General features: G+C 40.3%; 3 protein-coding genes and 2 non-coding genes across 8 annotated transcripts; 4 read left to right on the top strand and 1 right to left on the bottom strand.

Annotated features, from left to right (window-relative positions):
* Positions 1-6479: 6479 nt before the first annotated feature.
* On the top strand, positions 6480-96306 carry ano1a (anoctamin 1, calcium activated chloride channel a). Of its 4 annotated transcripts, none has more exons than XM_028582692.1 (26): positions 6480-6602; positions 24153-24307; positions 36061-36408; positions 44368-44466; positions 45743-45894; positions 51169-51223; positions 53237-53288; positions 56037-56092; positions 56815-56856; positions 63133-63197; positions 64767-64901; positions 66683-66843; positions 68540-68625; positions 70051-70062; positions 74563-74634; positions 75742-75831; positions 77710-77908; positions 78856-78967; positions 79132-79189; positions 81840-81940; positions 83774-83916; positions 88522-88674; positions 90068-90120; positions 90855-91039; positions 91833-91938; positions 95167-96306. In XM_028582692.1, the coding sequence occupies exons 2-26, from the start codon at positions 24212-24214 to the stop codon at positions 95407-95409; spliced, it is 2874 nt and encodes a 957-aa protein (XP_028438493.1). In that variant the 5' UTR covers positions 6480-6602; positions 24153-24211; the 3' UTR covers positions 95410-96306. The 4 variants fall into 4 exon arrangements, with proteins under 4 accessions (XP_028438493.1, XP_028438478.1, XP_028438485.1 ...); XM_028582677.1 differs by lacking the exon at positions 6480-6602 and adding an exon at positions 8254-8678; XM_028582701.1 differs by lacking the exon at positions 6480-6602 and adding an exon at positions 19333-19407.
* A 5623-nt stretch (positions 96307-101929) lies between these two features.
* On the top strand, positions 101930-106712 carry fadd (Fas (tnfrsf6)-associated via death domain). The gene is made up of 2 exons (XM_028583227.1): positions 101930-102375; positions 106329-106712. Exons 1-2 carry the CDS (start codon positions 102075-102077, stop codon positions 106598-106600), a joined length of 573 nt encoding a protein of 190 aa, XP_028439028.1. The 5' UTR covers positions 101930-102074; the 3' UTR covers positions 106601-106712.
* A 2576-nt stretch (positions 106713-109288) lies between these two features.
* Positions 109289-120663, bottom strand: LOC114569071 (high choriolytic enzyme 1-like). The gene is made up of 9 exons (XM_028598918.1): positions 120593-120663; positions 118003-118006; positions 117141-117215; positions 116307-116462; positions 114204-114324; positions 112941-113119; positions 111238-111319; positions 110735-110859; positions 109289-109608 (listed from the first exon to the last, which is right to left on the bottom strand). Coding segments are annotated over exons 1-9 (804 nt in total). The 5' UTR covers positions 120653-120663; the 3' UTR covers positions 109289-109606.
* Positions 120664-124644: 3981 nt separating this feature from the next.
* Positions 124645-124727, top strand: trnal-uaa (transfer RNA leucine (anticodon UAA)). The gene has a single exon. It is a non-coding gene; the product is annotated as a tRNA-Leu (tRNA).
* An 887-nt stretch (positions 124728-125614) lies between these two features.
* Positions 125615-125697, top strand: trnal-uaa (transfer RNA leucine (anticodon UAA)). The gene has a single exon. It is a non-coding gene; the product is annotated as a tRNA-Leu (tRNA).
* Positions 125698-132223: the final 6526 nt, after the last annotated feature.

A 132223-nucleotide genomic window follows, 5' to 3' on the forward strand; every position in this document is an offset into this window, starting at 1 on the left:
AACAAAGACGGCTAAACCTTCCTGTTTTCCAGCTGGCCTAACAAATCTAGATACATTACTAACTAGCTGCTGTTCAACAAAGAAGCAAATACATCTCCCAATGGAATCTACATAGTGATAACGCTGCCAACAGTGAGCAGTGACTGTAATTTACAGGCTACCGTTCCCACTTTCTTCCACCAGTACTGCTTTGAATGCTACAATCTGTGCTCAGTTTCAGCACAGTGAATCTTAAATGCATCAGCATTACTGTAGTTAACAGCCGTGACTCATCAGGTGGAATACTCGGCATACCTGTGACGACAGGAGCAAAGACTTTCCTTGAAAATATGCATGTGGGGGACGATGTACGAACTCAGGTAAACCTGAGAGTGCTTGTGTGGGGTGAAGAGCGGTATTGAGCTGTGACCTCTTCTAAGAGTGCTATTAGCAGCCCTATACATAGAAGTAGATCTGTGATCTTTTCAGAGTTTACCTAAACTTTTTTTTTTTTTTTGCCAATGTTGTTTCTGTAATTTAAGGGGAAACACTACAGGCAAAACTTGAGTTGAGTTAGAGTTTTTGGGCTATTTTGATTCCAAAACATGTCTTCTTTCAGACTATTAGGAAAAAAACATTCCAAATACACATTAATATGTTTATTTTACCCCACTTTGTCTATTTGGGGGGTTGAGTTTCAGTCTCCCACCAGTGTCTACCCTGACATCTAATTTGGAAATATTTTGCAAATAGCCCTCCCTGGTTTTTATTTACCAGTGTGTATGTGTGTGTGTGTGTGAGGAAGCAAGCAGAACAAACTGAAGCTGTGGTCTAACAGCAGACTTTTTCACTGTTTATTTAAACCACGCCGATAACAGCAGTCAAGTTGGGTTACTTTGTGGAATGCACTCTTTAGGTACTCAATCATGGATTGACCAAGCCTGTATGAATGACTGCATGTATTCATGAGCTTGCCTTGAATGCAGGCATGCATACAAGCAGCAAGACACACCTATTTAAAGTGCTTGAGGCCAGGGACGCCCTCCCATACACAAGCCCTCCGCTCACTGTAAGTTCATGTATAATTCCACACCAGATCCTAACTGAAGATGTTGTTCATGCGCTGACAACAGAACGTTCTCGTGGCGGTGGTATATTGCATGAGGACAGTTCAACTTCTAGCTTCTATCACTACTTGTGCTACCACAACTAGAACTAGCAGTAGCATTAGTCTCACTTTGCCAGACCTTCCTTCACAGCTCTGAGGAGGAGGGTCTGGCTAGTCCACACAGCATTCCGGGATGGGAGAAAAACGTGTTCTGGTTTATTGGCATTTCTTTAAACCAATCACAATCGTCTTGGCCGGTGCTAAGCTCCGCACGGAGCCGCTGCAAAATAGCCTCGGGAAGGAACTTATTTTGGTGGAAGATGTGTATGTTCAAAAGTTGTTTTAGTCGTGCAGAAAACTCAGATTGGACAGATAGTCTAGCTAGCTGTCTGGATTTACCCTGCAGAGATCTGAGGAGCAGTTAACCATAGTCCTCAGAAATCCACCCGAATTTAAAGCAACACTATGTAACTTTTAGCGTGAGCTGTAGTTCCAATGAGACAACCTGTAGGGGGACCGAAGCAGGAAAAGTTACATAGCGTTGCTTTAAAATGCCAACACAAAGAAAGCGGAAGGAAACGGACATCGCCGAATAGACATATATCCGGCAGAATTTCCTGCGGCAACGGAACAATCCCAAAAGTGGAACGTGTAGCGTAATAGTTGTAGAAATGAAAAAAAAACAAAAAACATCTCAGATATTATCAACATGCTATTAGAACCAAAACCTTTACTGCTTGTCCTTGGAACTTTTGGAAGGATAAGAAAACTCCCCAAGTTCCAGCAACAACTCCTTTCTTACTGTTTCATCACAGCATAAAAAATTATTCTTGATGCTCCAGGACCTGACTAGTACATTACATCTGGAAAGGATAAGATATGTCATGGACAAACTAGCACAATACAGTAAGACTTGGCAGCCCTTTGTGGTTTACCTGTCACAGTGAAAGTTGTAGAATACACATACACACTGTTGTGTCTCTTTAGGGAGCTGGATGAGTACTAGGTTGAGCAATAGGAAGGGTAAGAGGAAATAAAGATCTCTTGTGTTTTTTTCATGTTTCATGTTTGTTTAAATTCTGTATTGTTGTACCAAATGTTCTGGATACAGATTAAAGATTGTAATCTTACTTTAAATTCCCTACAAAAATGAGCACTCATTTGACTATCTTACTGTCTGTACAATAATCTTTGGCTCAATAAAAACAATTCTGATAAAAAGAAGAAAAAAAACACAGTTGTAGAAATGGTAGTATTAGTATAAGCATAGTGCCATAAGATATTTTCTGGGTGTGCACAAATATGCTCCAACATTGGCAATAGTGGGAGACATGGGATGGGAATCACGTGAGGCTCGTTGGAAGATATGTATGGCCCAGTTATGGAATTGTGTATTAGATATGGACGCAAATAGGTTGACGAGGAAAATATTTCTTTGGGATAAACACATTCTTGGTCCTTGGTCTAAAGATATATGCAAACTGTTTTGTAAATATGGGTTTGGTGAGTTGTTTATTAATAATGAAAAGCTGAATATTGGTTTGTTTAAAGAATCTGTGTTTACTAAAGACAAAGAGCAGTGGCCCGATGATATATGGGCTAAGCCAAAATTGTGTGTTTTTGTGATGATAAAACCGGAATATGGCACAGAGAATTATGTTGTATATAATTTGTCAAAAAGGCAAAGATCTCTGTGTGCTCAAGTGAGATCTGGTGTTTTACCTTTGACTCTTGAAACAGGATGATATGTTAATGTAGAAAAAGGAAAAAACGGATCTGTCCCATATGTTTGAATGATATAGAAAATGAGTTCCATTTTGTCTTCTACTGTCCTTTTTATTGTGAACAGCGTGATTTTTTGTTTCGTAAGATAAAATCAGAGATTGATTTGGTAAATATGGATGATGCTCAAAGACTGAGATGGCTGTTCACATGTGATACATATAAATTAGCCAATTATCTTGAGAAAGCCTGGGAGAAGAGGAAAAAAGCTCTTTATCAAGATGATCTGTAGATGAGGATTTGTTTGTATATGCGGTGTGTGTGTATGTGTGTGTGTGTATATATATATATCCGTATATATACATGTGTATGTATATATTTGTATTCATGTATTTCTCCGAATGATTTGTATATGCGACCGGAAGATGTTTGCTAAATAAGATTGTGGTGTCTTGTAATCCCATGTGGGATGGGCCAAATGTTTGGCATGACACAGAAATAAAATGTAACTAACTAACTAACTATAAGCAGCAGGAGTAGCCTACTGCGACTCCCACACAGCTTTGCCAGATGTAAGATAATTATCTTATTTTTACGATAATTATGCCCATAATGCCAAAAGTGCCTTAATGTATGATAATGCATGCATGCATCTGGCACACCAGTGGAGGATGTAGCCGCCACAGACAGCGACCCAGAGGTGGAGCTTGAACTTTCTCTGTAAGGTATGCTGTGTTCATGTTGAGTTGTTTTGAATGTTCCTGGAAGTGAACTTTTTTTCATGCAGAATATGAATGTAAATGTATTGTAATATTGGGCTATTAGAAAAATTGTGTGACCTTTGGACTTATGGATACTAGTCTGCATCAACGACGAGTTTATTTCCAGGATAATTGCCGGAATGTGTGTTACCGGTCTCGAACTCCGTTCACTTCTGGAAACAAACTTCGATCATGCGAGCTACACGCTGAAAATGGAAAGTTTTAAAGAAAATTTGGATGGCGCAACAAGGGGAATGATTTTTGTTTCGGGGAATGATTGTAAAGATTTACAAAGAATATGTTTACGGCATTTCCTCTCTAACCGGGACGTTTTGGGACCGATTGGTGGGGATAGCTGTAGACGAAGTACACACGGCGATACACCGGAAAGAGCAAATGAGGTTTAACCATGTATCCAGCTCATTTAAATAGCTCACTGGAGCGACTTCTTTGCAACCTCCATAAGGAGCCGAGAGGCTGAGTCAGGGAACAACCCCCTGTACGATGCACCGTTTGAAGATTTCAGATCCACTCCGAGATATGCTTTCAAGAATTTATTGTTCATTTAAAAGTTGGAAAATACATTAATAAACAAAATCCAGTTGCCTGAAAAATACAGCAAAAAGGTAAACGTAGATGTGGAGAAAGTTGCGGTCAACAGAAAATGCAAAAACCCAAGCTCACCCCCTCTCTAGCCTCTGCCAAGCAGGTGTCCAGGTGTATAAATAGACTGCTTATTGTGAGACAAACCCCCATTACGTCGTACGTTACGTAATCGGTGAAAAATATCAACCATAAACAAACATAATATACATGGCTCCTATGCTCACGTTACTGTCTTGTGTGAACAGTTAACTTCATTTTATTTTGTATGTGGAGTTTTCTTTTACGGGGTGCAAATGTTCCACCAAAACAAGTTCCGTCCTGAGACTATTTTGCAGAGCCACCGTCTTTGCGTGCGGAGCGATTGTGATTGGTTTAAAGAAATCCAAACAACCCAGAGTGTTTTTTTTAGAGATGACGGCTCCGATACTGCCTAAAATGCTGGTATCGCTATCGGGAAGTACTGGAGTTAATGCACCGATCCGATACCACGTAATAAAGCCCTAAAGAAAATCTATGTTAAAGTAGATTATTTATGTTCTTTTTCCGTTATAACTGACTGTCAAACTGGACAATAAAAGAAAGTTCTGTGGCGTTCATTGTTTGTGTTTGTTCATGTTTCACAAAGATAGAAATAATATCACATCCATGCAGGGATAGTAGTATACAGTTAGTAAACATAATGAAACATATGACACACTGGTATTGGATCGGTACTCGTTATCCTGCGATACACAAGTTCAGGTATCGGAATCGGTATCGGGAAGCAAAAAATGGTATCGGGCCATCTCTAGTTTTTTTCTCCTATCCCAGAATGTATGTGTAGAGGAGCCAGACCTTACTCCACAGCGCTGGAGTCTAGACAGGTCTGGCAATGCGAGACTATATGGCCCTGTTTACACGTACAGTACATGGTTATTTTGAAAAAAGGGTTTGACCCTATCCTATCAATATGGGCCAACATTTCTAAAGAATGCTTCCAGTACCTTGTTGAATCAATGACACAAAGAATTAATAAGGCAGTTCTGAAGGCGAAAGGGATCCCTCACACCATTACACCCCCACAACCACTAGCCTGCACAGTGGTAACAAGGCATGACAAATCCATGTTCTCATTCTGTTTATGCCAAATTCTGACTCTACCATCTGAATGTCTCAACAGAAATCGAGACTCATCAGACCTGGACCACACCCCTAAATGCATTGAAGCAACTGCCGTGTGATTGGTTGATTAGATAATTGCATTAACGTGAAATTGAACAGGTGTTCCTAATAATCCTTTAGGTGAGTGTGTATATATATATATATATATATATATATATATATATATATACATATACATATACACAAGGTACGTGTAAACGAGCACTTTTCTGAAAACTGACAGCTGTGCATGATTTTATTTTTGAAAATGTAGAGGTTGAAATGTCCGTTTATGAAAATTTCCGGCCACATTTAAACGTGGCATATATGGACACATACCCCCTTCCATGCAGCATGTCAGCTTGCTTTAAAAACAAACAAACAGATGTGGGTAGATTTAAAGGCATGTCAACAGATCAAAATGTGTTTTGTGAAATGACATATTTACTCCTTTTTGTTCTCGTGGCTATGACTTGCATACGATAAATGTCCTCCTATGTACATGATCATTTTAAGCCTCTGGTCCAATAGTTTAACATTTCCCATTAGGCAACGCTGCCACATTCTGTCCTCAGAATGTGTAATGAATGTTGTTGAAACTTTTGGTAGGAAAACACACCAGGAGGGAGCCTAATTGTTGTTTGATGGGTTTGCTCAGGCAGATTCTGCTCTGCCATGTACTGAATGCCACATGGTTGCTGTCAAAAAATTAAAGAAAATAAAAAATATCCCACATTTGAACTTTCTCTGTTCTATACAAATCTTGCTTTGCTGCGAATTATGTTACTTTAGACCACAATTCCTTCTTTCAGAGTAAGCTCTCAGGTGGGGGAATATCAACACTTCCTGGCAGTCTCCTGCAAGTCCACACATGCCTGCATTGGAATGTCTATCTCACCGGAGGGGACTCCATGTAGGCTGGGCTGAAATCATGCTGCCTGGGCCCATTGACATAACATAAAGATAAGAAATAACGGCAGCTGTTAGATCTCCTACCAAAATAACAGACGGGTCGGGATTCTACAGGATGTAGGCTATGTCTAGGTTTTTTTTATGGCTCTTGGCCAATCAGCAGTGCCATGACTTTCCATTGTGACGTTACATAATCCACCAATGACTTCATGTTCTCCCACAGCAGCAGCAGCAGCTGCTGTGGGAGGAGAGTTACCTGGGGAGTCCAGAAGCACTTCCTCCTCCGTGTCCTCTGTGCTACCTGGCCAATACCTGCACTCATTCCTGTTCCTACTTTCTAATCAGACGGATTTCTCTTTAACTCTGCAGAAAAGGTAAATAGTATTGATGTCATATTTGCGCTCCTTTTGAATTAGTCCGAAACCTGCGCTTGTTTGTTCTCGATCCTTTCATTCATTTGCTTTGCCTGAAAATAGTTTTCACAGTTCACACAACTTTTTTTTTTTTTTTTGCTGCACTTTAACTCCTACTGACACAGTAACCGGACAGCGTTTTTTGGCTCCGGTATGAAAATGAAGAGAGGAAAAGATTTTGGGATTGTGCTTTTCGCGCTGATTGAGCGCGTCCTCGCGAACGACAGCGTGCAGGAGGAAAGTGTGTGTAACAGATAGCCTAGTTATGCAGAAAAGAAACCACTTACTGGAGAAAACATTTTAATTTTTGTTGTGGTTTGGCACAACCACAACAAAAACGCGACAACAAGGGGACTGTTTTGGGCCACGTAGTAGAACGTGACCGCAAATATTTTGGCCATTTGTGGATATTCTCCATGGAAACGGTTTATTAAATAAGCAGCTTCATCCAGAGAAATTCCTTCATATTGATCAATACGTGTCGCTGAAGTCCTTCCAATGATATTCCAACAGCTATCATTATTTGTGTCCTATAGTCTTTCGGCTGTGATATGTGATGTTTTACGCGAGACCACTCCGGCGTTCGCTCGTGCGCTCTGATCAACTCGCGCATACCGGAGGATCCCGGCGCGAGTGGGCGGCACCAGATGGCGCAGTGATGCTAGAGAACAATGCTGCATTCACATCCCATAGGGAATAATAAACACTTACGCGCATCACAGTTCAAGCAGCTGCTTTAAGAGTGTGTTCCCCATAATTGAAACACTGCATAACAGCTTGATTTGTAGGGGAAGTGATGTCCGTTATCCCCATTGTGTAGGGAATAATAATAAAGGGCTGTTGTATATTCAGCCGGGTCAGTTGGTAATACGATGCAAGCAAAATGACTCTGCCCTAGTTTGTTCCTCCCATGTATTCCCATCATAATCACACAGCAGAGTATGTGGTTTTCAGGAAAAGAAAAGTAATAACCAGCAATCTTTGATGAATCCGAAGGTCATATAACGTCTGGGAAAAAAAATAGGCCATCTTTTGCACAATAAAATAATTTTGAGCCAGTTTCCTAAATCTCGGTTGTATTTTGTTGTAAACCAGGTATAGCCCCAAATGACCTTCTTTCTTATTTGTGAAACGCACAAATGCAAACTATGAATGCATTGCAAATTTACCAAAAATCATGTTAGACTTTCTCTAAACCAAAAAGATGGTAAAGTCATTGGTTGAGGTCTACGCAACACCCGTGCTTTTCATGTGATATTTCACTGCTGTAAAATCAGAATCCCATGGGGAGATCAAGCCTAACTCCATACCATGGATTTTTATAAGAAAGCTTAAATGTAATCTTTTTGGAAAATTGCAATCTTGATCATGAAAATAAATCAGGATCCACATACATCCAATGTATCACATGAAAACGGATTAGTTGTGGCCAGGGAAGGCGGGGATATACCTTCTGTTCCTGTTTTCCTACGGGAATCGAACGCAACATCCTTCTAGCCCGTTTTGGCACGATCTTCTTTGGCAGCTTCCCTGCGCGTTCCCACTCTGCTGTGTGTGTGTGTGTGTGTGAGTGGATCATGTCATTTAGACTGACAGCGTCCTCACACACGAACCAGAGGTTTTAGCGTAGAACAGTCTCACTCGGACTCGTAATGTCGTTGAGGCAGACCTGAACTATATCTTCTGTAATCATCTCATAGAGATAAATAGCCTGTACTCAAATAAATAATTAGAACCAGTCGCTTCATTTGGACAAATAGTTTTTAGTTTTTTTTGTTGCCAAATTCGATAGGGAACAGTTTGACAGTAGTCTATCAGCCTGTCCAGAAGAATGAATAAGTGGTAGCTCTCCATCCACCGTTTCCATGCAACAGCGCGTGTGGCTGTGAAGCACGCGGAGGGATCGATGCTGTAGGCAGAGAGCGACGGCACAGTAGATCTGGACCCGGAGCGCCTTTTTAGACCCGATGGAGAGACACGATGTTGTAAATGAGCTGGCTCGGAGCGTAAACCATCCTGATAGTGCCGAAGAGCCCGGTAAGAGCGCCTTATTTCCACTTTTCCAAATTTGGCAAGAAACGCAGGGATGTGATGAGGATCTGTGCGCGCCGGCTGAGACGTAGCGAGGAATTAAATCTGTGCACATGCACTCAGTTTGATGATGTCCTTAAATTCCCTCTGGTTGGTTTACGGGGGACTGTTGCTGCTGATAACGCACATGTGCGCACTGACAGTACCAGGTGTTTGTATGGAGGGAGCCCTCACATCATAACACCTGCAGGTCTTTACATTAAGATGCTGATTTGACTAAAAGATGGACATGATGATTGACATGATGGTCATTTTAACATGCATGCTGGCAGGGGTTAAAGTGGGATCTGGCTTGTAGGAGATGGGTCAATCCTAAGGGAGATGGATAAGCACATAAGAAGCTGGGTCCAGACTAGTTTAATGACAACCAGACAGATTATTTGAACAGGATGGAGGGATGAAGGGGTGCTGTCAATCCAGGAGTGGGCTTGTGAGATGGCTAGGGCGGCGGCGTTTGAAAATATGCCATATAAACGGTTTGCAAGGCTGAATGTCTACATTAGGAAATAGGAAAAGTCCTTAAACTTGTTGGAAGGCTCCTAAGAAGGTGTGTACCGTGGAAAGGCGTATACTGTGCTTATTGTTTTATCACACATAAATATGTCTATTTGGTCTACAGTTGTCTATTTTGTTACACGGTTATTGTATTGTCTTGAGTATTATTTTTAATATTTTTTTATATTGTCTTTATTTTTGTCTGAGGAAGTGTAACTGGGTGGACAGCCGAGGCCTACTGATGACGAGTGTGTGTGTGTGTGTGTGTGTGTGTGTGTGTGGGGGTTCAGGGAGCGAGGGAATGTGTTCATGTTGTAAATTGTATGTTTTGTTTACAGTAAAGTAAAAATTGTTAAACTAAAAAAAGTGGGATCTGGCACGTGAGGGAACCCTAAATTCCGAGGGGTGGGGACCACTTTAATGTGCACTACAATACTAAAAGAAAACTCACTTTTTAAAGCTGGCTCCTTCTTTGAAAACAGTGGTGAAAACAGCAGGAGCAATTGCCAGGAGTTGAGTTTTCATTAAATCAAAATTATGGCAGGTGTGTTAACTGCATGTCAAAATAATCCGAGCACACAAGGCCAAATTGCCTCCTAAGTTACCGTATAACCGGCTGCTGACAAGCATTTAAAAGACTTTTTTTTTAAAGTGGAGTCCGACGCTGTCACTCCACATAAAACACACCGGGGCTACATCCAGCTAACTTCACTGAGAACAATGAGAGCTAAATGGCATCATCGATCTGTTTTTAACTGAATATTCTCTGTCTAGCTCAGCTAAAAACACAAAAACTCAGAATCTGACGGCACCTCGCTGCTTAGCATGAATAGGGGAAACACTGGACAAACAAAGCACAGGTCATGTAACTGTTGCAGTTGTTTTTCTTGTGCAAACAGTCTGTTTCAAGTAAACTGTTCGGTTTACTTGAAGGCTTTCGCTTCATCCAATACTCTGGAGCAATAAAAGGCAACCCTGCCACTGGTACCCACTGTAAGGCAGTATGGAAGCCATTAAATGCCGCAAATACCGTATATTGAGCTGTGGTCTTATGCACAGTGGCCAGCTTTATCAAAGAGACAGGACTCAACCTAGGATGTTGGTCTTTCCGCTTGGCTGTATAACCGGTCGAGTTGGGTACCATTCCTACAGATACAGATAGCTTTATTATCCCAGGGCAAAAACGTTTCTACAGTTCACCGAAACATATACACATTCATGCTGCCAGTCATCAATGACAGAGGGAGCACAATAAAATGGCGTGTAGGAAAGTGTGAGATCCAGAAGTATACAACAAGAAAACTATTTGAAACAGGAACTGAATAAAGACGATAAAGTACGATAAAGAGAGACAATATAAAATACTAAAAATCGATAAAATGCCGAGTGTATACGGCCGGTATCTACCGGACCAAATGGTAAAGTGGATTTCAGTGCCTCATTCCGATGTCACCTACATGCCTGCGCTGTTCCCCCCCCCTGCTCCGAAACCGAATCATGATGCCAGTTAACACTACACTGGACAGCAGGAAACGTTAGTTAAAACTTTTTTTTTAACCTGGGGGTACCAGATATTACAATCTGCTGACAGAGTGAATGCCGATTTAAAATGTCCTCTGAACTGCAGTCCTTGCCACTGCTAACTTAAATGGACTGCATTTATTTAGCGCTTTTCTAGTCTTAAAGGTCCCATGGCATGAACATTTCACTTTATGAGGTTTTTTTAACATTAATATGAGTTCCCCCAGCCTGCCTATTGTCCCCCAGTGGCTAGAAATGGCGGTAGGTGTATACTGCTCTGCCTTTTGAGAAAATGAAAGCTCAGATGGGCCGATCTGGAATCTTCTCCTTATGAGGTCATAAGGGGAAAGGTTACCTCCGCTTTCTCTGCTTTGCCCGCCCAGAGAATTTGGCCCACCCATGAGAGAGAGAGAGACATCATGGCTTTCAAACGAGCCAAGTGAGAGTTGGTCAAGGCCACACCCCCACCCTCCACCTTGCCCCCTCCTTAATAGCTACAGACAAGGAAAGCTCACTGTGGGACTGGCTCTAGTGGCTGTAATTCTGCACCAATTTCGGGAATGAGACTTCAGGTATTAGGGGACCACTAAGGTCTATATAAAAGCATCCAAAGATTACCATGTCATGGGACTTTTAACCACTACTCAAAGCGCTTTTTACATAGTACAGGCAACATTCACCATTCATCATTCACACACCTCCTTAAGGCTGTTTGTAGCCACCGACATGTGAAGCTGTCTATTGCAGCTGAACCACACAGCACTGGTGGGGTTGTGTGTTTTAACCCATTAACTGCAAACTGCCTCACAAGCAACATTTTCCAGGTTTTCTGGAGCTTGAAGTACACACAGTCCTCAACTGATTATGACTCAAACATTTACAAACACTGACTGTATTTGGGCCCATTAACTAAATTGCGCTAATTTACATTATTGACATACCATGTGGTTTAAGACATGTTTACCTGTCAGTGGTTTAGGGTAATTTCATTACAAAATAATCTCAGTGATGGATTATCTATTTGCAGCAAATTTCCAATAGGGCTGCTTGATTATGGAAAAAATCATAATCACAATTATGTGGGTCAATATTGAAATCATGATTATTTAACACGATTACTAGTTGACTTTTGGAAAGATGTCGCATTAATGAATTCAAAAATAACGGTGAAAACCGTTGGTGAAATTTCTCTTCATACTTTTCCGGTTTGAACCTTTTTTTCATTCAGAACACAAGACAAAACAGGAGTTTACATGCAACATTTAACGTGCAAAAAAAGTTTGCAATACGAGTAAATTACTTTACTATTTACTCTATTTTTTTACTATCTTCAACCGGCTGTTTTTAGTCAATGTGTGTGTGTTTTTATGTTTGGTCTTTTGGCGGAGAAATGTGTGTTTTGAGTGTGAGAAGATCTCCGTTCGGAATTACGTATTGAAATCGCCTAGGCCTGCAGGTAATGCATGTATAGTGTAGCCTAAATTTCCGAGGCAACCTCAGTGATTAACCAAACGCACACGCGATATCAACTGGCTAGTTATCCTCCAGACAGCGATGGACAACGTCTCTCTTTCTTTCTCTTTTTTCCGCCGGATGGCGCACAAGCCTGCTCGCGGTGTAAAGCGCGTGTCCTCTACAGAGTCTGATAACTTTGGATTTTGCAGGACATGATTATTTTGGGGGGGGCAGTCACGTGATCTGACGGGAGTATTTTTGTGGGCTCGGGGTGGGATGGGAGCGACAATTGATTCCTGCGTCACCTTCTATCCTGAAGTCAGGAGTCATTTCGTCTAATCGATGTTGAGAGACAGGTTGTTTTCCTGACACCAGAGTGCCATCCGATTCACCAAGCCTATATATGCTCTCTCATGTGAGAGAATCCAGGATCCAGTTACAAATAAACTTTTTATGCTCAGGGGGTCCACTTCCATGCCAGCTTCTGGGGAATGATTGAGTTGAATGCTGAACAGATTTGATGTGCCACATGACTAGCTTCTCGAAGCACTTCATTGTGAATGGTGTAAGTGCTAAAGATTAACATTGATGGGGTCATTGAGGCAGGACCCAATTGACTTCATGCGCACTGGGATGATGGTGGTGGTCTTCAAGGCAAGGCAAGGCAATTTTATTTATATAGCACATTTCAGCAACAGGGCAATTCAAAGTGCTTTACATAAAACATTACAGAGCAATTAAAAACAAATAAAATATATATTTTTTTATACAGATAAAATACGAGAATACAATTCACAGTGCAGTATAAGAAATTAAAGAAGGGCAACATAAAAAAAAAAAGGTCTTCAGCCTTGATTTAAAAGAACAGAGTTGCGGTGGACCTGCAGTTTTCTGGGAGGTTGTTCCAGATATGTGGAGCATAAAAACTGAACGCTGCTTCCCCCTGTTTAGTTCTGACTCTTGGGACAGATAGCAGACCTGTCCCAGACCACCGGAGAGGTCTGGGTGGGTCGTAGTGCAGTAGCAGATCAGAAATGTATTTTGACCCTAAACCATTTAGTGATTTATAAACCAGCAGAAGTACTTTGAAATTAATTATTTGAGGCACAGGAAGTCAGTGTAAAGACTTCAGAACTGGAGTGATGTGATCCACTTTCTTGGTTTTAGTGAGAACTCGAGCAGCAGCGTTCTGAATCAGCTGCAACTGTCTGATTGATTTTTTTTTTTTTTTTTTTTTTTTAGGTAGACCTGTGAGGACAGTGTAACAATAGTCAAGTCTACTGAAGATAAAAGCATTTTCCAAATCCTGCTGAGACATGAGTCCTTTAACACTTGATATATTCTTAAGGTGGTTTTGTTATTGTCTTAATGTGGCTGATGAAATTCAGGTCTGAGTCCATGAATACACCAAGATTTCTGGCTTTGTCTGTTGTTTTTAAGATTACCGTTTGAAGCGGAGTGCTGACTTTCAATCATTCCTCCAAAAACAACCACCTCAGTTTATTCTTCATTTAATTTGAGAAAGTTCTGCCACATCCAGTCGTTAATTTGTTCAATGCACTTAGTCAGTTTTTGTATTGGACTATAGTCCCCAGGCGTTAAGGTTATGTAAATTTGTGTGTCGTTCGCATAACTATGGTAACTTATCTTGTTGTTTTCCATAATCTGAGCCAGTGGAAGCGTTTAGATTGTTAAACAGAAGAGGCTCCAGAAAGGAGCCTTGGGGAACTCCACACGTCATATTTGTATGCTCGGATGCATAATTACACAAATTGAAACAAAAAAGTCCCTATTCTTTAAATAGGATTCAAACAAATTTAGTACTAAGCCAGAAAGGCCAACCCAGTTTTTCAATCGGTCTAGTAATATGTCATGGTCGATCGTATCAAATGCAGCACTGAGACCAAGTAATAAGACTGAAGTTTTACCACTATCTGTGTTTAAGTGGATGTCATTAAAGACTTTAACAAGACTCCAAAGGGATGACTGGCTGGCTCAGGGACATATTAAAGATGTTTTTGCAAGACCTCTTAGTTTCAGTGAAGACAAAATCAGGAATGCTTTTTATTTGCTTAACACACAGAATGACATGTGCTTGAATAAAAATGTTATAATAAGATACATATCCCAACCCCAGGTTAATTATGGAATTATATTACTGCCATTAGTCAAGAGCGCATTATTTCAATTTGAGAGCATTTCTCACTGATATTACTATTATTATTCAGATTTCTTGCTTTCACACTCAAATAGTCACTGCTTGTGCTTAGATTTGCTCTGCTTGTGCTCAAACTTTCTGCTTAGACTCAGATATGTTGTTGTTTGGACAGATTTCCTGCTCTCAGCTTTGAACCTTCTCCTCGCACTCAGGCTGATTCTGCTCGCTTGCAAATTTTCTGCTCTCGGATCTCTCCTGCGCGCTTGGATTTTTTTGTGTTATAACCCTGCCAAAAGTCAACAACCAATAGAATGCCAGCTGTAGTGTTGACCAATGAAATGATCCCTGCCCCGTTGAGGGTGCGTTCACTTTACGTTAGAACGTCTGTTGAGGGCGGCTGCACTGTAACCGATAACTGTAACCAAGTTTATATATCCCCGCGCCTTTCATTGCTTTATTATTAGTATATGTCAACAATGTGCACAGAATGGTCGACGCACTTTCACCTGCACCCATCAGGAAACGGGAGAAAGCTTTGAAGTGGGACATATGAAGTTATGTCCACAACTACGAGGGTGAGTAACATAACTTAAGCACCTAGCTAGCTAGCTAACATATGGCGCTAGCATATAGCCTAGCTTGATGTCCATAAACAAATAGATTTTCTTTATTGTATAGCTAGATTGAACGACATATGACGGACTGTATGTGTATATGTGATGACCTCACTTTGTATTTTTTCCTCGTTTGGTTAACCATGTTCCTGGGATTTGGCTGATTTCATGTTAGAGCCAGTAGTAGAACCTAAACTGTAATATAACTGAAAGAACACCAGAAACTGGATTGTTTGTGTCAGTTTTTGCATCACTGTTGTGTTGTTCATCAGAATTTAGTCTTTATTCCTTCATATAGCATTAGTCTGAAAATGATGAATTCATATCAGTCTGTTTAAAAAGTTGTAACATTAAGTACAATTTCACCATTTATAATAAAAACAAATCTAGAAATTATATGCTTTCTTATTTGCTCCTTGAATAACAGTTATTTGTTTAATTAATACAAAGCAAACTGAACTGAAAAAACAAGTATTTTGTTTCACGTTCTTTTCATCCAGGTGGGGCTGAGGGGCTCGACCCTTGTTGATCTGTGTGTGTCATATCACCAACCCACAATAGCTAGAATTCACCCTGCTGCTCCAGATCTACCTACTGTATGGCTGACTAAAGACTACAACCATCTGCTCCAGATCTACCTACTGTATGGCTGACTACAGACTACAAGCATCTGGTCCAGATCTACCTACTGTATGGCTGACTACAGACTACAACCATCTGCTCCAGATCTGCCTACTGTATGGCTGACTACAGACTACAACCATCTGCAAGTTTTGTTTGTAGTGAACATCAACAGCTGCACTAAAAGTCTCTTGGGTTCATATGGGACTTGGTTGTTCTCCATACTGCATCACACACTATATTATATTAGTATATTTTTTGTTTTGTTATATTAGTACAAACAACAGTAAGTATCATTACTTAACCACAGTATATATTATTCTGGTGTACACTGTTGACTTGACTCCATGCTATTGATTATACATCACTTACCTTATTATACATAGCTTACCACTACCTCATAACTTAACCTTAATTGCTCTTGTATAGTTCATTTATCTTCTACTAGTTGTATATACCTCCTATTTAATTGAATTATTCTTAATTTGTGTTGCAATACCTGAATCATCCCTCTTGTGAACACTAGGCTTATCTTATCTTTATTTATAACCCTGCTCACAAACTCACCTTAACCTGAGTCATCAGTTTGCCAATATCAATGTTCCTGCTACAGTAAATCCTATAGGCAAATTGTTCTGCTTTCACCGTTGTATGAACAATACACTTTTAAGGTTTTGTGTCAAATATTTTGCAATTTGTTATAAATTACTCATTGTTTTGACAAGGTAAATTAAAGCTATTTACCAAGTGTCAGCTCTGGTCAATTTAATTGTACTGTTTTTTTTATAAATGTTATGGAAAATGAAAAAAACAATTTGCCTTGATCAGGGTTTTAATTTGTTGCAAATATGAACATGGTTTTAATAATCTGTATCTTATTGCTCTGAAAAACTACAATGATTTAAGAAATATCAGTGATACTTATCAACATTTATTGAATTGATTGAATATATTGGCAGACATTACAGGCACCTATGTCAACAGAGAAAACAATAGTTTGTTCTCTCTTTTATCACTTTGATTATGCAGGTGATGGTGCAGAAAGAGGGGTGAAGTCCTTGTAGATCTCTGGCACTTTGAGGACAGAAAGATTCAGCAACTCTCCACTGTTGTCTTTGTATAGTATGCTCCTCCATCCATCCATCCATCCATCTTCGTCCGCTTATCCGGTGTCGGGTCACGGGGGTCGCAGCTCCAGCAGGGGACCCCAAACTTACATTATAACAAAGTTATCAAGATAGTATGCTCCTATTAAAGACAAATTCATAGACATCAACACATAAAGTATTAGGTGTACATAGCTTTCTTTAACATCATTACTATATATATATATATATATATATATATATATATATATATATGCCGTTAAACTTGCTGATCTGGCAGAGAGTCACCGGGGGTTTGGGATCAGATCATGGGGATCAGACCTCCGGTGCTGGGTCTAATATTCTAGTATTAGCTGCTGCTGCAGCTAGCTAGCAGCTAGCCACCAGCCCTGTGACCTCGGTCCCTGCGGTTCGCTGGCGTTACCCGCTCTAGCTGAGCTGGGAATCTGCCGCGCTTGTGATTTATTCATATTTTCTTTTCTTTGCAGTGATATGCTATGATGCACTGATGCCAGGCAGGCTTGCTGCTGCTTTTAGTCAGTCTGTGAAATAAAAAAAACTTAATAAAATATAAATAGACGGAATAAATAAATAAATATAAGTAAAACATATGTATTTAGGCTATTGAACTATAATGACTAATGCCTATATATGTATTGTCTCATTTATGTATTTCATGTTCTATTTCATAGCCATATTTATTACGTAAAGGGTGGCAAAAAACGGATGATCAGTCGCTTAGGAAGTTATAGGCTACAGTTTCCCTCAACTGCAGCTGGGACATTCTTACGCTTAACGTGAAAAAGCTTAACGTGGTTTAATGTAACTAAACAGTCAGTTATCAGTCCCATAACGTCCATAATAATTTGACTTTGGTTTAGATTTTTTGACAGTTTTCAGTGGTTATGAGGAGCAATATGAGAGAGAAATTTGGTAAATATTGATCATTGCTTAGGTACATTAAACCACATTAAGCTTTTTCACGTTAAGAGTTAGAATGTCCCGACTGCAGTTGTTTTTTAATACCTGTTTATGAAATGAAAATCGAATGAACGAAAAAGTACACAGACCAGACTGATATGAATTCATCATTTTCAGACTAATGCTATATGAAGGAATGAAGACTAAATTCTGATGAACAACACAACAGTGATGCAAAAACTGACACAAACAATCCAGTTTCTGGTGTTCTTTCAGTTAGCGATATATTACAGTTTAGGTTCTACTACTGGCTCTAACATGAAATCAGCCAAATCCCAGGAACACGGTTAACCAAACGAGGAAAAAATATAAAGTGAGGTCATCACATATACATATGTCGTTCAATCTAGCTATACAATAAAGAAAATCTATTTATTTATGGACATCAAGCTAGGCTATATGCTAGCGCCATATGTTAGCTAGCTAGCTAGGTGCTTAAGTTATGTTACTCACCCTCGTAGTTGTGGACATAACTTCATATGTCCCACTTCAAAGCTTTCTCCCGTTTCCTGATGGGTGCAGGTGAAAGTGCGTCGACCATTCTGTGCACATTGTTGACATATACTAATAATAAAGCAATGAAAGGCGCGGGGATATATAAACTTGGTTACAGTTATCGGTTACAGTGCAGCCGCCCTCAACAGATGCACTAACGTAAAGTGAACGCACCCTCAACGGGGCAGGGATCATTTCATTGGTCAACACTACAGCTGGCATTCTATTGGTTGTTGACTTTTGGCAGGGTTATAACACAAAGAGCAGAACATTTGCAATCAGTGAGAAATGCTCTCAAATTGAAATAATGCGCTCTTGACTAATGGCAGTAATATAACTCCATAGTTAATCAGTTCCCTGAGAGCTGATGTGTCAGTGATATGATGTCACTGTGGAGGTGTGATGGTTTTATGCACCTTAATAGCTCATCTGCACACTCCCTGAGCACACATCCAGCACATTGGGTGCGGTATTTCTGATCTAAGGGCTGCCATGTCCCCATATTCAAAGGCAGCATTAGCAGCACATGGACCTCAGTAGACATCAGTGGCTTCTGGTTAGCATATATTGTGATGTTTTTGGAGTTAGTGACATCATGTGCTGCATACTCCTAAGTTACATGTTTGTGGGTGACCGCTTCCTTGAACACGTTTCAGTCCAGTCTGGAACGTGTAAAAACGTGTCTCCAACTGGCCACATTCTGATCTGCTTCGTCACTAGTTTAACCTGTTCAACAACTGGTCCATAAACAAAAAAATGTCATGGTGGGGGCAGGGTGCAGCCTTAATGAGTCACAGATTTTTGTCAGGCCCAAAATTGACATGCTGATAAAATGTCAGAAAAACAGATTTGTGGGGTTGAAATATGGCCACGATCAAGAAGCTGTGGTGATGAGCTGTTTGAAATTCCCCAGATGGTGAATAACTAATAGTGCATCTTCAGGGTTCGTGCTGGGAGGGATGTAATTGCCACCAGTGGCGTTTTTAGTATGTAAAAAAATTGATGGGGCACACTAAAAATTAACATCAGGAAAAAATTGTTTGAGACCTGTCTCAGGAGCAAACTCTCGCGAGATCTGGTGACACAGATAAGCTAACGTCAACTAACATTTGTGAACATATCAAAAAACTAATTTTGTAATGCTAAATATGTCTTTTAGCCGTGTGAATTTCTATGAGGCCGTGCCATCTTGCCATCTTTAGTTATAATCTTTTTTTCCATGTAAGGAGGTAAGTTGGGGTGGTGGAGGGGTCAAACAAACACAGGATTTACCCAGGGGACCAGGGTTCATGTCCTGTTTTTTTTTTTTTTACTTTACAGAACAAACGGAGCTACGTCACATTCTGCACCACATGCGTAACCGAAAGTGCAGTATATGTCTGAAGTCTGATTTGAACCCAAACCATGATATTTTTCTAAACTTCTCTGGTGCCCAAACCTTAACCAAACTGTGACCATTTCACAACGTCAACGATGTGTTTTAAACCTCTACCGCTAAGTTCGCTGGTTTAGATATGAGCTTGTATTTCCTGCCACTGCTAGGGGCGCTAACTTATGAAACGCTCCTGTGGTTGGTGTTAGAGGGGTAGGAATAAACGACCGATATCTTTGTATGGTTTGGAAGACTTGTATCTGTATGGAAAGAGGTTAGTCTGTATGGCTGCAATAGTTCAGTCTGCGATGTTCTCATGAAGCCATTTGTGGGTGAATAACTGATAAATGACAATATTTAATAATACTTAACTCTTAAACATTGACAACATCAGGTAATGCGATGAGAGTTTTATCTTGCAGTGTGTACAAGCAGTTATCCATTGACACTGATACTCATAACAAACACCCATGAGAAGCACATTAAACTGTTTCCTTTGATTAATGATACCTGTTAGAGTTGATAGAACATTTTGTGCTTATTAGACTGTGGCACACTGTAGGAGCAGGTAGGAATATAGACTCAGATCATTTACTTTTTCTTTTGATCTTATTGCTTCATTACACGCTGAGGAAGGCCCTCTTGTTGGAATGTCTGTGCCTTTTGTGCTCCCTAAGGAGACAAACTAACTAGTGCCTCATAAATCTTTTGTGAGATAATTCTTAGCCTCAGCTGCGTTTCTACAGTAATGACATCACATGACAGCTGGATCACTGTACAAAAAGAAGATGATCATTTTAGGGATATTACACAGGAACAGCTTGTATTATAACCCAACAGTTGAGCAAGCAAGGCGTCTATCAGTATCTATGGTGATAGCTGGTTCCTGTTCGTGTTTGAGAGGCAAGTGCATCCAGAAGTTTATCTGTTTCATCACCCCAAATTTAATTTATGTCCTTGTTGGTCATAAAATGCCCCGTGGATATAATAGGTTTTACTAAAATATAAAACATGCGGACACAACGAGAAAGCAGGACACTTTTCTGATCTTTTTGTTTTCACGAAAGAGGAACTTTGGCCAGACTGCACGCGCATTCAACCCGCAGCAGGTTCGGTGGGACACCGTGGCTGGAATAGGCTCCTCTGTTTCATGTTTCTGTTTCCCCTGTCGCAAATTCAGCGCATCTAATGACAGAACTATAGTGTTCACCAGGCAATGATTTAATAATTGGAGAAAGAAAAGGGATTCAGCGAGGTGAAGCTCTGCTACTGGTGGGGAATGAGCCGCTACTATCCGGCACCGAGCACTCAACCTCCCGCAGAAGCTCGTAGTGCAGGTCGAAGGTGCAGCGCAGCAGATCTGGGTCCATCTTCGGCGGGCTGCAGAGCCGTCTGATATCGTGGCATTGGTATTAAATTGAGACATTTTCCTAACCAGTTAAAAACGTCTCGTACTGGTGGTAAATATCAGTCCACTACCGTGTTTTTTGTACGGTTGGTTTACACCTGATATGACCAGTATGGATGTACACATTAACTGCACTGAGAAAAACTTTTCAAGTGGACTTAGATCACAGATCATGTTGACACTAATCACACTTGGGGTCAAGTGTACTCGGATCAGGGTCCAAGATCCCGGATGTAAAGCCCCTTTACTGCAATATAGCCTATGCCATTATATTGTGAATTGTCACCTGTATTTTCCTTCACATACATAAGATGTTTCCACCATAAATTGGTGCATACAAATGTGTCAGAATGCAGGAAATGAAGTGTTTGACGCGAATAAAAATCCTGGGGGAGGACCACTAGAACCCCCACTTAATAGGTCTCACCAAACACACATTATAAACCATGAAAAATCTTAATCTAGTTTTTGATCATCTCGTACTGCCCCTGCCCTCCCATTCAAATCAGTCCAGAACCAGGGCTGATTGCGAGGCTACAGGAAAATGTCATTCAAATACACTAAATAAGTAAAGCCATTTAAATGAGAACAGAAGAAGGCTGTCTTTGATGGCTTCCTAAAATATTAGCTATAGTGTGCTGTTGTGTACACTATCTGTGCAGAGGTGTGTCAGTGTGCATCTGCTGTGGCAGGAAGCTTTGGGCAGGAGTGAGACAGCCTCGTATTATCTCCAGTGTGAAATAATAAATATTGAAGTTAATCTGTAGTTTGACAGCAGTGCTCGAGAGTTCTGCTTCACTTGCACAATGTCACTGAAAGAGCCGCTCCAAACAACGAGTCTTCTAGATTGGGTTTGTGTCTCTCTGGGTTTATGGGGTCCTCTTTCAGTCTGGGGGTCTTGTTATGAGGAGCAATATGAGAGAGAAATTTGGTAAACATTGATCATTGCTTAGGTACATTAAACCACATTAAGCTTTTTCACGTTAAGAGTTAGAATGTCCCGACTGCAGTTGTTTTTTAATAATGACATCACATGACAGCTGGATCACTGTACAAAAAGAAGATGATCATTTTAGGGATATTACACAGGAACAGCTTGTATTATAACCCAACAGTTGAGCAAGCAAGGCGTCTATCAGTATCTATGGTGATAGCTGGTTCCTGTTTGTGTTTTGAGAGGCAAGTGCATCCAGAAGTTTATCTGTTTCATCACCCCAAATTTAATTTATGTCCTTGTTGGTCATAAAATGTCCCGTGGATATAATAGGTTTTACTAAAATATAAAACATGCGGACACAACGAGAAAGCAGGACACTTTTCTGATCTTTTGGTTTTCACGAAAGAGGAACTTTGGCCAGACTGCACGCGCATTCAACCCGCAGCAGGTTCGGTGGGACACCGTGGCTGGAATAGGCTCCTCTGTTTCATGTTTCTGTTTCCCCTGTCGCAAATTCAGCGCATCTAATGACAGAACTATAGTGTTCACCAGGCAATGATTTAATAATTGGAGAAAGAAAAGGGATTCAGCGAGGTGAAGCTCTGCTACTGGTGGGGAATGAGCCGCTACTATCCGGCACCGAGCACTCAACCTCCCGCAGAAGCTCGTACTGCAGGTCGAAGGTGCAGCGCAGCAGATCTGGGTCCATCTTCGGCGGGCTGCAGAGCCGTCTGATATCGTGGCATTGGTATTAAATTGAGACATTTTCCTAACCAGTTAAAAACGTCTCGTACTGGTGGTAAATATCAGTCCACTACCGTGTTTTTTATGCGGTTGGTTTACACCTGATATGACCAGTATGGATGTACACATTAACTGCACTGAGAAAAACTTTTCAAGTGGACTTAGATCACAGATCATGTTGACACTAATCACACTTGGGGTCAAGTGTACTCGGATCAGGGTCCAAGATCCCGGATGTAAAGCCCCTTTACTGCAATATAGCCTATGCCATTATATTGTGAATTGTCACCTGTATTTTCCTTCACATAAATAAGATGTTTCCACCATAAATTGGTGCATACAAATGTGTCAGAATGCAGGAAATGAAGTGTTTGACGCGAATAAAAATCCTGGGGGAGGACCACTAGAACCCCCACTTAATAGGTCTCACCAAACACACATTATAAACCATGAAAAATCTTAATCTAGTTTTTGATCATCTCGTACTGCCCCTGCCCTCCCATTCAAATCAGTCCAGAACCAGGGCTGATTGCGAGGCTACAGGAAAATGTCATTCAAATACACTAAATAAGTAAAGCCATTTAAATGAGAACAGAAGAAGGCTGTCTTTGATGGCTTCCTAAAATATTAGCTATAGTGTGCTGTTGTGTACACTATCTGTGCAGAGGTGTGTCAGTGTGCATCTGCTGTGGCAGGAAGCTTTGGGCAGGAGTGAGACAGCCTCGTATTATCTCCAGTGTGAAATAATAAATATTGAAGTTAATCTGTAGTTTGACAGCAGTGCTCGAGAGTTCTGCTTCACTTGCACAATGTCACTGAAAGAGCCGCTCCAAACAACAAGTCTTCTAGATTGGGTTTGTGTCTCTCTGGGTTTATGGGGTCCTCTTTCAGTCTGGGGGTCTTGTTATGTAGAAGGGGGTGGGAGGTTTTACCTGTCGGTCCCAGGTACTTATTGTCTCATAATCTTTGCATGACGCAGGCAGACTTTGCAGGATTTTTATTTTTTTTTATCTTCACTGGGACAGCCATTCAAATAAAGAAAAAAAATCTTAAAAACAGGATTCATATAAGGCAGTGTGGAAACTGGGCTTTAAATTTAGCATGGGCAGTGCTATCTTTAACATAATAACTCGTATTTCTAATTAGAGCTGCAAAGATAAATCGATAAGTTGTCAACTATTAAATTAATCGCAACTATTTTGATAATCAAATAATCGGTTTAAGTCATTTTTAATGGAATAAAGTAAAAAATCTCTGACTGGTTCTTTTAATGTGAATATTTTCTAATTTCGTCTCTCCTCTGTGACACTAAACTGAACCTCTTTGAGTTGTGGACAACACAAGACATTTGAGGACGTCATCTTGGGCTTTGGGAAACCGCTGATTGACATTTTTCACCATTTTCTGACATGTTATAGACCAAACAACTAATCCATCATTCCAGAAAATAATCAGATTTTTCAACAATGAAAATAATTGTCAGTTGCAACCCATGTCTATGTTCCTTTCCCAGGTTCTTCTTCCCTATCCTGTGAGCACTATGGCAGCCCGCAGCAGGAGGTGACTGCCACGATGAGGAGGAACGACAATTACCTGCCGGTCCCTGGCGAAGAGAAGAGCCCGGATGTGGACTTTGTCAACACCAAGGACACAAGCGATGAGTCCATAGTAAGACGCTACATCCATGTTATCATTCCAGTGCTACTGTGTTTCGGTGTAGAGCGACAGCTGAGGGCAGTGACTGCTGATCAGTAAAATGTTTTGCCACGAGAAAAACTAAACAAGGCAAAAAGAAAAAGTGAAATATTATTAAAATATCAAAGCCAAGACTATATGGATGGATAGGGGCCTGCTGCACATTAATGCCCCTTTCAGAGAGTTTCTGTGTGGGTACCTGTGTTGTAGACGTGCTAGCATCTCTACTACGAGACACTCAGCTGCTGTGCGTTTGTAAGTCTCAGTACAAAAACGTAGCTCAGCTGTTTATCGCGGTTAAGTTAATGTTACTGTTTTATAAGCCGTACATATCTAGTGAAGCTCTGCCACTGAGGAGAAATAGATCTCTTGTTCATGTAAAACATGGCTGTCTTCTTAACCTTAGGCTACGTTACGAGGCTTAATTAGAACTAAAGCTGTCCAAATGCTTCAGAGTTGCAGTTCTGAGAATAAAATGCAGCGTTTTTTGTGTCATTATACGGCTTAGGCGCATCACCTAAGCTTTTTTGGGCATCGCCTAAGTATATGAACGTAAAAACAATGTGGAGAGCATCTGGACAACTTCCTGTTTGGTGCTGGAGGGAGCATCCATTGGTTGTCGTCAATGTTCACATGATTTAACTTCACTACCAAGACATCAAACTTAAGATAATATCGTAACATCACATGATTGATTTTGTGGGAACGTCAAGACGGGTAAAAGACTGACTGGGACTGAGTTTTATGAAATTTGTCTGCAACCATGGATTTGTTTGCGCGATGACATACCTGGAATGCAAATGAGCATATGACATCATTAGCACCTAAGCGCTTCAAAAACCCAGGGAAACCCCTGCATACAGTTTATTACATGCCTTACATGTAGCTTCTTATAGTATTAGCAGTCCATGAAGGTTCTATATATACTTGGGTCCTGTGTGTAGAAAAGTAAGTGATGATGCTCCTATCATGAGAAATAAATGAATTTCCCTGCTTGGACAGGTAGTCTTGTAAGAAGTAGTTAGGATCCAAGGGGTGCTGTTAAGGCACATTTTAATTTAAACCTAGTGTCAGTGAGGGAAAAGTATTCATTAAAATTTTGTTGATACATACTGTAACCACAGTCCGTGTGCTGAAGCAACATTTACACACATGTGTACCTGCTTTCACAGCAATGTGGCAAACAATAAAATGATGATTTCCTTTTAGAAAACTTCATTTGATAGCAAATGTATCTTTAAAGGTACACCGTGTAGTGTGTAGTATTTTATTAGCTAAAATCAATGTCTTCATTCATAAATATGTCCTCATTGGTGTAAAATGACCTCTGCCAATGATCTGACTTATCGTAAGCGAAGAATTTCTTATATCTCAATGTATTTACATTGGACGGGCAAGTCCAAGGAGGCTTCCATGTCGTTCCGCCATTTTGGAGAACTCTAATCGCTGAGAGGGACATAAAGCCCTAGCCTACCTGTCTAGCTGATCCACAATGCGTTCTCGTTCAGAGCCAGCGTCACGTGACTGACACCAGCTGAAACGGAGAAGGAGATCAGTGAGAGGCACTCGTCACTGCCCCGGCAACATTTGAAAGCCTGCGCTGCACTTTAGTTCATAATGGAGGATCAGACTTATGCCGAGCCACAGGAGAAGGAATCCTCGTCGCCAAAAAAGCGAAAATTGGAAGACATGTTGTCATAGCTTCTTGGTACATAACGGCTACCGTAGTTGCAACACGCATTTGAAAAAGTGAGGCGCTAGAGAGCACAGTTTGTTTGAATGCAAAATACAATTTCACCGCTAAATGGGAGAAATTCCTACACAGTGTACCTTTTTAAGTCTATCGAATCCATGTTGTTCACTCTTGACAAGAGCTTTGTTGTGTTATGAGGACTGATAAAAGTTCAGGATCACAAACAGTTGGGCCAAAACAGGCTCTACCTGTTACCTCTGACTTGAGATTATGTTTTATCACCGGGCGGCACACAGTTACCATGGCGCCGGAAACAAGCGATTGTTATGGAAAAACTCGGTAACAGCTCGACTCATATTCACATCAGGAAGAAGGTTCAGGAGACTTTGGTGACTTACACAGAAGCATTTAATGAACTTTGATTGAGGAGATTTAGGATTTAACCGTACAGTTAACCACGATCTATTATTGTGTAGTGCCATCCTAATTCTGAAGGGTCTGTCTATTTCACACTTACCTTTCTTTATTCTGCTCATGGAAACAGACGCATTTTTAATCCAACCATAAATTACTCGCTTTATTACATTACATATCCATGATCGGGAAGGAGCTGGATGAAGACAAAAAAAATCTTCTTTTACCAGCTCGTTGTTCATATGAGAAAACGAGCAAAAATAGATAACACTGAAGGGGGCCATTAACAGTCCATTTTAGAGAGAAGAGCAAGTTAAAAAAAAAAATCAAAAAAAATCAAAAGCCATTTAGAGTAACTCAACATAAACCAATTTCAAAAAATTATAATCTGGCAACTTCAAATTGTCTAATTTTTATTTTCATATACATTTTCTTGAACTGAAAGATATTGATACTACCCTTTAAATCATTAACCAAGGAATTTAAAGTTGTTTTTTTTGCATACTGATGTTTAAAATCAAATTTCCTTCTACGATCCTCATTTTCAGAAATAAAAAATACGTCTCCTGCTGAAGCTGTCAAGTTTGGGTCATGCAAAGATATTAATGGCGCCATAACACAGGCACCACCAACACAGATACTCACCCTAATCCTGTTGTTCTGCAAGTTCAGTCTATCTCTCTCTGGAAAATAGGCTACGGTGTTTGTGAAGCCCCTGACCTTGTTTCCGCCTACGGTACCTTTTTGAAGGGATATGGATCCGGAACACTACATTCCCTTATCATGTAGCATCTTAGACCCTTTCAATCTCTAGAGACATACAATCATACTTGAACACAGGACAGGTTTAATGATGGAGTATGGCCGAATAGATCTCGTCCCCTCACCTGTGCTCTAGGAGTGACGTCATCTTACCTAAGTTTACCCCCTTGTCTTATCTTACCACAACATGGTGGTTTTAGAAATTCCACATCAGTGTTGCTCTGTGGCTCAGGTATATTGTGCACAGTTGAGTAGGGATGCACCGAATCCAGATTTTTGGGGTTTGGCCGAATACCAAATCCACTGGTTAAGATTCTGAAACCGAATACCGAATCCTACTCCCATCCTCAGTCCATTAACACAGTAAACACATTAATGAAGTAAACAACGTCCACAGCAGTGTATTTTTCATTTTATTTTATTTTAACTGTAAAAATTGTCTGTTTAACACAAGTTTTTAGCTGTGACTGTCCTTCCTTTGCTGTACCTGAAGTTGCTGCATTTTGGCTGCTGTCTGTAGATTCCTTCATGCACAACTCGTATTCTTTCGGATGTTTCCTACGCAAATGTTTTAACAGCGCCGATGTTGTGTATTGTTTAGGGTGCTCGCCACCACGAATTCAAATCTGCATTGCAAATTGAACATGTAGCTGGACTTGAATGGCCTTTTGACTGAAAGTACTACCAAACACTTTTTCTGCTCACGAGTTCCTTTTTCACTTTCTCACAGCCAACTGCATTGAACGCTCCACCTACGTAAACACCTTTTTTTAGAAAAAAATTCTAAGGTTCGGCAGAAACCGAACCCCGTCAAAAAGCCCAATATTTGGACGAATCCGAACCCTAATCCTGGATTCGGTGCATCCCTACAGTAGAGTTCTGCATGTGCACCTGAAGAGCTAGGAACACACAAGCATGACTCAAAACACGCAAAGGTAAGTTCAAAAATAGAAAAGATTGATTCCAAACAGACAGGGGTCAATAACTAGAGAGAGAGAGAGAGACAGAGAGAGACAGAGAGAGGCAAACTAACCAGGCCTAGGAAGTCAGAACTGGGTGCAGTAATCAGGGTCAGGATAACGAGGAACAACACTGAAATGCAAATGCAACGCAAAAGACAATCTGGCAAAGGGCAAGTGAAATGGGAAGCAGGTGAGTGAATGGGTGGAGCTGGTCAGGTGGGAGAATAGGCAGGAGCGGGGTTACTGGAGGACAGGAGAGAGTGACAGTAGCTGTGTTCCAAACCGCTCCCACATTCACTCACTCGCTATTCCCTATATAGTGTTTAATTAAATAGTGAACTATATAAGGGAACGAACAAACAAGATTTCGGACACTCACTGAAAACACATCGTTGCGTGACTTGCGTCAGGAGATGCGCCCGTTATTTGTGTGACGGAGGCGGGCGCGACCCAGCATCACGTAAACAAACTGAAACTAAAATACTTCTAATACGTCCCTGAAACAAACCCAGCACCCAGGAGGAAAGTAAAAGGTTGTGTATATATATTGCATGTTACATTTGCTGTTTAGAAACGAAAGTCTGCTTCATTTTGGTATACGGCAGTGCTTGAAGTGAAAAAAAAAAAAAAAAAAAAATGTGGTCAAAAATGAATGATGCTGTCTGGCCAGCAAGTGACGGGGTGCTGCTACATGTTTTGCAGCCCAGTTTGTTATCTTTAAAGCAAAAAAAATCATTTGGTCAAGGGACCAAATGATTCCCACGAACAGCTGGCTCGGTCAGGCCATCATGTCAGGCCATCCATGTGTTTCGTTACTCACGTTCTTGTTGACGTCGGTGCCATTGATTAAGGTAACGTTAAGGTTGGTAGCTGCAGACTCCCCATTAACGCTAGCTGTTCCGCTCACATCAACGTTGACGTTAGTTTGAAGCTCGTGAATCGTACGTGATGTTTCTGGTTGGACTTGGAGCTCTGTTGACATGTCTGTCTCCGGCACACGCGTTCTTTTAGTACCTTTCTGAAGCCGGGCCAACATAACGACTTACAAACTCAACACACTTCTTTTTAGTTTCTAGGTTTTCAGCAGTGAAAAATCTGTTACGGTCAGGCCGCAGGCATCTTTTTCGAACTAGCGTCCGTGGAGAAGCGAACTTCTGATAGGGTGGGCCGACTGATTGCCTTTACGTGATTCGTCCAGATCTGAAGGTAAGTCACATAGTGCCCTCTGGGTAGTGTAGTTTATGTAACGTTATGGTCATTACCAATCTTTCTGGTAGAGTACTGGCTGCATGTGAGAAGTAGTGGTACGCGAGAAAAAGGGCAGGTACGCCTAAGAGTAAAATGTATAAATGCCGGTACTGCGTACTGGTGAGTACTGGCCCACTTAGAGCACTGGTATACGGGAGTAAAATGTAGGGTACATCGTATGTACACCCAAAATAGCAGTGCATTGTTGGTGATTTATAGTAGACTATATAGTGAATGAAATTTACCGCAGAGAATTCGCACACCACTACAAAGTGGCAAACACTCATATAGTGCACTATGTCCTTGATAGGGAACAGTTTTGAACACAGCTAATGACAACGTTTACATGCACATAATATTCCGGGTTTTGCCCTTATTCCAACAACGACGATATTCCGACTCAGCTGTACATGGCTAAAGAAAGTTAATCGTCCACTAATATTCCTGTTTACATGTAGCCGTACAAAATAGGATTTTTTCAAAAGTGTTCCAGCGCTGGCGGACTTGTTGGACCATGCGAACACACATCGTTATAAAAACCTGTTGATATCTAAGTCTTTCATAATGTCCAAAAGTAGCTGTGTTTCTCCTTCTTTTCTTTTGGTCATGCATCTCTATCGCAGCCCTGCAAACTGTTGGCTGGTTGGTAGTGTGTACAACAACCATGGCGACGCACAGAGCTGACCACAAGCCGAAAACAGGAAAGAGGTTGTAAACGTTCACAAATTGCGGTAGAAACACAGATTGAGACACATATTCCCAATGCGCTGTACACATGTCCAAAGAATGCTTCTAAAACCCGAATTATACCAGCATATCAAACTTCTTGTGTCTTAATCGGAAAATGCTATATTCGGAAAAAGGTCTTATTCGGAATATCCAAACCGAATATTCTGTTTACATGACCTGTATCAAATTCGGGAATATTGTCATAATGGGAATAATAGTGGAATATTGGTGGGCATGTAAATGTACACAGTGAAAGGACAGACAGAATGATATAGTTTCCCAGGAAGGAGTTACACAGTGACATTTGTATATTTGCTCTTCTGCTGTGGATAACACAGCAGTGATCAGGCCAACTCTACAGCTTTTGCATGTGCTTTTATAATCAGCCAGTGTCAGGGGGAACACGAAGTGATTTGTTTTACAAAATATTAAAATGAAAAGGAGCTCTTTTTTTCTGTTGAGCTTGAGCAGCAGTGAACAGACTGTGGAGAGAGCAGCACTTAAAGTGGCACTTGAGCTGAAGGCTATTCCTCCAGCTCAGCACCAATCTTTAATCAGACCGCATTTTCACTGTCATTACAAGCAACACGAGAGATCATTAATACTGGAGAACAAAGGTCTAGGAAATGAAACAAAACTAGACCGTGTTCATTAAACCTCACAGTACAAGTTGTTACGAGAGGACTTTCAGGAAGAGTATGGCTAGTTTTTTATAAGGGTCAGAACTGACACATGAGGGGGCGTGGTGTGTGACGCTGATTTAACCCGGCACAAGCGGCAGGTGGGAGAGATTTATTTAGAGATTCATTCAGGAAGAAAAAAGCACAGGCCCTGAAAGCTCAACATAATATTAACAACAATAATACATTTATGTTATATAGCGCTTTTAAAAAGGTATTGGGCGCCTGGGTAGCTCACCTGGTGGAGTGCATGCTCATATAAAGAGGCTCAGTCCTCAGTTCAGCGGCCACGGGTTCAACTCCGACCTGCGGCCCTTTGCAGCATGTCATTCCCCCCTCTCTCTCTCCCCCCTTTCAAGTCTAAGCTGTACTGTCAGAAATAAAGGCCTACAATGCCAAAAAATAAAAAAATAAAATAAATAAAGACACTTTACAAGGTGAAAAACAACAGCATGATCAGTATAAAAATATCAACACGCTGCAAACTAAAAAAAAAACACATGCAAATAGACACAACACATGCAAATGAAGAGACAAATTTACCAACTTGCGCAACATTTACAAAAGCTCTTCACCAATTACAAAGAAAAAAGAAATATGAGCATGACAATACATAAATTGGTGTCTTGGGATAATACAATAATTCAGATCAATCAGCTGTAACCATAACAAACTGTTTTAAAAAAAGAAAAAAAGAATAATTAATCATGATCTTGGGATGACAGCACAACACATTTTATAAGTGGGACTAAATAATAATTCCGTCCTGATTTGGTCCAAACAGGAAAGCAGCACAATTTATTGTAATATGTGGTCAAGACACTAATCATGTGGTAGGAATAAGGCTTAGGGGAAGTTTTGGTCCCAAATGTAATCCATAATGAATGGTGCTTCCTCTTTTCCTCTAGTGGGAAGAAGTATTTTAAAGGGTCGGTTTCTCACTTACCTCTTGTGGTATTTAGCTTTGGAAATACTTTCTGCCTAATAAACAGTCACTGTGAGAATTATCCAGAGATACAAGTTGTTTACGGGCAGACATGTAGCTGTTCCATTTTTTTTTATTATTATTTTTAAAATGTCGTGATTGTGTTGTAGTGTACAGATATCTTAAAACGTGGACAAATTAAACTAAAACTATCTAGAGGTACAGTAAGGGAGAAAATGTGTTATTTTGTGATTTGGGTGAACCGACCCTTTAAGTTACCATTGTCCTCCTGTCTAGCTGTCATTTGAAGCCTTCAACGTGCAAAAATGTGTTCCAGCTGCTACATACAGTATACTGCTGCTGTGAAAAATATTATTGACTTAAAAAAAACTGCTGGGTTGTCTCAGCCTTCAGCTTATTATTGCTCAGAAATGTGTGTTTGTGTGGGTGGCTGTGTGCATGTGGAAGCCCAGAGGAGAGGAGAGCCTCATTTCCCGGTGGCTTAGTGAGAAAAGAGTTCCTATTGGTGAGTGATGCATACACCACCACATCCTCATGTGCCCTCTGAGAAGCCACCTCTGACCCTTGCAGCTATGACTACTTCCTGTTGAGAGAGAACTGAAGGTGTGTGTGTGTGTGTGTGTGTGTGTGTGTGTGTGTGTGTGTGTGTGTGTGTGTGTGTGTGTGTGTGTGTGTGTGTGTGTGTGTGTGTGTGTGTGTGTGTGTGTGTGTGTGTGTGTGTGTGTGTGTGTGTGTGTGCACGCGGATGAGGCAGGGGGCTATATACAGTAATACATAATATAGACACACATTTGCACGCACCAGCAACACATGATACTTGTTATCACACACACACTCACACGCACAAACTGTTCTGTACCGTGGGTTGGTGGCTGTAAAGAGAAAAAGCTGTTCATTTCAGTACTAGTTTCAGTATTAGTTTTCTCTTTCATTGTTGAGCCAAGACCATGAAGGCAATTCAGCCTGCATTCATGACTCTTTTATTGACAGCACGCTGTCTGATCTACAACATGTATTGCCATGTGATTGTCTCTCTGTCTTCATGTAAACATCAGTGTTGGCTATCAGCTGCTTTTAATGCTGTCAACAATTCCTTCACAGTATGTGATGTCTTCAGACTCCCATATCTCTCTCATTGTCTCAATATGTCGATATTATATTGATATCGTGATATGAGACTAGATATCGTCTTAGATTTTGGATATCTTAATATCGTATTATGGCGTAAGTGTTGTCTTTTCCTGGTTTTAAAGGCTGCATTACAGTAAAGTGATGTCATTTTCTGAACTTACCAGACTGTTGTAACTGTTCTATTATTTGCCTTTACCTACTTAGTCGATATATATCCACATTACTAATCTCATTGTGTAAATATTTTGTGAAAGCACCAATAGTGTACACTACAATATCGTTGCGGTATCGATATCGAGGTATTTGGTAAAAAATATCGTGATATTTGATTTTCTCCATATCGCCCAGCCCTAGTCACTTCATAAGGTACACCTGTGTAGCACTGGGGCTAGTCTGGATCAATGGAAGTACATAAAAAGCCTGACGTCGGTCACCTTCTGCTTTGTGTGTTGCCGTTCGAGAATTTAATGTCCTTAATTTACTTGCTTGGAAGCTCTTGGGGCAACTTAGTCTATATCAATTCATTTAGAGGATAGTTAGAAGATCCACCGGATGTCCCTCATTTTCGGCCAGATGACCTTCCTCTTTCTTTGTGCTGGTGTTCTAAACTCTGGTGGATTTGTGAGGATTATGGTTTACTGCTCCTCAGATCTATGCCGGGTAAATCCAGACAGCTAGCTAGACTATCAGTCCAATCTGGGTTTTCTGTTCCATGACTAAAACTACTTTTGAACGTACACGTTCCACCAAAACAAGTTCCTTCCCGAGGCTATTTTGTAGAAGCACTGCTTAACGCCCCCCAAGATGATTGTGATTGGTTTAAAGAAATGTCAATAAACCAGAGCACGTTTTTTCTCCCATCCCAAAATGCTGTGTGTACTAACCAGACCTTCCTCCGCAGCGCTGTGGAGGAAACATTATCTCTATTTCTGTATTTACTTTCTCCTAACTGCTTAAACAAACAACTTGTATCTGTCTTTTAATTTGATTTACTTTACAACAGAGCTGCTAGCATGGCTGGAAACTAATTTAGTTTAAACACAAAATTATATGGAAGACGATCTGTAGCACATATTTTTATTTTTAGAATTAAGTGTTTGTACAAGCCCGCAGTTGTTTATACTCTATTTTAATGTCTATGTTCTATTTTCCCATCCACAGTGACACAATTTCCACCCAGGCATCATACATTCTCATGTAATGTAATCAAAACAAATATTTATCTGTTAGTTTATACAGTGTGATAAACAGCTAGCCTTTTGTACTTATGTCAACTTGCCGGGGGTCAGTGGAAGTAGCTAAGGATCTGAGTGTGTGTGACAGATTGGGTTGGGGTTCTGTCAGATGGCCTGCAGAAAGTGTGTTGCTATAATCTCAGCGAGCGCACACACACACACACACACACACACACACACACACACACACACAGGGTTACAGGTACAAATACCCTAGAGTTTAATTCTTTTTTCTTTAGAATTACGTGAGATAAGATCAGAAAATCAGTCATGAAAATAAAAATGCAACAAAATGATCCCAAAGATGGTTTCTGTCATTTTTGGTAGTTCTTGTCACGCTGATGTCTGTTCAAGTGTTTTTTTTTTTTTATTCGTTTGTTTTTTATTAGTTTCATTTTATTAATTTGATGCTTTAAAAACTGGGTGAAACGTCATGATTGACAGCTTGACAGCTTGACAGGATGAATACTCGTGATTGGTCTGGCGGGTGTAAGGGGTGGGACTTTGTTACCCCAGCTCCACCGCCTGATCACTACTACGCACACTCTGGCTCCAAAATGACAAGATGGTTGCGCCTGTATACACGGGATATTTTGGCTTCACTTTTGTACAATGGGAAGAAGTGGAGACATCTTTATATACAGTCTATGGGATGATCTTGTTTCCTTGGCTTTCTTTTGCCTTATGCCTCACCTCCTCAATACTATATATCGCTACACGCAAGCGGAAAATCAACCAGTAACATCAGTAGGCAATAATCTATTATGGTCTGTCACTGCATCGATGCAGAATTGTCCACATCTGCATCGATGCAATAATTAATTTCAACGCCCCTAGTTCATTGTAATTAAGGCCTCATTGATGGGTTCCTAATAGTTTATGGACAGCAATGGATCTCTATGGCACAGAGGATTAAGATATGTTAGTGTTGCACACACAGCAGGTTAAGGGCATGTGTTTATACTAAAAAAATTAAATCTTCAACTACCTGGTTTACAGTATGGTTTTTCTTAGTGAAAATGCAACGTATGAGGTGACATTTGTGCAGAGATACTAACATGTACAGTATAGGGCTTTATAATCCACAGCGATATGAACACAACAAGACCTTTCATTTAATGCAGTTGGGGAATGCAAAACATAAATAGACAGCACAAGATGCGTATTACTTTTAGACACTACTGACTAAGTAAGTTTAATATTTCATGAAATGGTCAACTACATGGTTCAGCTGGAGAAGCACGTGTTTGTTGTATGTTGTGTATGATGTGCACGATGTTATCTCTACTGGCCTTCTCCTCTGAATAGCTTTGGGGACAGTAAGTGGTGCTACGTTGCAGTGTGAAAGTGTATGGTGCCCAGGAGTGCATAAGTTAACTAGAAGCTATCTATCTATCTATCTATCTATTTATCGAGAAGTCCCCATCTGCAAAATCTGAATAAAAGTGAGTCCTCTCACCATATATATAAGTACTGCAGAGATCGTTGAGCTTGTAGTATTTTGTATGTATTTGATAAATTATGAATAGAAAATATCAACAAATGACAGATGATATATTATTATAATAAATAAATCAATTAGACCTACCTTTACCAGCTGCAACATTAAAACCATACATACGTTAGTCTATCAAATTATGGATTATTATCCAATAATATGACATAAATTATTCGGAAATGCGCCATTCTGCATAATGAGTACTTTTACATTTGGTACTTTAAGTATGTTTTGATGCTCATACTTTTGTACTTGAGAAAAGGTTTGAATGCAGGACTTTAATATTTCTATGCTGTGGTATTACTTCTTTTACTTGAGTAAATGATCTGAGTACTTCTGCCACCCCTGCTTATTTTTAAGAAGTAATTAATGTTTATATACATATACAGTAATCTATGATATTTTGTCTCTTTGTTTCTTGCTTCTAGCCAATGAAAAATCGTTATGCGGATGATGGCTCACTTCGGTATCCACGGCAAGGCCCTTACTTCTCCGATGGGCAGCGGCGGGTGGACTACGTGCTCACCTACCAGATCCAGAAGCCCAACAGCATCCGGCGCCAGTCGTCCAGGTTTGGCGACAACAACTTCATCCAACGGTTTTGGCGCAGCCTGAACATTAGAAGCCGACGCGCCGACGCGCAGCCAAAGGAAGACCCGGAGATCGCCGCCCAGGAGCAACAGACTGACTATCATGAAGATGACAAGCGCTTTAGGCGGGAGGAGTTTGAGGAAAACATCCGAGAGACGGGGCTGGAGCTGGAAATGGACGAAAGGGTGAGAGCTTAATGTGATGTGGTATTTTGACGATTTACCTTTTTAGGTATTGTTGCTACGCCTTTCAAGCTGAAGAGCGATGTGACAGTTACTGAGGCTTCCTATCGCTTTCTCATCAAAAGCCAACTCCTTTTATGCCTTCCCCTCGATAACCCCCGCGTTTACTATGCCCTCTTCTGCCGTACAGCAACACCAGTTATTGTCAGCGGAGCGGATGTTTTGGTCTATGTTAAAAGGAGTTATTTCAGATACTACCCTGTCTGTGTCTAGTTTATTAGAGAGACACACACGCCCGTACTAAAGGGCCCTCACCCGGGTCAGGGAACCCGGAGGCGAGGCAAGAGGCTTCAATTACCACCCTTGATGTCCCCAACTCACGGGCTCTTATCCCCCTGTATATGAAAAGCACTGCCCAAGGGGACCTTTACAAACAAATGATTTTTCATAAGTACTCACGGTTTAAGGCCGCTCCTCCCAGGATCACCGAAGGTCCCTTCCTTTCCGAAGGACGCCCTCTAGCCTTCTTTGGTCGCCGCGCCGAGAGGCCAAGTGCTCGGGGGCTCTGACCAGCCGAGCGGGTAGGGAGATGCACTTTGCTAGGAGATAACAGGAGGTCTGACTGTCAAAATCGGTCTCCGCCAGGCCGCAACTCGCCACGGGTGGTTAAAGAGGAGTCTGAGCTGCCCCCTGTGGGGGTGTCCCCCGCCCGTACAGCAGGGGTGGAGGAAAAAATAGAGTCTTCCCAAAAAGGCAAAAAAAAGTCCCGGGTTTTTGGTTCCCTAGCTCAACACGAGCTCAGGTATTTTTATTTTATATGAAGCAGAGAAAACAAAAACAAATAAGCTAAGTTGAATAAAAATGAAAATGAACAAAGCCCTGAACCTAGTAGATTTGGTGAAATATCCCTCTAAATGCTGAAGTACTAAAACCCTCACGTCCGAAGAGCAAGGTGCCCTAACCACATAAGAAATTTCTGCCGGCAAAAGTGGTTCACTGGTTCACTCCCCCAGATGCATTACATACAAGCCAAAAGGCACGTAGACAAAAGTCAGAAGGCACGTAGAGGAATATGCTAACGCAAATACGAGCCAAAAGTCACGTAGACAAAAGACAGAAGGCACGTAGAGGAATATGCTAATGCTAATACGAGCCAAAAGTCATGTAGACAAAAGTAAGAAGTAACAGAAACAGAAAGATGTGCCATCTCTATACATTACAAAAGCTACAGGATCAGTGACCCTCGCATGAACTTCCCCTTGTCCTGCAGCAGTCTCCTACACTCTTTCATTTGAAAGGACACAGTCAAAACCATGATCCATTTATAGTACAATGCTTACCAATACTTTTTATAGCAGTAATATAAGTTTTTAGCTGTTTTGGGGTTAATACACTTCTAAGCAGTAATATAGTTTTAGCTGTTTTGGGGTTTTTAAACTGAACCCTCGTTCAACAAAGCTTTAAATTGTAGCACTGCAGCTATGCAGCTTACTTTGTGAACGGTGGCAAATGTATTACTAGAAGTTTTAGTCCTTTTGTGAGCAAGTAGTTCCTAGTATTTCATTGTAATAGACATGTGCGTGCCGACAGCGGTCATGCGTCTCTGAAGCCAATGTCTATTCTGGTGCTGTCTAGTCCGCAAATTTTCGCCAGTCAATCGCCAATCAGTCTCTATCAGTAGGGCAGACAGGTGTTTGTGATCTGACCAGAGTCGTCTAGTATTGGCTACTTCCGGTTTAGAGCTCCACTGTCTTTAACAGGAATTAAATGATTTAATCGTGTGGCTGCTCCAGACTTTCCAAATGTTATTGGACAAATGGATCAAATTTAGACAGTGAAACCATTCATTTTGTGGGGGTAGTCACGCTAAAAAAAAGTATCCACTGATTCACCGACCGTCTTTTCACCATGTAAGTTAGTACTAAGTAATTTTTTTGGGCATTTTAGGCCTTTTATTTATAGGACAACAGAAGACATGAAAGGGGAGAGAGAGAGAGAGAGTGGGGGGGAATGACATGCAGCAAAGGGCCGCAGGTCTGAGTCAAACCCACGGCCGCTGCGTCGAGGAGCAAACCTCTGTATATGGGCGCACGCATGCTGCCATTTATTAATTTATTTTCACTTCACTCGGCTTCACATCGTGCCTAATGGCTACTATTTTGACCCTTTGTCGCACCTTTACTTATCATCAAGCTGTCATACTTCCTCTTAACTATAATTCCTCCTGCTGCAGGCTGCAGGCATGATGGAGAAATGCAGCAGCAACACAATTCTGAACGGCACTTTTTATTTTCCAAAACTCCCGGACGGCTCGTAGACAAGTCGAAAGCCATATGCACATTGTGTAAAGCCGAAAAAAATATCACCGAAGCACGTCAAGCTTGAGCTACCACCTACGAGCTAAACATAGTACAGTTAGGCAAAGCACTATTTTGGAGAGTGCTACTCGCCGACCTGTTGTTGAAACCAAAGTGCAAAGTGCAAACGCTGTCTCATCAACCGGTGATCACTGGATCAAAATTATTTAGAAGTTACTGCACACTATATTGACTCTGGTAAGTAGGGTTGGTTACCGAAACGTGCCGACCTAAACAGTAGTAACGAGACCGAATAAGAACAAAAATTTTGGTGCCTCGTTTCGGTGCCTGACTTTACACTACACCTGACAGCAGGTAACATTAGCCTACCTTTAGCTAGCAGCTGGATTAAACACGGTTAAAATGCTGACAGCTAACAGTGTAAAGTGTGACTGTATTTCACTGTAGAGGATTCCAACACCGGGACGTAATAGTCTGCTATGCAGCGCAGCAGCTGCCGTTGTCGGAATTAAACAACACAGACGGTGGTTTCACTTAAAACAGGTAGCCTCGTGGTGCATTCATAGTAATTGTAAAATACCCTTTTCCTATCTGGTGGTTGTTTTTGTCGTTCAACAACAATTTACTGGTAAAATAAGTTATTGTTATAGTTATTACATTATTATTAAATCTTTAATTTTGACCATGGCCTTAACAATGAACAAGTTGCTTACTGTTGTTTAGTACCCTTCTTTTTTTCTTTTTTCTTCTTTTGTTTACAGTAAATGAATAATAAACAAATACAAATCTTAAAGTCAAGTTCATAAAGTAACTTTCTTTGCATTCGTTTGATTCCCAATCAAGATACACTAGTAAGAACTGCTTTACATTGTTAATATGTACTTAAAAACAGTTCTGAAATGCAAAATAATAGAATTTTAATCATGTGATAAAACATGCGATTAATCGCGATTAACTATAGAAAATCAGCGATTAATCACGATTAAAAAATGTTATTGTTTGACAGCCCTACTTCAAAGCCTAGCACACTTCCTGGGGGCCAGGCATGCGAGTGAAAAATCATGCCTGAAATGCTTGCTGTCTAGACATGGGGTAACATGAAATTCTTTAGCTGCTTACTGTAACTTCCATACTTGTTTGTATTTTTAAACACTAAGTTTTCACTTATAACCTCACAAGAGAAAAGGCTTTTAGGATTAGCACTACCCCATGAGTTTGGCAAATGTAAAGCCTTCTCTGCTAACCTGTTTAGTTGGAGTTGCAGGAATGGAAACTTCCCCATTTCCAAATAATAGCAGGACAGAGCAGCTAACGTTAGGCTAACCTCGGATAGCATCCAGAATGGGCTTCAACAAACCGTACAAAAATACCACACAGTGGATGTGTAAATTGTAAATGAGGCTTTTTATTGTATATTTGTATTATTGTAACCTCACAAACGGATATGATTGGTTAATGCTGTGCTCACTGTCCTTGGAAGCAATGTGCTAGGTTACTACTGTAGACAGTAAGCTAGTTAGCCGGACTTGCTAATGTGTGCCGCTTATGTTAGAGTTTTGTGTGTTTTTGGTTGAAATGTTGACTTTTTTAGCTAATCAAGACAGACCACTCTACAAACTCTTTAACACAGCTTCATGCACACCACTTTGGGTGGATAACACAAAAGCTCGACAGACCCCCTGTGCCTAGTTATGGTTGCTAAGCTATGATCCTCTTTGGGGAGGGATTAAGCAAGGAATTATTTGTATCCTTTACATTTTGAAAGTTGTTTTGTGGTATTTATGCTCATAGTTAACAGGGAAAGAATGGTTAAGAGAAAGCAGGTATAACATCCAGTAGCTCCCAAGGCTGATTCACGTGACTGATAGTGGAGAACCTGACAGGACCGAGTGGATGTCCTGGGAATTTGAATGTGTGTGTGTGAGAGATTTGAATCGCATTTCCATTTATCTTCGTCCCCCGTCTTGATACCTTTAGAGTTCAAATCTAATACCTTTTTAAATACAGCTGGACAAGCAGGGAAACTCATTACACTGATAATAGCAGAGTGATATATTGATCTGTTTAACAGCTGAATTTAAAAGGTAATAGTGTTGAACTCAAAAGGTATCATGACAGAGGACAAAGATAAATGGAAATGGGATTCAAATCTGCTGGGTACATCCCGACAGCTAGCTATCTGTCCGATCTGACTTTTTGTTGCACGACTAAAACAAGTTTGATACGTTCTACCAAAACAAGTTCCTTCCCGAGGCTATTTTGCAGAGGCGACGCTGCTCCGTCCAGCGCTTAGCGCCGCCCGAGACGATTGTGATTGGTTTAAAGAAATGCCAATAAACCAGCGTTTTTCTCCCATCCCGGAATTCTGTGTGGTCTAGCCAGACCCTCCTCCACAGCGCTGTGAAGGAAGGTCTGACAATGTGAGACTAGCACTCCACTAACTTGAATGTGGAATAAATGATTTAATCATGCAGCTCTTCTAGACTTTCCAAATGTTATCAGACAGAACGGATCAAATTGGGCCAATGGGCATCACGTGATGGCCCCCGGAGGTATAATCTCCCTGTTTGGCATGCTATGTTCAATTTGCTGCAAAGACTGGGACACAGTTACACATATTGAGTAAAATTTTGAGAAAAATAAAACAAATCAAATTTGCAATGGATTCCAGTGCATATCAAATGTGTCCTTTTTTATTGGCATTCAAATAAAAGTGAATGAGGCAGATTCTGTTATCTTGTTGCCTTTCGAGCAAATGAAAGGCACAATTTAGGCAATTAAGTTGATCTGTTTAATAACCTCCTGAGTGGATGTTTTCATTTGAACAATTGACAGTAATAAAATAAACATCAAATAGGTTTAAAGTTTAGAACTGACGGGTCTAAATTGGATCTGTTGACACTCAGATCAATTTCATTTTAGTCAATCCATCTTTGAACGGACTCCAGAGCATTACTGTGACTTTTTTTTTATATCTTATCTCATCTAAACGTGGATGTTGGTTAGGCTACATTCCTTTCAGCTCTTCTGTCACTGGTATGGATGTGCTATGTGACTGGACCCATGAACACAAGGAGATTTGTTTTCATTACAGTAATAGAGAACCAGAGCGTTTTGTCATTTCTTAGTCTGTTTATTGAAGAAAAGTCAAATGGAGATAAATTGACTGTACACACAGTGAATCCTCATTAAAAACTGAATGAGCAAACCTATGACATAACTTGATTTTAATGAGCTCTGAAAAAGGCTTTTCGCAGCTCACGGTGTCATATGATGTCACTCTAAATGACTTAAAATGTATGGGCAAACTTTAAAGACACGCTACTATGGAAGCCTATGGAGTACAATTATTTTCTTATACGTATCAGTACAGCTTGGTGTGTTCACTCACGGAGTCTGACTTAATGTCCCGCCCACAACACCATCTGACTATCTTTTACTGTTTTGTGTTTAACATTTCTAATTTATTAAAGCAACATTATGTAACTTTTCCCGCTTTGGTCCCCCTACAGGTTGTCTCATTGGAACTACAGCTGGCGCTAAAAGTTACATAGTGTTGCTTTAAATCATTGCTTTAAAGGTGCAATATGTAATATTGTATGAAATACTGGCAGCTAGCGGTTAAAATTGTTACTGCACTACCAATTCAAAATACTGGAGAGTCGTTTCCCCCGCCCCCTCCTGCCCAGACTCGAAGTTCACGGAGGTTGCCAGGCTGAGACCGCAGCATTCACAACAATGTTGCTAGACGCTTTTCTCACATAGCCAGACATTACTCCACAGCACAGCGGAGTAGCTAACGGTAGATGCTGGCTATATTGACAGTCATAAAAGCCCGTGCTCACGCGGAGCTCTGTAACCAACTGACTTTTTCGGCTTAAAATTACAGTATGAACCGCTAAAAACACAACAACCTCACTGTCCTCTCCACACGCCAGTCAGGCACACTTCCTCGGCTTAGAATTACAATACGAAATGCTAAAAATACCACTACCTTGCCGACGGAACACACTTCATTGGCTTAGAATTACGGCAACAATCGCTAAACACACTGCAAACTCACAGTCCTCTCTTTCCGATTTACAGCCCCCCTGTCGTGGCTTAAAATAACTCACCGTTGTCGGCTGCAGCCGCTAAACTACACGTTGTAAACAGCCATGGGCTGCTTGCCTGGTCCTCCCGGTAACGTTAACAGTTAGCAGGGTTAGCATGGCGGCGTTAGCCAGGACCAGTCTGGATCACTTTACTGGCTGTCTCAATTGTTTTTGCGAGTAACCAACTCGGGTACTCTAGCTATATAATTCAATGTGAATACACAAATGTTGAAATGACAAAAAATGCCCGTCCCTAGTAGCTGTGATAAATTAGCCTGAAGCTAATACTTACCTGTTCAGGAGAAAATAAGCCAACTCTGCGTCCTTTTGGGATCCAAGCTGTCTCCATCTTTCAAATACATCTCCAATATTTACCAGGGGGTTGTTACGTCTCTGGTCACGCAACTGTTAGAAACATGCTGTTTTCTTTTTTTTATGTCATGTAGAAATCTATCTCCGTTGATCCTGTTCGTTTGTTTGCTGCTTTCATGGCTGTACTACCGTTACAGCTGTAGCGCGCTGGGTTTACGTTTTTACAGGTATATCTGGCAACCCGGCCTGCCTGTCAAACTGGGCCGTTGATGATAACACACAGATCAAAACATAAACATAAATTCCGTCACGGAATGTAAATTTCAAAAAGAAAAAATACTGAAATTAGCATTGTTGTCAGAAAAGATAGTATTTCAGTTTAACATGTTTCCTTAATATCTGATGAGGCATTGGTGTCATTTTTGGATTTATTACAGTACAAATATTACATATTGGACCTTTAAGCATTTAAACAAGGTTTTGTGTTTGAGTTTGTAACATTACAAAATCTTAATTTTCACTTAAAGATTTTCATTTTCACTGTATATGCATGTATATCTATTCCAAATATCGGTAATCGGTTTCAATAGGCGTTCCATACAGACACTAAAGGGTGTTTTTTGCGCTGCTATTTGACCAAGCGTCAGTATTTGACAAGTTGGGAGTGAGAACAGGTTGGTAATAATAACCCAGCCCAACTAATGACTAATGATTGAAGAAGAACATCTTCGTAGGGTTGGGTGTCATCTGTTTTTTTTCCTGATACGGTGCCGAAACTATACTTGCTTAGGATCAGTATACAGAAAAAAACCCATTTGAATTTGATATTGAAGTAAATCTGGTAAATCTCTTTGATGTATAGCTTACAGTTAGTCAGCTAGCTTGAATTGGTTATGTATTTCTGTATCCAGACAGGTCAGTGTGCCAAGCTGGAGGGTGTGAAGTGAGTCTGGCAGTGTGTGAGTGGTTTTACATAACAGCAGAGGCTGCAGAGACAATCCCATATGCAGCAATAAAGATGTGTGTTTGTGCTGAAATGGTTGCAGAAGATTTTCCTGACAATCGGCTAAACAGTGCATCTCATAGAAGAGCAACATGCTGTTCTGCCTGCTGCTCCCTTATGGCAACCAAATAAGTTTATAGATCATCATTTTGAAAAAGTAATGAACTGTCCCATGTTTCTGCAGTGAGTACATAGAGAATAGGAATTAAATATCCAAACGTTGTATGTATTTCAGACTACTATCCCTGGAATCGGCTTCATGAAGGTCCATGCTCCTTGGAACATTCTGTGTCGGGAGGCTGAGTTTATGAAGCTCAAGATGCCAACAAAGAAGGTACTCCACCCGCCAGTAAATTGTCCATTTATGAAATGCATATTTACCGTAGCTTTTTCTTGTCCTGAGGCTGATTGGACTGGCTCTCAGTGCTGCATTGTTGAGTGGGGACAAGTATGAAGATGAATGTTTCCTGTTCCTCTGTCTTTGCATTCCTGTAGCATTATAACACCACAGTGGGGCCAATTTGTGGTTACAGTTCTCCCAAGCCTTGTAATGAGATTTTGATAGAAATCCATTGGGAATGAATAATGCATGAATAACCATCAGGCATTTGTTAAGTGCCATACTGCACAATTTCGTTGTATTTACAAGGGGAGAATGTGCAACAAAAACCTCACTGCAATATACCTTTTTATAGTTAATTTTCAAAATCAGAGGCACAAAAAACAAGCGTGACTACATTATGATTCAACCTCAGAATTCAGGATTTAGACATTGTGCACAGTCCTTTTTAGGACTAGATTGACAAGACATTAAATGGTTTTAATGCCCTTTTCAGGTAGATTTAACGCAAGCCTACTGGTTCCAAGTAAAGTGCTTTGAAGGTTAGTGAAGGTGTCCCAGAAGGGTCTAGCTTGGGTCCTCTTTTGTTTAATGTATACATAAACATACTGTATATATTCTCTTAATGCTTTCAATGCTTTTCAAATAACTCAAACAAAAGCTTTTTTTAAATGCTGACAAAGCAGACTCCACTATTCAGAGCCTTGCCTACTGCCCACGTCCAAACCCTTCAGGGCTCTCAGCCTTATAGATCTAGAAAAACTGACAAATTACCTTTGCTCTCGGATCACATCTAAATACAGTAGTTATGTCAGATCACAGGACATTTTCACTTCAGCTCTTGAAAAAGACATGCTGATGTCAACGAGACCACCTGTTTAAATATAGGATGCAGGGGAACAACATGCAGTAGCTCAGTCTGTAGGGAGTTGGGCTGGGAACCGGAGTGTAGCTGTTTCATGTCCCCAAAGTACGTTGGTGGACTGTTAGCTGGAGAGGTGCCAGTTCACCTCCTGCAAAGGTGCTCCTGAGCAAGGCACCGAACCCCAACTGCTCAGGGCAGCTGTCCATCGACAGCTGCAGCCCCCTCACTCTGACATTCTCTCAATTAGTGCATGTATAGGTACTGAGCATCTGTGTGTATGTCAGGCATTGTGAGTAATGTGTGTTCTAGCAACATGAAAAACATTGTAATTTCCCTTGCGGGATTAATAAAGTATACATTATTATTAATTTTCAGATACATGTATTTCTTTTGCCTCCTATTCAGAGTTACGAAGTGAAACAAGGCAGTAATCTGGTGGAGAAGATCCGGCTGTTCATTCACAAAGTCACAGCTCCTCTCCACCCAAAAGTAGACCCCAACCGGCCACAAAGCGTCAAATTCCTCTCTCACCCTTTCTCCAGAGAGAAGCAGCATCTGTGAGTAAAGTCTTTGCTGACTTTCTGCTTTCAGTTGTGAAGACTGGCCGGTCAAACTCTGACTTTTCTCACTTGTGTAGCTTTCCACACCTTTGCTTTGCCGTGGGATGCACACATAACGTACAAGCCAAAGAGATTTTACACATCTGAATCTGTAGACAGAATGTTTAACCTGGACATTTATAATTTGACCCTAACCCAATTAAGGCACTTATTTTATCTTAATTGGACTTTAGTCATCAGAGTAAGCATCACCTGGGTATCTATCCAGCTTTGCCACATTCTGATACACTTTACATTTGTAAAAATTTGTACTTTAATCTTACCTGAAAAACTTTTCCTTACCGGCAAACTGATTTTTTACATTTGTATTCAAATGGACTGTATCAGTCCACAGGTTTCTGAAATAAACCATAAACATTTAATAAGTAGCTAATGTGAAGCTATGCTAATGCTAATTCTGTGATAATTGGGTTTATTATCTGTTTCATGTTGGATGCCGTGACCTATGTACCCAGTAAAAATGCTGCTAAGTTTAATAATATGGACTATACTTAAAGCTGCAGTAATCAATATTTGTATGTCATTAATGGTTCAAATGACATAAGTTAAGGTAAAGGGTTGGATGTAGTGATGAACCAATAGAGAATTATCGCTCAACTCTGCAGCTCCCCTCCGCTCGATGTCGATTTTTAGCCTCCTTCAGCTCGTTGTTTTGGTTTTACGGCCCACATAAAAGCTCTGATAAACCCACTGTACACTACCTGCCCAGCACCAACAGCACACAGACACAGTTAGAGACTAGCTGGTTAACAAAGTCTATATGAAACAAAGGAACGAATAGTCCAATATTCCTATTGAACAGCAAAATCCGAGTACAGTAGGTCACAACTGCCCTGTGTGTTTATAGCTTGTTCCGCTGCCCACAGGCTAAAACATCTCTTCAATGGCGGCATCTCACTTCTCTTTAATTGCATCCCTGGCTCCTCCTCTTGCCTCCATTCCTTGCGTCTTAGTTGGTCCCACTGAGGAAATGTGTTTTATAGGGATGAGACGTCCTTTCCTCTGAATCGATACATGAATTTGTAAGTTGAATGGGCGGAGTTGGCAACTGCTTTCAGCTGCACGGCTTCCGGGAAAGCAGCTCTCTGGATCATTGCTCATAGATCCCTCCTTTGATTCTCGCTCCTCGTCCTCGGGGCAGGAATAAGAGCTTTGAGACGGCCTTCATGAAGGAGGGCCAGAACAACTTCCGGTTCAGCTGAGGAGCGAGGAGCTATGACATAAGAGATGTGAGATGCACCTCTTATTGCAAAAAGGTCTTTGTCACCCTGAACGTCCCGCCGCACCCCTTTTTTTAGAAATCTGGCAGTTCATTAAAGTTTTAATTGATACTCTTTATGCAAAAAAGGAACCAATAGTCCAATATTCCTATTAAACAGCCAATTCCTATTACAGTAGGTCAAAATAGCTTGGTGTATATAGCTCATTCTGCCCCCATGTAGCTAAAAACATCTGTTCAATGTTATTCAGGTGGTCAAGAAATAGGCTGGATCTCCCGTCCCTTACTTAATCTCTCCTCGGTCCTCTGCTGAACCAGAAGTTGTTCTGGCCCACTTCGTGAAGGCCTTCTCAAAGCCCTTATTCCTGCTCAGAGGAGGGAGGATGGAGGAGGGATCTCTGCGGAGCTATGAGCGAGGATACACGAGAGCAGCCTTTTCGTAAGCTGTGCAGCTTAAAGGGTTGCTAACAAATTCATGCGATGCTTCAGAGAAAAGGGCGTCTCATCCCTCTAAAACACATTTCCTTGTTTCCTCTCTCTTCCCATGATTTCCTCTGCTCTCCTATGCTTCATCGGTGGGACGGACTAAGACACGAGGAAGGGAGGCAAGCGGAGGAACTGGGGCTGCAATTTAGGGGAAATGAGATGCAGCGATAGTGGCTCTCCATGGATGTTAACACTCTGGTAAAAAAAAAAAAAATCATAGGCCAGTTGCACTGTGTGTGCTCAGAGTCAGAGATTTTAAGGGAAAAGGCCAAAATCATTTCAGTGGTGGATTTAAATCATCATAATCTCCCAGTGCAGTGAGACAACTGAATCCAAGAGATCATGGTGAGACATATTTCCAGCTAATAGATGCAAGTTATATCTGTGATTGTGAGACTCTTTTGCAAAAAAGCAAGTTAGATAACCGGCAAATTTGCAGTTTTACCCACACAGACAGCATGGAGAGGTAACCACAGAGGTGTAGAATGGACTAAAACATCATGGCAGGAAGGCTGAAGCGTGACGCTCTCCTGCAGCATTCTGATGAAGCTCCCCTCTCTCAGCTTTCTCTCCCCGGAGGAAACGCACACAGCTAGCAGGAATCACAAAAGTCATTTACATTTTCTCAACACTGTGTTGGAGGATTACGAAAATGGCTAAACGAAGCATTTTGACTCAGTAAAAGGATTGAATATACAGACAGACGTCGTGACTTCTCAGACTCATCCGGTTCTGTCCCAACAAGTAAAACAACTTTCAAAGGCAGTGATCCGAGCGGAAGAATGTCTTAGCATTACCATCAGCCTGCTGGGATGTATGGAGGAGAGAGTGGGCAGTGTGCAGCTATATTTACAGCTCTGACTAACAGCTAGCAGGAGATCTCCCTCCACATCTTTTCCATCACCTAATCTTCATCAGTTTTGAAAGCATTCCAGGCCAGCTCCCTGAGATAAAGCCTAGATATAGATTACAGTCTATCTAAAGTCAATCTGGCTCCATCAGACATGGTGTTTAATGCTTCTACATGTAGGCTAGTCTTCAGCTCAATCATACTCGAGTCACTCACACAGTGATTGTTGTCATTAAGCCAGTTAGGGGTTGTGGCAAGAAAGGATACACCTACGGCGTTTAGGCGAGAAAAAGTGAGCATCGTGCGGTGACAACAGTTAAGTTTAGGCACCAAAAACCCAACCTGGACCCTATTTTCCCATGTTTTAGTGTCTAAGTGACTGATGGGAACAACAATCTTTGACAGTGGTCCAGTATTAAGCGTGATCGCTGCAGTCGGCAGGTACAATGTAAGTTAATAGGGCAATTGTGCAGCTTGTATTTACCCTAAGAAAAGTGCTGTTTTGCCACTGACAGGCAAAATACCGGCGTACGTCAATTCTTTCGGCCGGATGTCCGTCACCTTCCTCTTTCTTTGTGTTGGCATTCTAATTTCTGGTGGATTTATGAGGACTGTAATGGTTAGATCTCTGCAGGGTAAATCCAGACAGTTAGCTAGACTATCTGTCCAATCTGAGTTTTCTGTTGCACGACTAAAACAACTTTTGAACGTTCAACGTTCCACCAAAACAAGTTCCTTCCTGGGGTTATTTTGCAGTGGCACCGTGGCTGTGTCTGGTGCTTAGCACCGCCCATGACAATTGTGATTGGTTTAAAGAAATGCCAATAAACCAGAGCATGTTTTTCTCCCATCCCGGGAATGCTGTGTGGACTAGCCAGACCCTCCTCCGCAGCGCTGTGGAGGAAGGTCTGGCAATGCGAGACTACCCTCCCAGTGACACCCAGTACTCTACGTGCAAAATATACACATCACTACAGAAATACTTTATTTGAGTGTCTGCAATCAGCTCTAGCAGCAGAAATGCAGCACACTTGCGTTGGTGGATCCAGGTCGCCTTGCACCAGCAGCCCCTGAACACAAACAAAATATGGAATCTGTCTGAAAATAAGGTTTTCCCTTACTGGGCCTCGAATTTTAAATCAAGTTTTAAATAAAAATAAAGCATGCAGTACGTCCTGAATGGCAGTAAAAGTCACCACTGATGCAAATCGCTGCTGCATATTAACTGCTTCTAAACATCATTAGCAGGAGACAGGCTTGACTGCTTGAGCCAGCAAGGATTAGTAAAGCTTTCTCATGCCATCTCCCTTCATCTTTTTGTTGTGTATATTGTAGCCTCCACCCTGTACTGAAACATAATGACATTAGCTTCCATTTAATTGTACTTGTGCATGAACAACACATTGTTATTGTACTTTTGATCCTATTTGTGGCGGTCCTTTTACATTGAATCTTTAATCTCCGTTCATTGTGTGCTAGATTGACAGCATCGGCCTCTCAAGTCTCACTCATTGGGCATGAGACACGCACATTTCAACCCGTTCACATGCTCACACGCCACACCTTGTATTTCTCCTGCAGAGAAATTACCAGGACCACTTAAACAGTGGAACAGGTAGAGGAATCAAGTGAGTTTTCCCTAGAGTTCAGAAGGCCCTGCCACGCACCAGCTGAGTGAGTGTGGATTTCAAGTTGCGACTTTCGTTGCTGTTTGTGACTTTTCCTAAGATTGAGTGACAAGTGTACTCGCACTGTTGTTTATCTGGTTGCCATGACTTCACGAGTGATGACATCCTGTCACTGTTCCAGTTGAGGGGAGTGAGAAAGAGAGAGGATGACAGTTTGCTTGAGTTCAGTAGAGCACACGGCTCTGTAGAGTCGTGTAATTATGACTTTATATACTACATGTAGGCCTACATAGCATAAACCCTGTTCTGCATCTGCCCTATTTCTGATACTGTGGCGGCAGAAATCAACATAGAGGAAACACTGAGTAGCTTTTGTTCTTATTATTATTATTATTATTATTATTATTATTATAGCTAAATGTTGAATCGGCTGCAGGGCTACTCTGACAGTTTTATATTTTTATAAAGATACCCATTTTATAATAGGCCTACCCATAATACGTTTATAACAATAACTAAAATATTTTTTTCTTTCCTTTTATTTTTACTGCACAACCTCCCGGCCCCCATTGTGAAAACCTTTGGCCTAGGCTATTTCATTATATTTTAACCAGACAATGCATAGTATTGATTATTGCACACACACACACACACACACACACACACACACACACACACACACACACACACACACACACAAAGAAATGCTGAATTAAATTAAAAAAAAAAATTATTTGTACGAATTTATGTCATTTATCAGATCAGACCCCCGTCCCCACCCAAGACCCCGCCGCCAAAATCTCACTCTGAACTCTGTTCAGAACTTGAGAGCCCTGCAGCATTATGTTAACAACATTAGCCCGCACGATAGTGCTTAACTCTGCAAATGTTAATTGTTATTTATCCCACCCTATCCTCTCTTTTTTTTCCCCAATATCTACTCTAAGGTCAAGTATGTTCTCTATCAGTCTGCACTCTTTCTCTGGATCTGCAACTAAAACTGGACCTGTTGTGTTCTTTGTTACCAGATTCGACCTGTCTGACAGGGACAAGTTCTTTGACAGCAAGACCAGGAGCTCAATAGTAAGTATTGGTTTCAATAGATGACCTGTTTGAAGGTGGCTCCTTCAGGAAGCTACACAAGAAGTTTAATTCAGCCCAGTGGCAGCATGTGTGTGATATGTAGTATTTATGGTTGTAGTCCCCTCCTTAAAGGGTAACTTCGGGTTTTTTCAACCTGGACCCTAGTTCCCAATATTTTGTGTCTAAAGCTTCTTTCTGACCAAGTAGTTACAGGAACGTAGTTATAGGAACAGTCCACTTCTAAACAGTTCTACTAACTAACAGAGGAACTTAATAATCCCCAAATTGGTCCAGTCGGAACAGGAGAAAAAAAGGGTTCTAGGAACGTTATGTTCTAGGAACTGCAAAAATCCCTCCGGTCGGAAAGCGGAAGGAGAATTCTCCTGGGAACAACAATCTTTGAAATGGGTCCAATATTAAGCGAGACCTTTGCAATCGGCAGCTGCGAAACAAGCTACAATGTAATGTTAATGGGCAATTGTGCACCTTCAATTTACATCCATTCAGGCTCAGATTATTATTGATTAAGTGTCTGAGAACATCATGGAAAGGATCCCTTCAGAGGTAGACCATTTTGTTAAAACGTAAGACCCTATGAAACACAAGCCCGATATCGCCATCGCCAGACCCACCAGACTCCTTTTAAATAAACCGTAATTTTATCAAAGTAAAACACACTTCATTAGAAGTCGACAGAAACCGTCAAAAAACTGTCAAAAGCCGTCTTGGTCCCGTTCCCACAATCACCACTCTGGTTTGGTTGAAATAAACCCTTAATTCACCTATTTACATGTGGAAATATGGCTCTACACATGCTAAAAGTCCTGTTTATTTACATGGAATCTGGTCGGTTTGGCGATTTGTTTTTGGTCAAACAAAAAGGATATCAGTCTTTAACAAAAAGGTATATCTCTGTAGGGATCCTTTCCATAGTCAGACACTTAGAATAATAATCTGAGCCTGTCAGTGGCAAAAACAACTTTTAGTGGACGGAAACTGATGATGTGTATTTGCCCAACAGGACAACATTGGCGCTCGGTTTGCCTGCCGGCTACAGCGTTCTCGCTCAATACTGGACCAATTACAAAGATTTTTTTTTTAGTGACTTACACATTAATGCATGGGGAAATGGGGTCCAGATTACAGAAATACCGACATTACCCTTAAAGTATAGACAAATGTGCTTTTCTACATACTTTGTAGATCTACTGTCACAACAAAGACCTGACACCCTGTGCTCCCCGGTGTGTGCGTTCCTCCAATAAGACCCCCATTGACATACTCGCACCTCGCAGTACTTAACTAATGAATGCGTAGTGAGATTGACTTCTCATTATTGGATGGAGCTCCTCAGTCAGTGCAGTTCTTGGCTCCCAACGGAGCCTCGGCCCTTGTCAATAAAACTCTGTTTTACTCTGAGCTCATCACCAGCCTCTCTGAGGACACAAACGCTGTACAAAACTCATTCTCCCTCTAACAATTTCACCTGTACTACTACACAAGTAAATATTTAGCTCATTCTCCTCATAGGGGTGTAAATCACAAGTTTTATCACAGTACGATGTATTGATTCTTTGGGCAACGATACGGTATTTGCTGATATCTTAAAGTCTGTCACGATACGATTTTGATTTCATTCAATACAGGAGCCTCCAAATGATACTGTATGAGACACTATCATAAGCCCATTTAACACAGTCACATTTATAGCAACTCAAAAAAGCAACTAAAATATAGTTTGACAATGTTATTACTGAGCTCTTCCAGACATTTAAATAAAAATTAAAAAAAAAACTATTACTACTAAAAAGAATAATATGGGGCATCTCACAGATGATCTGTATCGATATTTTCACTTTGCATCGATAATATTGCATCGTGGATCATTGAATTGTTATGTCGATGTATCGCTACACCCTTACCCTACCTTCTCATCTGCATTCTCATGATTCTAAAACTGAACCTGTTTAGTTAAATGTGAGTTTTTTATATAACGTGTTGCTGTATCCTTAGGTGTATGAGGTACTAAAGAGGACTAGATGCACCAGAGCCAAATACTCCATGGGTAAGACCTCTGCCTGTTCCTCAAATACGACAGATAAATCGCCGTTAGCATTCCATTGACTGCCATTCATTTTGACGTCACTTTGACAGCGAATAACTTTACATCTGAAGCGTTTAAAGAGAAGCGTTTGTGGAGTGTTTGTAGTATATTGTCTATGTTATTTTAAGTATGTCTCTATTTTGTTGTATTTTTTATTATTTATTTTGTATTTTGTAAATTGAGTTTTTGGTTTGTGTATTTTTGTTGTTGTTTATTTTTATTGGGCCCCCTCCGAAAAGCTTTTAGTAGCTTATTTGGGGTTCCCTATTTTACGCGCCCTGTATATGATGATCATTGTACTTTATGAAATTATGTTAAATGATACATTGACGACGTGTGAAGTAAACGTAAAATGTAAAAAAAAAAAAAGAAAAAAAAAAAAAGACTCTATTTGTCCGTTGTTCATTTCTAAAGAAACACGACAATGTATAAAAGGCTCCATTACCTTGTACCTCACGTTATGGCTCCGTAGCAGACGTTTTTGTAAAAATAGGCTAACGATTGTGTCATAACCAAGCGACTTACTGTCGCATAGTAGAGGAATTACCGTATAGTACAGGAGAAGCTCGCAGGCAGTTTGGACTTACATGAGCTGTTTAGGTTTAATTACTAATGTTAACTAGCATTTTAGTTAGCAATAATTAGCCTGTGCCCCTGTTATCTCCTTACATATACCTACGCTCTCTGTCTCTGTAAGATTGGGAATGATTGAGATTTCTCTTGGCACAGCTACCAGAAGACTTACAACTTTCAGAAACGTTGCTCACGTCACATTTACGTTGTCTCTGTCAGTTGGAGGCTGCGCAGTAAAGCAAGAGATCACCGGAAAAGTGCTTCTATTAGCCTTCACTGGTCTCCGTCTGGTCTCCGTCCAGAGCAACGGGGTCTATTGGTCCATTATATACGGTCTATGATACCAGCTAAGAAATGTGTCCTAGCATCCGTCCTGAAATGGGTCTTCTTGATAGTCCTTGCCATGGCTCAGTGGCTTTAAAGGTTTAAATACTTTTTAGGCACCGACCGAATTGCCTCGAGTATCGAAAAATGCCTCGTCATTCAATTCCAAATTTCACTACCTAAGAAGTAAATCTCATCAGCTTCAGTAAGCCAATAAGCATGCAGCATGCTTCTACCAAGATCTAATAATGTCTGTTATTGGCTGTCTAACATAAGCCGTAGAGGCAGGCATGAAAACCAATAGGTTACACAGAGATGAGGCTCACGTAGCAGGAGCTGAAAAATAAATCAAAAGATTTGTGCCGTAATGTGTAATTTTGTCATTTCTTTTTGTTAAAATGGATTTTATAAAATTAGTATCGACCGAAGTATTGTTCAGAAACTGGTATTGAAGTCACAGTATTGGTATCTGTAGGGGAAATGTTTGAAAGACACCAATCCCTAGGAATGAGAACTATGTGCTTTTTTTTTTTTTAAGGTCAGTGGTGTGAGGTGTATGAGAAACCGGAGTATTACCTTAACCTGAATATAATCGGGTTTCATAATGCATGTAAACGCACTGTATGTTTTCACCTCCCCTGTGTCTGTCTCTCTGGGTCTGTCTCTATCTCTGTCTTTGTCTCTATCTCTGTCTGTGTCTGTCTCTCTGTGTATATGTTTGTGTCTCTGTCTCTGTCTGTCTTTCTGTGTATATGTCTGTGTCTCTGTCTGTCTCTCTGTGTCTATGTTCGTGGTGCTCCTCGCTCCTGATTGCTGCTCATCGTCCACACCTGCCTTCCATCAACTGCAACCCTCTCCAGCATATCGGCCATTCAGCGACTCAACCGCGGTAGTTACACTTCAGGACGCTCCTTGTTCTGAGCATTTGATGCTTTTTCGCGAGTGTTTTTTGTGCATAAACAAAGCCTGTTCTGCGGAGCTGCAGGATCCCTCTGCCTGCTTATTTTCCGCCTGCATCCCTTCAGCCAGCGCAGCAAACCACTTGAATCCCTGCTCACCCATCTGCCTTGCTCCAGCATCTTCAGCCATTAACCCTTACAACCAACGCTCTGCTTCTGCTAGCAGCCTCCTCCCTCATCCAGGCTCCAGTCCCCCTTTTTCATGTATCTACTCCTGAGTCTGAGTCTGCGTTTGAGTCTCTCTGTGAAGACCTATCATCCTCGGCTAAAATGTAAAATCCCTGTCTCCTTCTGTCCTCCAAGTTCAACTTTAACTCCCAAGTTGCTTCCAAGGTATTCTACAGTACTGCATCCTAGTGCTTCGGATGTATTAAATGCAGAGGGGGAAATTTCACTATGTTCTACTATGTCTGTTATGAATACTGTATATAGGTGTGTTTGATGCTGTAGTGTCTCTAGCAACCCATCTCCATGTGGTCTCCTCCTATATATATAAAATGTGTAATGTGATGTATTCATATTGTGGGGCAGATTTGCTTAATGGTTGAGTGGCTTTTGGTGTTTCGTGGTTTAACTGGCTCTGCTATTGACTCTGTCCTGCCAGTGGTGCCAGTGGGACAAGTGAAGATGTTCTACATGTAATTCTTCTTCAGTGTAATTCTAAGTATTAACGTGTGTGTGTGTGTGTGTGTGTGTGTGTGTGTGTGTGTGTGTGTGTGTGTGTGTGTGTGTGTGTGTGTGTGTGTGTGTGTGTGTGTGTGTGTGTGTGTGTGTGTGTGTGTGTGTGTGTGTGTGTGTGTGTGTGTGTGTGTGTGACCGCGATTATAATCCTGTTGAATATGCTTTCCTACAGGGATCACCAGTCTGCTAGCCAATGGTGTCTATACGTCTGCTTATCCTCTGCATGACGTGAGTATCACCATCACACTGCATGGCCGCCTCTCCCTTACTGGCCTGAGAACATTTTATATACTGAGAGAATTATTCCAATTCAGAGCTTCTGATACAAAAATGTCCAAAGCATCTGCTGCTTGTAGTCTAGAATTGACGTGAACTAATCCTATTTGTGACTAGAATTTCTCTCCGGTGTTGAATTAAAGGCATTATTCCATCGCCTATATCAGGCTTTTTGCTGGCTCTTAAGAAGTCTAAAAAAAGTATAACATTTCAAAATCAGAATTTTAGGCCTTCTTCAATTAGCTGAAGTGTTGTGTTCTAGGTCTTAAATCATTTTAAAACAATTCTTAATTTTCCTACTTCCATGTAACACTACCTCTAATGCTCATTGTAATGCTTTAGATTTATTATTTTTTTGATTCTGTGGTGTTGTAGTTCTTTCTTTCGCTAGTCCAAATATAATTTGCTGTATTTTGAGTACAAATGAGACCAACATGCAACTTATATTGCAACCAATCAGCTTTCGTGTTATTGCCGCGAGTCTCTTTCGGCTTGTACCACAGACATAAAACGGATTTTATTGTTCAGCTATGGGGAAGTACTAGTTACTAGTTAGATACTTGGCTTGAAAAAGCTGAATTTAGGGCTTGGTTAAAGCCAATTGCTAACAATGTATTTAAAGCCTTCTGCTCCTGCTAATATACATGATAAACAAAGTGCATTTGTTGTTACAGGGAGACATTGAGGGGGCGAATGCAGAACCTAACGACAGAAAGGTAGGTAGAGTGGGTCCACCAGTCAATAAATTGAATCAGATGTCACCAAACCTACACTTTCAGTCAATTCACAGATACTCTAAATGTCTCAATTCAAATGCGTTTTAAACATCTTGTTCTCTTCTTCATCTTAAAGCGTAACTCTCGCCAAAATGCAACCTAGGGTCTTTTTGTAAATGTACCCGAGTCAAACTTTCGTTCAAAAGCATAATTAGGACGGAAGCGCCACTTTTAAGATTGACCGCTCATTTGCATTCGGAGATCGACACTTTTTTTACTGGCAAGATGGTGGCAAGCAGAAAAAAAATAAACCGCTAAAGTGAGTTGTTTAAAACCTTTCTTTTTAATAAAAATAGCATTTTTTATGCTATCATAGTAGTGCCCCTAGCACTCTCATTCAAAAGGCCATTTGACAGAAAACGAAAATACGGTCAATCTTAAAAGTGGCGCTTCCGTCCTAATTATGCTTTTGAACGAAAGTTTGACTCGGGTACGTTCACAAAAAGACCCTAGGTTGCATTTTGGTGAGAGTTACGCTTTAAATGCAACACAGCATTATCTATATAAGTGACTCAAAGATGCCACTCAATTAGTTATACCTTAAGGGATTTAAAAAAAAACAAGAGTAACGAAGGATGACAGACTGCCATGCTAACATGACAGCATGTGTGCATTTCTGAGCCTTTACCTCCTACTATATAAAAAAATGAACCAGGCATTTGGAAAGAAAATAAAAAGCTCATGCTGAGTCTGAAGTCATCTCCTCCCCTGCTAACACTCTCCATAATTATACTGTAGGCTGTGTGTCACTAAGGCAACAGCCTAATAATCCCTCCTCTGTTCTCAGGCATCAGAAAAGCTTTAGCTCGGTGCTTTCAAGTGCCTCCACAACAACATACTATATATATATATATATATATATATATATATATATATATATATTACAATCCCACGTATACATGAAATAGGATTTCCTCGACTGTAAGGATGACAATGTTTAGTCTCAGGCCCCATTTCCATTTGGGATTAACATCCATCCTGAGTGATCCAATCACAAGTAGACAGCTCTACAAGTACTAAGTACAGCTGGGAATGCAGCCAGGATGCATTGAGAGCCGATCACTCAGACCACATTCAGAGGTGGTCCACATTCTTATAGCAACGTGTACGTAGATGTGTCCTGGTCCACTTTCAGGACTGCCTACTCAACTGTGAGCAGAACTACGTTCTCATTCAAAGTAGGGCTGGGCAACATATCGATATTATATCGATAGATATGCGAGGCTAGATATCGTCTTAGTTTTTGGATATTGTAATATCGTAATGTGACGCAAGTGTTGTCTTGTCCTGGTTTTAAAGGCTGCATTACAGTAAAGTGATGTCATTTTCTTACCAGGCTGTTCTAGCTGTTCAGTTATTTCCCTTTACCCACTTAGTCAATATATCCACATTACTGCTGATTATTTATCACAAATCTCATTGTGTACGTTTTTTGTGAAAGCACCAATTGTCAACCCTGCAATATCACCGCAATATCGACATCGAGGTATTTGGTCAAAAAATGTTGTGATATTTGATTTTCTCCATATTATATATTCAAAGTATTTCTCATGTCACAGAAACCACTGGGACTGAATCGTGTGTTTTAGATGTTATCATCATTCTGTCATATACTGTTATGGCTTTAGTGCGTAACGTTTTGATATTAATGAACGTCCGTTACATTCAAACCATTGCCAAATGAGTTAATACAAAGCTAATTAAGATTATCAGCTCCACACAACTCTCTCTGTATTTCTCAGTATGGCTATGTTCAGAAGATTGGGTTTTCCGGCAACTTTCACGTGCAGAAACTTAAGAGATGATAATGACCTCTTCTGAAGAGTCCATCATGTTTTTTTAATCCTCCGTGTCCTCCTTGGCTACTACCTGCGCGATCATGGAAGGCTTGTATCATGTGGACGCACCGACAGTGTTGTTGTCATTACTTAGAACTCCTCATGGGGGAGACAGAAACTACGCACTATAGCTTTAAAAGCTTTTACTATAAGGAAATGTTGTGTCTTTATCAGCAGTAGTGTAACACGACTCCTACATAGGAGCGGACATGAAACGGTAAAATATAAGTAGATATGATATATAAACTAAAGTTCAAACCACAGAGATTCAGTCAGAAGCTACAAATGTACAGAGAGCTGAACACACTGAGACTTTTAAAAACCTCTTTCTCTCATGCACAGGTCCCGGCAGCCATCAGTAGACATCCTTATTGTTAGGTTCATAAAATGTACATGTTGAACACATACTGTAACGCCATTTGGCAGAGAAAGGTTTTTTCCTTTTGACACGCTGTAGGCAGCACTTTTTTAGTCATCGCACGTTTGTAATGTACGATTTGAGAGTAGCCTAACAACTGAAGTTTACAAACGCTGAACACACAACCAGCCGATATGCAAACAGAAAATGATGTATGTGTTTATTTGCATATAGAGCGGGGAAGTGAGATCAGATCACAAGTGGCCCCTCACAATACATGTGGAGACACATTCTACTGCCCGGTGTGAACACACGTGGGTAGCTTTCCACTTGTGATCGGATTCCTCAGATCGGCTATTAAAATGAGAACAGGGCCTCAGTGTCGAAGCCCAATCTGATATGCCATGTGAACACTCCTCTGGGCCTGCTTCCTGTGATAAAAGCCTTCAATTGCAGCCTCGCTGCTCTGCCTGTGAACGGAGTGTGATTGTGTGAAAAACCATTTCAGTGATTTATGTGCTCTTTGCCTACTACTGTAGAAAGAACAGAGCACAGACTCAGTCAGCTGTTAGATAATGGTTTTCATATAAATCACACACACACACACACACACACACACACACACACACACACACACACACACACACACACACACACACACACACACACACACACACACACACACACAGACAGACAGACAGACAGACAGACAGACAGACAGACATCAAGGTTGTTTTATTTATCATTAGCATTAATCACAGTCTTAAATTTACCACATAACTTAAATTGTACATGACTAAAATTAACACCGCAATACATTCTAATTGGCTCAAATGCCTAGTCCATTACCAAACACCCCAAACTCAACTAAATTTGCTACAGGTGATTATGAGATAAGTTTCACCTGCCTGTGTTACTGTTACAGCCCATGGTGGCATTTTGCTGTAACTTAAAAAATAATTTCAATGATACACATTCTAGAGCAAGTTCTCCAACCCTAAATACCTAAAGGGTTGTCAGTGCCTTCCAAAACAACCTATATGACTGCCCAAAAACCCACCTTTATGGTTAAGTTTGGGCATCTAAACCTTGGTTAAGGACAAAGATCTTGATTAAAGTAAATCAGCTGTTCTCATGAAACTATATATATTTACGAAAAGTAATGCACTGTACTTTGTATGTATTCCATGTAGGGGTGCATGATATATCAACTCTATATCAGTATCGCGATATCACGATGCGTAATATTATATCGAAAGTGTCGCGATAAGTATGCACTATTTTGTTTATTTTGTGGAGCGCTGCGTCCCGTCCGTTGGCTGTGTGGCACACGCTGTAATGATCATCTTTCATTGGCCAGTTACCGTGCCACTTGCACACGTTGGTGCACGTCACCGCACGGGTCCACTATGACAAACCCTATGGAGCGTACCACGTGACGTGTGTGCATATTTCGACAGAGTGACAGTGTGAGACGACGAAATAAAAGAGACTGAAGAGGAAACTTTAGTGGCCAAAAGTAATCCCATCCTGCATCTATTTCTCACCGGTAGCTATCCCGCAACTTTATAGACAGTGTTTATATGAGGCAGAGTTTGGAGTCGGAAATATTGAATATTTTTCATCCACGACCGACCTGTGGTCTAGCTGCACTACGGAGCCGTACATAAGTCTCAGTGTGCACTATATTGTTGTGAATCTATTTTGATGCGTTTTCCAACTTTTGTAATTGTACATATGTTTAAAAATATCAAAAGTAATATCGATATTGCAATATCACATTTTGTCAATATCGTACAACCCTAATTCCATGTATTCATTACTGCACGAACCACATTGACTGCATAATCCAGGAAAGAGATGCTCGGAGTTGATAAAAAGGGTCACCTTGAGTTATAACTGCGCACTTCAAACAAAAAGCTTTACGAGTGCAGCCAGCAGCGAGAGCTTTATGACAGCAGCCCTCCAGTTGGAGGAGCTGGGTACCGTACAGTCAGTTACCTGAGAGGTAGATCTGCACACAGCAAGGACTGCAATAAAGAACAGCGCTCTTTCTGAGTGAAGATGCAAATACAGCATTGAACCTAGCATTACAACTAAAAGTAATTTTTTGAAATGACCAATTTGATCAAAATGTGTACATTACTAGATTGATCGAAATATATACAAATAAAATTTGTTTGTAATTTGCTTTTTAAAAATATACACATTACAATACACAGCCCTGGCTGGTTTAATGAAAAAAACAAAAAACAGAAAGGAGTGTACGAGCCACAAAACACTGCTCCAGCCAATCATCAACAGGCGGCGACTGTTTGCGCAGTATCACTTACTGCGCCTTTTAATGTCATTACTGCTTTTAAAAAGGTCTGGACCTGTGGAAATAGAACAGCATATATTTTGTGCATGCACAGTGATACATAATACCATAAATAATTAAATAAAAGCCAGTGGTTGAATCGTATCTGATGACCAGCATAAACTAGTAAAGGCTGGTCGCTAATAAAGGGGGGGTCGATTAGCTCACATAGTTAATTCAGCATAATGTGTGTTTCCACAGAACTTATTGCATCTTTCCAACAACAGAGTCATGTCATACTTACCACTCTGATGCTTTGAGTTTCTATTTTTTAGTCCAGACTCAAATTCAACTCAAATTCTATTGGTGTTAAAGGTCCCATATCATGATCCTTTTCAGGTTCACTTGTATTTAGAAAAATGTACATGCTTTAATGTTAAATAAAACATTTAATTTTTCTAATACTGTGTTTCTGAATATACCTGTATCCCTGTTACCCTTTGTCTGAAATGCTCCGTTTTAGTGCCTGTCTCTTTAAGCCCCCCCTCCTAAAAAAGCCCAGTCTGCACTGATTGGTCAGCATGTCCATGTCTCAGCATCTGTGCTCCCTGAGTCTCTGCACCGTCACTGCAGTCGGGGAATGACTGTAGCAGCACTTTCTACATATATATATATATATATATATATATATATATATATATATATATATACATACATACATACATATATATATATATATATATATATATATATATATATATATATATATATACATATATATAGTATAGTTGTGACATCACAACTGTACGGAAGTCCTGATGGCTCGTTTAAAGGCACGGTTTCTGAATACGGGCTATGTGCATTTCTCTGTGGATTGAGCACGTTGACACTTTGACAGTATTTATACAGCACCTCGACCTGCTTTATATTTTAAAAAGAAATACATGGAAATCTTACTTTTTACAATATGGAACCTTTCTGTTAATGACTCTTATACTTCCTGCACGTGTGTCACATTAAAAGCCCGCTCTTGCTACTTGAAGGCTTTTATTGTGAAACCAATGTGCAGGACGTAAATCGGCAATACAGTAGCTCAACACTGGAGCTGAAACAACTAATCAATTAGTCGATCAAAACAAAAATAATCAGCAGCAATTTTCATAATCAACTAATTGTTTTGGTAATTCTTTAAAGCAAACCTAGCAAAACCTAAAACCAAGACCAAAAAAATAATCAATTTATTGAGAAAATAATCAGTAGGTCAAGGTATTAAAGAAAATAATTGCTGGGTACACCCCTACAACACTTATAAGCCCCTAGGGGTTTTCTTAATCTCACCTGCACAATCTTTATTTAATTTTGTATTATTTGAATTTCTTGTGTTACTGTTGTCTTTATTTTATTGGGAAAAATGAACTTCAAACACTGATGTAAAAAAATGTATTTTTTAAATATTGTCAAAGGAGAAGGGACAGAAAGTAATTTGAGGGTGGAAACACTATTTGAATTTATCAAAACTAACAGGTAAACATGGAGGAAATATTGAGTGAATAAATAATTCATGTAGCTTTGACAGCAAACAGCGTCACCAGAAAGACTTGCATGTAATGGCCTGTCTCTAATACATAATATAATATATGAGCATTCACGGTAATTATTATTACGTGACATTGTGTCGTGATATATAATCCTTAATGATTGACTCATGCTTCTCTTCACAGCTGCTGTACGAACAGTGGGCCAGCTACAGCTTCTTCTACAAGTACCAGCCTATTGGACTCATCAGGTCAGATCAATACTGTTGCAGTGCTCTTGTCACAGCCATCAGGTAAATCACAGACACATTCTCCCACCACGTCGATATCTGCCACGGCTCATGATCTCCCAGCAGCACTGGCTGCCTGCACCAGCCTGCAGGCAGGAGAGAAACAGATCATAAGCAGATTGGTGCTCCGCTGAAACATGATGCTCTCCTCCAAAAACAGTGCAGTGCAGTGCTGAGCTGACTGTGGTCCAGGAAACTGACTGGCAATGTGAGCTGAATCTGATGGGATTTTCTTATCAAAGACACTGTGCTCCGGGGACCGCAGCACTTACGTTACACGCTACACATATTACAAGCAAGATTATCATCATATCATCATGAAATGGTCTTGTTTGCAAGATTGCTGCAGTATGCAGTTTCTGCAGTTTGTGGATGATATGAGAGGCCGATGGGGAAATTATTTAAAACATCCAAACACAGCAGGAAGTACCTAATAATGCGTTCTGCGATTAACCTTGAAAGCCAGAGCTGGGAATGACATCCCACCACAGGTTGAATGCGTTCCATTTGTCATTGTTTTCATTAGCTCTAGCCAGGTTAGCCATTGTTAGCAATACCAGTTGATAACAACACTTTACGCTGTTCTTTTGTGCATACAAAGAGCGTAACAACATGTCCAAAGATAGGAGTTGGACAGGACTGTGTGTACGACTGATTTAGTGAGACACAAATAAGACAGAAGTGCTTATAACTTTATGTTACTATAGCTTTCACTGCTGTTGATGCACAGGGCAGCCATGTTGGATTTTTAGCTTGGGGTACTTGGTGGTTGTCCGAGTTCCGAGCTCAGAAATCGGAAAAGAGTTCAGGGGGGGCATGTTCTGAGAACAAATGGAACGCACTATTATACTATAGTAATTTACAACAAGTCCTCCAAACCATATGACGATATTGGCTGTTTATTCCTACCCTGTAATACGACCCACAGAAGCGTTTTATAATCCCTAACAGTTGCCAGAGATGCAACCTAATATCTACACCAGAGAACGTAAAGTTAACGGTCGCGGTGTTAAACGTGTTATCGTGAAATGCAGTTTGTTTAAGTTTAGGCATAAAAACCACTGGGTTATGTTTAGGCACAAACATGAATTAGTTATGTTTAGAAAACGATCGTGGTTTGGGTTAAAATCAGGATGCTAATGCACTTCCGGTTCTGCACGTGACACAGAACGTGACAAAGCTCCGTTTGTCCTGTAAAGTTAAAAAGAACTTGCTGATTACTTTTATTTTGAAATGTGTGTTTCTTTGACCCATCCACTACCCCGACCTGCCTCCTTACCCTCCTATACTTTGTCAGCTTACTTTCTGCTTTGCTCTCGTCAGAACTACTACGGCCACTAGAGGCACTGCCACTATAAACACAATAATGAGTCGTGATTCCTGCTTGAAGGAATGACTTATGTGTGGTTTTTAATACTAACCATTACCTGATCTTATCAACCGTGATCTCATTGGTTAATGGTAAGGTGTCATAGTAACTTTGATGTTGTAAATGTAGCACCTTTTGACTTTTGGTATCTCCTCCTACAGGAAGTATTTTGGGGAGAAGGTTGGACTGTACTTTGCCTGGTTAGGAGTCTACACACAGATGCTGATCCCAGCAGCCATAGTTGGAGTCATTGTATTCCTCTACGGCTGCGCCACTGTCGACGATAACATACCAAGGTATACACACACAGACACACACACACACACAGGCTCATGAAACACACACAGGCTCATGAAACCAGTCAGTACATTTACATGCACAGCAGTAACCGGGGTATGATCTTAACCTGGTTAAGTGAATAACCGGGTTATGCCAGTTCTTCCCATATACATGAGTGGGGAAGAATGGGGAGAATGACAGGACGGTACAGTAGGTGGCGCTCTGCCAATGCACAGCGCTTTTTCTTCTGGTTGACCCGGTAAAAAATTTCACAGACCGATCACTAAATTAGTAAAATCTAACAACTTAATGTTTCATTTACACACTCTTGTCACAGCGTAGGAGAGCACAGTGTTCCCGCCAGATGACTGACAACTTGTTCGGCTCATTATGACATTACCTGTAATCAGTGTCGGGTGGAATTACCAAGCTAACTTTGTTAGCTAGCTAACTAACATTAACATTAGCCAGGGGCCGGAGCGGGGGCTGCTCGCTCCCTGCACTTTTTTGCGAAAACACAGCGTTGACAGACCAGGAGATGGATAGTCAGTTTAGCCATCTCCCGATGTCCGCTGCTGCCTCGGCAAGGAGTAAAACCGATGGAGCGCAGGCTCTTTGCTGCCGATGGCCCGCTGATCGGGGTAAAGAGAGAGCTGTGTAGCCCAACTATGCGCTGCGCTACCCCTGGTGTCGCCTACCGCGCTGATTTTCCGCTATGCGCTGCGCTCAAAGTTCAAATGATTTCAACTGTGACCAAGTTGCCGCTGAGCTTTCGAAAGCACAACCAATCAGAGGGAAATAGTTTCCTTGCCACCCTTGATGACGATTACCTGCGCTGCGCTTTGCTCTGTGCGCCCTACCTAGCGGCGCGCAAAGAACAAATCGCTTATCATTTGTAGGCGGCTTAACGCAGTTTTGTTGTATGGTGTCATAGCAACGACACAGCGCGCTGACGGTGTATGTCTGGTTTAAAACCCACTCCAGGGGAGTGGGGAGGGCAGCTGAAGCACGCGCAGATGCTTGAACCGATCATAGCCCGGTTAAGGTGCATACATGGAGGGATACCCCGGTTACTGAAGGAGTTCTCTACTTCCTTTTAACCGGGTTATGAGAACCCCAAATTTTAACCGGGGTAAGGTGTATACATGCAGTTTGAGAAATCGGGGTATTGCCTTAACCCGAATATAATCAGTTTTTTAAACTGCATGTCAAAGCACTGACTGAGCACCTTCTGTTACTGACTGTGCACAGCACCACACATTGAGCCATATCTTCAGAACAAAAGTTGAATAATACACTTCTAGAGACAATATATCATGAGACATTTCTAAGAAGAATGCACATCAAATGTCAGTCAGTTAGACTGACGTTTATTTCATATGTAAAGAAGTACATGGATTTCTTTTTAGGTTGGAAAACGGATATGATGTACTCACTGTCGGCGGTACCGTATGAGCTCATCATTGTTGTCATAATCATTGTTATAAAAATAATTAAAAATAATTGATTTTAAAAACAGTTGGAAAAAAAGCATGATACATATGATTTTTGATTTCTTTCCCAACCTCTATCATATATTGTCGCTGTCCGGCAGAAACCTTGTATCTCCATATTTCAGCATTTTAATGTTTTTTCTGGTAAATCGATGCTATTGGTCACCCTTTGCGTTTGTCTGTGGGTTTCAGAAATATTTAAACAGTGAAAAGGCGTTTTTGAATTTGCCATTTTTCATTCATCGTTTCGCCCTCTTCCACTCCTTTCAATAACTCATCTCTTCCATCCATCCCTGTTTTGTCAGTATGGAGATTTGCGATCCCAGGCACAACATCACCATGTGTCCGCTGTGCGATCGCGCCTGCAGCTACTGGAAGCTGGTGACGGCGTGTGGTACAGCCCGAGCCAGCCACCTGTTTGATAACCCGGCCACTGTCTTCTTCTCCATCTTCATGGCCCTCTGGGGTAGGGATACATTCACGCAAACAGCATCCAAAGAGTCAAATAAAGAAATGTAGACAAGTCGAATGTTACAAATACAGGGTGTGCAGCTACGCATTGGTAGAACAGTTCAACTCAATAGACACTATCATTTAATAGGGATGTAACGATACACTCAACTCTGTAATTAATTAATATGACAGCTGTAGAGAATAACGGGAGGGACGACATGCAGCAAAGGACCACGGGTTGGAATCAAATCCGAGCCGCTGCGTCAAGGACTGAGCCTCTGTACATGGAGCGCACATAATAATTCGATTTTTAAAACAAATCCCACATCAAAAAATTTTTTTAAAATAGAAAGAAAATCTCTTCAAATTAATAAACTTAGAAGGAGTAGTGCCGTCTGAAGTCAAACAAGTGAAATCAAAAGTAGATTACGCCCTATGATGTTCAAAAAATGCATCTCAACCGGTTGTAATCTTTACGCATTTATATTGATTTTTAACTGATTCACGATGCATCGTTACATCCCTATCACTTAATCCAGGGTTTTTCAACAGGGGGTCCTCAGAACCAATGCAGGGGGGCCCCCAAACTATTGTTTTAAATCCCCACTGCTTACTGGCCTGTATGTAAGGTAGTCCCTAAGGTAGCCATCCACAGATACAGTTAATCCTTAGGATTGTATGTTTAACATAAAAAAATGATTTATAAAAGCATGCCAACAATTAGGCTATTTTAATAACTTGGTATTCTATACAAAAAAAGGTATTTATGAAGGTTTTATGCTGCCCTACAAATAATGTTAGGCCCAGATTAATAACAAACTTCCTTTCATACAACATATGTAGTAGAGGGTCCCTGATCCGGCTCTCTTTCAGTTAAGGGGACCCCTGATTTAATCCATTCAGTAGAACACATGGAAACACATTATACAATAGGAATCGGCAAAGGTAACTCTGGAGTAAACACGGAGCCGGCCTTCCTCTGATGTCCTGCCAAACCACTCTGCCATCTGTTAGCAGCAGCAGGGCTGCAGACCAGCGAGGTGTTAGGTGTTTAGATGGAGCTAGTGTCTGACAGAGTCACAGCACGCCAGCCATCTGGGTTCACATACTGTAGTCCTGCATTTGTTGCCTCACTGTCCACTAATCCCAGGAAAAGACCCACACCAACAGTGGATGTTTTTGATCAAGTATTTTGTGTGTTTCAAAGCCTGATATTGAGGATTTTTTTGTTAATAACAACTAAGAATATTTTCAATCATATTGTCAATGTAATTGCAAACACCACAATCATCTAGTGCAGCATTAGGTGGGTTTAAATAGGTGCAAGCTGATGATAACTCGCAACCGGTTTCAATCATATTCAACATCAACGAAACAATCCTTGATATTATAGTCTAAAACAATGATGCAATATGTCAGAACCCTACATAGTTGACAAGTCTCTGTAAAGAGGGTGTACAAGAAAACATACAATTACATTACAATCAATTGCATCAATGAACACAATTAAATTACAATTAAATCAATGTAAAGCTGTTGATTGCACAGACTTTGCATATGTGTAGGGCCTACATAACTTCATTTCCGTCTTATCAAACATTTTAGATACAGGTACCACATGTGCAGAATGATTAACGGTATAAAAGATACATGTATTAAGCGTGTGTTTGAGCCTGTGTTTAGCTTGATGTGTATGCTTGGTTATGTAGCGGTTCTATTCATGGAGCACTGGAAGAGACGACAGATGCGACTCAACTATATCTGGGACCTGACAGGCTTCGGAGAGGAGGAGCAGGTGAGATAACGCTACAAATAACTTTACACCTAGCAGTTGTATTGGTACAAAGGATTAACAACTGCATAAGAAAAGATGTGGTTCTTTGATAAATAAAATGTCTAAGGTACTAAAGTCTAACGGTACGTATCCATTGTCAGCGTCATTTCCCCGCTTTCCTTTCATTTCTATGGGAGCAGCCGCGCAATCGACCGGCTCGGCTCCTCTCAAAAGCTTACGAACAATCTTTTAAACTGACCGATTCAGCAACTGCATAGCCTATTTCTTGCTTAAAATGTTTTCAGAAACATGTTTCGGTAAAACAAGAGATTGTGTTCCAAAACGAGCCGCCGTAAGGTCGGTTTTGAAACCCGGGAGCAGACAGACCCACGTGACGCGTTCGTCCAATCAGCTGCAGCCATCGCGGTTGTAGGAGGGTGGAGACTGTTGGTACTGGTGGTACGCCCACTAGTGTGTAATGCTGGGAAGCGGGGCGATCCCTTCGGTGAAAATAACGCACATATGGACACGTACCAACAGACCGGAGAAACATACATAACTAGAAGTTACTATGACTCCTCAGGTCCTTTTTTTCGGCAAGAAACATCCAATTACAATTAAGCACTGCTCTGATTCTCGCCGTTGACTGGCTTCCTCTCAACAGCAACGGCACTCGAGGCTCACGGGTATTTTTAGCCGTCATTTTCCGAAATTAAGTTGAAATAATTCAAACTGGTGATTGGATTGGATGAGCTGGAGAGTAGAGCCCGACCAATATATCGGCGGGCCGATGTTATCGCCCGATATTTGGCATTTTCCAAACTATCGGTATTGGCATTTCTAATGGCCGATTTCGATGGCCTTTATCGGTCGGCCTCTACTGGAGAGTTTTGTGTTTTCATGTTCCGTAACATTAAGGATATCCTTTAAAGAAAAATTTGAAATGGGAATACAGGATTGGGACAAACACTTCTGGAGCCGGTCTCTCTTTATCTCCAGCATCTCCAAGTCCCATTTTAAAGTTTGCAAACTGTACCATCTATTTGGATAAAATATTTTCAACTCCTAGTAACAGCTCATATAACATGTGAAGAGTGTTTTTCAATGCACTTAGCTTAAAATGCAGAAAGTAATAAGGATGACATTAAGGTCAGGATATGCATGTTAAAGTACCTCCTCTGTCTTTTGTGTGAGCTCTGTAGTGAGTCAGCCCTTAGCAAACATTTTCCCACACAAACATCACAGCCTCAGACATCAGTGTCTTTCTAAAAGCATAATGAAATGAAACAGTGCATTACTAACGTCTCTTATGAAAAGATGTTTTGTTTTTATTATTTTTCTGTATTGCTCTAATAGTAACATGGAAGTGCTTTAATCTTCAGAGACAATGATTGCTGACCGACATCTTTTCCCTTATGTGTTTTGTGTGTGTCTTGTATTTCACAGGAGGAGCATAAGGTTAGGATCCAACTTTCCAGCTTTTGCTTTAACTTACCTATTTTTTTTCTTTTCTTTTTGACTTGCTGTTTAAGATCCATTCTGCGGCAACTAACACTGACCTTTTTCTCCCACAAGGTGTCTTAACAATCTGCCAGTCTTTTCACTTCACATGCTCTTTATCTCTTTGCTCCTGTGTTCCGTTTTGTCTCCAGCTTCTCTCTTTCTCTCTGAGGGGATCATACCTGCAAACTTGTCGCTTTTGTCGCCATTTTGAATGGGAAAATGTCATCCACGTGAATCGTTTGGATCCAAAGAGTTTTTATTTGTTGGGGGTCCGAGACCTGGTGCTAATACGGCACCGATGCCTTAACGTTATCTACCAGACCGAATAGCAACTCGGATTTCGGTGCCTCATTTAGATGCCACTTAAATGCCTTCGCTTCTCTCTGATGCTCCGAAAACGGACGTTAGAGGAAACTAAAACATCGCAGCACGGGACGCTAGTTACGGCAACACTACACTCGACAGCAGGTAACGTTACCCTACCAGATAGTAAACACGGTTAAAATGCCGACAGCTAAACGGTGTATAAGTGTGTCTGTATTTCACTAGAGAGGATTCAGTCTATAGCTGCTGTTGTCTGAAAAACAACACAGATGTTGCATTCACTTGAAATTCACCTCGCCAGCCTTGTGCTGCATTCGAAGTTGTTGTAAAATGCCCTTTTCCTATCCAGTGGTTGTTTTTGTCGTTGAACAGGAATTTACTGGCAAAATAAGTTATTGTTAGGAGTTATTGTTATTACATTTTTAAAAAATCATTTAATTTTGAGCCTACTGTCATTTGCGCTCCTTTTTTATTCTCTAGATCAACTATCATATGTACATATCGTTTTAGCAACGGGAAAATGTTGTGTATTCCCTTCTGTTGTTTTTTCTCGGGGGGGCGGGGATGATGTTTTGCTTTTTGATGATGATGCTTGTCTTATGGACCACCTATACCCCAGCACACACAGTCCCAGAGTAAAGTAATATGCCTTTTAACTAGGAGAAGTGGGCAAAACATGTCCTTTTTAAACATTGTGAAAGGAACAAAAATGGGCTGCCCTGGGGGGTCAATTCATTTTGAGCATGTGCTATGCTAATGGAATAATATAATTTATATAATAGGTATAATTATTTCAGCCCTTGGTGACTGAAGTTTCTAATATTGAGTTGGGCCAATGACAGAAGTGGCTATTAAAGGGGACCATTATCCTCACCCACAAGAAACTCATAAAGGTCCACACACTCACGTTGGACCAATTATACCACCTATTGTATTGGACCCATAAGAGCCCCACATAGTTTAAAAAGTCCCAGTCCATGTTCTCAAAGCTAACTTTAGCGCTTATTGGGCCCAAATGGTCATGTTGGCTGGGAAGACAGCGGTATGTCAAATCCATATACAGTATATATATATATATATATATATATATATATATATATATATATATATATATATATATATATATATATATATATATCAAAAAGAAAGATGTAACACAACAACATTTCACAGAACAAAATGACATTTCACAAAACCCAACAAAAACTGAAAGAACAAAACACAGAACACAACAGCAAAAGTAAGAAACACAACGGCATTTGGTGAGACTCAAAACGGAAAATCTTTTGTGAAATCTCATCATCATGTTTTTGAGTTTTCTCTTTTGCTGTTGTCGTTTGTGAAATGTCGTGTTCGGTGAAAAGTCGTGCTTTGCAAAATGTCGTTGTATTTTGTGAAATATTGTTGTGTTTTGTGAAATATTGTTGTGTTTTTTGAAATGTCTTTGTCTTTTGTCCTTCAGGGCCACCGTACAAATACCGTAAAATAGGTTTCTCCAAAATTCACACAACCTTGAACAGGGCCAAAAGAGATCCGATATGCAGGTTAGCTGGTTCTGATCGCCCCTTCATGTTGAATCAGTCTACACTCTTTTGAATTGTAAAAAAAAGTCCAAGCTGAACTAAAAAGTATTTTTATCCTACCAGAGGTGCAATGAGCACCAATGCAACAGTGAAATTTGAAAGGTGTTGATTGTAGTGATGAAAGCACAGAGAACGATCACCTGGCTCTGCAGTAACTCTCAGCTCTACTTCCAACTCATTATTTGGCTTTTTTGGCCCACAGCTTTACGGACTTGGTTCAGTCTCACCGCTCTCCCTCCCTACAGAGATATTTGTTTCAGGAGTTAGTGGAGACCAAACCAGTGCTAGAAGCCCAGTGAATATTAGACAGATGGCCAAACATGACTCAAAATAATTCCGTGTCTGCTGATGTTGTAAATAGCTGTTTGCTAACACGTGCACCGTGTCAACTTTGTATGGTGATAACATGTCCATGTTGTGTTCACAACTTGTTACAGTGAGGCAAAGTGGCCAAAAATGAATGGATGCAGGTTGAAGTTAAGCAGCAGTAATGATGGACAGAGAGGACTTTTTTAAAACAAATATCACATGAAATAGTACATGTACAGTACAGGCCAAAAGTTTGGACACACCTTCTCATTCAGTGTGTTTCTTTATTTTCATGACTATTTACATTGTAGATTCTCACTGAAGGCATCAAAACTATGAATAAACACAAATGGAATTATGTACTTAACAAAAAAGTGTGAAATAACTGAAAACATGTCTTATATTTTAGATTCTTCAAAGTAGCCACCCTTTGCTTTTTTAGATAACTCTGCAAACCCTTGGTGTTCTCTCAATGAGCTTCATGAGGTAGTTTTCACTTCACAGGTGTGCCTTGTCAGGGTTAATTAGTGGAAGTTTTTCCCTTATTAATAAAAAAGCAAAGGGTGGCTACTTTAAAGAATCTAAAATATAAGACATGTTTTTAGTTATTTCACACTTTTTTGTTAAGTACATAATTCAAGTGTTCATTCATAGTTTTGATGCCTTCAGTGAGAATCTACAATGTAAATAGTCATGAAAATAAAAAGGAAACGCATTGAATGAGAAGGTGTGTCCAAACTTTTGGCCTGTACTGTAATTGTGAATTTTTACTTTAAGTAGTCAAAGTCTTGCTGCTTTTTGTGTTTGTCTTCACTCCTGTCCATCTGTACATTAGCTTGACATGTGGACCTTCAGGCCAAAAGTGACCGTCTAACCCTCAGCTTTGTGTTCTAATAATACAGTTTCCTCTTTATTCGCAGTACTTCTTAATTCCTCTTGGCTAACTGCAGGCTGTGTTACTATGACTGTATATGGGTACACAAACACTCACTTCTGACTGCATATTACATGGAATTAGAGTTTTAATCGTATAGTCCTTACCTTGAAAGGATTACTTGACAACAGTGCAAATTTGACACGCCACATCATGGAGCTTTGTGTATCAGATGGAAAACATGGATTTAGGAACGTTAACACTAATTTACTGGACATTTTCGAATTTGGTATAATGGGCATGGTTTCTTTCTTACCCGGAGACTGATATGTGTGCCCACTACAGGCAGAAGGTAGCTGTTACCAGTGGTGGAATCTAACAAAGTACATTTGCTCAAGTACTGTACTTAAGCACAAATGTTTAGGTACTTGTACCTGAGTCTTTTCTTTTCTTTTCACTTTGTACTTCTACTCTGCTACATTTCAGAGAGAAATATTGTACTTTTTACTCCAGTACATTCATCTGACAGCTTTAGTTATTAGTTACTTTACACATTACGATTTTTGCTCACAAAACACACATAGTTTATAAAATTTGATATTTTATTATAAATTAAACTACCCAACAATATAACGGCCTACAAGTCCAGCTGAAAAGATTAGCCCTTTAAACACACAACTGTTTGGATCCTTTCCACTTTCTAAAATGTGAGCATTTTTCTGCATTGAGTACTTTTGCTTTTAATACTTTAAGTACATTTTCCTGATGATACTTACATACTTTTACTTAAGTAACATTTTCCATTCACGACTTTTACCTGTAACAGAGTTATTTTTTTACAGTGTGGTATTTTTTAGTAGTATTTCATTTTACTTAAGTAAAAAGTCTGAATGGATATCAGTCTGTGTGTGTCCACGACTACAGGCAGAACGTAGCTGTTAGCTTAGCTGTTAGCTTAGCGGTTAGCCTTGATATCTCAAAGCTTGGGCCAACATATCAGCAACAAAACTGAAACTGCACCATAGTTTGAGTAACTTGAGTTAAAAGTTGACTCTGGGTATTGTTGTGCTATTCAAACATCAAACTACTTTTATTTTATATCCTCTGCTTAACCCTGTCATGGTGGGTCGATGCACTTCTCTTTTTATTTTCTTGCACAGAAAGCTGTACTTTATTTTTTTTTTTTTTTAAAACACCATTTTCCAAAACTTCATGCAAAACAGGCTGTTTATTTCATTTATGTCTCCCTTCTGAAATTCCATACTGATCTTTTCTACTGTTTATGGCCGTGTGCACTTACTGCTTACTAACACATCCGGTATGATGAATCAGTAAGTGTAACATCCAAACTGATTACTCTTCCAGGACCACAACCGAGCCGAGTACGAGTTCCGGGTCATGCGAAAGACAATAAGAAAGGAGCCTCAAACCCCAAAGGTAAAACCCATTTCCCGATATATTATTTTTGTGTTTAAAGCATAACTGCACAGTCAGATGAGCCGCCTTAAAAAGCAGTAAACTCCATCTTTCGGTAGTCATCAGGGCATCAAGGCTCTGGGTTGCCCTGCCTGAGAGAATTAGGCTTCTTCATTAGTCTTTTATATATGTATCCAAGATTTTATGAAAACGTGGTAGTATAAAGAATGTTTTATTCTTGATCCTGGAGCAACACCGTCATTCCCGTCATTCATTTTAATAACCACCTCCTGCTACTAAGTGAACTCAGTGACACATTTGTTGTTTGTCACATAATGTGTTAATTAATTAGCTCTCCAAGCATGACTTCATTTGATCTGTTTGGCAATTGATTATTGATTACTTGAATATAAAAGGTAGCTCCTTTTCTGTCAGCAGCTTACAACTTTCAGGTAACATGCAATCAGCACTGACTCATGCAGAAATTCAATCTAACAGCAGCTTCAGTGTTCTGAAGAGAAAGTGCTGACCGAACACTGAAACATGTCTGTATCTAGTCAAAAGCATTGAGGCGCATTCTGTCCTCCAGCATGTTCTTTTTGATTATTATTATAAGCCTTTTGACTTTTGTCTTGTACCAAGGTCAGGTCTTTCTTGACACACACACACACACACACACACACACACACACACACACACACACACACACACACACACACACACACACACAGTCGCCTGAGATTTCTGACCTAATTCTCAGTAGGCTTGAATGTGACATGATAGCTTAGGGCGGAATTAGCTGTGCTCCACTGCAGCCACTGTGTGTGTGTGTGTGGGTGTGGGTGTGGGTGTGGGTATGGGTATGGGTATGGGTGTGGGTGTGGGTGTGTGTGGTGCGTGCGTGCGTGCGTGCGCATCTGCATGCCCACGGCATTAAGAGCTGCTGCTGACAGAAAGACATGACACACAGGTCCAAACAGATACAGATGCAGTTAATGTTTCAGACATGTTGTGTGCTTTATGTCCTTTACACAACTGTGTGTGTGTGTGTGTGTGTGTGTGTGTGTGTGTGTGTGTGTGTGTGTGTGTGTGTGTCTGTGTGTGTGTGTGTGTGTGTGTGTCTTTTAGATAGAGGAAAGTGAGAAGGTGAAGGTGAAGCTGACGTGTACAGACAGACTGCCAGCTTACCTGACTACTATGGTAACGATGGTCTTCATGGTGAGTCTCTCTGCCAGTGCTACTTTAAATGGGACATATCAAGAAAAAGTCACGTTTTCAGTGCTTGTGCACATACATGTGGGTATTTGGAGTGCCTACCAACCCACAAACTGTGAAATAAGACAAACCAGTCCGCTTTTGTGGACTGCCAGAAAACATGGGATTCAACAAGCCATTCAGATGTCAAATACAGGCTCATTAGAATAACACAAAAAAATCCCTTCCGGGTAGACAACTGTTAGAATATATTTTGTGAGAGTGAAGTAAGATGTTTTTTAGAGTTCATGAAGCGGACCTTGTTGTCTCCACTTCTCTGGGTTATGAGAGGCCATCTGGTTTTAAAGTGATAAGACATTATAAAGGGAGTGTGAGATATTGCATGAAAAAAGGTCTTCTTCAACATCTTCTCCTCCATCAACAATGGAGCAGTGTTTTGCAAGCGCGGGATTTGTGACACAGGGTCTGGAAATGACCTCGGCTCTCACGCTCTCCTTAAAGTCCGCAGAAGATTGAGAACACACAGGTATTCAAATCCAACAATAGCAACTTGTGTCTTTTGACCTGAGAATAGGAGAAGCTGAGGTCATGTTTTCATGCAGTGTGTTACATATCGTAACTGGACTGTATCCAAACTGATGACAGCACCACCAGGGATGGGACAGAATTGAATAAATAAGACAGTATTTTAATTTAGCGGCACTAGATGCAGGAGGAATCTTTGTAGGTGAAAGATAGACCTGTATTGAAATATCTGATCCGTATGCATACGCTCTTGTATTCTGCAATATCATTTACTAAAGCTTGTTATAATTTTAACTGAACGAATCTTGAGTTTTATTTCTCTGCTTTCCAGTAAAGGAACACTTTTCAGGGTGTAGTGACTATAGAATTGGAGTCAGATTAAGTCTGGCCTTTTTAGGGCCAGATCGGTCATTGGTCACATTTTAGAATATTATCCTACACTACTAACAGTGGATTTGAATTGCGGAGATGTGTGTATGAAATCAGCAGCCTTGTTTATTTCTGTCGTCATATTACACACGGAGGTCCGACCTGTCTGACCTCTCTGCTGTATTTTCTGTGCACCTTTGCTAGCGTCTTTGATGAACCAAATCTAACATCACAATCTGCATCATCAGCGTAGGCAGAAAAACCGGTTTCATTATTATTTTCGTTGTATGACTGTAACAGCGGTTAACACGTGCGGCGTGTTTCAACAGGTGTCTACTTAACATAAAAAAACTAAAATATATATATATATATATTACATATTACATTTATTTTATTTACATTTATTCTTTTCTTATTTTTTTTATTTGTGCATGTAAAATAAAATAAAAAGAAGAAATATACAATAATATAATGCAAAGATGGGATTAAAAAAAACAAAACCTGAGGGCTTATAAAAGGAAGCCACCTAACACTGAAATCAAAGACAGCTGTACATGCTTGGCACACATTTGCAAATGAATATACATATTTTTAAAATATTTAAAGGAAAGAAAAAATATTTAAAGGAAAGAAGAAAAAAGGGGTACTACAGATAGAAAACAAAATATAATAATATTACACTAACATATTTACACTGCTTTTAGCCTTTATACTGTATGATAACTAAATGTACATAGTGCTATGCTCCATCAACATAAGTTTCTTAAGATTTTAAGATTTTTGTTTTTTTTTAAATCATAAATGAAGAGTTCATTTCCTTTCATTATGTTATATGTATGTTTATGTATGTACCATCCACCAAGAAAATTCCTTATAAGTTTTACTTTTCTGATTCTGATCTTCTTCTTCACCTTAATTGTTTTGTCAATGATTTGTCAGATTGGGTGTTCTCCTCCTCCCCCTCCCCGTCCTCCACCCCCCTTTTAGATCCTGGTGACGTTTGCCATAGTCTTCGGGGTCATCCTGTACCGGATTAGCATTAAAGCAGCCCTGCACATGAGCACCTACTCAGACCAGTCCAACATCAGAGCCACTGTCAAAGGCACGGCCGCCGTCATCAACCTCGTCGTCATCATCATCTTAGATGAAGTCTACGCCGCCATCGCCCGCTGGCTCACCACACTGGGTGAGGCACATGTCACTGTTAATTACCTTAAAGGCATGGTTGATCCTCAATCCAAATATAGATATTTTTAATAACAACCAAAGTGGGAAAAAGGGAAAATATTAAAAGACAAAGCTTATATCTTTTGGGGAGTTTCAGTAGCTAGGGTTGGGAACCGGAGGGTCGCCGGTTCAAGTCCCCGTACGGACCAAAGTAAGGAGTGTGGATTGGTAGCTGGAGAGATGCCAGTTCACCTCCTGGGCACTGCCATAGTGCTCTTGAGCAAGGCACCGTTTTATGGGAAAACACAAATCATTATTCCAATTATTTTAAACAGGTATGCCTTTGACACGTCTGGAAGGCATCTTAAGTAAAGAAAACGCTTGACTTTGCGCATAAAATTCATACATGCTATCTCCATACACTATTCTGGATAAATGTTACTTTTAAAGGAAGAAATAATAAGCGTGCTTTGACACCTACAACAAAATGCCACGTACTTGCCTTTATAAATACATGGCAGTGAAATTGTTATAGAAATTCTAAATGAAAACACATAAATGGCTCATGAAGGGAATTACAACCAAACATCTAGAAAAGTTAAAGCCCATCAACGCCACACACACTGTCAGTATGACAGTTTCAATGGCCTTTTATAATAGTGGTGCCAGTGGATAAGTGTGTGTGTGTGTGTGTGTGCGTGGTGCGTGCTGTGTGTATCTGCGTTTGACAGTTTCAATAGCCTTTTATAATAGTGGTGCCACTGGATGTGTGTGTGTGTGTGTGTGTGTGTGACATGACACACAGGTCCAAACAGATGCAGAATGTTTCAGACATGTTGTGTACTTTATGTCTTTTACACAACTGTGTGTGTGTGTGTGTGTGTGTGTGTGTGTGTGTGTGTGTGTGTGTGTGTGTGTGTGTGTGTGTGTGTGTGTGTGTGTGTGTGTGTCACGTCTCTCTTTCAGAGGTTCCAAAGACGGACAAGAGCTTCGAAGACCGCCTCATCTTCAAAACCTTTGTCTTGAAGTTTGCCAATGCATTCACACCCATCGTCTACTTGGCCTTTTTCAGGGGCAGGTAAAAGAAAAACTTCTTACTTACTTTTTGTACATTTAGGTAAAATCCTTTTAAATCACTCTACTGTTGGTCATTAGTTTAAAAAAATACTTGCATCTGTTGCGGCTCTCACCTGCCATCTGATAAACACTTCGATCTAAAACACTGAATGTTTGGTTTGGCAGACTCGTTGGCCGGCCCGGAAACTACTTGTATGTTATTGGATCGTACCGAATGGAAGAGGTAATTCACACTCAACACCACGTGCCACTTTAAAGGTCCCACGACATGCTGCTTTTTTGAATAGTGGTCCCCTAATACTGTATTGTAGTATTGTAGTATTTTTTCCCCGAAATTCAGCCTTGGTGCAGAATTACAGCCACTAGAGCCAGTCCCACAATGAGCTTTCCTTAGGATGTCCCATTTCTGTGTCTGTAGCTATTGAGGAGGAGAGGGGGGGGGGGCAAGGTGGAGGGTGGGGGTGTGGCTTTGAACAACTGCCACTTTGCTTGTTTGCAAGCCCTGTTGTCTCTCTCTTTCTCATGGGCGAGCCAAATTCTCTGGGCGGGCAAAGCAGAGAAATGGGAGGTAACCTTGCCCCTTATGACCTCATAAGGAGAAGATTCCAGATTGGTCCATCTGAGCTTTCATTTTCTCAAAGGCAGAGCAGGATATCCAGGGCTCGGTTTACACCTATCACCATTTCTAGCCACTGGGGGACCATAGGCAGGCTGGGGGAACGCTTATTAATGTTAAAAAAAACCTCATAAAGTGAAATGTTCATGCCATGGGACCTTTAAGGTTACGGCTGTTGTTATTCCATGTTTTTATATGTCAATAAATCCCAGGAAAAGACTAACTGCGTTAGTCCGTGTCTCTAAAAGTTTCCCACTCACCGTCCTACTCTGTCTGTGGCCTCACGCCAACTGGTTTCTACTGAAGACTACTGAGAAAATATATACACCATCATATGATACTTCAGTTTTTAACCAAATGAAACTCAAAAAGGAGGAAATAGTGCATTTGTTTGGGACTATTTTCAGCAGCAGATTAACCCACATTTGGTGCTCTAGTGCAGTGGCTCCCAGTCTGTTTTAATATGAAGGACCCCTTAACTGAAACAGATTTTGAAAGACTGAAAGATTTTGCCCCAGGCCCGTCTGATAGGATTTTTGCTTTTAGATGTGATACATTTTAGTGAAAAAAAGGATTTCCCTTTTTTCTTGGGGACCCCCTAGAACCTCCTAAAGCACCCCCGGGGATCCCAGGACCCCATTTTGGGAACCACTGCTGTAGTGAGTATTTGTTGCAGCAGAACGGTGTGTGTGGGATTGAGTCAGAATAAAGTTGTGTGTGTGTGTGTGTGTGTGTGTGTGTGTGTGTGTGTGTGTGTGTGTGTGTGTGTGTGTGTGTGTGTGTGTGTGTGTGTGTGTGTGTGTGTGTGTGTGTGTGTGTGTGTGTGTGTGTGTGTGTGTGTGTGTGTGTGTGTGTGTGTGTGTGCGTGTGTGCGTGTGCGTGTGCATGGTGATGAAGGAACATGTCAGCCAGAGCAACAGTGTGGCTCACTGATGTGTTTTTAATAGTTTCTGGACAATAATGGAGCTCTCTAACACAGAGGACGAAGAAATATCACGCTTTTATACACACACATAACACTTGGTAGTAGATATATTCACTGTTGGTTTGGGTCTGCACAGGAGATTAGTTGGAAATATAGAAAACTAAATATCACCAGACCTATCCTTTAAAGCTGAACATGTTTCTCTCTCCCATCATTCAGTGCAACGTGACATCATGACTTTGCGTGAACAAACACGCCACTTTCCAAGTGTTATCTGTACGCATTTTGATCTATCCACGTGTATGTCTACGCCATATACAGCGGACGGGTTGTGGCGTATATATGACATGCCAATTCGTATGCCATTTTGGTGTGTTATCAAGACGCATAATCACTTTTCGGACGGTTGGGTTTAGGAACACAATAACGGGGTTGGGTTCAGGAAAAGAAGAACAGGGTTGGGTTTAGGAAACGTGACACGCGGGACACAATCCCCGGTCTCCTGGGTGAAAGTCCTGTGTTGTTTGACCCATCCACCACCCCAACCAACCGCCCTGTGCGGATTTTCGGGCTTACATACTACTCACTAAGGCTTAAATTAACACGCAATCGCAAGGTAATGCAAGTCAATGGAGGCCAAAAGGCATTGATAAACACGCTAAAAGGCAATTATGCGTCTTGATAACACGCCAAAATGGCATACGAATTGGCGTGTCATACACACGGCACTTATTGAGATCAGTCTGTTCAGTGGTTGAACTGATCAGATGTATTTGATCGTATAAGTGTGTGCACTTTTTGGAGATCGGATCCAACAATTCACACGGAGTAACTCCTTGAACATAGACGCCAACTTTTTAATTTTGTTTTGCATTTTCATAAATTTCAATTTGTAAGACCAAGAGGACATACAAGATTAATACTTCTACTAAGAGTCCATGTTTTTTTTTCATCATCTGTGTCCTCCTTGATTTGAAAGGATAAACGTTACTTGCAGCTGTGTGGAGGAGGGGTGGGGGTGGGGGTGGTGTATCATGTGGATGCTCCGACATTGTTGTTGTCATCATTTAGAATTCCTCATGGGGGAGACAGAAACCACGCACTATAGCTTTAAATGAAGTGTGGTCTTTTTCTTACCGCACTTTCCCCTTCCCACTGTCGACTCTTTAAACTCCTCCATCCATCCCTCCCTCCCTACTTCCCCCCCCATGCTCTTCTGCCTCATTTTGGGCTTTACTTTCTTACATTTGTTCTCTCTCTCTCTCTCTCTCTCTCTCTCTCTCTCTCTCTCTCTCTCTCTCTCTCTCTCTCTCTCTCTCTCTCTCTCTCCAGTGTGCCCATGCAGGCTGCCTCATGGAGCTGTGCATCCAGCTGTGCATCACTATGCTTGGCAAGCAGCTCATCCAGAACAACCTGTTTGAGATTGGCATACCGTGAGTGCAGAACATACACTTTTCATAACGCTAACACATAGAACATAAGCTGAACCGCAGCATGGATCATAATACGTGGGTTCAGCAAGCCAGAGAACAAATTATACACACCCACTAAGTTGTACTTGCGCCCGAGATGAATCATTTAGATGCCTGTCTGGTTTTCAGACACACTTACCTGGGAACTAGACAACACAACACCTTGCCGAACTCTGTCAGCCTGCAATTTTATCTGTCTTGCTTACTGCTTACAATACTCCATAATGGAAATGTTTAAGTTTGTTGTAATCTATGTACCATTCGGCACATGGTTGACCATAAGCACAGTTGTACACTGTGTCACAGATGTAGTTCACAGTCCAAGCAGGGTGCAAAATTAACTTTTTTGTCCACCAGCCAAATGGCCAGTAAATGTTCAACTTTCACCAGCCATTCAACAGATTACCATTGCTTTTTGGCTTGTGATTGAATCAAATCTACCAGCTACATACATTACCAGCATTTGGCTGGTGGTGGATGGTGCCAATTTTGCACCCTGAGACCGACAATAAAACATATCCAAATGAATGTATCACCAATGCACCACCAATAATTTAGATCCTATGTATGACTGAGATGAGGACTGATCGAAGCATTTGAAGGACATCAACCGTAGCACCCTGAATTGACTTTAAAACAAATGTATAAATGAATTGTACTGTATTGAGATATACAGAGAGGTGTTTCTATTAATCAATTAGGGTAGGCTAAATAATAGAAACACATCTCTGTATAACGCAATGCAGCTCAAAGTAGAGCTGGACGATATGGAGAAAATCAAACATCCAGGGGTGATTCTAGGATCAAACCTTTAGGGGGGCTCAGCCCTTAATGAGAATGTGACACAGATATACCTATGGAGTCAATTTCATCAGCGTCAGCGAGCCAATAAGTATACAGCATGCTTCTACCAAGATCTAGTTGTATCAGACTGCATTAGTGTCAGCTGGGCCTAGGTCTTTCAGAGGGATCTTTAACCACTAATGTTCATTTATGTTAAACTTCCAATTAGAGCTGAGAGATATCGTCTTAGATTTTGGGTATCATAATATGGCATAAGTGTTGTCTTTTCCTGGTTTTAAAGGCTGCATTACAGTAAAGTGATGTCATTTTCTGAACTTACCAGACTGTTGTAACTGTTCTATTATTAGCCTTTACCCACTTAGTCATTATATCCACATTACTGATGATTATTTATCAAAAATCTCATTGTGTAAATATTTTGTGAAAGCACCAATAGTCAACACTACAATATTGTTGCTGTATCGATATCGAGGTATTTGGTCAAAAATATTGTGATATTTGAGCTTCAGTAACAAGTCTTAAAGTGCTCATATTATGCTCATTTTCAGTTTCATAATTGTATTTAGAGGTTGTACCAGAATAGGTTTACATTTAAATTTTCAAAAAACACCATATTTATGTTGTACTGCACATTACTGCAGCATTTTTGTTGGGAGTCTCACATGCGCAGTAGCTAGGTAAGGACTACTAGCCAGTCAGAAGCAGAGTATGAGGGCATGCCACGCTAGCAGCTAGGCGAGCATTATAACGTGTTACAAAGTGACGCACATTTGTCACGGAAGTAAAAGCTGGACTACAATAGAGCTGTTTGGAGCAGTTTGTGAACAGTGTTTTATGTTGCAGATGGTGGAATTTGTGCTTTTTTGCTTTGTAAACCTATAACGTTAACAAAAAAAATATATAACACAATAAAGGAAAGGGAAAAAGCCAAAAAGCATAATATGAGCACTTTAATGTGTAATTTCCATAATCTGCTGTTGGTATGTTCAGGAAGCTGAAGAAGCTGCTCCGGCGGAGGAAATCTGACTTGGACTCCAAGCAAGAGGAGGAGCTGAACAGGTCTCTGTATCGCCACGAGAAAGACCACATCCTGGGTCCCTTCGTCGGCCTCAGCCCTGAGTACATGGAGATGAGTGAGTCAACGCTACATGCACTCTGCTGCTCTCTTTGGTTTGTCTTTGGTCTGTACAGGTCATTGAACATCATTTAGACTTATGGCTTTAGTTATTTCATTGCCTGTCTGAACATGTATAGCAACTATGACTGTCCTCAGCAGCAGTTTGGAGTTTATTTTTTGCCCCCAAAACATATTTATTGGATTTTTCTCTTTAACCTGTTAAAATCCACTTCTTTTGCTTGATTTTCGTCTATTTCTCGTTCCCAAAGGTAAAAGCTTATAACAGAAGAACTGCAAGGCCAAAATGCATGTATGAGGCTTCATTTGAAACCTAAATTCTTCTAGTTCAGAACAAACATGAATTGAACCCCCCTCCAAACCTCGTAATACAACATTCTCGGCCCAAATAATGAATTTTACAACAAATATATATATATATATATATATATATATATATATATATATATATATATATACAGTACAGGCCAAATGTTTGGACACACCTTTTCATTCAATGTGTTTCTTTATTTTCATGACTATTTACATTGTAGGTTCTCACTGAAGGCATCAAAACTATGAATGAACACATATGGAATTATGTACTTAACAAAAAAGTGTGAAATAACTGAAAACATGTCTTATATTTTAGATTCTTCAAAGTAGCCACCCTTTGCTTTTTTTGATAACTCTGCAAACCCTTGGTGTTCTCTCAATGAGCTTCATGAGGTAGTCACCTGAAATGGTTTTCACTTCACAGGTGTGCCTTGTCAGGGTTAATTAGTGGAATTTGTTCCCTTATTAATAAAAAAGCAAAATGTGGCTACTTTGAAGAATCTAAAATATAAGATATGTTTTCAGTTATTTCACACTTTTTTGTTAAGTACATAATTCCATATGTGTTCATTCATAGTTTTGATGCCTTCAGTGAGAATCTACAATGTAAATAGTCATGAAAATAAAAAGGAAACACATTGAATGAGAAGGTGTGTCCAAACTTTTGGCCTGTACATATATATATATATATATATATATATATTTATTTATTTATTTATTTATTTATTTATTTATTTATTTATTTATTTATTCATTCATTCATTCATTCATTCATTCATTCATGGGCGCCTGGGTAGCTCACCTGGTGGAGCACACGCTCATATAGAGAGGCTTGCTCCTCGGCACGACGGCCGTGGGTTCGTCTCCGATCTGCGGCCCTTTGCTGCATGTCATGCCCCCTCTCTTTCCCCTTGAAATGTGAAAGAACAGCAGTGGCAAAAACAACTGATAACAAAGCTAATGGCAAAATTCACTCAATTCTGGTACGTGGTCGGGTGTTAATTTTAGACCTTGCTCCTCAGTAATGCAGTCATTTTCCAGCTTGCCTGATGTTTCCTGCAACAGCAAATGTCCTGATCTCTTCTGTCAGAGTGGTGTCTTCTACCCTGATTCAAAGTAGATCCCTGAGAAACGCTCTGTGTTAATATCAACACCCTAACCTCTGCAGAGCCGGTCATGTTAGGGCAGAGCTAACATGCTTAATGGCTGCGAGCACTTTAAGAAAATCATTTAAATGCCCTGCTTCTCCGTGCCAACAAACCCTCTCCTATTTCTTTGCTCCTGCTTCATGTCAGACCTTAAAGATTGCAAATGTCAGCCCCTTTACAGCACAATGTGTTAGCTTCAGTGAGCGAACTAGCAAACACATTCCTCTGAGCTGACATACAAACTAATGGCCATGTTAAGGTGCACTGTATTTAAAAAGAAATCCAATTTCACAGCACGCAGACTGTCAATCAGTATGTGAAAACCTTGATTAGATCATGCTTCATGTGCTGCAGAGATTTCTGTGCATGTCTGTATACTGATGTGTGTCTAATGAAGATAACTAAATTTAAATGTCCGGCTTTCAATTTGGCCGGTCAGAGTTAGTGGCTACTGCGGTCGTGTAATTGCTCTTTTTGGAGCTTTATTATTAAGCAGTTCCATACATCTCACGAGGAAAAGAGATGTAATCGGTAAAGTGCACACTGAACATTGCGCACAATGTAGAGTGTGTAAGTTAGTCCAGCAATGACAAAACCCCGCCCCCACCCTCTTCTTTAGACAGAGATCTGCAAGACACAACAAATCACTTCTCACAAGGCTCAGCATTGATTGTAGTAATTGCCACATAAGTCAGTCAGGTGTAACAAACTGTGGTTCCTGTGTGTAGTCATGGCCAAATAAGGCCTTGTGAAGCTTCGTGATTCATTTTCTTTATTTTCCGAGCCCACTGGATGTTGCTTTTGTTTTAAAGAAAAATGCTCAAGGAATGGCAATTCAGTAGAGATGTCCAAGTGAAGCTTTGTGAAGCATTTTCTTTATTTCCTGAGCCCAGTAGATGGCGCTCTCTGTTCAACAAAGGGTTGAAAGCACACTGAATTTTCTTTGAACAACGAGCACCAACTAGTTGCGTTGTCACTGCCCGATGTGAGTCAAGTGCAGATGAGAGTCGCGCATGCTCAGATTTAAACAGTTTACTGCATAATGTGTCATACCTAATGTTAGCAGAGTCAGACCGGCTCTGGTCGAGTGCAGATGTGAGTTGTGCATGCTCAGATTTAGAACGGTTTACGGCATAACATGTCGTACTGAAATTTGTGAAATCCATAAAATAGTACACGTTTCTCTTTACATTGATTGCTAACATTAGCTCATAGACTGTGCTTTAGCTCAAAAAGCCGTTAGCATCTTGTAGGCTACTTGTGTAACTCACATCTGCACTCGTCGCAAAGTGACGCATGCGCGACTCAAATCTGCGCTCGACTCACATCGGGGAGTGACAGCGTCAACAAATACAAGCAATGGTTCATGAAGCTTCGGTTGGACATCACTACAATTCAATGTGCTTTGAACCTCTTGTTAAACAGAGAGCTCCATCTAGTGGGCTCAGGAAATAAAAAAAAACGCTTCACGAAGCTTCGTGAGGCTTCACTTGACCATCACCACCTGTTCAATACACAGTATATTAGCATAATCATCATTTAACCTTCTAAACTGATGAGTATTGACTCACTTTTGCATTATTTCAGCGAGTAATAGAAGTAACAAAATGAGCATGTGTGTACAGTATATGAATCAGTCATGGATAATAGACCTTAAAGGTGCTGTAGGTAGGATTGTGAAGATCCAGGACTTAGCAAAAAAATTGGAACATCAACAACTTCTCAGTCCCTCCCCCCCTTTCCAAGGCCAAAACGGTCTCGTAAGCCCCTCCCCCTACAAGGGAGAATGAATGCCTGTGCATGAGCAGTGATTGACATTCAGTTAGCCCTGATTGGTGCATCTGAACAGGGAGCGGTGGAAATCGCACTACAGGGTGTAGGTGGTGCCAGAGGAAAGTTAGTCTTACCTACTGCAGCATTAAAGTTGCACTCATCAATATCTTTTATATTACCAATGGCTCAAATGTGAAAGGAGTCGCTCATAGTGACAAACCCAACCAATGGTGCAGACGACTCAACTTTCAAACTGTGAAAACCAAACCCAGGTTAGCTGCATAACATAATGAAGCCCAACAATGTAGGCACTTGAAGGAGCCATACTATCAAAATCAAATGCTGTAAGACTTCGCAACACAAATCTCCCTTAAAGTAATTACAAGATAAAAGGTTACCAAAAAATCTGTTTCATTTCATTAGAAATTTCCATCCATGCCAGAGGGCGTCATGTACCGGCATAACAAATTCAAGATCACTCTCTCTCTCTGCAGTACCTACTTAATTTCTTGATTGCCTCTCCAAGGCAGAGCCTGAACAACCTCATTAGCTCATAAAACCATATCATTATGATAAGCATAGAAATATCTGGCTGCTGGGGATTTCTCATCATAATCCTACACACAACTCCAAATGAATGCTAATGTGGCTCTGTGTTAGCTGGATGCCTAAATAGGCGACTGTTTTTTAACAGCTTTAAACAGTGAATATAGTCAGATGTTGTATTTTAAGTTTGTTCTGCTGCTCCTGAGTGACAAAATAATAATGAACTCAGCTTTCATTCAACTGAGATTTCAGCCTCTACTGCAGCAGAGCTTCAATCTGTAAATCTCATCAGTCGGGCTCTAAAGGTCGCTACTCCATCCATCTGTTCCAACAGAACAGCTTTAAAGATACTCAGCTGAACATGTACACATGAAGAAAAACACTTACAAACACGCCTTCATTCCCACTGCCATAAACATCTTAAATAAAAAGGCATGACCCACACACCCACACAAACTATGCAAATTTGCACACACATACTGTAATTTTGACCCTGTGTAAATTATTTTTATAAGCTATTGTATGTTTAGTCTCCCCGAGTTTGTTTTTGTACTGTATGTTGGGGCCACGTCTAAGACTATTTTCTGTCATGACATACAATAAAGTTTTTTTAATATGAATGGAGCAGTTTAGCAGGTTATTTGTACACGTATGCAGTGGCAATGGAGCATTCGTGCAGCTTTTTTTGGCCCCACACATTTCACCCAAACATGGTGGATCACAGTGAGCTCATAGTCAGCTTCTCTTCTCTCTTTCTCTTGAGGCGAAACACAATGTGTCCAGAAACTTCTGCTAATTTCTTCTGTCGTCCGTGTCTTCAGTCATCCAGTTTGGGATGGTGACTCTATTCGTGGCGTCCTTCCCTCTGGCTCCGCTCTTCGCTCTGCTCAACAACATCATCGAGATTCGCCTTGACGCCAAGAAGTTTGTTATGGAGCTGCGCAGGCCGATCGCAGCCAAAGCCAAAGACATCGGTAGGTGTCCACCACCCCAACTGAAATAATATTTTGGCTACATTGCCTTCATTAGGGTGAAAAAATCCAAAAGAAAAGCCTGTGCAAGAAGGAGAAGAGATATGCAATCGGTTTTGATATATCTTCACCTCACTCTGCGTGGGCTCTCTGTATTTGAAATGTAACTACCTCAGACAAGTTTCAACGTACAGACAGGCACGCAAATATTGTTTTAAAAACATTAATCTATCTTTTAACTGGTGGTGCTGACATAAGGTCTCTGAATGCAGTGATTCCATCTTGGACGTCAGACCATCTTTAAATGTACCAAACATCCAGTATATTTTACATAATTACTAATACATACATACTAATAATAACCTTTATTTGTATAACACTTTTCAAAACCAATTTACAAAGGACTTTAATCATTATTGAAGCAAAAATGATCGGTACAATACAAAGAGGTCAAAAGTGACAGGTAACATAAAGATCAATTAGCAAGAAATGCAAGTTTATAAAAAAGAGTTTTTAGTAGAGATTTAAAGGACGTCACTGAAGTAGAAAGACCTATTTCTACAGGAAGGCTGTTTACACAGTTTGGGGGCCCTGGCAGGAAATGCACAATCTCCTGTAGTTTTGGATTGGGGGACTGCTAGCACTTTTTTGTTGCAAGATCTGAGGAAGGCAAGGCAAGGCAGCTTTATTTAGCACATTTCAGCAACAAGGCAATTCAAAGTGCTTCACATAAAACATGAAAGAGCGGTTAAACACAATGAAAAACATTCTAAAATAGAATAAGACATCTATGAAATCCAAGAATAAAAGTTAGTTAAAAACCAAATATATAGAGGTTTATTCTTTGACGCAGAGGCTCAGGGTTCTGAACCCAACCTGCAGCAATTTCCTGCATGTCTTCCCGCTCTCTCTCCCCTTTCATATCTAAGCTGTCCTAATGATTAAAGGTGGACATACCCAAGAAAAGAAAAAAATAGCAATAATGGCAGCATCAAACAGAAACGTCTTCAGCCTTGATTTAAAAGAACAGAGTTGCGGCAAACCTGGAAGTTTGTTCCAGATGTGTGGTGGTGCATAAAAACTGAACGCTGCTTCTCCCTGTTTAGTTCCGGTTCTGACTCAGACGACCCGAGATGAGAGCTCTGGATGGTTTACACATGTATACTAACATGGAGTGTGCACGTAGGAAATCAGTCTCCGAACCAAATAGAAATGGATTAAAACAACAACTAACTGTAGCGTTCCGACAACTCGACACACAGTTCAGTCTTTCCACCTCTGCGCTTGTGCCATCTAGTGGTGGCTGGCAGTCACTGACCCTGCTGTACACAGCATTGACATGTGGACATGGAGCTGCTGTTTGCACCTTAATCCCAGTCCTTGTGTCCTTCTGCAGGTATCTGGTACAACCTGTTGAGAGGCCTCAGCAAGGTAGCAGTCATCGTTAACGTAAGTCTTGTATCTTTACAGTCACTAACTGTGTCTGAAAAATGAAAATGGATGAACATGTCAGCGTCAGATTTATACAGTCTACAGTGTCACCTTATGGAGTGCTTTGATTCTGTAAATCTAAAAATCAGGAAGGAGTCTTATGCAGACCTTACACCAAACTTTTCAAGCGGACTCTTTCTACGGACTTTACAATATCGGAATGAAATCCTGAGAGTCTTGCTAGATTTGGTGTGTGCTCCCGTCATCTCAATCGTTTGGTGCAAGGTGGTCCATAAAACTCCGTCTGAGTCAGTCTTTTTCACGTCTCAGTCAATTGTGTTTGATAATATCCTAAGTTTTAAGTCTTGGTAGTGGAGTCTGAATATGAAACGCACTTGCTATTTTATCTCATCACTGACCCCTTCTCATGTGCGATTCTTATTTATTGATGTATGCATTTATATAAATGTTATGCCCTATGTGCATGTTTTGTTTTGTTTTTATTGTAAAGTCTGTCTTTCACTGAACAGAAGAACTCTCCAAATTTTGAAAAGACTAAAGTCTGACAAGTCTCAGACAATCTGTCATAATAGTAAGATATTAGCCTAGGAAGATATTAGCCTTTATTCTCTTTGTACATGGCAAAAGTACAAGTCTTGTCAGAGTCTTCTAGTGTATGGTAGGCATTAGTTTACCCCGGTCTTTTGATTTCATGAAGACACTGAGCAGATACGCAGTTCTCTGTCCCGCAGGCCTTTGTCATCTCCTTCACCTCCGACTTCATCCCACGGCTGGTCTACCAGTACATGTTCAGCGTTGACGGCACCATGCACGGCTTCGTCGATCACACTCTGTCTTACTTCAACGTCAGTCACTTCCAGCCGGGCACAGACCCTCTGCAGCCATTGCACCTGGGCTACAGTGTAGAAATATGCAGGTAAGGATTCACTTTACAGCCGGCTGCACTTAGTTCTGCTGGTGTGTTGGGACAATCATTGATATATTTTAAAATCATAGCTGTCAATCGATTCAAATATTTCATCGCGATCTATTGCAAATTATTTGCAATTATTTACTTTTTTTTTATCTGTTCAAGATGTACTTTAAAGGGGATATCTTTCAAGTTTTTAGTGGTCATCACATATTCTTCACTATACCTAGAGATTGGCATGGGGTACTTTCCATAAAATCATCTCTCAATGCAAATCAAACCAGCTATTAGGCTAACCGACATAAAACCATGCCAATCTCTAGGTATGGTGAAGGGTATGTGATGATGTGGGGCTATTTACATTCCAAAAGCCAAGGGAACTTTATCAGGATGCATAGTATCCTGGATCCATGAAATAACTGGCCTTTAAAAATATAAATCTGCCTGCCTCTATGGGAATTTAACATAGGGGTGTACTCACTTTTGTTGCCAGCGGTTTAGACATTAATGGCTGTGTGTTGAGTTATTTTGAGGGGACTGCACATTTACACTGTTATACAAGCTGTACACTTAATACTTTATATTGTAGCAAAGTGTAATTTCTTCAGTGTGTCCCATTAAAAGATATAATGAAATATTTACTAAAATGTGAGGGGTGTACTCACTTTTGTGAGATACTGTACATAAATACTCTTCGTTTTTATGGGGAGTAGGTGAAAAAATTGACAAATTGTAAAGGATCAAATGAAATCTTTTAAAATGTGTCTTTAAATAAAGTGGTTTGTCCTTCTGTCTCCAGATATAAGGACTACAGAGAGCCTCCCTGGTCCAGCACACCATATGAGCTCTCCAAGGAGTTCTGGGTCATTCTGGCCGCTCGCCTCGCCTTCGTTGTCGTCTTTCAGGTTTGGAACAACACAGATATTAATATCCAAGCACACATACTGCATGCCTCGACGTGCTTTCTTATAGGCATGTCTCTCACTTTGCCATCCATATTTTATGCGGAGCAAGCAAACAAACGTGCAAACCTCTCATACATATTTGATGAATTGTTGGCCTCTGAGGGAATTAGGAGGTCATTTATTGAGTGAAAACATAAGGAATGAGTCTCTGTAGACTTGCATGTGACCAAGTCTTTGAGAGGAACAGGCTGTCTGCTTCTCTTCCATTCATTTTTAATTTACCGATTTGATAGATTTCACATTATTCTCCGGTCAACAAGCAGGCCCACTACTGCTACCTTCATATGAAACGTCCACCTGCGTATTTGAATCAGTCCTATTCGCTATTTATCGCTGTTGCTCTAATAAAATTAAATGATGCTTCATTTACATGGAACCACATGGATTTGTGTGTTACTGGTGTATGTTTAAGCAATAGCGCAGGACTGTGGTATTGGGATTATATCTGCTTAAATGGAGGCAGCGGTAGATCAGCAACTCCCGTGTCCTGTGAGGTAAAAGAGTCTGGTGGCTTTGAAGAGAGCAGAGATAACCGCTTCACTTCCCTGTCGGGAAGTGCTGTCTGACAGCAAGGTATAGCGGTGGAAATATTCAAAATATTTCGTACACCTAAAGGGCTGTTTTGCCAATTTTGAACCAGCTCTATGTCATGGCAGTGTGTGCAGATGAACGGTGTGGCTTCCGTCCATGGCAGCAGCGCACAGAGCTCCTCACGGAGCAGAGCAGTGGAGGCCTGGGGATCTCGGCAGATCTCCGCTGCTCCGGAGATGGGTACTGCTCAATCCACTCCTACATAGTTAGGCCACACCATTTTGTATCGGCTTTTAGCTAGCTAACTTTGTTAGGCTTTCGGTTCATTACGTTTTTTTTCTCATACACGGAATGATGCTTATAGAGCTCAACAGTGTGGTTCTGGAAGTAAAAGTCCCGTTCATTTTCTCCATAAGGATATTTGTTATCAGCCATAATGTCTAAACCATCCGAGGTACATTCCGACTGACCACGAGCTGTGAGATTGTGAAACAAAGGTTTATGCCCCAGCTAGAAGTCCGTATGATATTAAGCTTTTGAGAGCTCTTACCATAAGAATGTTTACAGCACCAGCGAAACGGCAAACGGCTAGAGCTAGTTTCTACCATTCAAGTCTACGATAGTTTCTCTTGTACTTTTGCCTTTTTTGGCGTTTTCAAAATGTTCTTTTGCACCGAATCAAATGTTTTTTACGGCCACCATTCATCTCGTAGCTGGTTGACTTGGTTCCAGGCTTAAAACTCTTTATAGTGACGTTGCGCTAACACAAAAATCACTTCTGGGTAGATAAATAGCCGATTTGAATTGCAGATATATTGAAAAAGAGCAAACTTGTTTATTTCTGCTGTCATATTCAGCTGTAGCTGTAATGTTTAAAGATGTATAGATAAAGACGGAGGTCCGACCTTTCTGACCTCTCTGCTGTGCTTATTTTCTCTCCTGTGTAGCTTTGCTATAGTGTCTTTAAAAAACCATATCTAGTGTTAGGAAACAGCATCATCGCCCGTCGGACTGACTGCTAGTTTGGGTGGTGTCATTTCTTCAGTCTGTGGCCCAACAGGTAAATTATCTCTCCAAGCCAACGTTAGTCAAAGTGTTGACATATGAAAGCAGCAAACATTTTAGATGAAGGAGATGAGAGTAGATCCAGCTGTTTCTTGTCCCCGTTTGCTCAACGCCGTTAAATTGTCTGGACACAGGAGTTTTCTACCCGGAAGTTGCTCTAAACAAACAACGGGATTGGGTCTATAGACTTTCTTCAATGTTACTAGGATTTATTACACGGCTTGAATTCGACGACAATCTGCTGTCTGCCAATTCGTTATGACATAGATACTGTGGTGTTGAGTGACAGATGGAGGGTTGCATATAACCGCTAAGGTCACAGAGTTAAAGGTGCTCTAAGCGATGTTGGGTGACGTTACCTCTTGTTGACGTTCGAAGTATTGTCAAACAAGCTCGCCCCTCCCTCCTCCTCATCCCGTCCCCTCCCTTCCGCGCACTAATACATCCATGGCACTAACCCCCCAACCCCCACCCCTAAATCCTTCCACTCTTTGTTATGTTTAGTGGTGCAGGTTGGCCAGATTGTTTTTGTTGAGCCTGGGCTGTCCACAGAGAACTCATTTTTTTACAGTGTGTTCAGGGGACAGGCAGCTCGCGGATAGTGAGGAGATGTGACAAAAAAAAGTTGTAGCCTAAAAAACCTTGCTATGAACGCAGTGTTCCAACCGTAGAGAAGGAATGTCTGCGGAATGACTATTTTCTTTAGCAGAAGCAATATAATCTTTTTGAAATCAATAAAATCTTTTTGAAATCAATAAAATCTTTTTGAAATCAATAAAATCCTTTTTTTATTTATTTTACATTATTATTGGGCATTTTAGCCTTCAATTGACAGGACATTTGTAGACAGAAAAGGGGGGAAAGAGAGGGGGAAGACATGCAGTAAAGGGTTGCAGGTCGGAGTCGAACCCCAGGCCACTGCGGTAAGGACTGAGCCTTGGGTTGGTACATGGGGCGCACACTCTACCAGTTGAGCTACCAGAGCACCCCTAAAAGCCTTTTTAAATCAATATTTTGTATCAAATGATGGATTTATTTGGTAAGTAGCCAAGTAATAAACAGGATAATGTAGAGCGAGGCGGAAGCGGGCCTGTGTTCCCACAGCCCTATGTTCCCACATTTCCCATAAGATGTTTTTCAAAATTAGGCCCTATGTTGCCACAGTTCCCACATTTCTAAGATTTTTTTCCAAATTTAGGCCCTATGTTCCCACATTTCCTTTTTCATAAATGTGTATCAGATTTTATCACCCTAACCCTAACCCCTAACCCTAAAAATTCTTGTGGGAGGATAGGGCTTAAATTGAAGGGAAATGTAGGAACACAAGACCTAATTTTGAAAATGTCCGAGAAATGTGGGAACATAGGGCTGTGGGAACATTGGGCCTAATTTTAAGAAAAATCTTAGAAATGTGGGAAAATAGGGCTTTTGGAACATAGGGCCGTGGGACCATTGGGCTGTGAGAACATAGGGCTGACCTCAGCGAGGCAGTTGTTATAGCGAATACAACCCCCGAGATGTTCCTTTCTGAGCTGTTCCCGCTTGCTCTGTGTTCCCCCCTGTCCTGTGCAGAACGTGGTGATGCTCATGAGTGACTTTGTGGACTGGCTGATCCCGGACATCCCCAAGGACATCAGCCTCCAGATCCACAAGGAGAAGATCCTCATGGTGGAGCTGTTCATGAAGGAAGAGCAGGGCAAAAGGCTTGCAGCGCGGGACAACCACAACCAGGACAACTGCAACTCCCCCTCGTCAGCCAATCAGAGCCCGCCGCGGCCCCGCTCACGGCCAGTCTCGCACGCCAACTGCTGTTAAACTGTTAGCCGCGAGAAAAAAACACAGCACCTGTATACAAACTGTCCATAAGGGAATCAGCTGCATAAAGCTAGCTGTTAAAGGTTAGAAAGGTTTTAAGGCATGATCAGTTTTTAATAATCAGCAAAAGTGCTTTTGCTGCATTAATGTTGTTTGGGAATATTTGCAAGAATGACTTGACAGTTAAAGCAAAAACTCTGACGCATTCACATCAGAATTCCTTCACCTTAGAAACGGGTTGTTGACCTGTTTTTAAAAATCTTCCCATGTTAAGATGAAGCATTTTACAGCAGGCCAGACATGGTCAGCCATTAACCAAAATTCCTGCAAGTAGTTAGACAACACCCATAGGATGTATGATCACAAAACATTATTTATTGGATGTACAGTACTGGATTTGAAGGGAACAAGCCATTATTCACTTGACTCTGGGGAAATTCCTTGTCAATGACATCATCATTGAGGACGCCAAACCCCACCTGCAACCTAATTTGAATCCTATTTTCAAGCATCCAGTTCATACCTACCACGTCTCCCACGGGACCTGAATGCAGCGCTTGTATTGAAGACAGTGTCTGTCCCGAGGGTCCTGCTGGGAAGACTTTCCTCCTGATGTCTTACTGGTGAGAACCTCCCACCTGCTCAGATAGGCCTTTCTTTTCTTTTCTTTTTTTACAAAAGCAGGAATTCATTGATGTACTTCTTTGAATATGCAACATGGTCAAGCACATGTGCTTTGTTTTTTGGAGATGAACAGCAAGGTTTTGTCCAGCGGCCTGTTGATTTGTACTATTCTCTTGTAAGAGCACCATTTTGCTCATTTTTACATTTGTTACTAACCGTGCTCAGTGGAATTATTCCTAAAAAAAATTAATAAATAAAGCACAAGTCACATTATTCATTCCAATGAACTGGAATTCTTAAAACTGCCACTGACAAGATTTACAGCAAAAAAAAACACAAAGTGATGTCATGCTGTAGATAGTTCCTGTAAATATCCTGTTAAACCTTACCAAACTCTGCTATTATAGAGTATAGAGATACATTTGCCAAATTTGCCATTACATCAAATAATTCTATTTTTTAAAGCTGTATTAACCACATTTATTTTATTTGTCACTTGGGGGCAGCAGACCAAGCTGAAAAAAAAAACACTGACATATTGTCGCCATAAAAACAATTATTTACACATCCAACACAGAGTAACGTTAGGATTCATTGTGAGTGTTTGTGGCCACCCAGTCCAGTTTTTACTGTCGTTTTAGCTCAAGCAGCTGATATATTTTTCTCAGGCTTTTTGATGAACATAGTTATAAGCTAAACTGATACCTTTATCTGTCTGCTCTGTGGTGTTGAGCAGATGCACAGTGTGGAGTGGGTTTATCAGAGAAAACATCTACCTGCTGCCGGAAACGAAGGCCGATGCAAAGAAGTTTGTGGGCCGTAAAACCAAAACGATGATCTGCAAGATGCTAAAAGGCTCCGCAGGGCTAAAGGGAGCTGTTGATAATTATCTCTCTCTCTGTGGGTTTGGCACTAAGAGCAACGCCTTTTACACTACACATTGTAATATCATCTATTTTATTTTTTTTTAAGGATTAGCTGCTATAATTAACATGACTCAAAATGAATGCTAATGCTACTGTGTCTGCTGAACTTGTAAATGCAAGTGTTTGCTGACAAGTTCACCATCTCAACTTAGAAAGGGATGTCACGTCAGTGTTGGGTTTTCAGCTTGCGTCTGCTGCCCCACCGCGGCCACAAAATCAGTTCATGCAAGTTTAAATATCTGCAAGGAAGCTCTCTGTTCACAGGAAGAGAGTCCAGCATTCAATCTTTTGCCTCACTTGTTCATTTTGTGTCTTTTGGATCATGTACACTCCAGGGCAGAGTGCAGTTTACTGATATCACCTTACAGAGTTTCTCCAGACCAAATTAATAACTCTTGACAGAATTCCTCATCCGTCATATTTGAACCACCAATGGCAAATGTTGGCTTATGTAGCTTTAAAGTAAATGTATTTATCTCACTGATTAAAACCATGAATGCCATTCACACCTTTGTCTATCGTTAGAGATGCTCAGCTGTATTTATTAAATAATTTGTGTGAAAAGGTGTGCTGATAGATTTAAGGTTGCGCACTAAAATTGGAATTTGAAGTCACCTGTAGTCGTCCAAGGAAGTGCATATATTACAGTGTGCCATCATGCTCATCAAACATCAGAAAACTGAATCTTGGAACAAATGCAAAATCAATAGCAATGTGAGCTCTTTATTTAAAAGGACAATGCATTTGCATGTTTGTTTTTTACTAAAGTAGGAACTTTCAGCTTTTCGATGAATGCAGCACACATGTCTTGCTCAAGGGCACCTCAGTGTTGTTGAGCGAAACGAGAGCTTTACCGACTCCTACCCTGCCTTATATTCTCCCTAAACTATCGCTGGCTCATTTGAGATTTCCATTTAGCAGTTTTAAGGGGATACAGTGTATCAGTCGAACCAGAAAAGGAAACGCTGTTTCTATACTATTATCTTGCCTTATATTAACCTTATACATTCACACTGCATTTTCTTAAAACTGCAACTCTTTAACTAATCAAGCACACATACTGAATAATATTTTGTTTTCTATTTATCAAACTGCAAAAAAACATATGTGGGAGTGACTGGATACCACTTTGAAGAACGTAAATGTACGGTGGACTGAAATAAGGCTAACAAGTACAGTCTACACTCATCCATGTGTCAAGTCCTGCGCCCTGCTGTAAATATATTGAACTAGCCCTGATCTAAAGGGGCTGTATTCGATATTCAGAACATTAATATAGCCGCAAACAACGATTTGTAATGTAAAGTAATGGCAGCCTGAGCAGAGAATGAAGTCCCGCTCTGTGTCTGTTGTGATCCGAGCTTCTCTGTTTTGCGCGTGCTCTTAGTTCCTTGCATAGACATAAAAAGAATAGAGTTAGCATCGGTGACGTCGCCCATTGGTTTGTGGACTGCGTTTTTGAAACCTTGAGTTTGGCGAAACGGGCGTCGCTGTCTTGTTTGTTTGTTTTTTTTGCAACCGGACGTGACGGTTTTGGACGAGAGGGTTGTTTATGGTTGCAATGGCGATGCGTGAAGCTAAACGCTGAAGAGGGAAAGTTGATGATTTCCAACCCTTCAGAACCATGTCATCCAGCTGACCTGCTGGTAGTCTATATCGCCGACGTTTCACTCCCGGGACAGTTCTGGTGCCGCCAGAATTTCCGCCGGATGTCTCTCAGTTACCTTCCTCTTCCTTTGTGTTGGCATTCTAAACTCCGGTCGATTTATGAGGAATATGTCAGATCTCTGTAGGGTAAATCTAGACAGCCAGCTAGACCATCTGTACAATCTCAGTTTTCTGTTGCACGACTAAAATAACCTTTGAACGTTACACGGGTTCCACCAAAACAAGTTCCTTCCCGAGGCTATTTTGCAGACGCGCTGATTGGTTTAAAGAAATGCCAATAAACCAGAGCATGTTTTTCTCCCATCCTGGAATGCTGTGTGGACTAGACCTTCCTCATCAGCGCTGTGGAGGAAGGTCTGGCAATGCAAGACGTGGACCTCTGGGTACTGCAGCCGTTCATCTGCATGTACAGTATTTTCCCATAGACTTCTATAGAAACATATATTTTTTTTGCAACTAGTGGTGTCTCCCCCTGCTGGAAATGAGATAGAATGCGAGTTCAAGGCACTTGAACATTGGCTTCACATTTCAGACCCAGAAGCTTCGTCCATTATTTCGACATTCTATGACTCGTTGTTTGTCGATATCAGCCGTCGAGGGCCGTGGCAAAGCGTTGGTACTTAACGGGTTTGGGGATGGTCTGTGAGAGCCGTGTGGAGGCAATCCCAGACCACTTCATTTTCTGAATATCCACTACAGCTCCTTTTAAGCACTCAACCCAGACTAATAGAATGTATTATAAAATGTTTTCTTGTAGTTTAAAATGTTGTAAATCTCTTTTTTTTTTTATTTCATAACCGTGCATTTCTAAGTGCATTTAATGTATTGAAAGGGAATTATCAGCCCACAGGGGACCACTGATCTGTCAACGAGAGACTTTCACACTAACAGTTATATATTTTATCTTTGTGTCTTATTTTAGAATCCATGATTTAATGTTCTAGAAACCATCGATATGGACCTATGTCGCTGTATCTGAAAAGATGCCCGGGAAAACATCTTCCAATATAGACTACAAAGACATTTGATCGCAAAAGACGTTACTATTTTTTCAGGATATGACTTGGTCTTTTGAGCAAATACTGCACATTTTATTTCTAGCTAATCTTAATACAATTACTACTCTGTATGTAAGTAGGGTTAGTGTTGATATTCAGTGATAGATTAGGCGCTACATGCTGCCACAGGGCTGTGTGGAGCCTGTGTCCACTATAATATTTCCTTCCTCTGAATCTCTTATAACCTGATGTCACATGTGCCCCTCCTTCCTGAGATGTCCTCCTGCCTGACTGTTGCCATGTTGTATTTACAGCATCAATAAGCACGTTGTGACATGCTTATATCTATTATAATGTATGTCAAAGCACATTTCACAACATGCGGGAGTGCAAATGCATGTATAACCTATTTGTCTGTCTCTGATAATCTCTGAGTCTGTTTTTGTGTTTAAACTTACTGTAAATAAATGAGAGCTCAACTGCTTGGAGTGTGCATTTATTGAAAATTCACTTTCTTATTTGTTAGGAAACAATCTGATCAACCCCAATAATCCAAACTGGCCGGGGTAATGGAGTCAAATTGTTAAATGCTGTGGTGAGCAAATACTTTTATTGATAAGATATGCACAATTCTTAAAAAAAAAAGAAAATAATAATAATCCCGAAACACGTGTAAGGTTTTGAATCTGCAGAAAGTTTGGAACAATACAGCAGATTGATTAATTAATTAATACTAATATTTACATAAACAAAGACATTTGCATGCAAAAAGGCACAAATTGTTGCAGAAAAATTCACCAAAATGCAAGAAAATTTGTCCTGGGGGACGACCACTAAACACCCCGGTTATAACTTGTCCGCCCTAATGTCAAAACAAACGTTTTCGCTAGGTAGGTGGAGTCGCAATCCCCCCCCCCCATGTTGAAACCAGTGGCGATTCTTTTATCAATTTTAGAGTTTGCGAACGTGTGTTAGTGACAGAGGGCAAACAACAGGTTTAACATCCTGTGTCGCTGTCGCCAATGCAAAAGTGTTGGTACTTTGATTAAATGCTAATTCCTATCACTAAAGTGCAATATCAACTAAGGTCGGTCTTTATTCATATTATGGGCCAGTACAGCAGTACTGAGTACGGGCACTTCTGATGTTAGTCCACGTGAGTACCCTTACTTCTAATTATTATTAATAGATGTATTAATAGGCTGAAAATAGGCTATATATCATGATTCATAGGTTAAAAAAAACCAAGCCATTCTATGTAAAATCAAACATTCAGCAGCCCCATATAGGCCGAATGATCCTTTGTTTCATAAGCACATTTTCAGACTGCGATGATTCAAGGCTCCTTAGATCAAATCATCGAACAGTCGACAATTCAGGGTCACGCTTACATGATAATATGAAATATAAATATTTTCAAGACACATGCGAAGACCATGTCATGGAACTGCTGAATAATAGGCTACAGGCACTGTTTTTATAACAATTCGGGCACTGTGGCAATGTCTTGTGGAGAGACCCTTTAGGAGCCTTTTAGCTCTTTTATTTGAAATTGTGCTCACAAGGTGCATATTCCTAATAAAGATGATGTGTTTAATCAAATTACCACAAACTTAAACAAATAAAGTATTATTATTACTAGTTACTTTACACATTAAGATTTCACACAAAAGACGTGTTTATAAAATACCATGTTTTATTCCAAATTAAACTAGCCAACAATATAACGGCCTACAAAGTCCAGCTGAAATTATTAGACCATTAAGAACACAACTGGTTGGATCCTTTACACTTTCTAAAATGTGAGGATTTTTCTGGATCAAGACTCGAGTACTTTTACTTTTAATATTTCAAGTACATTTTCCTGATTATGCTTTTTGTTTTTTTCCCTTTCCTTTATTGTGTTAAATATCTTTTTGTGCATGTTATAGGTTCACAAAGTGAAAAAGCCCAAAGTCCCCCCCCAAAGGGACTTACCATCTCCAACAGAAAACACAGTTCACCAACTGCTCCAAACAGCTCTATTGTAGTCCAGCCTTTACTTCAGAGACCAACGTGGTCACTTTGTAACACACGTTATAATGCTCACCTAGCTGCTAGCGTAGCACGCCCTCATTCTTTGCTTCTGACTGGCTAGTAGTCCATACCTGCCAACATTTGGTTTTCAAAATCCGGGAGATTTTACTTGTTAGAGTATTTTATATTTTACAGTGTGGTATTAGTAGGCCTACTTTTACTTAAGTAACGGATCTGAATACTTCTTCCCCCACTGCACAGCTGATATTTGAGTTGATCCACAGCTGGATTTGACCCGCCAAAAGGATTCCACAGGCGCCTGTGAAGTATGTGAAGGAGATGAGCTGCCATACTATGACAGAGGCGGAAGTGAAAGTAAAACTCGAGTGTTTCCTAGTTCAGATCACATCGGCGTCTCAGTGGAGCCGCAGACATGAGCTCTTCCCAGTTTAACGCCGTTTTACTGGGTATATCTAACCAGCTGTCGACTAAGGAGCTGGAGGATTTAAAGTTTCTGTGTATAGACATCATCGGCAAAAGGCAGCGGGACGATGTCAAGTCCGGAATCAAACTGTTCCAGCTCCTGATGGAGAGAGGCAAACTGGGAGCCGACAACACCAAGTGGCTGTCCGATTCGCTCACAAACATTAATCGACAAGACCTCTCGCACAAATTGAACAATTTTGAAAGCCAGTGTGAAATCACCGACGACCAACCGGACGACGACGAGAAAGGTAGGCTACGAACCCGGTGTTGTATCGAGTTGTGTTCTCCCGTCGAACTCTGTCTCTCCCCCTAACGTTACATAAACCTGAACCAAACCTTAAACCTAACTACTGGTATTCAGGCGACTCAAGGAAGAGCTACTATTAACGTTAGGATAGCCTACTGCTATATTGCTATTATTAAGCTACTATAGGCTTCTACTTTTTCTTTTGAGTGGTTGAAAATGGCTGAAAAGTCCCTTCACACGTAGGGAACTCAGTGCTTTGAGCCAATGTGAAGCCCCCCCATTTCACAGTCTGTCAGTTCTTTTTCTGAAGTTGGAGTTCCACGTTGATTCCACAGTTATGTTAGCCCTGTTACAGTCAATGTAAACTTGTAATCTTAATCTCAGTGTGTTCATGGATATTAAGTTCATTGTTTCTGGTGTCATAGCTTGATATGTAATTCACTGAGAGTCATGCCAGTCTAACTCAGTCTGTGAGTGTCATACAGTTGGTATGAGGCTCCGAAAGCACCTGACCTACCAGTGATAATGCCTCCAGGTTAAAGGGTAACTTTTTTTTTTTTTTTTTTTTTTCAACAATCTTTGACGTTGGTCCAGTATTAAGCAAGATCGCTGCAGTCGGCAGCAGAGAAACAAGCTACAATGTAAGTTAATAGGGCAATTGTCCAGCTTGTATTTACGTTCACAAAAGTGCTCGTTTTGCAACTGACAGACTCAGATTAATATTCTAAGTGTCTGACAAAATTATGGTAAAGATTTCTAGGAGGTCGACATTTCATTAACGAGTAAGATCCTTTTTTTTTTTTTTTTTTTTTTTTAAAAACATCCTCGAATTTGCGTTGGCTAAAGCCACCAGACTTCATATAAATAAATAGTAATTTTAGCATTGTAAAATACACTTCATTCAAAGTCGACAGAAACCAAATAAAACTATGAAAAACCGCTTTGGGTTGTCTTTCCACTTTTCCAACCATCACAACTCTAGTTTTGGTTGAAATAAACACATAGTTTACCGATTTACATGTGACTATATACAGTGTTGGGGAGTAACGGAATACATGTAATACAAATTATGAGTAACTGTATTCCGTTACAGTTACAATTTAAATAGTTGGTATTTAGAATACAGTTACATTGTTAAAATCAATGGATTACATGACAATACTTATCCGTTTCACGAGTTTATTCACTCTGAATAAATTAAGGCAACTTAATGCATTTTCCAGAAGCCCCGATATGAAATAGAAAAAAATAGCTATTTGCGTGATCAGTCACAATGGAGTCGGAACCGGCACGACAGAGCCAGGGCAGCAATAAGTTTCTATCTTGGAAATTCAAACAGCATTTCACATTAAAGAACGAACAGGGAGAATGAAATACAGCTAACTCTGCAGCCTCTGCTTGCCAGCAACCAACCTCCTTTCAGCTCCAAATTACTCCACCTCCAACCTGAAGAAGCATCTTAAAGTAAGTTATTTTTTTAATTAGCCAAGGGTATTCGTCTGCTGTAGTTTTACTGGTCACCTTGCTATTTTAACATTGACGTGCGACTTTACATTCTCCTAGGTGCTGATTTACTAGCTCCAGAGCCGTTTAAAGACTGACTAGCCCCGTTTGACATGCTAACTAACGTTAGCTAAAATTAGCTTGTTGTGGTAGCTTAGACTGCAGTTCGATTTTTGTAGTATGCTATGCAGTTCGTCACTACCAATACAATAATCTATCTGCTTGTTCAGGTACACATTCAACTAGTTGGAATAAAAAGAACACACCATTATAGGCCTGTTTAGTAAGCTGGATGTGATAGCCGCATTCCTACATCTTGAAGTAATCCAAGTATTCAGAATACGTTACTCAGATTGAGTAATGTAACGGAATACGTTACAGATTACTTTTGTGGGCGTGTATTCTGTAACGAAATACGTTTTGAAAGTATCCTTCCCAACACTGACTATATATTTGCCCTATGCACGCTAAAAGTATTGTTTCTTTAAATGGAGTCTGGTGGGTTTAGCGCTAGCGACTACAGAACTGTTTCTGGTTAAACAGAAAGGTCTCAGAGAGGTTTTAACAAGGTCTATCTCTGTAGGGATCCTTTCCATAACGTTGTCAGATACTCAGAATAATAATCTAAGCTTTTCCAGGGCTCGACATTAACTTTTTGAGGCACTTGTCCTTTGGACAAGTACATTTACGTTTCACTTGTCAATGCACAAAAGTCACTTGTCCGGGTAAAGATTTATAATTTTTAAAGATTTTATAACTGTTGAAAGCTGGTTTGAAAGAGGCTGATTTATTTAGGGGATCCTTTTTAAAATGTGTAGCAACTTTACAGTTGAATATTAGCAGATATTTAACTACTTACATTTAACCGATACATAAATATTTTGTTTGAGTTTTAACTTGTCCAGTGGGGCAAGTCAATTTCTTTTCCACTTGCCCTACAAAAAAATCCACTTGTCCCGGACAAGTGGACAAGCTTTAATGTTGAGCCCGGCTTTTAGTGGTAAAACAGCATGTTTAGTGGACCAAACTCACGCTGAACATTTGACCCATAGGGTTACATGCAGCCCAGTCTGTGGCTGCCGGTTACAGCGTTCACGTTTAATACTGGACCAATGTTAAAAAACATAGGAAAATAGGTTGAAAAAAAAGGTAGTTACCCTTTGCTTTAGCTTCATTCATTTATCATTTGAAAAAGGTCCTCCTCAGTTTCATAAAGGCCAATTTTACACCTGCAAACTGCTTCAGGGGGTTCCCTGGCGTTATAAGGCTTTATAAGATGCAGCACCCAAGCCGTTTTGTGCACCACCTAAGCTGAATGAATTTAAAAATCAATGTGAGCATCAAAACTAATTTAATGACTTTTCTCAGATCTAATGATTGTAGTTGGTCCCCAGGACTTCTTTAGCCAGTTTTGTTTATCAGGTTTGTGACTGTTATTATCTGCTCTTAGTTTTAAACACAGATATGGTAATAATAATGCTCTTAATGAAACCGGTTAATGAAATTGATTCATTAAAAATGTTATAACAATAACTTTGTCATAACTTTACACCGTTTAGCTGTCAGCATTTTAACCGTGTTCATTCCAGCTGCTAGCTAACGGTAGGCTAACGTCACCTGCTGCCAAGTGTAATGTGATGTTTCTGTTGCCTCTAACGTCCGTTTCGGAGCATCGGAGAGCAGCGCGGACATTTCGGTGGCACCGAAATGAGGCACAGAAATCTGCTTTGTTAATCGGTCCAGTAGATATCGGTCGTTACTCGTTAAGGCACCGGTGCAGTATTGGCAATGGGTCTCAGTTCCCAACCCTATATATAAGTGAAATGTAGCTTTCTGAACTGCTTGGAACAGATGAATATGTAAAGGCATACTTCTAACTCCATACATAGAGGAGAAGTGGGACAGACCTTTTTCTTTAATAAGCCCCGGGCAGTTCCCAATGGTCTCCATAAGCTGCCAAATATCACCTTTGTCCTGTGGTTGGTGTTGGATTAGTGGTAGGGAGAAAATCAGATATTACGATATTCTTGACCAAATACCTCAATATCGATATTGCAGCGATATTCTAGGGTTGACAATTGGTGCTTTAACAAAATATGTTCAAACTTAGATTTTAGATAATCATCAGTAATGTAAACATAATGTCAAAGTGGGGAAAAGGCAAATATTAGAACAGCTAGAACAGTCTGTTAAGTACAGAAAAGTACATCACTTTATGTAATGCAGCCTTTAAAACCAGGAAAAGACAACACTTATGTCATATCACGATATTACGATATCCAAAATTTAAGACGATATCTAGTCTCATATCACGATATCAAGATAATATCGATATATTGCCCAGCCCTAATTAGTTTCATTAATGTTTTGCATAAAAACGAGTCCATTGTTTCCCAAATAAGGACATATTTTCTTCTCTAAACCCACAATGTCTTCCTCTACTTTTGTCAGCCAAACTGGACGTTGCCACAGAGGTGATCGCCGAGCATCTGGGAAGGTCTTGGCGTAAACTGGGCCGCCGACTGGGTTTGAATGACGTGAAGCTGGACTCCATCTCCAGGAGGCATCCCACTGATCTGGAGGAGACGACGCGGGAGCTGCTGAAGGAGTGGAGGAAGAGTCGAGGAGCCGAGGCCCGAACAGCGCAGCTGGTCGAAGCCCTGAGAGCCTGCCAGTTCAACCTGACCGCTGATAAAGTGGAGGACCGACTCTCATCCCCCTGATGCTGATGGAGACTTACAGATAGGACTGAGATACACTTTGGGGATGAAAATGAGAGTTGTGATTAACTTTCAGGGAAAGAAATTATCTATCAGAGAAATTTATACACATATAAATATAAATATATATATATATATATATATATATATATATATATATATATATATATACACACCGTTATCCACAAGAGAAATCATCTTCTGATCAATAAATCGACTTCCTGAATGTCATAAAACGTATCATATTGGTCATGTTTCACGTTTTATCTGAAGATGAAAACAGAGAAATGTACTCCAGTGACATTCTGATTCATGAAATAACGATAATTTAACTGAAATGGTGAACTTTACAAGGTAGTTATTAAAATGGCAAATATTCGTCCTGCGACATGAGAGACTTCTGCCGGTGGTGGTGGACATTATTACATATATAATAATAAAAATAACTTTCATTAGAAATCACCTTTCAAAACAAAGTTACAGTGGTTTACAGTTAAAATATAAAAAAGAAGTAGATACAATCCAAAACTTAAAATATACACAAGATGAAATAGTTTAAACTATTAGAAAAAAAACATCAGTTAAGTGAGTTTCAAGAAGAGATTTAAAGGAGGATACAGAGTTTTGCAGCCGCTCAACCTGCACAAACAAGAAGCCGTGTAATTCTTAAAGGTGCACTGTGTAGGAATTTCTCCCATCTTTCTCCGATCTTTGCATTCAAACGAATAGTGCTCTCTAGCGCCTCGCTTTTTCAAATGCAACTACTGTTGCAACTACGGTAGCCTATGACAACAGGTCTTCCAATTTTCGCTTTTTTGGCGACGAGGATTCCTTCTCCTGTGGCTCGGCATAAGTATGATCCTAAACCAAAACAAAGGTAATGTGGCTTTGTCTTGCGACATGTTTATTGATGTGAGAAGAGAGGGAGTTAAATCCCAGATCCGGTTTCTCTCGGTCACCTTTTTTAAATTCTTTTGACTGAAGTTTGAGGAATGCCTGCGCACCACGTCAGCCAGGAGGAGCTGTAGCACGCCGTCTGAAAATGTCATTTTACTTTTTCTCTCTTTTTCTGCCGACTGAGTTTGAGTTTCACAGCCGAGAGGCCCGGACAGCAAAGGACCCTTAGTGACAAGCGGAGACTCTGGAACCATTAGTAGGGCCCCGCCAGTGGCAGAAGATCTCAAGCAGCGATCATCAGGCACATCACAGATACAGGCCTGAGCATTCAAAGCTTTAAAAACTAGCAGTACAAATGTCCTATTGTAAAATGTGATGGTGTATTTGAATATTTCTGCATACTGGGGTCCCTAAACAGTCTTGGAGTTGTATAAATTGGGTCTGACTGGAAAGTTGAGACTTGTGAATTCGCAACCCGTTCTCACTCCGAACTCATAAAATAAGGATGCTTGGGCAGTGGCTGTCAGCGTCAGATAGGCCGCAAAACGCACCCTTCATCGTGCGTGTAGAACACACCGGGCAGAGCAGCAGCTACACGGCGCTGTAAGATGGCGTAGTATTAAGAGCGGCAATGGTAGCAAGTAATATTAAAGCCCAAAATTCCACCTAGGGAGGGAGGCTGGTTGGGGTGGTGATCCAAACCACCCAGGACTTTCACCCCGGAGACTGGGGTTCGTGTTCCTCGTGTTATGTTTCCTAAACCCAGAGTCGCTATCTTCTTTTCCTAAACCCAACTGTCCCGTTCTTGTCCCGCAACCCGCATGTCACAGAAACGTGCCTTTTATAAGCCCACCCGCCATCTTTTCCTTAAAGGACAATTCCGGCGTAAAATGAACCTAGGGGTTAATAACATATCCGTACCGAGTCAAACGTTCTCTGGAATATGTTTTCATGCTAACCGAATGTGTCTCTAGCTTTAAACAAACTACCACAAGACCAGTGATTAGCTGCTAACGCTAGCTTTCAAGTTGCAGTCTTTTTCAAGTTGCAGTCTTTTTGGTACAAAATTCCCTCTTTGTGTGTCCCTGGCCAAGACAAAAAGTCCAACGAAAAAAGAAAATTCCCGCACCCACTTGTCACATCCGGATTGGTTGATTTGGTCATTAATGTTTCAGTCACAAGGACCTTTCTCAATTCAATTCAATTTTAGCGTTAGCAGCTAACCACCAGTTTTGCGGTAGATTGTTAAAAGCTAGAGACGCATTCGATTAGCATGAAAACATATTGCAGAGAACGTTTGACTCGGTACCCATATGTTATTAACCCCTAGGTTGATTTTACGCCGGAATTGTCCTTTAACCTAACAGCGTCAAAAGTGATGCCAATAGTCCCAACCCAGCACGTTTAGATATGACACTAAAGGAGACTTTTAGCGTCAATAACAACGCCAAAGGCACCTGACCAAGCGTCAAATTAATATTCAGGTTCTCAGCTTTCAGATGAGGTTCTTCACTACACTTCTGCGTTCTTCTGTTGATCTGTTGACCCCTGGACACCCCCTTTCCCTAACCCCTACCCCTCTTAAAAAAGAAGAATGCTAAGAGGCTAGCCCATTTCCAGCCTTTGTGCTAAGCTAACCTAACCAGTCTGCTGGCCATCGCTTCATATTTTACAGATATGAGAGTGGCATGGATCTTTTTACCACAAAATGAATAAGCATATTTTCCAAAATGTCTAACTATTCCTATGTTTTCTGATTCAGAATCAAATGAAATGATTAGGAATGCATTGTAATACTGCAAGGGAAATGAAACTTTATTTTCTGATCAGAAGCCATCAAACTACTTACACTACTGTGATGATTGATTTTTTTTTTTTTTATGTGATATAAAAATAAAATCAGATGATATTTCAAATGTGTCTCATTAACATCCCCAGAATCTACAAAGTGCCTATGCTCTTTGCGGTTTTCATGAAACAGTCCAGCGGCAAGCAGTATTTAATGTTTATGAAGTTACAGATTTATTGTTACAGGGCAACCCAAAACCCTCCATCTGCTTCATCGGCACGCTCTGATGTCATCAGGGCGCCAGGTCAAAGGTCACGTGCAGTTTCTGTAGAAGAAATGCATGTCAATAACTGAGCCTTTTCAGAAGAACAATGATGAAGTGTGATTGATTATGTTGGCCCCGAAGGACAAAACACAACCGAAAAAGTAAATGAAAGGTTTTGTTTTGTAAAATGTCGGCTTTTGACCTTCGTGGTCAACGTAATTTTCACTGTGTGAATATTCCAATTATGTTGATTTTAACATTAAAAGATAGTCCACAATAAGTCTGTCTTAAAACAATATTCATATTAGGGGTGTGCAAAAAAATCAATTCACATTCGAATCGCGATTTAAGCTCTACCGATTCAAAATCGATTCATAGAATTCCAAAAATTGATTCATATTTTTTAAACTTTAAAAAAACAAACATTTCTTGTATGTCTACTGCAATCACATGGGAAAAGGAACTACATTTACATACTGTGAATCGTTTTTTGAATCGAGAATCGTTTTTGAATCGAAAATTGATTTTGAATCGAATCTTGAGCCTAAAAATCGATATCGAATCATATCGTGACATTTTCTGAATCGTGCACCCCTAATTCATATGCCCATATTAACTTTAAAAGAGTTTTTTTCTTCCTGTAATCCTTCCCCTGTTCTATGTTACCATTGTTAATGATGGGGGATAAAATCCCCAGTTCTTTGCAAAAAACAATTTTGCCAAAGTTTATCTGATATTATTAGGCTTTAACTGTCTGAGTTAGATTAGTCTCTCTTTGCCAGACCATCCACAGCGCTGCGAAGGAGGAGGAGGAGGGTCTGGCTAGTCTACACAGCATTTCGGGAGGGGAGAAAACATGCTCTGGTTTATTGGCATTTCTTTAAACCAATCACAATTGTCATGGGCGTCATAGTGGATTTTGTCCCCCATCATTTACACTGGAAGCCCTTTAGGAAGGGATCTCATCAGAGCCAGCATGGGAGGAATGATCCCAGCAAGCAAAAAGTCTTTCAGTGTTCATACAGGCACCTAACTATTGGTTTAAAACAGACTTGAAAAATTTGTCATTTCAGTTTTTTCACTGCCGTGAATTGACTTTGCTGTGCGTAGAGCTTTACTGTGACTGTGTGATCCTATAATGTTTTTGTACTTTGTCTTCCTTCCAGCTAAGCCACAGTATACTTACAGCACTGGTACAGCCTGTTCAGCCTATCAATGTCATTCCTGCTCATCTGGGTGGCCTGGCCGAAGGACACGTTAGGGTCGGGAATGGGCATCATAGTGGGGCGGTTGTTCTTGGAGAAGGCGTACCTGGAGAATCACAGATACCACAATGCAAAGCGGGTTGAGCTTGGGTACCTGATACTTGTGATAATGGTTTAAAAGTAGATTCAGGTTGGTTATACTGCTTCCACCAGAGTCACTGATAACACAAGCTCTTGTACAGGCCATCTATTACAGACAGTAGAATTCCCTAAAGTCACCCAGTAAGTGTCTGACTTAGCTGAGCCTCCAGTTTGTCCTGCTAGTCGGAGCAGTAGCTCATATAAGAGCAAAAGCTGCCTGTGTGATTGAATTGTAGAAAAAGGGAGAAAAGCACAGGCACTTATAGCAAGTACTTATACTTATGCAGTAAAAGGGAAGTGAAAGATAAATAAAAATGTAAATAAAACATGAAGCTATCCATACTTCTCATATTGCATGACAGAGTTGTAGTCGTAAGGAGTTCCCTGGTTCAGAGTGTTGATTATGTTGAAGTTGTACGACATTCCTGCGGAGACGAGAGAAAATATACACATAAGTTCGCAGACATTTACGTTTAATAGTTAACCACAAACATTTGCTCAAGGGATGATAGAAAAGAACCAGCCGTTTTGCAGAATGCCAAATAAATATTGTAATAATCAGCTCTCACAGCTGACTAATGAAGCCTTTACTGAAATGCTTTAAGCTGCAGTTCTACCTACGGCCACTAGATGGTGGCTCTTAAAAGCAGAGCTTGTAACTTAACACTAAATACACTTACATGACTATGTAAGTTACGTGTACAGTCACTTTATTTATTATTTATATCTGTTGATTCCAACAAGTCCTCCAATCCATACGACTAGGAGCCTTTCATAAATTAGCGTCCCTAGCGGTGGCAGGAAATACGATTTTTTGCCCTCACACATAAACATAACACGTGAGTCGCGGTTTTAAACACATCGTTAGCATTGTGAAGCGGTTGCAGTTTGGTTGTTTTGGTTAGGTTTAGGCACAAACAATACTTGTAGGTCTAGTAAAAACTTCATTACATTACTTCACAAAAGTTGTTTTGGATTAACATCGGTCAGTGTAACGCTTATCAGTTCAATTTTCTAAGCACAAACGGACATTTGGAAAAACAGAAAAATGGGTTCAAATATCCAATTTCTCATTTTTTTCCACCTTAACAAATAAAAAATTGGATCTTTAAATTGTTTTTCTAATTTTCTGTTTTTATTCAGAGGATCAGAAATTTAGAAAATTACAAAATTGCGTCTGGGCTCCAATTATTCAATAATGCAATGGTATTCTCTCATTTCCTTGTTCCGCCTAGCTACGCCCCCCGCACTCGAAACCATCAGTTGCAAGCACCTCTGACCCCAAAGTCTATCAGTTTTTATTTAATTTTTGGTCCATATGAAGTTAATGACCTGCATATTCCAAAAAGTAGAGGAAGAGAATACCATTGCAGTATTGAATAATTGGAGCCCAGATGCAATTTTGTAATTTTCTAAATTTCTGATCCTCTGAATAAAAACAGAAAATTGGAAAAACAGGTTAAAGATCCAATTTTTTAATTTGTCATGGTGGAAAAAAAATGAAAAATTGGATATTTGAACCCATTTTTCTGTTTTTCCAAATTTCCGTTTGTGCTTAGAAAATTGAACTGATAAGCGTTACACTGACCAACATCACTTACTCTACCTTTAATGTAAGCGCCTGTTTTGACAGGGAAAAAGAATGTATGTATTAAAAAAGATATCTCCATTGCATTGATTTTGATCCCTCTTTTTAAACTGCCCATTGTTAGTATGATAAATTGCTAAACTGAAAATCCAACTTGGGAGAATAATTTTGTTTCCTTTATGTGTTTGCTTGATTTACAGGTGCCTATCAAAGTCAGCCATGGTGGTTGTTGCTCTTCCTGGCTCAGTTCCTCGTACATTTCCTCCTTTTTCACCAATGTTTGATTTTCCGTCTAAGTCAGTTGTATTTTTTCATTGGGTTTCTGCTTAATGTATTTCTGCTTTATTCCTTTCAATCATGTTTAACTCAAACAGTGAGACTATTTCTGCCTCTACAGCAGCTCTGCCTCTAAGAGAGACTAAAAACAAGTCATAGAATAGATGGTGAAACGTTCTAACCATCCTGGATGTTTTCCCAGTACACCTTGATGTAGCTGTCCCTGTCGGAGCGGGTCTGTTCGTGGTTGAAGCCGAGGGCGTGGAGCAGCTCGTGCTGGACGGTGCTGTGGTACAGACATCCACTGCGGGCCAGAGACACAGTCTGAGCACCACCCTGACGACCCACGTAGGAGTAGCAGCTGGCAACACATAAACATACAGCAGTTTTAGAAATCATACGAGATATTACCATGTGGAAGTATAAAGGGAGGAGCTGCTACAGTCCTCGCAGAACAACAGTGTGAGAGAGTGTGCTGCATTCAGTCAGATCTTTGCTATTCAAACATGACTATTCTGTAATTCCTGCTCATTCTACTAGTCACTGGTCACTATCAGTGGCTGCTTAAAATGGTTTTGGTCAAGCAAACGTCACCAGAGAATTAGTCTCGCATTGTCAGACCTATCTTGTTGCCTTGTTACGCCGTCCAATTTTTCTTCAAAACTTCAAATTTTCAGCACACAGCTTGCTAGTTCGTAGTTTGTTGTTGTTTCCCGAAGCTAATGGAGTTTGAGAACAGCAATGCACGGAGAGCAGAAGGTGAGCACGGAAGTACATGGACAGTGTTGCCTGAACGCGTTCATTGAATGATAGTTCATGAACTCGTTCCTATTTTGGGCGAACGTGAACTGAACGTACCGTATTACTGCCGGATGAACGTTACTGTGAACTCGTTCATTCTGGTGTCAGTTTAACTTCGTTCAATAGGGTGCCAGATATAGTTTTAGTGTTAAAACTGATAAAATATTTGCTGTCTGTAGTTCTATGTGGGCTGTGGCAATAATTTTGAAAAAAAATAGCTCGCGGCAACATATGGAAAAAAAGAACTATGAACTAGTTCATTTTTGGAACTGTGAACTTAGTTCAAAATGTTGAAGCATGAACTATGAACTGGACTAGTTCATTTTAAAATGTGTGAACTGGAAGTACATGTACTTCCAGGCTAACAGAGCAAGTCCTGGTTAAAATACTCATCTCAAAGCATGCACTTTCTGTATCTAATGAAACGTAAAGTAATCTGTGTTTCATTATAAGTGAATGAAGGGGAGGACTGAGATGCTTTAAAGCTGCAAAAGGCAACTTTTACAACAGAGGCTTCTAGACCGAGGTTTTATCCATGTACGACGGTTGAAGGTGTAAATGGTTGCAGTAAGAACATAAAAAGCAGTCCACGTGTATGGTTTAAACCCTGCCGTGGAGTTGTGAACCTACGGCCGGACCCTTACCCGTTCCTGGACTCGATGCTCAGCCACTCATGATCACCGTTCTGGTAGGGTCTGAAACGGATGCAGGAAACTGAAGAGAAAGACTCCAGTCCACGAGTGATGATGGCCGCTTCGCGGGAGGCTGGCAGGACAGATAAATAAAAACCGTAATGTGCATTCAACAATCATATACTGGATTAAAAGGCTGAGTATTGGATTTTTTGATTTTACACACTCAGATCTCACGGAAACCGCAATTGTCAGATTGACAGTACTTAAGCCCATGGATTGGGAGGGGGGGCATTGACTTCACGCGGCCCGCGTGAGGTCAATGGGAAGTTAGCAATCAAACGTAAATACGTGTACATGCATGGAATACAACTGTATTGCTTTTATTTTGAAGCCGACTGTTTTCTGTTGTTGCTTTTTTTGTGTGCAAACGTATGCAGCTTCTTCTTCTCTGGTTGCAAGTCACAATTAAAAAGAAGTAGAAGAAGAACTGCAATGTCTCGGACCCATAGACAGTATATAATGGACCAACAGACCCCGTTGCTCTCGACGGAGACCAGTGAAGGCTATTAGAAGCACTTTTCCGGTGATGGCCAGCTTTACTGCGCAGCCTCCAACTGAGCTTAAAGCCAAAATGAATGCTAGTCAGTGGAATGGTAACGGGAGGTGATGGCCAGGTAGCAACAAAATGGCGCCATAGGAGGTTCTGAAGCGAAGCTTACCCCCTTGTTCGGACCCCTGTGTCGGCGAGCCGCGAACTGAGCTCATGAGAGACGTTAGCATGGACATGAATGAGCTGTTATCCCTAAGAAATGTCAGCTCATGGAAAAGAAATAAAGGTTAATACAGAGTGCCGAGTTTTTAACCAAACATGGACTTCTAAGTATGTATTTACTGAAGTCAAAGGTAAAGCTCTGTGCTTAGTTTGCCGAGAACAGATCGCTGTGTTAAAGGAGCAGGCTTTTTTTTTTTACCAAGCGTCAAGACCAGATTTGTGATATCACACAAAATCGCCAAAACAGTAAAAGCCATTTTCTTAAGGGGAGTTTATTAAAGAGTGTTTGGTGGAGTCTGCTGCACTAATACGCCCGGAGAAAAAAGAGCCGTTTTGAGAACGTGCCGCCTGAAATAAAATTAATTTTGAGCAGAATTGAGTTTAGCCTATTGGTCCGGCCCTCCGCAACAGTCCCTGTTCCTCATGTGGCCCCTTGGGAAAATGAATTGCCCACCCCAGTTCTAAAGGGTAATTCACTGTTTTCTATTACACACATATGGTGAATTTAAAGGAACACGCCGACTTATTGTGAATTTAGCTTATTCACCGTAACCCCCAGAGTTAGACAAGTCCATACATACCCTTCTCATCTCCGTGCGTGCTGTAATGCTGTCTGACGGCTCCAGCGGCATCAGGCCAGCACAGAACATGCAGGTGAATGGTTCCAGTAATCCTACTGCTCCGAATAAGTGACAAAATAACGCCAACATGTTCCTATTTACATGTTGTGATTTATAAGTCTGGCGTGTACAAAAACAACGTAACATGAGACACAGCCGTCTTCTAACTGTAAACAAACCGGGAACTATATTCTCAGGCGGAAGAATATAGTACTTGGGCGGAGTGATATGCTCGCAGCAAGCCTGTCTGAGAATATAGTTCCCGGTTTGTTTACTGTTAGAAGACGGCTGTGTCTCATGTTACGTTGTTTTTTGTACACGCTGTGACTCTACAAATCACAACATGTAAATAGGAACATGTTGGTGTTATTTTGTCACTTTTGTCACAATTCGGAGCAGTAGGCTAGTTGGAACCAGTTACCTGCAGGATCTGTGCTAGGCTAAGCTAATGCTGGAACCGTCAGGCAGCGTTACAGCACGCACGGAGATGAGAAGGGTATGTATGGACTTGTGTTACTCTGGGGGTTACGGTGAATAAGCTAAATTCCCAATACGTCGGCGTGTTCCTTTAACTTAATAACAAAGAAACAGTCTCACAGGGTTGTACAAAAATCTAAATATTCACAGGGAAGTCCATCTAAATTAGCTGTGACTGTGACGACAAAGTAAAATGTATCTGTCCCTATGGGAATAAATCTAAACAAAACAATGGATGCTTACAGTATTGGTTGGAAATGTAGTAGGGAATGTAGACATTCCCATTGGCATTCTTCAGCCACAGGCAGCCTTCGGAGGTGCAGGGGTCAGCGTTTCTGTCGGCCCCTGGCTTCACAGCGATGTCTCCTCCAATCAGGGTGGGCTCGTCCAAGTCAGGGGCTGCAACACCAACACAGGTGTGAGTTTGAAATACACAGCAGGTTAGAAATGATTAATTAATTTGGAAATATGAATGCCCCCCCTCCCAATCCATGGGCTTAAGTACTGTCAATCTGACAATTGCGGTTTCCATTGGATCAGAGTACTGTCACTTGGCTGCCTGTTCTGCTAACTTTCCCAGCCCTTGTCACATGACCAATTAATGTTTCCATGACGACTATCCAAAATTCTGATACCATGGAATCAGCACTGGAGTTGTTTTTAAAAAAAAGTGGCAGACTGAGCCTATAGAAAATGTTTATTGTAATATGTAATTTGTTAAGTGAAACTAATAATGTTTTTTTTCAGAATTAGATAATGTTGTTCAATCCTGTCCAATATTTCCAATATTTCTAAGCAGATTTTCTATGCTGTATTCTGATAAAAAGACAATCTCCCAAAACTCAAATGAAAATCTTCTGTAAGTAGATTGTAAAGTGTAAACAGAGTATAAGTGAAGTATAACAAATAAATACACATACTTTAGGCCTTTTTATACAGATCACTCTCTCGGGATCTTGCATTTAGTGACAATATTTTTGAATTAAAATAAAATATGGACACTACAACATGGTTAAGGTCTGCTTAAGGTTAGGGGACTAACATAAAATAGTTAGGCTAAGGAAAGGCTGGACTTACTGCGGTCTCTGTTGGCTCTCTCCAGCAGTTGACCAACAGGCAGCTCCTTTGAAAAGTCCTCAAGGGTAGCAACATCTGCACAATACATGGTATATGACATCAGAATCACTTGGTTGCTCATCATCACATATACAGTTGTTAAATATCCAATGACAAAAAGATTCTGTTTTTTTTATATTTACTTTTATATTTTTTTATTGCAAGACAAACATTAAAGGTGCTGTAGGTAGGAATGTGAAGATCCAGGACTTGAACATCGACAACCTCTCAGTCCCTCCCCCCTTTCTGCTAACGCCCAAAACAGTCTCCTAAGCCCCTCCGCCCACAAGTGAGAATGAATGCATGTGCATGAGCAGTGATTGACACGCAGTTAGACGTCTCAGTGCTACTCTATTACCCCCACCGATACTATTACAGAAAAAATACAGATATCTATCTCAGGGCAGTGCCAGGGCGTGGGTCAGCAGGGCCAGCTGCGTTATTGTTTCCTTTTGTAGTTAATGACATGAAATTAAATTTAGTTGGGATTTGTGCTTCCAATTATTTTTAATTTTTTGACTGATTTGTCCAGTTTTGGGTCGCCCCCATAAACTTCAAGGATGGAGCTGGCCCATTGTGGGAAACATAAGGACGGAGCTTGTTTATTAGGGATAAACAGTCAGATGTAGTTATTCTGTTGGCTGAAAGGTGTCCCAGCCTTCATTCCCCATGCTATGTCAATAATAATACTCTTGCTACTATCGCACCAAAACATAAATGAGTTTATAAATCAGCCAGGTACAGAGAATATGTAACGTAATTTCCCTAATGGTCAGTTTTTTTTTTAAAGCTGGACAAAGAGGGGCTACAATTTCATTCTTACCTTCCTGTAGTCGCCCACGGTGACATGGAAAAGAAGAGCAAAATGTTATGGAAGCTCAGTCACAAAGACAGAATACAATCAGCTCTGCTTGCTATGTACTGTCGTTTTGGTGCTGCGCAGGATTAGTTTGATGTCATTTCCACTTATTGTTGCAAAGTTTCTCTGTACAGTAGCTTTATACTTGAACCTCAGTCTATTTCAATGTCAGACTTAAATCTATACAAGGCAATTTATAGCTTGACATTTTCAAATTAACTTCCCAATATCCTTTTGACATGCCATTATTTAACTTTTAAGATTTAAAAAGTAGAATGCCCATGGTATAAGACAGTCCAGACATATTGGTGAACATGAACGTTCTCCCAAATCCATAAACTGGAGTGCTAAAACTCAAATTTGAGTCTGGAATGGTCCCTTCAACCGTCACTGCCTAAAGTCCCTAATATATTGGGAGAGGTTGGGAATGTTCTACACACTGAGAGCACCCGGGGGAATGTTCTTAATATATGGATACATTTTCTGTTTCAGAACTGAGAACACTACAATAGAACTAGAAAATTCCGCAAAAAATGTTGACTTGGTGCACAACCGAATAACACCGGCTAACAGTAAATCTGCTGTTTGACATGTCTTAAAAAGAGAGGACAACACGGTCTACAGTAAACAGTCTCCATGATAGGAGGAGGAGTTTGTGTTTGGTTATTCAGAATTTTTGAGAAACTCTATTCAAACTTTAAAATGTTAGGGTAGTATTCAAATTTCAAATCAAATCACATTAATACTTTTTAAAATTCTTTTTAAAATATTCAACCATCTTTGAAGCTTAAAGCCCTTCTGACATTTTTACATTAGTGTGTTTTGGATAGAATGTACTGACTCAGAGATGGGGATCCAACTGACAGAGTGAGGAGCAGCATATACACATTTATTTTTACTTTGCTATACCATCCATAGAATACATTTATTTTAAATCAAAATGTAGGGAATGTTGTGTCCTTTCTAACGATACGAACAGAGCCAAAAGTGTAAGTCCGGTGAACTCCATGGTTACATGTCTGCGACCGGCACAAATATTCCTAGATTTTAGTAAAAAAAAAAAAAAAAAAAGAAATGTAGGGATAAAAATGTACAATGTTGTACAATGTACCTTTCTAACAATGTACTTATAGGGAGGCAAACAGACTTTCACATGAGGCACAGTGAGCTTCCAAGTGTAGCGGTGTCCACCAACTGCCTCTACTACCTGTATTAAATTATACAAGAAATACCAGAGTACAGAAACAGGCCCTTATCATAGATAACATTTGGGTATTAAAAAGTCAGTCTCCCATTTATTGTCTATGAAACAGCTCCACACTGAAAACACATCTCTTCCGACTGCACCTTGACTGAGAAGATGATGGTTACAAAACAAATTTGCTCTTACATGTTGCCCCTGCCTGTGGCACTTTGTAATCACTTTGTGATTCTTTCTGTTCTGAGTTTGTACCTTCACGGTTGAATACATTTACTAGAAGTTGCTTTGGAGAAAAGCGTCAGCTAAATGAAATGTAATGTGATGTAACATCACAAGTCTGAGCCTCCATTGTCTGGTTTCTGGCTTTCTGAGAGAGCAGCTCATTTTTACAAAGTGATTGAACTTCTTTTCAGCATTTTTGGCAATTTCTTTATGCTTTTGACACTTTTTAAAACAGTTTTGTCACTTTTTTCAATGTTTTGTTTTAAATTCATGGTCAATAAACCTAATTTATGACATTATACCAAATGTTTTAGCTAAAAAGGCAGATATTATGAATGATTTTGACTAATAGTTAAGATCGAAGGATGTTGAGTGGATCACAGACTGATTTATGTCAAAGTTTAGTCAGGATACTGTTTAAAAAACGTTTAAACATGTTTTTCAAATGTTATAAAAATTGAATAAAACACCCATAATCCAATTAAAGTAATCATTGATTTTACCTGCAAAGAACATCCATGCATCCATGTTATATTTGGGCATTTTGGTTGAAAGAGACCCATATTTCTGATATAAAAAACTTTGAAAATGCTTCAAATTTGACCCATTTTCCGTTTTAATTTAGGTGGTGTTTCCCCTTTTATTCCTATATTTTATACATGTTTAACTCTAATTTTGCTTGTTTTTCTTTTCTTTTCTCTTTAAAGAATGTTTTTAATTGCTCTTTAATGTTTTTTTAAGTACTTAGGATTGCCTTGTCGTTGAAATAATAAAAAAATAAAAAAATATTAATACATATATATATATATATATATATATATATATATATATATATATATATATATATATATATATATATATATATATATATATCTAAAGTTGATTTGCCTTTTGCCTGGTTGTCTCTAGTATTTGATTAAACATTAAATATTTTCTCTATTCATTGTCCTCGGTGTAGCTTCAACCTGAAAACATGACATTTCAAATCAAATAAACGCTTTGTAACTTCTTTTTGGAATGTGTCACCTTTTTTCCATATTAACATTTATAATATTGATTTCTGATTGGCATGTTTGCATGCAGGCCTTCATGTCATGTCAGTGAGATGAGGGGGTTTCTGGGTTATTTTACCTCGGCCCAGGAAGAGGACACCAGCAGCAGGGTCACGAGAGACCAGGAGAAAACCAACATGGCTGCAACAGACCTGACAGAACCAAGAGAGGATGAAGGAGATGAAGTGAAAACATAATTCACACTGAGGAAACTCATATAATAAAAGTTAGTTTTTTAAAAGCATGTCATCATCACAAATACATAATCCATATTACTCTGAATGCTAAATGCCAATGTCCCATGCAGACTCAGGCTTTAAATGTCACCAAAGTCCCTGGCACTGTGTGTATGAATGATGAAGTGTGCAGACGGGGTTGTTACCTGAAAGACCGAAGAGACAAGTGTCTCGCTGTTACTAAGTGAGAGTTTTTATACTGGTCACGTATTCCAAGAACTAACGAACAAATATAACAAATTGTACAAACAGAGCTGCACACCTTTATCACTGTTAATGGAAAATCTTGAGTCCTTGCAACCTGTGGGAAACATTGCATCTGTCCCGGTGTGTGTGTGTGTGTGTGTGTGTGTCTTAAATCTCTTATTCAGTGAAGGCTATGGACAAGTCAATACAATACATGGCCACTCAAACATTACACATACAGTATGTGGTTTTTGAAATGTTCATTCTGTTATAACAGACTCACCAGATGTCAGAGCCTTCATGCCACATTTAGCCTTTATGCTATACTCACTTTTAACTGTCACACATTTCATCAACCATACACTTTCACTGTTAAATTGAATGCAGTATAGAGGTGGATGAATAATGTCTTTGTCATCATGTATTTTTGTTTTGTTTTGTCAATGTATATGTCACCATTAAGTGTACTTTTTAATTTAAAGTGAATGAGTGCTGTACGACTGCTGGCTGTTTCTATGTTAGTCCTATGTCACTTGCCTAGGGACTGCAGATGAAAAGTAGTTATTTTTACTAATTCTGGCATATTTACATGGTGTTTTTTATACAAGAATATTCATAAATATGCATGGTTCCTATCAAATAAATATATATATATATATATATATATATATATATATATATATATATATATATATATATATATATATATATATATATATATTTAGATCTTTTACTGCATTAAAAGTACCATACCACACTGTGAAGTAAAAGTCCTACATTGAAAACTTAGTAAAAATGTGTAAATATTCTCAGAAATGTACTGAAAGTACTCATCATGCAGAAAAGCTTCCCTGTCAGTGTTTTACTATTATATCTTATGTTTCTGGATTAATATTACTGCTGGATTAATGCGTATGTTGCATTTTACTGCTGTAGATTTTTAAAGGCAGGGTTGGTAACTATTTTCAATATACATGTACACTTTTAATTACACCCCGACAGCAATAAATAACTTATGGGCTCTGAAAAAGGAGGGGGAAAGATTAGTCATCTGTAAACGCTGTAATCCTTCAAAAACACCCACCAATAACCGCCTACAATACGAGCCAGAGATTCTGCAAGTCTCAGCAAGAAAACTCAGCAAAAGTTGCCCTGCCACGGAGAGCCCCGAGGGCAAGGGGAGGGGTTAGACAGAGCACCGAGGAGATGCTACTTTCAAATATTGCCAGCTTGTCAACATTATCGACTCTGCCTGTAAAGTTGTGTTATTTATACACAATCAACATTTTTCACAAAATGTGTTTAGATCAGTGGTTCTCAAACTTTTTCGGTCATTCCCCACTTTGGACAAGGCGGAATTTTCAAGCCCCACCTGCCCCCATCGGCCCAACACAATGCTAGTGAAATACGCAACAAGCTTAAACTGTTCCAAATTATTGAACAACTAGTATCAGTATAGTAACAAGTTGTATCTAAATACAAACTAACAATCTACATCCAATAACAACATGTTCAAAATTAAAGAAAATAAAAGTACAGCTGTGTCAAAATTTGTATCAAGTTCAAAAATAGAAAATAAATAAAAGCGCCACTTTGCAATCTGTTAAAAAAAGAAAAAAAGAAATCAATTTGGCAAGACAGGTCTATTTATCCCTGCATTAGTGGCTGCAATGAGCCTGTTTTGCATTGCACAATTTCTCAAACTGGGTTTGCAGGCTTGATACTGCTACTCTCAAGTCATGCTCAATGTTCAGCTGAGATCTGTACTTTGTTTTCAGTGAAGCAACAGCTGAAAAGCCCATCTCACAGAGATATGATGTGGCATAATAATATAATATAATCCAATAATATAAGATATATTACACTGCATAATGAGCACTTTTACTTTTTGGTACTTTAAGTACAGTATATTTTACTTAAGTTGAATGCAGGACTTGTAACTGACAATTTGTAACTCTACAACACTGTTTTTTTCTACTTTTACTGAAATACATGATGTGAGTAAGTCTTCCACCTCTGGAGATCACCAACAACAGTCGTGCATGAATAGCTGCAGCAGTGTTTAACACTGAAAACACACAGCTCAGTACAGCATTTACTCAGAGCTCTTAAGTTTTAAGGACAGGCTGTGACAACTTTTGTTGAGGAAGTAACCTCCTTAAATGCGCATATGACAATTATTCACCTCAATGATAAATTCATTAATTTTAATGAATTAATACACCACTGGACTGTAATATTTCAGATGTGTTTTGAGCAAGATTTCTGCTCATGTTCAAAACTTTTTGCACATTCAAAATATATCTGTGTTCTCTGAGATTTGGAGGAGTCATGATATTTTGAGAAAAAAAAAAACTATAAAATAATCTACCTGCATCATAGTCTGCTGTGCATTACGTGATTGCTGTGCTGATACGGTAGATCTCAGACCTTCTGACAGACTCAGAGCCCTGTTTGGGAACGTTTAGGGAAGTGTCTGTACGCTGCTCTATGCTTTTTTCTCATTGGTTGTTGCGTTAAATCTTACCCAGATACAATAGTACTATTTTCTGATTGGCTATTATATAGCCCCTCTTTTTTTTTTTTTGATTGGCTGATAAGTGGCAGGCTTGACTAAGAACTCCAGGAAACACACGCTTGATTCCTGTCAGTTCCATAGTGAGAGCGGCGCACCAGAAAACTTCTGGGCGCTGCAGAATATTAAATATGTTATAAATAGTTTTTCCGCGTGAGAAATACAATGTGTGGCGGGATTGCGTGACAGTACGCTCAATGTGTGACACTTGAGTTTCCTTGCAGCTCTGCTACAGTAGCAGCGAACCTTTAACGTTACCTGCCGGTCACATCGCCTCTAAACAGTCCGCTCACAGTGAAGTCCTGCACGGATCAACAGATGTTAGAGTCCGGCGGCTGCTCGCTCTGTTTGTTAAGACTCACCGAGCAGATTAATGGAGCCGCTCGGTGTTTGACTAGCTAATAAGCCGTTAGCCTGTTATCTTGAGCTTTGTCTGAAGGCGCCGAGTGGCCAGCCAGGCTCGACACACCGACACATTCCGCACATCCTCCACTCAGTTTAACCGCTAACCCCCGGTACCGGTCAGAGAGGCGTGTTTTGTGTCTCGGTCCTCCGGTGCGTCCAGCGACAGGTGACGGTCAGTTTTTAATTAGCCTACATTGGTAACAGTTAATTTTGTTACGGTATGAACTTAATCCTAGGAAAGGCAAACAATATAAGACCTTTGTAACGAAATCCAAGACTTTGTATACCAAATCCAAGGCTTTTAAGGCCTTAATTTGAGACGATCAAATTTAAGACTTTTTCAATGCTTTTAAGACCCCGCGGGTACCCTGACACACACACACACACACACACACACACACACACACACACACACACACACACACACACACACACACACACACACACACACACACACGCAGTCACTCTCTAGTCTAGTGCGCGTTCTTGCTCCAAATTCCGGGATATTTGATCTCATTTGCGGGCGTCAAGGAGCCGCTATCAATATGCGGGAGATTCCCGGAACTTCCGGGAGAGTTGGGATGTTTGGATAAAGATATAAAGGCATAAAAAGGAAAATTTCCTCCCATTTGGTGCGCCCCACCTGTCACGTCTCTATTCCCCACCAGTGGGGCGCGCCCCACACTTTGAGAACCGCTGGTTTAGATGCACTGTACAAGTAAGATCTGTACCAGGATGGCCGAGTGGTTAAGGCGTTGGACTTAAGATCCAATGGGTGTATACCCACGTGGGTTCGAACCCCACTCCTGGTAATATGTTTGTGTTTAAGTGCTGTTGCCTCATTCTGTTTGGCTTATATACATTCTGAGACAAGTCATAAATTACTTTCATCAAACAGCAAAGACTGTAGGCGCTGTATCTGTAATAATAGTAATAAAACATGCCAGAGAGCTAATCCTCAATGTCCCGAACACGTTTGCTCAGAGTGTGTATTTGTTCAACTAGTGTGTGGTACAAAGGTGGTAGATCGGCTAGAGATTGCAGGGAAACATGAAGCGCAGGCTAAAATGTGTCCGTTGTTAGGACTTCAATGAAAGTGAATGGGATACAGAGTGAATATTCGTGACCAAACAAGTTTTGCCGAATTAAGTGCAATGTGTAGCAGCAATAGAAGCGTGGATAAGGCATTAGATCTAATGGGCAATTACCTACGTGGGGTTGAACCCCACTATTGGTAACAATAAGTGCTTTGGTTAGTCAGCAACACCGCCATAGAAAAAAACAGCCATGTTTTCAGCTCTGTGACAAAGCATTTTCCAGCTGATCCAAGAGGCTTTTTGAAGACTTTACATATTAAGCTTCAGAAGTAGGAGAATTTCCTCTACACATGAAGAAACACTTCATTCTTTGTGCATGGGGACATTGAGATGTGGAAATACGAAAGGATCTTTCCCAAACTGTTGGGTATCTTCAAATAATAACGCATGTGTAATTTAATCCTATTTAAGTGTCAATGCGTAACTGAATAACAATATTAGTCGTGGGATTGCACTCAAGATGCAATATAAACAATCCCTCCAGGGTTAAAACGCACTTTTGGTGTTTTGTCTTTTTTTCATGAGAATTATACACAGCAAGCATTTTTCTCTCAAATCTGTTCACCATAGATTGTTTTATTGCCGTCAACGTGAGGGGTGTTACCAGGATGGCCGAGCGGTTAAGGCGTTGGGCTTAAGACCCAATGGGCATATGTCCACGTGGGTTCGAGCCCCACTCCTGGTACTGTATTTGTGATGTACAGTTGTCTTCTTGGATTAGCAGATTGGTTTGCTAACTTAACTGCGTTAGAAGGAGAAAAGTGCCAATAGTTTTAATTAGTATTAATGTCATTGAAAAGTTGAGTAACACCACTTACATAAAAAAAGATGTGGAAGATTTAAAGTTTTTTTGAAAGTCAAAACTGAATTATTTGCTTTAAAATATTAATAATGTAGAAGATGTAGAACATTGTATGGTTTGAATTTATTTTCTAGCTGAAAGTATGAATATGTATAATAAAAGTCATAAAAAGTCAAAGTATAGTATGTCAAAAAAAAGTTATGAAAAATTCATGGTATAGCATGTCAAAAAAATGATGAAACTGTCATAGTATAGTATGTTGAAAAAGTCATAGCATAGTATGCCAAAAAAAGTGATCAAAAAGTCATAGAATGGGGCGCCTGGGTAGCTCACCTGATTGGGCACGTGCCCCACGTACAGAGGCTCAGCCCTCGATGCAGCAGTCAGGGGTTCAAGTCTAACCTGCAGCGGTTTGCTGCATGTCATTCCCACCACACTCTCCCCTTTCAAGAATTCAGCTATCCTATCAAATAAAGGGCAAAACAAATTTTAGTAGAGAATCTCGAAAAAAAATTATGAAAAGTTATAGTATAGTATGTCAAAAAAAGTCATAGTATAGCATGTCCAAAAAGTCATAGTATAGTATGTCGAAAGAAAGTGATAAAAAAGTCATAGTATAGCATGTCCAAAAAGTGATATAAAAGTTACAGTATAGTATTTCAAAAACCTGATGAAAAAAATCAAAAAGAAGAGGGTGCTGGGAGAGGGTGCGCCCCATGTAGAGATGCTCAGTCCTTGTCCCAGTGGCTGCCCTTTAAAAATCAATCTGCGGCCCTTTGCTGCATGTCAATTCCCCTCTCCCTCCCTTTAAATGTCTAAGCTTTCCTATCAAGTAAAGGCCTAAAATGCCCAATTGGCATTAAACCATAACAGTCCTTCACCCTTGGGCACGCCTTTCCTGCACCGGGAAGGACCTCACCACCAGCATGGTAAACAAAGACAGAAAATACTGATTAATGTAACAGAAAACCTTACAATGTAGAAAAGAGTGCACTCCATTTAAACCATGTAAAGCTAAAGGAAATAAACATACAATTATGAAAGGTGTGGCTGACTGCACAATAAACTAATGTGTGTACTAAACAGCATGGGGTGAAATTGTGTACCATATTACCATTGCTGGCTGTTTTAACCCTTGTGTTGTCTTCAGGTAAAATTTGACCCATTTTCCAAATGTCTAGCTCAGAAATATGGGTTTCTTTGTTACTACCTAATTGTAATTACCCTAAAATAACATGGATGATTCCATACAACGTGCATCGCAAGTACGACAAAAGATTGGATCTCTTCTTTCATTGAATTTGTTCAATCTTTTAGCATTTGAAAGAAAAATCTAAATGTTTTAAAACAGTATCCTGACTGAACGTTGACATATACCCTTCAGTGATTATCCTTCCTATTATTATTAGTCTGAATAATTCATAATTTCTTTCTTTATCTCCAGGATTAGGTATAATTTCCTATAAATAAGGTTTGTTGACCATGAATTCCAAAAATAAGTGTAAAACTAGTAATAAGTTGGTGTTAGTGGTGTTCATACATGGTAGTGAAAGGAAGTGTAAAATGGGGGTGGGGGAAGGGGCCAAAAACATTGAAAACAGCCCCAAAAGTCAGAACATTTTCAGTTTTGACTCGGGAAGATGACAAGTGCATGGTCGAATTGAAGACAACACTAGGGTTAACCTGTGTGGCCTTGGCCATTACAGAATGTAACTTCCATAGGTTTGCAAAATTCACAGAAAGAATAACCAAGTACTTGACCTCATTGAGGAGTTTACACCATACAGTGTGAAAAATGCTTTGAAGCTTGTGGTGTGAGATAAAATTGAAACAAAATATAATTCAAATCATATTTGCACACAAACGGTGACACAAATGTAACTAAGTACATTTACTCGAGTAATAATAATAATAATAATGCATACTTTATTAATCCTGCAAGGGGAAGTTACAATGTTTTCACTCTGTTGTTATTACACACAGGCCTGAATTACATTGCACACACATGCTCAGTACCTATACATGCACTAATGGAGAAATGTCAGAGTGCGGGAGCTGCCCATGGAAAGGTGCCCCGAGCAGTTGGGGGTTCAGTGCCTTGCTCAAGAACACCTTGGTGGTGCCCAAGAGGTGAACTGGCACCTCTCCAGCTACCAGTCCACCACCATACTTTGGTCCGTGTGGGGACTTGAACCAGCGACCCTACGGTTCCCGACCCAACTCCGTACAGACCAGCTACTGCCACCCCCAAGTACTGTACTGTACTAAAAATGTGAGGTACTTGTACTTTGCACTTGTCTTCTCTTTTCATGCCACTTTGTACTTCTACTCCGCTACATTTCAGAGAGAAATATTGAACTTTTTACTCCACTACATTCATCTGACAGCTTTAGTTACCAGTTACTTTACAAATTAAGATTTCCGCACACAAAATGCATGTAGTTTATAAAATACAATATTTCATTAGAAATTAAACTACCCACTGATATACAGCAACGGCCTACAAGTGCAGCTGAAACGGTTAGACAAATAAACACATTTGTTGATTGACAGAACTGTTTGGATCGTTTCCATTTTCTAAAATGTGAGGATTTTTCTTTTAATAGTTTAAGTTCATTTTCCTTATGATGCTTACATACTTTTGCTTTAGTGTAATTTTTTAATGCAGGACTTACTTGTAACATAGTTTTTTTAAACAGTGTGGTGTAAGTACTTTTACTTAAGGAAAGAATCTGAATACTTCTTGTTGTGCCATGAGTCTGTCAAAAATCCCATTCTGTCCTGATTCGTGTAAAATGTCCTCTCCAGCATTTCTCGCAATCCTCCCACACGCTTAAATGTTATCTTTGAGAGCTGACAGAGTCTGAGTTTGACACATCTGTCACTCTTTCTGAGAGAAAGAAAGAAAAACATGCTCCTCTACTCTTATCAGTGTGGGACATTCAGCACACTGCTGTCAGCATGAACCCACCCACAGCAGGAAACTGTGACAAGGCCAGTCATTCAAATGTGGAGTGGGGACTGTTCATTCCACCCACAGCTAACATTCAATTCAATTCAATTTCATTCATAGCAGGGGTCTTCAATGTTTTTTAAGCCATGGACCCCTTAACTGAGAGTGAGATGGAGCAGGTATCCCCTACTACTAATATTGTATAAAATTAAGTTGTATAATAAACTGGGCCTACAGTAATGTTTGGGTGGCCTAAAATCTTTACACATACCTGTTTAGTGCATAGAATACTAAGCTATTAATATTTGTTGGCATGTTTTTATCAATCATGTTATAATGTTAAACATACATGTGGCAGAGTGAATCCTTAGGATGAACTGGATCTGTGGATGAGTACCTTAGTGTTTTCCTTAACTATAGGCCAGTAAGCCTATCATCAATGTTTGCTTTTTTTCCACAAATATGCTGATTTATATTTGCTAATAATATGTTGGATTCATGTGAAGAGATTTTTATTTATGAAAAAAACTTTAGAAAAATTAACAATAATTTGGTGGCCCCCCCTGTAGTAACTCTGAGGACCCCCAAGGGGCCCCAGACCTCCTGTTGAAGATCTCTGATTTATAGTGTCAAATCAAAGCAGGAGTTATATTATATTTCTTCAATTAAAAATAAATAATAATTTCAATTAATTTGTGTCATTGTAGTGGATAGACAAAGACAACAACTTATCTAGATTTGCAAACTGTTCACGCACAAAATAGCGAGTCAACTACAGCTGTTTGCTTGTGTTCTGTTAAAGAAATAATTCACCATTTTGTGAAATACACATCTGGAGTCAGGACATGGTTAGCCTAGCTTAGCATAAAGACTGGAAACACAGGGGGAAACAGATGTCCACAGTTTACACGCCTACCAACACTTCTGAAGCTCACTGATAAACACATTTATCTGATTTGTGTCTCACTGTCTCCGAAAAGCTACACACAGTCACTGTAAGAAATAGTTCCAGCACATACAGTAGTTGGTCCTAAAACCACACATAATTCTGTTCAGCTGAATTTGTGTGTAAAAGCAGGGCCAAAAGTCATACTGTATGTGTTTGCATGTATAACTTTGATGTCACACACAATTTGGAGCACTGAGTTTGCCACGTTTTTCAGCACTTCTCTTTTTCTCAGTCTTTGTGTAACTTCATTTGTGCACTGCACACATACACATCATAATTACTTCCTACATTTTTTGTGTGATTTACAGTTACAGACGTTGGAATTATTTGTGAACATTGTTTCACAAACTCAAACTCTTAATCATGTTTTTTGAGCCAATACCATTTGTAGATTTCTGTACATGGTTATACACATTTAGATGTTCTTGTACAAACTTTATTAATCCCCAATCAGTCCAGAGATGATATCAGCTACTCCAGTGTAACCTGTATGTTCATATTGTACTTACAAAATATTGCCCAAATTATTGAGTTTAAAAATATATATATATATATATGATACACAACCGTTTATGGTTAATATTAATTTGGAAGTAGCTGACTGACTGACTGACTGACTGACTGAGACTACAACTATAACTCTCCACAGTCTCCATAGTGCTGATATGCATACTCAAATTATATTTAGCACTCATATAAACCTGATCATGACATTACAAATTATGTCTGAACAAATTTTTTTTTTTATTAATCTGGCACTAATATTGGTTTCAATAGTCATATTTGCCAGCTGCGACAGGGACGCTGGTATTGTTTTCACCATGTTAGTCAGTGTGTGTGTTTGTGTGTGTGTGTGTGTGTGTGTGTGTGTGTGTGTGTGTGTGTGTGTGTGTGTGTGTGTGTGTGTGTGTGTGTGTGTGTGTGTGTGTGTGTGTGTGTGTGTGTGTGTGGGTGTGTCATCATGGCAAAATGTGGTCCTGGAGACACCTACTGTAGCGGGACTACCACAGATTTTTTTTAACAATGTTTGTATAGATTTTTAATTAGTGTAATTACATTTTTAAAAGGATTTTTACTCATGGTTAAATAAGGGGTAAATTAAATTTTAAAAAGTGTTATGATGGAGCATTACTGTGTTTACTAATTACTAATTTGTGTTATTTGTGTTTGATATTTATTTTTTTATTTTTGACAATATGCCAGTATTTGAGAGCCTTACTAATACAGTAACAATTAAGGCCAATAAGCCACTGCTCAATGTTTATACTTTTCAAAATAAATGGAAGTTATTTTGTGCCTTTTCTTTTGTATTCCTTGTTGTACCGAAAACATACCTAACGTGACCCCAAAACCGAGGTACACCACCAACCAGGAATTTTGTGTACAAAAACATAAATGTAAACTGTATCATATTGTCATACTGAAGAAAAAAACAAACATAAGAGTAAAGTAATACTGCAAACGTGTGCTTGCATGGCTACATGTACTGAGTGTGGCTACTGTTGATGTATCTCTGTACTAATATCTTGCTGCTTTCTGTTGCTCTGGATGTATTATATTGAGAAAGCTTCTGTCTTTATGGTGCCTTGTTGTTTTCTATTTATAATTTTTTAAGGAAATGTTTTGGGCATTTTAGGCCTTTATTAGATAGGACAGCTCAAGATAGGAAAGGGGTAGAAAGAGGGGGCATGACATGCAGGAAAGGGAGGAATCAAACCCACAGCTGCTGTGGCAAGGACTGAGCCTCTGTACATGGGGTGCATGCTCGACCACGCCAATAGCCTGACAAGCCAGACACATCAAGATGTTGGGTCTGGGAACTCACCACTGACAGGGCTCAATCCGAGGGGCGGGATAAACAGTTGTCTTTCAAATTCCCTCTGTACGCAATAGGATAGCGCTACAACCAGGCAGAGCAACGAAGAAGGTAGCAGAGCTAGTTGATGGATTAAACTTTTTCCGTATCTAGTCGGGAGAACTCCGAACATACCTTACTTTTTTAAGAATGACTTCAGTGCCGTTCTTTGTTCTTTTCTCAAAGAAAAGCTAACTCCAAGTCTTCCAGAGTCATGGCCAAAGCCAACTCGAAAGACCGCTGTTCCTAGCAGCAGCAGCCATAAGCCCGCCCACCGACTCTATACACAATGTGATTGGCCCAGCAAAAATTTCGTTTTTTCCAGCTCGCAAGCCAACAGAGAGTAGCTAGACCCTCCCTGCTAGGGTGCGTCTAGATTTCTAGGCTAGATTAATGTGTGTCGTCCTTATAAATAAATAAATTAAATGACAAGTGATTGTGAAAGTGAAAGTGAAATTTTGATCTCTTACGTGACACTCCACAGACATTTGACCTTCCCCTTGTGATTGTATGGTGGATAGTATTAACAGTACATTCGGGTCAACCCTTGACACAGTGACTCCACTAAAACTGAAAAAGACGACTTTCAATGCGACACCTCCCTGAAGAAACTATGAAATTAAACAATTGAAGAGAAACTGTCAAACAGCTG

This window comes from Perca flavescens, chromosome 1, assembly GCF_004354835.1.
Source record: "Perca flavescens isolate YP-PL-M2 chromosome 1, PFLA_1.0, whole genome shotgun sequence".
In the NCBI taxonomy this organism is placed as follows: domain Eukaryota; kingdom Metazoa; phylum Chordata; class Actinopteri; order Perciformes; family Percidae; genus Perca; species Perca flavescens.

Excerpts from the sequence above, each read along its gene's own strand:
- ano1a (XM_028582677.1), top strand. The coding sequence starts at position 8,609 with ATGGAGAGACACGATGTTGTAAATGAGCTGGCTCGGAGCGTAAACCAT. Across the intron at positions 77,909-78,855 it reads CCGCTGGCTCACCACACTGG|AGGTTCCAAAGACGGACAAG; the intron begins GTGAGGCACATG and ends TCTCTCTTTCAG. Across the intron at positions 91,040-91,832 it reads TACAGTGTAGAAATATGCAG|ATATAAGGACTACAGAGAGC; the intron begins GTAAGGATTCAC and ends TTCTGTCTCCAG.
- fadd (XM_028583227.1), top strand. The coding sequence starts at position 102,075 with ATGAGCTCTTCCCAGTTTAACGCCGTTTTACTGGGTATATCTAACCAG. Across the intron at positions 102,376-106,328 it reads ACCGGACGACGACGAGAAAG|CCAAACTGGACGTTGCCACA; the intron begins GTAGGCTACGAA and ends TACTTTTGTCAG.
- LOC114569071 (XM_028598918.1), bottom strand. The coding sequence starts at position 120,652 with ATGTTGGTTTTCTCCTGGTCTCTCGTGACCCTGCTGCTGGTGTCCTCT. Across the intron at positions 114,325-116,306 it reads CTACATTTCCAACCAATACT|CCTCCCGCGAAGCGGCCATC; the intron begins GTAAGCATCCAT and ends CTGTCCTGCCAG. Across the intron at positions 111,320-112,940 it reads CTGGGAAAACATCCAGGATG|GAATGTCGTACAACTTCAAC; the intron begins GTTAGAACGTTT and ends TCGTCTCCGCAG.